At 44.4% G+C, this 144,179-nt stretch overlaps 1 protein-coding gene across 1 annotated transcript; it reads left to right on the top strand.

Annotated features, from left to right (window-relative positions):
- Window positions 1–71,768: 71,768 nt before the first annotated feature.
- LOC137381013 (actin-related protein 3B-like) lies at window positions 71,769–136,663 on the top strand. Its single transcript, XM_068053418.1, has 8 exons — window positions 71,769–71,928; window positions 84,790–84,845; window positions 107,547–107,671; window positions 119,766–119,876; window positions 128,133–128,228; window positions 132,211–132,318; window positions 136,190–136,301; window positions 136,575–136,663. Exons 1-8 carry the CDS (start codon window positions 71,885–71,887, stop codon window positions 136,661–136,663), a joined length of 741 nt encoding a protein of 246 aa, XP_067909519.1. The 5' UTR covers window positions 71,769–71,884.
- The last annotated feature ends 7,516 nt before the right edge of the window (window positions 136,664–144,179 follow it).

Below are 144,179 nucleotides of genomic sequence, written 5' to 3'. Positions count from 1 at the left end.
ATTCCAGCTTATTTGGGCCAGATCTGTTCTCATGCCATTGAAATTGGCCCTCCCCTATTTAATTATTTTTACTCTGGATTGCTCCTTGTACTTTTCCATAGCCAAACCTAAACCTTACGATGGGGTGGTCACTGTCCCCTAAATGTTCCCCTACTGTCATTTGATTCACTTGACCCATCTCATTCCCCAGAACCAGATCCAGCAATGTCTCCTTCCTAGTTGAAATAGAAACAGACTGATGTAGGAAATTCTCCTGAAAACACTCTCGAAACTCTTGCCCCTTTCTGCCCTTTACACTATTACTATCCCACTCTATATTAGGATAATTAAAGTCCCCCATTATGACTACACTATAATTCTTGCACCTGTCTGTAATTTCCTTGGAAGTCTGTTACTCTATATCTTTCCCACTTATTGGTGGCTGATAAAATATACCCAGCAGTGTAATGGTATCTCATTTGTTCCTTCACTCTAACCAGATGGAATCTGTCCTTGACTCCTCTTCAACATCATCTCTTTCCAGCATTTTAATGTTCTCCTTAATCAATACTGCTACCCCCCTCCTGTCCTTCCTTTCCTATCTTTTCTGAACACCTTGTATCCAGGAATATTTGGTCCTTTGAGCCAGGTCTCCGTTATTGCCATCATATTTCCATGTGGCTATCTGCGCCTGTAGCTCAACAACCTTATTACATTCACATACATGCACATTAAACCTAATTTAGGCCTTATTACATTCCCTGTTACTCTATCCCCATCTAATACCTTACTCTTTTTGACTCTAGTGCAATCTGTCTCTCCTAATTCTCTGTACATCTGTGTTTTACTCTTTAATATTGCCTTCTGGTTCCTACACCCCTGCCAAGTTAGTTTAAACCCCCCTCCAATTGCACTAGCAAATTGATCTGCAAGGACAAGGCTTTGTTGAAGTGTAATCCGTCTGGCCAGTACAGGTCCCATCTACCTCACAACTGGTCCCAATGTCCCAAGAATCTAAAGCCCTCCCGACTGCACCATCTCTCCAGATAGTCTGGTTTATCCTCCTATTTCTATACTCACTAGCTTGTGGTACCGGGAGTAATATGGAGATTGCTACCTTTGAGGTCCCGCTTGCTAGTTTCTTTCCTAGCTCCTGAAACTCTGCCTGCAGGACCTTATTCCTCTTTCTACCCATGGCATTGGTGACGATATGGACCATGACCTCTGGCTGCTCACTCTCCCCCCTCAGAATGCTCTGTAGCTGCTCAGTGACATCCTTGACCCTGGCACCAGGGAGGCCAATATACCATCCTGGATTAATATCTGCAGCTACAGAAATGCCTGTCGGTTCCCCTAACTATCGAATCCCCTATCACTATTGCTTGTTCAATCTTCACCAGGGGAGGCAGTGGTCCAGTGGTATTGTCACTGGACTAGTAACCCAAAGACCCAGGGTATTAGAGTCATAGAGTCATAGAATCTTACAGCACAGAAACAGGGTATTGTTCTGGGGACATGGGTTCGAATCCCACCACAGCAGAAGGTGGAATTTGAATTCAATTAACAAATCTTGAATTAAAAAGCTAGTCTAGTGTGACCACGAAGCCATTGTCGATTGTTGTAAAAACCCATCTGGTTCGCTAATGTCCTTTAGGGAAGGAAATCTGTCGTTCTTACCTGGTCTGGCCTATATGTGACTCCAGGGTTGACTCTTAAAATGCCCTCTGTAATGGCCACTCTGTTCAAGGGCAATTAGGGATGGGCAATAAATGCTGGCCTAGCCAGCGATGCCCACATCCCACGAATGAATAAAAAAAAAATCTTCTTCCTACCCCCCCCATACAGCTGAGCCAGCTGTGGTGCCGTGGACTTGGCTCTGGCTGCACATCCCAGAGGAACCACTCTCACCAGTATTCAGAATGGAATACTGGTTGGTGAGTGAGATGCTCTCAAGGGATCTCCTGCACTACCTGCCTGCTGCTTCTTGACTGTCTGGCACTCATCCATTCCCTTTCTGCCTGCATATCCTTAAGCTGTGAGGTGTCCACATCTATAAGTGTGCTATCCATGAAAATCTCAGCCAGGATGCACAAGTAACATATAGTCAGCTCAACTGCTCAAACATTTTTTTCAACTCCCAGCTGTATCCGTGCTTGTTTTTACAAATTAATTTTGAGAAAATCCCCAAGACACATTTTTAAAAACTTTATTCAGGTAATATTTATTTTGAGTGCTTTTATAGTTGTGAGAATTAGTTAAAAAAGAGATAATTCAAACTTAACAAGACTGTATAGTTGAGACTCCTTCCGTAACCTTGTTTAAATTATAAACAATCTGTTTCTTTGAATGGAAAAGTTAAATTATGTTTCTGTATACAACAATATTTCAGTTTACACGTTTTTGAAACTGATGTAAATATTAAGGAAGAAAAAAGTAAGACTTGCATTTTTATAGCACCTTTCATGACCTCAGGATGTCCCAAAGCATGTTACAGCCAGTGCAGTACTTTTGAAGTGCAGTCACTGTTGTAATGTAGGAAATGTGGCAGCCAAGTTGTGCACAGTAAGCTCCCACAAACAGAAATGTAATCTGTTTTTAGTGATGTTGATTGGACAATCTACCTGCTGGGGATCAAAAGCCTTTTCCCATAGTGAGTCCTCGAGGAAAAAATGCCACTTAGTCCTTTTTCCACCTTGATCCTTCTGAAGCCCTCTAATTTAAAGCAGGAGGGATACTGACAGCTTCTTTGGGTGCCCTTTTAAATGGGCACCTAATTGGCACTGTTATTCTTCTCCCCATCATTTTGCTGTAGGCTCCATGTCCCTTCAGGAAAATCCCTGAAGCTTGGAGGCAATGGTACGCTATACTGGTTATGTTACTGAACTCCCAATCCAGAGGCCCGGACTGATGATCCAGAATCTGAGTTCAAATGCCACCATGGCAGCTGGAGAATCTTAATTAAATAAAATATACAATTAAAAAGCTAGTATCAGAAAAGGTGGCCATTAAACTATTGGATTGTCAGACAAAAACAACTGGTTCAGTAATCTCCTTTAGTGAAGGAAACCTGCCATCCTTACACAGTCTGGGCTATATGTGACTCCAGATTCAATATGGTTGACTCTTAACTGCCCTCTGAAATTGCCTAGCAATCTAGTCAGTTGCCACCAAAGGCAGTTAGGAATGAGCAACAAATGTTTTCCTTGCCCAGGGATGCTTAAAACATGTCAATGAATAATAAAAAAGACCAAAATCCAGTCTCCAGTCCTTTTTCCTCTCCTTTGAATCTGGGAGATGAACATTCTCAGGTGCAAAGGGGAAGAATATCAGAGCCAGGGTCTTACCTTATCCCAATTTGAGTTCTATTCCTATCTCTAAAAATAATTAGATTTTGAAAGCTTCTCAAACACAGACAGAGACAAACACATTTCATAAAACATGAATTCAATGTTTGCAGTGTATCTTAGAAAGTTACTAACTAATGGTGCAAGTTCTCCCTGCCCCTCTTCCCACGGCCCCAAATAATGGACTCAGAAATGCACCAGTGAGCCAAAGCCAATATTCCATCCCCAGTTCTGCCAAATCTCTGTTTCCCCTTTCACAATGGTGCCAGACCACAGGAATTCTCATTCTCTGACGCTGTTGAATTCCAGTCGTCCCACCCCTGCGCTGCCATACTCTAGACCCCTACTTCAGTTCTGTCAAGCCACAAATCCAATCCTCCTAAGTGCTCCAAAGGCCAGGACCCAGAACAGCTAAATACCAAATGACTACATTCAACTGGTATACCTTGCATACCAGCTTGCTATGTATCATCAAACCTTCAAAATAGTGATGGCTAAAAATAAGATAAAGCAATATATATATGAAAAAAGCCATTCATAGAACATAGAACATAGAACATTACAGCGCAGTACAGGCCCTTCAGCCCTCGATGTTGCGCCGACCATGTGACCTACACTATTCCATTTTCATCCATATGTCTATCCAATGACCACTTAAATGCCCTTAAAGTTGGCGAGTCTACTACTGTTGCAGGCAGGGCGTTCCACGCCCCTACTACTCTCTGTGTAAAGAAACTACCTCTGACATCTGTCCTATATCTGTCACCCCTCAACTTAAAGCTATGTCCCCTCGTGTTTGCCATCACCATCCGAGGAAAAAGGCTATCACTATCCACCCTGTCCAACCCTCTGATTATCTTATATGTCTCTATTAAGTCACCTCTTCTCCTCCTTCTCTCTAACGAAAACAACCTCAAGTCCCTCAGCCTTTCCTCGTAAGACCTTCCCTCCATACCAGGCAACATCCTAGTAAATCTCCTCTGCACCTTTTCCAAAGCTTCCACATCCTTCCTATAATGCGGTGACCAGAACTGCACGCAATACTCAAGGTGCGGCCTCACCAGAGTTCTGTACAGCTGCATCATGACCTCGTGGCTCCGAAATTCGATCCCCCTACAAATAAAAGCTAACACACCATATGCCTTCTTAACAGCCCTATTAACCTGGGTAGCAACTTTCAGGGATTTATGTACCTGGACACCAAGATCTCTCTGTTCATCTACACTACCAAGAATCTTCCCATTAGCCCAGTACTCTGCATTGCTGTTACTCCTTCCAAAGTGAATCACCTCACACTTCTCCGCATTAAACTCCATTTGCCATCTCTCAGCCCAGCTCTGCAGCCTATCTATGTCCCTCTGTAACCTACAACATCCTTCGGCACTATCCACAACTCCACCGACCTTCGTGTCATCCGCAAATTTACTAACCCACCCTTCTACACCCTCATCCAGGTCATTTATAAAAATGACAAACAGCAGTGGCCCCAAAACAGATCCTTGCGGTACACCACTAGTAACTAAACTCCAGGATGAACATTTACCATCAACCACCACCCTCTGTCTTCTTTCAGCTAGCCAATTTCTGATCCAAAGCACTAATTCACCTTCAATCCCATACTTCTGTATTTTCTGCAATAGCCTACCGTGGGGAACTTTATCAAACGCCTTACTGAAATCCATATAGACCACATCCACGGCTTTACCCTCATCCACCTGTTTGGTCACCTTGTCAAAAAACTCAATAAGGTTTGTGAGGCACGACCTACCCTTCACAAAACCGTGCTGACTATCTCGAATGAACTTATTCTTTTCAAGATGATTATAAATCCTATCTCTTATAACCTTTTCCAACATTTTACCCACAACCGAAGTAAGGCTCACAGGTCTATAATTACCAGGGCTGTCTCTACTCCCCTTCTTGAACAAGGGGACAACATTTGCTATCCTCCAGTCTTCCGGCACTATTCCTGTCGACAATGACGACATAAAAATCAAGGACAAAGGCTCTGCAATCTCCTCCCTGGCTTCCCAGAGAATCCTAGGATATATCCCATCTGGCCCAGGGGACTTATCTATTTTCACACTTTCCAAAATTGCTAACACCTCCTCCTTGTGAACCTCAATCCCATCTAGCCTAGTAGTCTGTATCTCAGTATTCTCCTTGACAACATTTTCTTACTCCACTGTAAATACTGACGAAAAATATTCATTTAACACTTCCCCTATCTCCTCCGATTCCACACACAACTTCCCACTACTATCCTTGATTGGCCCTAACCTATCTCTAGTCATTCTTTTATTCCTGATATACCTCTCGAAAGCCTTAGGGTTTTCTTTGATCCGATCCGCCAATGACTTCTCGTGTCCTCTCCTTGCTCTTCTTATCTCTCCCTTCAGATCCTTCCTGGCTAGCTTGTAACTCTCAAGCTATGTTTTTCACAGCTTGATGGACTGAATCTGATCCTAAAACACTGTTGTAAATGCTAGAAGGCTGAGAAATAAAAACTGAATTTGATTTCTTTGATCAAGAAATCTGCATTCCTGATACTATGCCCTACATATCAGAACAGCTCAACTGTTAGAAAACAGAGGCCTCGAAATTTTGAGTCCTGTGATCCACTGCTGGTGTGGGATGTACCATTCTGTCCAATTGCCTCTACTGGAAATCACATGGTTTTCTCATTAGAACATTGCTGGGCAAAGCTAAGGCACGAATCCTGACAGCAATTGGTGTCTGTCATCAGGGAAGACCATAAATCATGTGGATAGGAGGCAATTCTGACAGCACAGATCCATTAATTTCCTTAGTACCCAAAAATCTATCAATCTCGATTTTGAAGATACTCAGTGACTGAGCATCCGCAGCTCCCTGGGGTTGAGAATCCAGAGATTCACAACCCTTTGAGTGAAGAAATTTCTCCTCATCTCAGTCCAAAATGGCCGACCTCTTATTCTGAGCAGGTCATAGAGTCATAGAATTATACAGCAAAGAAACAGGCCCTTCAGCCCATTGTGTCTGTGCCGACCATCAAGCACCTAACAAAGAAAATTACAGCACAGTAACAGGCCCTTCGGCCCTCCAAGCCTGCGCCGATCCAGATCCTCTATCTAAACATGTCACCTATTTTCTAAGGGTCTGTATCTCTTTGCTTCCTGCCCATTCATGTATCTGTCTAGATACATCTTAAAAGACGCTATCGTGCCCGTGTCTACCACCTCCGCTGGCAACGCGTTCCAGGCACCCACCACCCTCTGCGTAAAGAACTTTCCACGCATATCCCCCCTAAACTTTTCCCCTCTCACTTTGAACTCGTGACCCCTAGTAATTGAATCCCCCACTCTGGGAAAAAGCTTCTGGCTATCCACCCTGTCTATACCTCTCATGATTTTGTACACCTCAATCAGGTCCCCCCTCAACCTCCGTCTTTCTAATGAAAATAATCCTACTCTGCTCAACCTCTCTTCATAGCTAGCGCCCTCCATACCAGGCAACATCCTGGTGAACCTCCTCTGCACCCTCTCCAAAGCATCTACATCCTTTTGGATGCGACCAGAACTGCACGCAGTATTCCAAATGTGGCCGAACCAAAGTCTTATACAACTGTAACATGACCTGCCAACCCTTGTATTCAATACCCCGTCCGATGAAGGAAAGCATGCCGTATGCCTTCTTGACCAGTCTATTGACCTGCGTTGCCACCTTCAGGGAACAATGGACCTGAACACCCAAGTCTCTCTGTACATCAATTTTCCCCAGGACTTTTCCATTTATTGTATAATTCACTCTTGAATTGGATCTTCCAAAATGCTTCACCTCGCATTTGCCCTGATTGAACTCCATCTGCCATTTCTCTGCCCAACTCTCCAATCTATTTAAATTCTGCTGTATTCTCTGACAGTCCTGTTCACTATCTGCTACTCCACCAATCTTAGTGTCGTCTGCCAAACTTGCTAATCAGACCACCTATACTTTCCTCCAAATCATTTATGTATATCACAAACAACAGTGGTCCCAGCACGGATCCCTGTGGAACACCACTGGTCACACGTCACCATTTTGAGAAACTCCCTTCCACTGCGACTCTCTGTCTCCTGTTGCCCAGCCAGTTCTTTATCCATCTAGCTAGTACACCCTGGACCCCATGCGACTTCACTTTCTCCATCAGCCTACCATGGGGAACCTTATCAAACGCCTTACTGAAGTCCATGTATATGACATCTACAGCCCTTCCCTCATCAATCAACTTAGTCACTTCCTCAAAGAATTCTATTAAGTTGGTAAGACATGACCTTCCCTGCACAAAACCATGTTGCCTATCACTGATAAGCCCATTTTCTTCCAAATGGGAATAGATCCTATCCCTCAGTATCTTCTCCAGCAGCTTCCCTACCACTGACGTCAGGCTCACCGGTCGATAAGTACCTGGATTTTCCCTGCTACCCTTCTTAAACAAGGGGACAACATTAGCAATTCTCCAGTCCTCCGGGACCTCACCCGTGTTTAAAGATGCTGCAAAGATATCTGTTAAGGCCCCAGCTATTTCCTCTCTCGCTTCCCTCAGTAACCTGGGATAGAACCCATCCGGACCTGGGGACTTGTCCACCTTAATGCCTTTTAGAACACCCAACCTTCCTCCCTCCTTATGCCGACTTGACCTAGAGTAATCAAACATCTGTCCCTAACCTCAACATCCGTCATGTCCCTCTCCGCGGTGAATACCGATGCAAAGTACTTGTTTAGAATCTCACCCATTTTCTCTGACTCCATGCATAACTTTCCTCCTTTGTCCTTGAGTGGGCCAATCCTTTCTCTAGTTACCCTCTTGCTCCTTATATATGAATAAAAGGCTTTGGGATTTTCCTTAACCCTGTTTGCTAAAGATATTTCATGACCCCTTTTAGCCCTCTTAATTCCTCATTTCAGATTGGTCCTACATTCCCGATATTCTTTCAAAGCTTCGTCTTTCTTCAGCCTCCTAGACCTTATGTATGCTTCCTTTTTCCTCTTAGCTAGTCTCACAATTTCACCTGTCATCCATGGTTCCCTAATCTTGCCATTTCTATCCCTCATTTTCACAGGAACATGTCTCTCCTGCACGCTAATCAACCTCTCTTTAAAAGCCTCCCACATATTAAATGTGGATTTACCTTCAAACAGCTGCTCCCAATCTACATTCCCCAGCTCCTGCCGAATTTTGGTATAGTTGGCCTTCCCACAATTTAGCACTCTTCCTTTGGGACCACTCTCGTCTTTGTCCATGAGTATTCTAAAACTTACAGAATTGTGATCACTATTCCCAAAGTAGTCCCCTACTGAAACTTCAACCACCTGGCCGGGCTCATTCCCCAACACCAGGTCCAGTATGGCCCCTTCCCGAGTTGGACTATTTACATAAAAGCAAAATACTGCGGATGCTGGAAATCTGAAACAAAAACAAGAAATGCTGGAATCATTCAGCAGGTCTGGCAGCATCTGTGGAAAGAGAAGCAGAGTTAACGTTTCGGGTCAGTGACCCTTCTTCGGAACTATTTACATACTGCTCTAGAAAACTCTCCTGGATGCTCCTTACAAATTCTGCTCCATCTGGACCTCTAACATGAAGTGAATCCCAGTCAATGTTGGGAAAATTAAAATCTCCTATCACCACCACCCTGTTGCTCCTACATCTTTCCATAATCTGTTTACATATTTGTACCTCTATCTCACGCTCGCTGTTGGGAGGCCTGTAGTACAGCCCCAACATTGTTACCGCACCCTTCCTATTTCTGAGTTCTGCCCATATTGCCTCACTGCTCGAGTCCTCCATCGTGCCCTCCTTCAGCACAGCTGTGATATCCTCTTTGACCAGTACTGCAACTCCTCCACCCCTTTTACCTCCCTCTCTATCCCGCCGGAAACATCGATATCCTGGGATATTTAGTTGCCAATCATGCCCTTCCCTCAACCAAGTCTCAGTAATAGCAATAACATCATACTCCCAGGTACTAATCCAGGCCCTAAGTTCATCTGCCTTACCTACTACACTTCTTGCATTAAAACAAATGCACCTCAGACCACCAGTCCCTTTGCGTTCATCATCTGCTCCCTGTCTACTCTTTTCCTTAGTCACGCTGACTTCATTATCTAGTTCCTTACAGGCTTTAGTTACTACCTCCTTACTGTCCACTGACCTCCTCATTTGGTTCCCATCCCCCTGTCACATTAGTTTAAACCCTCCCCAACAGCGTTAGCAAAAGCACCCCCAAGGACATTGGTTCCAGTCCGGCCCAGGTGTAGACCGTCCAATTTGTAATGGTCCCACCTCCCCCAGAACCGGTCCCAATGTCCCAAAAATCTGAACCCCTCCCTCCTGCACCATCTCTCAAGCCACGCATTCATCCTGACTATTCTTTCATTTCTACTCTGACTATCACGTGGCACTGGTCGCAATCCTGAGATTACTACCTCTGAGGTCCTACTTTTTAACTTGGCTCCTACCTCCCTAAATTCTGCTTGTAGGACCTCATCCCGTTTTTGACCTATATCATTGGTGCCTATGTGCACAACGACAACTGGCTGTTCACCATCCCCTTTCAGAATGTTCTGCAGCCGATCTGAGACATCCCTGACCCGTGCACCTGGGAGGCAACATACCATTCGGGAGTCTCGTTTTCGACCACAGAACCGCCTATCTACTCCCCTTACAATCGAATACCCGATGACTATAGCCCTTCCACTCTTTTTCCCGCCCTTCCGAACAGCAGAGCCAGCCACGTTGCCATGAACCTGGCTACTGCTGCCTTCCCCTGGTGAGCCATCTCCCTCAACAGTATCCAAAACAGTATACCTGTTTTGGAGGGAGATGACTGCAGGGGACACCTGCGCTGCCTTCCTGCTCTTTCTCTGCCTTTTGGTAACCCATTCCCTTTCACCCCCAGCAATCCTAATCTGCGGTGTGAAAACAATTCACTAAACGTGCTATCCACGACCTCCTCAGCATCGCGGATGCTCCAAAGTGAGTCCATCCGCAGCTCCAGAGCCGTCATGCGGTCTAACAAGAGCTGCAGCTGGACACACTTCCAGCACGTGAAGGAGTCAGGGACATCAGCCGTGTCCCTGAGCTCCAACATTGAGCAAGAGGAGCATAACATGGGTCTGAGATCTCCTGCCATTTTCAATCTTAAGCTTATGTTAATCTTAACTTAGATAAACGAAAAAGGAACGAAAAGTTTTCACCAATCACAGGAAACAAAAATAGAAAAAGCCTTACCTTATCTGCACACCACCGAGTCCTTTTTTTTTGGTTAGAGGAGGAGGGCGGGTGGGAGACACTACAGGTGTAGTGTCTCGGGTTCAGCCGCTGCCCAAATATATAGGACTTACTTACCCAGCTGCCACCTCGCTCTCCCTGTCGCCGCTGCAAAAAGAAACCGCCAAAACAACAAGGTAAGTTTATATAAGTTGTAAACTCACTTACCCAGCTGCCACCTCGCTCTCCCTGTCGCCGCTGCAAAAAGAAACCGCCAAAACAAAAAGGTAAGTTTATATAAGTTGTTTTATATAACTATTCTAATCCCATTTTCCAGCACTTGGCCCGTAGCCTTGTATGCTGTGGTGTTTCAAGTGCTCATCTAAATACTTATTAAATGTTGTGAGGGTTCCTGCCTCTACCACCTCTTCAGGCAGTGCGTTGCAGATTCCAATCACCCTCTGGGTCAAAATTTTTTTCCTCAAATCCACTCTAAACCTCCTGCACCTTACCTTAAATCTATGCCCCCTGGTTATTGACCCCTCCACTAAGGGAAAAGGTTTCTTCCTATCTAACCTATCAATGCCCCTCATACTTTTGTATACCTCAATCATATCTCCCCTCTGTCTTCTCTGCTCTATGGAAAACAATCCCAGCCTTTTCAGTCTCTCTTCATAGCTGAAATGCTCCAGCCCAGGCAACATCCTGGTGAATTTCCTCTGCACCATCTCCAGTGCAATCTCATCCTTCCTATAGTGTGGTGCCCAGAACTCTACACAGTACTCCAGCTGTGGCCTAACCAGTGTTTTATACAGCTCCATCATAACCTCCCTGCTCTTATATTCTATGCCTCAGCTAATAAAGGCAAGTATCCCATATGCTTTCCTAACCACCTTATCTACCTATGCTGCTGCCTTCAGTGATCTATGGACAAGTACACCAAGGTCCCTCTGACCCTCTGTACTTCAAAGAACAAACAAAGAACAAAGAAAGAAAATTACAGCACAGGAACAGGCCCTTCGGCCCTCCAAGCCTACGCCGATCCAAATCCTCTATCTAAACCTGTCGCCTATTTTCTAAGGGTCTGTATCTCTTTACTTCCTGCCCATTCATGTATCTGTCTAGATACATCTTAAAAGACGCTATCGTGCCCGCGTCTACCACCTCCGCTGGCAACGCGTTCCAGGCACCCACCACCCTCTGCGTAAAGAACTTTCCACGCATATCCCCCCTAAACCTTTCCCCTTTCACTTTGAACTCGTGTCCCCTAGTAATTGAATCCCCCACTCTGGGAAAAAGCTTCTTGCTATCCAACCTGTCTATACCTCTCATGATTTTGTACACCTCAATCAGGTCCCCCCTCAACCTCCGTCTTTCTAATGAAAATAATCCTAATCTACTCAACCTCTCTTCATAGCTAGCGCCCTCCATACCAGGCAACATCCTGGTGAACCTCCTCTGCACCCTCTCCAAAGCATCCACATCCTTTTGGTAATGTGGCGACCAGAACTGCACGCAGTATTCCAAATGTGGCCGAACCAAAGTCCTATACAACTGTAACATGACCTGCCAACTCTTGTACTCAATACCCCGTCCAATGAAGGAAAGCATGCCGTATGCCTTCTTGACCACTCTATTGACCTGTGTTGCCACCTTCAGGGAACAATGGACCTGAACACCCAAATCTCTCTGTCCATCAATTTTCCCCAGGACTTTTCCATTTACTGTATTTACTTCCAGGGGTCCTACCATCCATTTTATATTCCCTTGCCTTGTTAGTCCTCCCAAAATGCATCACCTCACACTTCTCAGAATTAAATTCCATTTGCTACTGCTGCGCCCATCTTACCAGCCCATCTATATCGTCCTGTAATCTAAGGCTTTCCTCCTCACTATTTATGACACCACCAATTTTCATGTCATCTGCGAACTTCCTGATCATACACTACAAACAGCAAGGTGTCGCTGTGGTACACCACTGGTCACAGGCTTCCACTCGCAAAAACAACCCTCGAACATTACCCTCTGCCTCCTGCCACTAAGACAATTTTGGATCCAATTTGCCAAATTTCCCTGGATCCCATGGCCTCTTACCTTCTTGACCAATCAACCATGTGGGGCCTTATCAAAAGCCTTACTGAAGTCCATATAGACTACATCAACTGCTTTACCCTCAGCTACACATTTCGTCACTGCCTCAAAAAATTCAATCAAGTTAGTCACACACGATCTCCACCGGACAAAGCCATGCTGACTGTCCCTGATTCATCCCTGCCTCTCCAAGTGGAGATTAATCCTGTCCCTCAGAATTTTTTCCAATAGTTTCCCAACCACTGATGTTTGAGATTCCTCAACCAGGGAAACATTTTCTCAGCATCTACCCTGTCAAACCCTTTCAAAATGTTATATGTTTCAATGAGATCACCTCTCATTTTTTTGATTATAGGCCTGGTCTACTCGATCTCCCCTCATAGGACAATACTCTCAAACCAGGAACCATTCAGCTCATCGTGGCCTTCCACCTCTTTGAAAAAGCTATCCAATTATTCCCAACCCACTGTTCTTTCCCCATAGCCCTGTAGACTTTTTCCCCTTCAAGTATTTATCCAATTCCCATTTGAATGTTACTACTGAATATGCATTCCAGATCATAGCTCATTGTATAAAAAAAAGTTCTCCTCATCTCACCTCTGGTTCTTTTGCCAATTACCTTAAATCGGTGTCTCCCTTCTGTTACTGGATAGAATTTCTCCTGACTTACTCTATCAAAATCCTTCATGATTATGCACACTTCTGTTTCATCTCCCCTTAATGTTTTCTGTTCTAAGCTGAACAATCCTAGTTTCTCTAACCTCCCGAACCTGTAACCTCTCTCACCTAGAAGGAGAAGGGCAACAAATGCGTGGGAGCATCATCACCTCCAGGTTCCCCTCCAAGTAACACACCATCTTTGGAAATATATTGCTGTTCCTTCAATGTTGTTGCTCAAAATCCTGGAACTCCCTATCTAACAATGCTGTGGGACTACCTTCATTACACAGACTGCAGCAGTTTAAGAAGGTGGCACACTGTCACCATCTCAAGGGAAATTAGTGGTGGGTAATAAATAATGGCATTGCCAGTGATGCCCTGCATATACACCCTACTAAGCCAGCGGCGCCTGAGATGGCTTGGCCATGTGAGCTGCATGGAAGATGGCAGGATCCCCAAGGACACATTGTACTGCGAGCTCGTCACTGGTATCAGACCCACCGGCCGTCCTTGTCTCCGCTTTAAAGACGTCTGCAAACGCGACATGAAGTCCTGTGACATTGATCACAAGTCGTGGGAGTCAGTTGCCAGCGATTGCCAGAGCTGGCGGGCAACCATAAAGGCGGGGCTAAAGCGTGGCGAGTCGAAGAGACTGAGCAGTTGGCAGGAAAAAAGACAGAAGCACAAGGAGAGAGCCAACTGTGTAACAGCCCCGACAACCAATTTTATCTGCAGCACCTGTGGAAGAGTCTGTCACCCTAGAATTGGCCTTTATAGCCACTCCAGGCGCTGCTTCACAAACCACTGACCACCTCCAGGCAATTCCCCATTTTCTATCAAGACAAGGAGGCCAAAGACTGAGTGATGCCCACATTCGGTGAATGAAAAAAGTCTCTCCACGTAACTTAATTCCTGCATTCCGGGTAGCATTCCAGTGAATGTCCACAGCACCCTCTCTGACGTCCTGACATTCTTGAAAGACTCATCTTCCTAAAGATACAGCTCTAACAGGAGCAAGCAGCAAAAATCTTAGAGGGTTATGTAAATAACCCTCTTATTGAAATTAAGTAGAGGAGGGATGCAATAGTGGGAATGGGTGGCAAGAGGCCTGCCACTGCAACAACCAGGACCATGTAGACCATCTCATGATCTCAGGACATCCCAAATTGGTTTACAGCCAAGGAATTACTTTTGAAGCATTGTAAATATGGCAGCCACATTGTAAACAGCAGGCTCCCATGAACAGCAAAGTGATCACGACCAAATAATCTGTTTTAGTGATGTTGGTTGAGGGATAAATATTTGCCAGGCCGCCAGCGAGAACTCCGCTGTTCTTTTCTGAAATAGTGCAGTGGAATCTCTTATGTCCAACTGAGAGGGCATTCAAGGCTTTGGTTTAACATTTCATCCAAAAAACGGCACCTGCAACAGTGCAGCACTCCCTCAGTAGAACACTGAAGTGTCAGTCTAGGTTAGGATTTAAATCCCTGGAGTAGGGCTTGAACACACAACTTTCTAACTTTGAGAAAAGAATGCTACCACTGAGCCAAGACTGACACCTAAAGGAAGGAAGTAGCACAGGTAGTGATTGGCAATCCCTTACCGCTCAGGACACATCTCCAATAGCGGGGTAAAATTTATGATCCAGCAAAGCCAGCAAATGTGAGTTCGCGAGCCACAAGTTGCCAGTCATGTATATTTTGTACATTTCAGGCTGTAAACCTATATTTAGCCTAAAAGTGCATTCACAATTCTGAGGATATTACCTTGTGCACTAAATAAACTGTAGTGACACCTGCAATGGAAGATTCAATTAAATGAATATAACTACCTTCAAAGTATGTGTGCCCTATGAAATCTCACTGTTTCTTTGGTAATCTGATAAGGAATGTAAGTGCCAAATTCAACAGCATATGACTGACAATAAAAATAATCCTTTAGTCATGTAAGAAAAGGTGGCTCACAGTTCCCAGAAAGGACATGCTATAAGAGGAAAGGATTGCGGATGGTGGGGAGGGGGGAGGGAGGGGGGGCGTGTGGGGTGGTGGTGGGATGAGAGGGTTTGGAGGTGAGGGAAGGCAAATCAAATCCTGGGAATTCATTGAGCTAATGCTATAAGGGATGGAGACAAAGAAGGTCCTGCACCCCACAGATGGTTCATTCTGGCTGTGTGCTAATGATCAACGAACTGTGACCCATCTGTTACAAACCATCCGAGGCATTCAGCCTTCCACAAGCATTTATACATAATAACATGCTCTTTCCGGTTTTTGCTGAATTTGGCCTTGGGGTCTTATAGTGGGGCTTAGACCCTTGTTTAGCACAGAATCATACAGCACAGAAGGAGGCCATTCGACCCATCCTGCCTAAGCCAGTTCTTTGAAAGAGCTGTTGAATTTGGTGCCACATTAGGGCGGCACAGTGGCGCAGTGGTTAGCACCACAGCCTCACAGCTCCAGCGACCCGGGTTCAATTCTGGGCACTGCCTGTGCGGAGTTTGCAAGTTCTCCCTGTGTCTGCGTGGGTTTCCTCCGGGTGCTCCGGTTTCCTCCCACATTCCAAAAGACTTGCAGGTTGATAGGTAAATTGGCCATTATAAATTGCCCCTAGTGTAGGTAGGTGGTAGGGAAATATAGGGACAGTTGGGGATGTGGTGGGAATATGGAATTAGTGTAGGATTAGTATAAATGGGTGGTTGTTGGTTGGCACAGACTCGGTGGGCCGAAGGGCCTGTTTCAGTGCTGTATCTCTAAAACTAAAACTATCCCACTTTTTCCCTATAATCCTGAAAATTAGTCCTCTTCAAGTACATGTCCACTGCTTTATAAAGATTCCTATGAAATATGCTTCCACTGCCCTTTCAGGTAGTGCATTCTGGACCTTAACCAAGAAGTATTTCTCCTCATTTCCCCTCTAGTTCTTTTGCCAATTATTTTAAATGTATAACCTCTGGCTACCAACCAGAGGAAAATTTTTCTCCCAACTTGCTCCATTAAAATTCCTCATAATTTTGAATACCTCTTTTAAGTCTCCCTTTAACCTTCTCTGCCCTCAGGAGGACAATCCCAGCTTCTCCAATCTCTCCACATAATTGAAGTGCCTCATCCCTGTAAACTATTTCTGTACCCTCTCCAAGGCCTTATCATCCTTCCTAAAGTGTGGTGCTGAGAATTGTACACAACACTCAGCTGAGACCTAACCAGCATAATCAGTGGAAATGAAAATTAGGCAGTTTCTACAGAATTACATGGAATGTACAGCACAAAAACAGGCCATTCAGCTCAACTGCGCTATGCCAGTTGTCACGTCCCAGTAAAAACATATCAAATTCCTACTTTTAAGATATGGACTTTATTCAATATGGAATCTTTGAAATTGATTTTTCCTTTAAAAAGGTGGACAATGTGCTGCAAAATGGCCATTGAAGGTCAGATGACCTTCCCTGTGCATTCGAAAAATGCCTCACTGTCTCAAAAGGACAAAAGGATACATTCCAGACTAAGAGGTGTTGACTACACCCATCTTGGAAACATCAAGAGACATTCCCAAATTTAATAATTTTCTTCTGAAACAAAGAAGGTGTGAAATAGACACATTGAGTTGGATTTTACCAAGCCCTCGATGTCGTGATCCATGGCGGGGTGCGGGGGTGGGGGGGACCTAAAGATAGGAGGGCCTGGCCCGATCCTCCTGGTGGCGGCGAGGCCACATGGCGGCTCCCCCCACCACTGCGCGATGGGACCTCAATTAAAATATTCAAATTAATAAAAATTATAAATTTATGTAGACTTACCTCCAATCTTGAGGGCCCGCTGTGATCTTCTGTGCAGTGGCTGGCACTCCCACGCTTTCAATTTCCCATCCAGGGAAAGGCAGTGTGACTGGTGGGGAGGGGGGAAAAGCAAGATTTTCAATATGGGGGGAGGGGGTGGGTGGGGTGAGGTTAAAAGTACATAATGGGTGTTGGGGATGGTGGGAAGGGTTTGGGGGGGGGGAGGTCAGATGTAAAAGGTAAGTGTTTTGGGGGAAAGGGTAAATGGTTAATGTAATTGTTTTGGGGGGGTTGGGAAAGGGGCATAAGAAATTTATTATTTAATTTTGGGGGTATATGTGTAAAAATTTTAATTATGTGGCCGGGTTGGCTGCCTTTTAAAATGGCGCCAGCGCCTATGCACAGGCAGCTGATGCATTGCCCGCCCCCTCCACACAATTATTTTTTGAACTCACCATTGAGATTGGCAGCAGGCTCTTAAAATTCAGCCCATCGCAACAGAATGATACTCATCCACACATTAATGGATGGCCATGGATTCCACATCCTGGTCCATTGTGTAGTCACACCAGAGGAGAAGACCATGTGTCAGGTACAAAAAATTGCTAATATGATGAATTTTAACCTTAAAAGATAATCCTCTGCAGAGAGGGAGACCACAGAAACATCATAGAAAAGGCAGTCCAGCCAGGGGCTGTGGAAGGGTCCAGCCTAATTCTATGCTTCAACTTGGGACAGCAGAGAACAGAAATGACCGCCACCTTGAGTCTGAAATCTTAACCACCAGAATCGACAACTCCTTAACAAGTTCAAGACTACAAACAGCATCTTTAAAAGAGGCTGTCTTATTTAGAAGATTCAACAGGTTTACCATAAACCACGAACACCTACAACAACTTGAACTCTTACCCTTTACCGTCTATTGATCTTCTCTTGAGAGTGCATGTGAGAGTGAATGCGTGCGTGAGTGGTATTGCGAACATTTTGGGGAATGAATATTTTCTGACAAATACCTAATCTTCTGTCACTGTCTGTTTATTTGGCAAGTAAAACACTCAGGGGCTAATTCATTATTTTAAACAAATCACGATTGCGGTCACTTAGGAGGTGAATAATGGGAACCATCCATACCCCTTACCACCTCTCTGTAATACGGTGTTTATGTTCCACAAGCTTCCAACCGGCTTCATTCAAATAATGAGTGCTCATTCAGAATGCTAGCTTTATGTCAGGGTGGCTAGTTGAAAATCAATTCCAATCTGTTTGAGTGATGTTGTTTGAGGGATGAATGCTGGCCAGCTGCTCTTCTTTGAACACTTCCACAGGAAGGCAGATGGGACCTCAGTTTAATGTCTCATCCAAAAGAGCTCTGCTAGTGCAGTACTCTCTCAGTACTGCACTAAAGAGTCAGTCTATATTAGCCTGGATTTTGCAGGGGTTTTTACTCGTGAACTGTCATTCCCACCATTCTTTCTCCTCTTCTTTGGCCTCCTTGTCTCGAGAGACAATGGGTAAGCGCCTGGAGGTGGTCAATGGTTTGAGAAGCAGGGTCTGGAGTGGTTATAAAGGCCAATTCTAGAGTGACAGACTCTTCCACAGGTGCTGCAGATAAAATTGGTTGTCGGAGCTTTTACATAGTTGGCTCTCCCCTTGCGCTTCTGTCTTTTTTCCTGCCAACAGCGAAATCTCTTTGACTCGCCACACGTTAGCCCCGCCTTTATGGCTGTCCGCCAGCTCTGGCGATCACTGGCAACTGACTCCCACGACTTGTGATCAATGTCATAGGACTTCATGTCGCGTTTGCAGACGTCTTTAAAGCGGAGACATGGACGGCCTGTGGGTCTGATACCAGTGACGAACTCGCTGTACAATGTGTCCTTGGGGATCCTGCCATCTTACATGCGGCTCACATGGCCAAGCCATCTCAAGCGCCGCTGGCTCAGTAGGGTGTATATGCTGGGGATGTTGGCCGCCTCGAGGACTTCTGCGTTGGAGATACGGTCCTGTCACCTGAAGCCAAGGATTCTCCGGAGGCAGCGAAGATGGAATGAATTGAGATGTCGCTCTTGGCTGGCATATGTTGTCCAGGCCTCGCTGCCATAGAGCAAGGTACTGAGGACACAGGCTTGATACACTCGGACTTTTGTGTTCTGTGTGAGTGCGCCATTTTCCCACACTCTCCTGGCCAGTTTGGACACAGCAGTGGAAGCCTTTCCCATGCGCTTGTTGATTTCTGCATCGAGAGACAGGTTACTGGTGATAGTTGAGCCTAGGTAGGTGAACTCTTGAACCACTTCCAGAGCGTGGTCGCTGATATTGATGCATGGAGCATTTCTGACATCCTGTCCCATGATGTTCGTTTTCTTGAGGCTGATGGTTTGGACTAATTTGTTGCAGGCAGCCACAATCCTGTCGATGAGTCTCTGCAGACGCTCTTCTGTGTGGGATGTTAATGCAGCATCGTCAGCAAAGAGGAATTCCCTGATGAGGACCTTCCGTACTTTGGTCTTCGCTCTGAAATGGGCAAGGTTGAACAACCTGCCATCTGATCTTGTGTGGAGGAAAATTCCTTCTTCTGAAGACTTGAACGCATGTGAGAGCAGCAGGGAGAAGAAAATCACAAACAGTGTAGGTGCGAGAACACAGCCCTGTTTCACGCCACTCAGGATAGGAAAAGGGTCTGATGAGGTGCCGCTGTGCTGAATTGTGCCTTTCATATTGTCATGGAATAAGGTGATGATACTGAGTAGCTTTGGTGGACATCCGACCTTTGCTAGTAGTCTGAAGAGACCACATCTGCTGATGAGTTCAAAGGCTTTGGTGAGATCTATGAAAGCAACATAGAGGGGCATCTGTTGTTCGTGGCATTTCTCCTGTAGCTGGCGAAGGGAGAACAGCATGTCAATGGTGGATCTCTCTGCTCGAAAGCCACACTGTGCCTCAGGGTAGACGTGCTCAGCCAGCATCTGGAGCCTGTTTAAAATGACTTGAGCGAAGACTTTCCACACTATGCTGAGCAGGGAGATTCCACGGTATTTGTTGCAGTCACCGTGGTCACCCTTGTTCTTAAAGAGGGTGATGATATTGGCATCGTGCATGTCCTGTGGTACTGCTCCCTCATCCCAGCACAGGCAAAGCAGTTCATGTAGTGCTGAGAGTATAGCAGGCTTGGCACTCTTGATTATTTCAGGGGTAATGCCGTCCTTCCCAGGGGCTTTTCCACTGGCTAGAGAATCTGTAGCATCACTGAGTTCCGATTTTGTTGGCTGTTCGTCCAGCTCATCCATGACTGGCAGAGACTGGGCTGCATTGAGGGTGGTCTCAGTGACAACATTTTCCCTGGAGTACAGTTCTAGGTAGTGCTCCACCCAGCGGTTCATTTGCTTACGTTGGTCAGTGATCGTGTCCCCTGATTTAGACTTGAGGGGGGCGATCTTCCTGATGATTGGCCCAAAAGCTCTCTTAATGCCATCATACATTCCTCTGATTTACACCATTACCCCTCCAAAACTGACCACAACTTCAGGATGTTGGGCATGCGCAGATTAGTGCGGAAATCCTGAAGTTGCAGTCTGTCACTCAGGCCTCCAAAATAGGCTGCTCTGGCGCCCCTCAGCAATCACCGAAATCAGTGAGAATTTCAACTTTCCCAACCCCACAATTGCTGTTGGAAACCCTGTAAAAAGTTACACCTTGTTCAGTCAGGTGTAACTGGGATTTTAATGGCAATGTGATTAATAAAATTTGACGAACAACAGAACAATAAAAGTAATTTTATATTTGTAGAGTGCAGTTAAATTTTTTTTTAGTAATTTAAAAAAAAAGGTTTTTCAGAATATTTTGCCTTCTCCCTTCATCCCATGTGATTGTCCCAATCCTAAGTTTGCTCTGTGTAAAAATTTATAAAGTGATTTATTTTACTGCTTTTTGCTTCCTGGTTGGGTGTCTGTGAAATCCTCTAATGTAATTGACTGCTTGGACAGACTGATGACATTTCTCCAGCTCCACACTGGGAATGGCCAATAAAGAACACTGCAATCAATTACAGTATCACTGCACGGTGATAGAGGTGATATTCCTGCCAGAGAGATCGTTAGATCACATGCGGCCATATGAGCCGCATGGAAGATGGCAGGATCCCCAAAGACACATTGTACAGCAAGCTCGTCACTGGTATCAGACCCACCGGCCGACCATGTCTCTGCTTTAAAGACGTCTGCAAACGCGACATGAAGTCCTGTGACATTGATCACAAGTCGTGGGAGTCAGTTGCCAGTGTTCGCTAGAGCTGGCGGGCAGCCATAAAGGCGGGACTAAAGTGTGGCGAGTCGAAGAGACTTAGCAGTTGGCAGGAAAAAAGACAGAAGGGGAGAGCCAACTGTGTAACAGCCCCGACAAACAAATTTTTCTGCAGCACCTGTGGAAGAGCCTGTCACTCTAGAATTGGCCTTTATAGCCACTCCAGGCGCTGCTCCACACACCACTGACCATCTCCAGGCGCTTACCCATTGTCTCTCGAGATAAGGAGGCCAAAGAAGAAAGAAAGAAAGATCGTTAGATCTCTCAGTGAGACTTATTTTGAGGTTGCCACTGACCACAAACTCCAGGCCATAATGTTCTCACGTCTCTGGGATGGGGCTTGAACTTTCTGACTAAGAAATGAGAAATTAAAAAAGTTCAATCTTATTGTGCTGTAGTTGACATTGGCAAACACCTGACCCATTTGCACCAACTTAGAAATGGACTTAAATGTCTATAGGCACTTTAATAATGTAAAAACTGCAACCACTTAATTATGTCAAGCCCTTGAAGTTAATTGGATTTTCACTGCTTCATCAAACTATTTCAGATGTTGCAAGTAGGCCCTTGGCAACCTGCAATCTCCACTTCCAACAGATGAACACGTCACCTTACGCAACTTGTCAGTTTCCAGGTGTCATTTCACTGCCAGAAAAATTCTCTCTGTGTGTAATTTTACCCCTAGAGTACGGTTACCTTTGAGGCCCAGTTCTTAAACTGAATGAGTCATTGGAGACATCTGTACTTAATTTTATATTGCCCTGACCCATATTTTACACTTAGCTTGTGCTGGCGAGGAAACAAAGCACAAAAAGATTCATGGTCAATGAAATTGAACAGTGATTCTCAACAAGTTTAAAGTTTATGTCAGAATTTATATTAACAGGGGCCAGGAAATCCCTTGAACCTACTCCTGCTCCATTGGCATTACTTTACCAGCAGTGCAACGGAAACTACATTTTTCTGTGTAAAAGCTATTGCTACCACAATTCCAGCGAAGTAACGTGGAGGAGCAAGAGCAGCTTTAAGCAATTCACTGGCCTGGGAGTTTCCAGTTTTTTTTTCACCTCTCTTTTATAGGATGTAAGGATTATTTTCCACAAAAACTACAAGCAATTACAATAGTGCAATCCATAATGTTACCGCTTTTCAGAAATCAGCACCATCAATGATAAAACTAAGCTTCCCAATTATAAGTTCTCTGCCCAGTGTAGTCCTGTGGTACAGAGTCTCCAGGGTTTGATCTCAGATAGGAAGTGCATTAGCTAATATCAGCAAGTTCACTCCAGAATCCTAGGCCTAGAGAGGGCAAAAAGTGACAACTGCTGCTTGCTGTTCGATAATCCCTGTAGAAAGTTCCACATTCTACCTGTTTTTATTATTAATTTACAGGGTGTGAGCATCACTGGCAAAGCCAACATTTATTGCCCATCCCTTATTGCCCTTGAGAAGGAGGTGGTGAATCACCTCCTTGAACAGCTGCAGTCCATTGTAACAGTTTTTGATACAACTTGTTAGGCTATTCCAAAAGGCAGCTAAGAGTCAACAACATTGCTGTGGGTCTGAAGTCACAGAGACCACCAGGCAAGGACCACAGATAGTGAACCAGATTTTTAAAAAATGACAACCTGGTAGTTCAATGGTAATCATTACTGATACTAGTTTTTTTCATTCCAGATTTCATTTAATTAATTGAATTTAACTTCCCAAGCTGCTGTTGAACTCATGTCCAGATCATTAGCCCAGGCCTCTGGATTACTAGTTATTTTACTTATGCATGTAATTAACTTAAATATTGAAATCCAGATACAGTCACCTAGCGGCAGGGGGCCGCCATGGAACCTCGCCGCCGCCGGGAGGATTGGGCCAGACTTTCTTGCTGTTGGGCTCCGTGGTGGACTGCTGCCGGCCCCATCTTTCAGCACCCCCCTGCCAAGGAGACCGATGTTGAGGGCTTGGTAAAATCCAGCCCATCATGCCAGCCACTTTTGAAGAAAAAATCTGGAAGCTATGCTTGCAGCCAAGCCTGATAACTGTATAAGAACCTAAGAAATAGGAGTAGGTCTATATGGCCCCTCAAGGCTGCTTCGTCAATCAATAAAGGTCATGACTGAACTTCTACACCAACTCCATCTTCCAGCCCTCTCCCCAAATCCGTTGATTCTCTTCGTGCCCAAGAAGCTATCAATCGAAGTCTTTAATATACTTAACGACTGAGCATCCACAGCCCTGATGGGTAGAGAATTCCAAGATTCACAACCTTTTGAGGAAAGAAATTTCTCCTCATCACAGCCCTAAATGGCCGATCCCTTATTCTGCGACTATGGCCCCCAGTTCTATTCTCTCCAACCAGAGGAAAGAGCTTTTCAGCACCTACCCAGTTAAGCCTCTAAGACTTTTATACATTTCAAAGAAATCACTTCTTGTTCTTCTAAACTCCAGGAATATAGGCCAATTTTACACAAGCAGTGTGGTATTAAGAGCATAAGAGATGAACAGAACAGCTCAGGCATCAGCCAACGTCAAGGTAGCATATACCTTTGAATTCCTGATTGGTTGATGGGGAAGGAGGTTTATTACTTCGCATAAAGCAGTCATGACCAGTAAGATTTTGTTGCCTGCTAAATTCTTTAGAACTCTCTCCTGCAAAGCGCCCTCGAATGTAGCTCTGGACATAGCAGCTACAGGAGGCCTTGGGACAACAGGTTGCATCTCCTACAGTTCCACCTGTACTTTCTCCATTTCACTTATGCTGCCTCCTACTTCTCACTGACAAGCTTGTCAGAGTAGATACCTCTACACTGTTGTTTGCCACTGTAGAAAAGCAGGGGTGTTAAATGGTGTGAGGTACTAGATCGAGGTGGTATAGGTGGCAGGTTTGACTTTTCCTCTATTGCTGCTAGCAAGGCAGAAGAAGAGCATACTTTATCAGGCTTGCAGTAATTTTCCCCTTGAAGCATAGTTGCGCATGGGAAAAGATTAAAGTGTGTTGCTCATGAGTTCCAGTCCAACTGCTGCCTGGCACTCACTTGGTTTACCTCGGTTGGCTAAGTCTGTCAGCTCTTGGCCAGATTGCTGAGTTTCAGTCGGAAGGAATGGAAGACACAGAGCCCACTGAACCTCTTCTAATGTGTAGTTCTTTGACCTACCCTAGAGCTACTTGCAAGGTTAATCAAACGGTCTAATATTTCCATCTGTTGGGGTTTTCTATTGTAGGTGAATGGCATAATTGGGAACAATATAAATAAAAAGAAAATTGCAGCCATTTCAGCTTGTTTTACCCTTGGTTACCAAGTTTGAATATAGTCACAATGAGAGACAATGCAAGAAGGTCAGATTTACAGATGATACCACATTAGCTTAGCCAAGTCTGATGAAACAGTTAAGGAATTACAGAAGATAACAATTTGCAAATGAGCAGAACTATGCCAGATGAAATTCAATTTGGCTAAGTGCAATGTATGACGCATTGAAAGAAGAAAATTGGGAGGGCCATACTGACTAAATGAATACATATGCCAGCTAGAAAATCTGATCTACAGCTTCAAAAAGTAACTAAGAGAGTCCCAGAAATGATAACAACTAAACAATCACCCTGAATACACGGAAAATGCAATGGTGTATGGACTTGTTATAACTTAAGCTCCAATATTACATAAAGAACTTAAGGAATAGGATCTGAAGTAGTCGTATGGTTCCTCAAGCCCGGTCCACCATTCAATATGATCATGGCTTATCTTCTACCTCAAAGTCATTCCCCCCCTGCCATCCCCATATCCCATGACTCCCTAAATATTCAAAAATCTATCGCTCTCAGTCTCGAATATAATCAACAACAAAGCATCTACAGCCCTCTGGGGTAGAGAATTGTAAAGATTCACAACCCTCTGAGTGAAGAAATTTCTCTTTATTACAGTCCTAAATTAATTTTATTTTTATTTTTTATTCAGAGATACAGCACTGAAACAGGCCCTTCGGCCCACCAAGTCTGTGCCAACCAACAACCACCCATTTATACTAACTCTGCAGTAATCCCATATTCACTACCACCTACACTAGGAGCAATTTACAATGGCCAATTTACCTATCACCTGCAAGTCTTTGCGGCGAAAACCCATGCGGTCACAGGGAGAACTTGCAAACTCCGCACAGGCAGTACCCAGAATTGAATCCGGGTCTCTGGAGCTGTGAGGCTGCGGTGCTAACCACTGCGCCACTGTGCTGCTCCAAATTGTTGACTCTTTATCCTAAGCCAATGATAACTTATTCTCGACTCTCCAGCCAGGGGAAGCACCTCTGAGCATCTCATTATTCTACCACTTGGATACAGAAGACTGTGGGAAATACTTGGAGGATTTTTTTCTCATTTCCTGTGGAGAAATTGCAGGTTACTGTTGGTGGCTATTGGTACTGGAGCTGAAATTTCACAAGTCTCCCAGTGGATCATAACACCAGTGGAACACCAATGGAATCTTTGTGGAGTTCCAACCCCCTCACTCTCTGTTACTAAACTTGACCGTAAAGTTGTTTATACAATTACGTCAAGAACAAGGAGACCTTGGGGATGTTTTGACTTTGGGTGATCATGTAAATCAGGCAATATCAGATCAGCCACCCATTATACCTCTCTTCTAATTCTGGCACGGCGTGATGCTGTACTTAAGATTCTTTGATTCTCTGATTTCCATTAAAGTCAATCGAGGGAGGTGTACAGTGGGCAATTGATCCCATATCACTTCTTATACATTATAACTCAAAGTCAAAATTATTCCCCCTGCCACCTACTTCTTTGTTCACTAGAAATTCAAGTGTACAGGATTATTACAGGCTTAGATAAGTTAGAAAAGGAAAAGCTGTTCCCATTAACAAATGGTACCAGGGCTAGGGGACACAGATTGAAAGTTTTGTGCAAAAGATGCAGGGGGAATATGAGGAAACACTTTTTTATGCAGCGGGTGGTAATGACCTTGAATTCACTGCCCACAGGGGTGGTGGAAGCGAAGACGGTCAATAACTTCAAGAGGAAGTTTATGGCCACCTGATAGAATTAGACTTGCAGGGCTACAGGGATCGAGCCAGGGAGTGGGGCTGACAGCATAGCTCCGTGGAGAACCGGCATGGGTTCAATGGGCCAAATGGCCTCCTTCTATGCTGTAAATGACTCTATGACTCTAGACATGTTCCTGGGATGAGGGGATTGTCCTATGAGCAGAGATTGAGTAGACTAGGCCAATGTTGCCTGGAGTTGAGAAGAATGAGAGGTGATTCAATTGAAACAAATAAAATTCTAAGCGGCTTGACAGTGTAGATGCTGAGAAAATGTTTCCCCTGGCTGAGGAATCTAGAACACAGGGTCAGTTTCAGAACAAGGGGTCAGCCATTTGGGACTGAGATGAGGAGAAATTTCTTAACTCGTAGGGTATGAGTTTTGGAATTCTATGCGCTAGAGAGTGGGGAATTCTGAGTCATTGAGTATATTCAAGACAGAGGTCAATACAAAGTGAATTAAGGGATTATGGGGATAGTGGGGTAAGGTGGAGTTGAGGTAGAAGATCAGGCATAATCTTATTGAACAGTGGAGCAGGCTCAAAAGGCCAAATGACCTACTCCAGCTCCTATTTCTCATGTTCTTAAGTTCTTTCCATCCCACAAGTTTATAAAGGCACTCTCCACATAGGAAATTACTTTATATAGAGGATAGGAAATTAGGAGGCAGCAAGTTGGGATAAATGGACAGTCTTTGATTGTGAATAGAGATAAGAGGTGCCGCAGGGCTTAGTTGTTTTAATTCTTGCATAGGATGTAGCCGTTACTGGCATGGCCAGCACTTTAGATTAGATTAGATTAGAGATACAGCACTGAAACAGGCCCTTCGGCCCACCGAGTCTGTGCCGAACATCAACCACCCATTTATACTAAACCTACACTAATCCCATATTCCTACCAAACATCCCCACCTGTCCCTATATTTCCCTACCACCTACCTATACTAGTGACAATTTATAATGGCCAATTTACCTATCAACCTGCAAGTCTTTTGGCTTGTTGGAGGAAACCGGAGCACCCGGAGAAAACCCACGCAGACACAGGGAGAACTTGCAAACTCCACACAGGCAGTACCCGGAATCGAACCCGGGTCCCTGGAGCTGTGAGGCTGCGGTGCTAACCACTGCGCCACTGTGCCGCCCACAACTTGTTGCCCAACCCTAATTGCCCTTGAGAAGTTGGTGGTGAGCTGCCTTCTCGACCGCTGTAGTCCATCTGGTGCAGGTAGACCCACAGTGCTGTTGGGGAGGTAGGTTCAGGATTTTGATCTAGTGACAGTGAAGAAACAGTGATATATTTTCAAGTCAGGATGGTGTGAATATTGGAGAGGAACTTGTATGTGGTGGTGTTCCCGTGCATCTGCTGTCCTCGTCCTTCTAGGTTGAAGAGGTCGGGGTTTAGGACGTGCTGTTGAAGGAGGGGTGGTGAGTTGCTGCAGTGCATCTTGCATATGGTATATACTGCTGCCACTATGCATCAGGGTGGAGGGAGTGAATGTTTAAGTTGGTGGATGGGGTGCCGAACAAGCAGACAGCTTTGTCCTGGATGATGTTGAGCTTCTTGAATGTTGTTGGAGCTGCACTCATTCAGGCAAGTGGAGAGTATTCCACTACATTCCTGACTTGTGCTTTGTAGATGGTGGACAGGCTTTGGGGAGTCAGGAGATGAGTTACTCTAGATGGAATTCCCAGTCTCTGACCTACTCTTGTAGCCACTGTATTTATGTGGCTGCTCCAGTTCAGTTTCTGGTCAATGGTAACACCGAGGATGTTGATAGTGGGGGATTCAGCGATGGTAATGCCATTGAATGTCAAGGGGAGATGGTTAAATTCTCTTTTATTGGATATAGTCGTTGCCTGGCAGTTGTGTGGCACGAATGTTATTTGCCACTTATCAGCCCAAGCCTGAATGTTGTCCAGGTCTTGCTGCGTATGGACACGGATTGCTTCAGTATCTAAGGAATTGCGAATGATACTGAGCATTATACAATCATCAGCAAATATTCTCACTTCTGACCTTATGATGGAGGGAAGGTAATTGATGTAGCAGATGAAGATGCTTGGGCCTACGACCCTACTCTGAGGAACTCCTGCAGCAATGTCCTGGGACTGAGATGATTGGCCTCCAACAACCAGAACCCTCTTCCTTTTTGCTAGGTATGACTCCAACCAGTGGAAAGGTTTCCCCCTGATTCCCATTGACCAGTTTGGCTAGGAACATAGGAGCAGGAGTAGGCCATTCATACCATCGAGCCTGCTCCGCCATACAATACGATCATAGCTGATTATCCACTTTAATGCCTTTGACCCACACTATCCCCATATCCCTTTATGTAATTCTGGGGTAGAGAATTCCAAAGATTAATCAACAGGCTAGGGTGCCTTGATGCCGCACTCAGTCAAATACTGCCTTGATATCCATGGCAATCGCTCTCACCTCATTTCTTGAGTTTAGCTCTTTTGTCCATGTTTGGACCAAGGCTGTAATGAGGTCAGGAGCGGAGTGGCCTTGGCGGAACCCAAATTGAGCATCGGTGAGCAGGTTATTGCTGTGTAAATGCTGCTTGATAGCATTGTCGATGACATCTTCCATCACTTTACTGATGATTGAGAGTAGACTGATGGGGCAGTAAATCACTAGATTTGATTTGTCCTGCTTTTTGTGTACAGGACATACCTGGGCAATTTTCCACATTGTCGGGTAGATGCCAATGTTGTAGCTGTACTGGAATAGCTTGGCTAGTGTCGTGGCTAGTTCTGCAGCACAAGTATTCAGTACTACAGTTGGGATGTTGTCAGGACATAGGGTTTGCAGTATCCAGTGCTTTCAGTCATTTCTTGATATCATGTGGAGTGAATCGAATTGGCTGAAGACTGGCATTTCTGATTCTGGGGACCTCAGGAGGAGGCCGAGATGGATCATCCACTTGGCACACCTGCCTGAAGATGGTTGTGAATGCTTCAGCCTTTTCTTTTGCACTGATGTACTGTGCTCCCCCATCATTGAGGATGGGGATGTTTGTGGAGCCTCCTCCTCCTGTTAGTTGTTTAATTGTCCATCACCATTCATGACTAAATGTGCAGGACAACAGAGCATTGATTTGATCTGTTGGTTGTGGGATTGCTTATCTCTGTCTATTGCATGCTGTTTCTGCTGTTTGGCATGCAAGTAGACCTGTGTTATAGCTTCACCAGGTTGACACCTCATTTTTATGTATGCCTGATGCTGCTCCAGGCATGCTCTTCTGCACTCCTCATTGAACCAGGGTTGATCCCCTGGCTTGATGGTAATGGTAGAGTGGGGGATATGCCAAGCCATAAGGTTACAGATTGTGGTTAAATACAATTCTGCTGCTGCTGATGGCCCACAGCACCTCATGGATGCCCAGTTCTGAGCTGCTAGATCTGTTCTGTGTCCATCATTTAGCACGGTGGTAGTGCCACACAACATGATGGAGGGTATCCTCAATGTGAAGACGGGACATCGTTTTCACAAGGATTGTGCAGTGGTCACTCCTTCCAATACTGTCATGCACAGATGCATCTGCAACAGGTAGATTGGTGAGGACAAGGTTTAGTAGGTTTTTGCCTCTTGTTGGTTCCCTCACCACCTGCCGCAGGTCCAGTCTGGTAGATATGTCCTTCATGACTCGGCCTGCTCAGTCAGTATTGGTGCTACTGAGCCACTCTTGGTGATGGACATTAAAGTTCCCCCATCCAGAGTACATTCTGTGCCCTTGCCACCCTCAGTGCTTCTTCCAAGTGGTGTTCAACATGAAGGAGTACTGATTCATCAGCTGAGGGAGGGTGGTAGGTGGTAATCAGCAGAAGGTTTCCTTACCCATGTTTGACCTGATGCCATTTGACTTCATGGGACCCGGAGTCAATGTTGAGGACTCCCAGGCCAACTCCCTCTCGACTGTATACCACTGTGCCGCTACCTGTGGTGGGTCTGTTCTACCGGTGGGACAGGACATACCTAGGGATGGTGATGGTGATGTCTGATGTAAGGTATGCTTCCGTGAGTAAGACTATGTCAGGCTGCGTCTTTACTAGTCTGTGGGACAGCTGTCCCAATTTTGGCAGAAGCCCCCAGATATTAGTAAGGAGGACTTTGCAGGGTCAACAGGGATGGGCTTGCCTTTGTTGTTTCCAGTGCGTAGGTGATCTGTCCAGGGAATCTAGATTTAGGATTGGCAGGGTGGGAGTATAATGAATTGTGAAGATTACCTGCAAAAGGATATAGATAAAATGAATTGGTGGAACAATGGCAGATGCAGTTTAATGCGTCAAAGTACACTTTAGTTGATAGAATGGTATATGGGGAAGCATGAGGAAAGATAGATGAAGAAAAGAATTTAGAGGTTAAGGTGTAGATAATATTGATAGCTTTGGGATGTTGGACTTTCTTACAATAGGTGCACAACATACAATACTGCTGCAGTTATGCAGAATGCTAGTCAAATTTTAATTATGCGATTATGTTTAGTTTGTGGAATGTCACAGTAGGAAGGATATACTAACCTTCAAGAAAGTCCAGTGTTACTGCCAAAATGAGGAGGAGGTCACAGTTGCCCCTCTTGCCCTTCCTCTTATTTGACTGTCACCAGTGAGTGTTTTACCTTTTAACTTTACTGTGATCAGGTTTTCTTGAGTTCAAATAAGTAAGAGGTAAGTTTATTATACTTAACAATCTAAACCCGATTTAAAAATAATAAACAAATATGCTACACATTCATGCACACGTTCACATGAGAATCACACACACAAATAGATTACAAAGTGGAAAGCAGTCCAGAATAAATAAAAGTTAAACAAATAAATAAAAGCTAAATACACCGTCGATGGGGTGGGATGATTTGGTGGTCTTCCGGCTGAAGTTGCATTCTCAAAGTCCTTGGCTGGTCAAAGTGCACTTTTGTGGCTGGCCCGCTTTGCTCAAAGTTTTTTGAAGGCAGACTTGTAGGTGGCCCTCTTCCCCTGATCGCTGGCTGTAGCAGTCTGTAGGCTTGGAGGGTCCACAGCCGAAGATGGTTTTCAAACTTGATGTTTTCTGGTGAGACAGAAAGGGAGGTAGGCACACAGCCTTCTCTGCTGCTGCAGTCTCAGCTACACTTGTCTCTTATTTTTATTAATTCATGGAATGTGGGCATCACTGGCTAGGACAGCATTTATTGCCCATCCCTAACTGCCCTTGAGAAGGTGGTGGTAAGCTGCCTTCTTGAACTGCTGCAGTCCATGTGGGGTAGGTACACCAACAGTGCTGCTAGGAAGGGCGCTCCAGGATTTTGACCCAGTGACAGTGAAGGAATGGCGTTATATAGTTCCAAGTTAAGATGGTGTGTGGCTTGGACGGGAACTTGCAGGTGGTGGTGTTCCCATGTAACTGCTGCTCTTGTCCTTCTAGGTGGTAGAGGTCGCGGGTTTGGAAGGTGCTGTCTAAGGAGCCTTGGTGCATTGCTGCAGTGCATCTTGCTGCAAACGTGAGTTGGCGGTGGAGGGAGTGAATGTCTGTGGATGGGGTGCCAATCAAGCAGGCAGCTTTGTCCTGGATCGTTTTGAGCTTCTTGAGTGTTGTTGGAGATGCACCCATTCAGGCAAGTGGAGAGTATTCCAACACACTCCTGACTTGTGCCTTGTAGATGGTGGACAGGCTTTGGGGAGGCAGGTGAGTTACTCGTCACAGGATTCCTCACCTCTGACCTGCTCTTGTAGCCACGGTATTTATAGGGCTACATCAGTTCAGTTTCTGGTCAATGGTAACCCCCAGGATGTTGATAGTGGGGGATTCACCATTCGTAGTGCCATTGGATGCAAAGGGGAGATGGTTAGATTCTCTCTTGTTTGAGATAGTCATTGCCTGGCACTTGTGTGTTTCAAATGTTACTTGTCACTTATCAGCCCAAGCCTGGATATCGTCCAGGTCTTGCTGCATTTCTACACATTTCTTTGTCCAAGGGAGAAAAAAACCCCAGTTTCCCCTGAGATGGACAGATGGTCACATGGCTGCCTCAGGTTTTCTGCAACCTTTTAATGAAATTCAAGGTGAGGAATTCGCTCCACAGGTCCCAGGACGCCAATTTACACTTGGAGGGAGTTTGCTCTTTCCAAGTCAAGGTCATAGAGTCATCGAGTCGTACAGTATAGAAACAGGCCCTTCGGCCCACCGCGTCCATGCCGACCATAATGCCTATCTATACTAATTCCACCTGCCTGCATTAATTCCATATCCCTCTATGCCTTGCTCATTCAAGTACCTGTCCAGATGCCTCTTAAATGTCGCTACTGTTCATGCCTCCACCACCTCCTCAGGCAGCTCATTCCAGATACCCACTATTCTTTGTGTGAAAGATTTACCCCTTTGATCCACTTTAAACCTCCTCCCTCTCACCTTAAATCTATGCCCTCTAGTTTTAGTCACCCCTACCATGGGAAACAGACTCTGGCTATCTACCCTATCTATGCCTCTCATAATTTTATATACCTCTATCATGTCCCTTCTCAGCCTCCTCTGCTCCAGGGAAAACCGACCCAGCCTATCCAATCTCTCTTTATAACACAAGCCCTCCAAACCAGGCAACATCCTTGTGAATCTTTTCTGCACCCTCTCTAGCTTAATCACATCTTTCCTGCAGTGCGGCAACCAGAACTGCATACAGTACTCCAAATGCAGCCGAACCAATGTAATGTACAACTGTAACATGACGTCCCAACTCTTGTACTCAGTGCCTCGGCCGATGAAGGCAAGCATGCCATACGCCTTCTGGTGTTAGGATTCCCTTGACGACCGAGCTAATGAAACAACTAATGAAACAAACCTCTGGCTCTGGGTGGATCTTTTGAATATGAAAAGGTATTTCAGATGCAAATTGCTGTGGCCATCTTGGCTGCCAGTTTTAAAAAAAGTTAACTGCAGGGGTTTTCCCGTTAAAAGTTCAATGTAAGTTTTCCACCGATTAATTAAAAATTCCTCATTTGGCACATCAGGTTTTCTTGACACCAAGGAAAACTTACCAGGATTATAACTGGGATGAAAGGACATTGTTGTGAAGATTAGCTGGATAAAATTTATGTGAAAGGAAATGTATGTTTGAGGACAATAATGAAGAAAACCAACAACACAGGGGAGAAACTTCCGTCTTAAGCAACAGATTGGGTCAGCAATTTCAATTGCCTTTGAATATTATGGATTCAAACCCCACTGCCAGAGTTGAGCATATAATCTATGATCGTAATTCAGTTTAATACTGAGGAGATGCTACATTTTTGAAGGTGCTGACTTTTGGATGGGATGTAAAATGGATGACCTAATCCGCATGTGCAATTTCTTTCAAAGAGCAGGGAGTTCTCATGTTGACCCGGCTGGCATTAATCCTTCAACCAACACTATGAATACAGACCATATAATTGTTTATGGGGCTCTGCTGTGCCAAATTGGCTGCTGTGTTTGCTTACATAACAGAGTGACTACACTTTAAAGTCATTCATTTACTGGGAAGCACTTTGGAATGTTGTGAGTGCATGAATGCTGTTGTATAAATGTATATTCTTGTCTGAGAAAGGAAATCTTGAACTAAGCTATTTAAGTGAATGCAGGGAAAAAAAGTTTCACACAAAGTTGTGAGGATGTCTCCTGCTCTGAAGGCTATGGTTGCAGTATCAATTGATGTGTTTAAAAGGGAATTAGATACTTGGGAAATTAAGGGTATTACAGGTTACAAAGATGGGCCAAAATATTAGGTTAAAGAGATGAAGCTGCCATGAATGAAAAATGGCAGAGCACGCTTAATAGGCAAATGATCGACTTCTATTTTCCTAAGAATCTTCGAGAGGCAGTTAGATGTCATGAGGAATGCATTGGCATGGAGGCGGGTGGACAGTTGGCAGAAACTGAGGAAATCAGAATTTTCCTCTTCTGTTAGTTAATGAAAATTGGTATATTATATTTTTATATGACTTTACACATGTAGGAAAATGTGACTTGCAATGGGCTTCAGCCAACTGTCGTGGAAGAGGATATTCTGTGCTGAGGGAATCACCAATGCACAACACTGTCTGGGCTCATTTGGAGTTTCAATGAGTAGTATCTATCCTTATTGATAGTGATACTGTTTAAAAATAAGGGGTCGCCCATTTAGGATAGAGATGAAGAGAAATATTTTCTCTCAGAGGGTCGTGAGTCTCTTCCTCAAAGCAGAGTCTTTGAATATTGTTACGGCAGAGGTAGATAGATTCTTGATAAGCAAGGGGTGAAAGGTTATTGGAGGTAGGTGGAAATGTGGAGTTGAGGTTACACTCTTGTTGAATGGCAGAGCAGGCTCAAGGGGCCAAGTGGTCTACTCCTGCTCCTAATTCATATGTTCGTATCATTATTTAGGTCCACTACCTGTACCCAGGAACTAATTGCTTGGTGGATGAGCAATCTTTCTTTCAAATGATAATGCACACTTGGGAAAATTTCTCGGGGGCGAAATTGGGTTCAGTGGCATCCTTTTTTTGGGCACGATGAGGCTTTCAAAATGGTGTCTGATGCACATATGCACAGTTCTGACATGAAGTTCGCCGGATGCCATCTTGCCAAAGGGATTAGCAGCGCATTCTTAATGGGCTGAATTTAATGCAGACGTTGCTTTGAAGGTGGTATGGTGGCATGGGGACGGAGAATTGCTTGGGATCTGTCTGCCCGGAAATCCGGTGCGTGACGTCAGTTCCGGATTTTGCCAGTGGTGAGAAAGCACCGTGGCGACACTGCCGCCAACGTGATGGGAAGCTATTTTAAATTGCTGAAATTCTGATTTAAATGCATCTAAATATAATTAATTCCAATTTAATGATTGGTCCTCAATTTTGTGAATGGCGGGCGGCACTCATGCCTTCGGGTTCACGACCTTTAAAACCTGGTGGCATTGAGGCGGGAGGCCACATTGCTGTAATGGGGAAAGCAGTCTTGAGCAATCCTGCATAGAAGATGAGGGGTTTCAGAGGCCATTGTGGGACTGTGTTGCTGCGTGCTCTGCAGGGGAGTCCAGGGTCTCAGAGGCACTGCAAAGGGGTTCAGTGTGGGTTTCAGGGGATAGGCAGTGGAATTGGAGAGGAGGTGGCGTATGGTTACTGGACTAGTAACCCAGAGACACAGGGTATTGCTCTGGGGACGTGGGTTCAAAGCCCACCATGGCAAAAGGTGGAATTTGAATTCAATTAATAAATCTGGAATTAAAAGCTAGTCTAATGATGGCCATGAAATCAATGTCGATTGTTGTAAAAACCCATCTGGTTCACTCATGTCCATTATAGAAGGAAATCTGCTGTCCTTACCTAGTCTGGCCTACATTTTCACCAGACGCACAGCAATGTGGTTGACTCTTAACTGCTCTCTGAAATGGCCTCGCAGGCCATTTAGTTGTATCAAACCGCTACAAAGTCAATAAGGAATGAAATCGGGTGGACCACCCGGCATCGACCTAGGCACCAGAAATGACAATGACAAATCTAGCCCTGTCGACTCTGCAAAGTCCTCCTTACTAACATCTGGGAGCTTGTGCCAAAATTAGGACAGCTGTCCCACAGACGAGTCAAGCAACAGCTTGACAGAGTAATTCTCATGGAATCATACCTTACAGACAATGTCCCAGATACCACCATCATCATCCCCAGTCTCATGGCATCAGGTCAAACCTGGGCAAGGAAACCTCCCACTGATTACCACCTACTGCCCTCCCTCAGCTGATGAGTCAGTACTCCTCCATGTTGAACACCACTTGGAGGAAGCACTGAGGGTGGCAAGGGCACAAAATGTACTCTGGGTGGGGGACTTCAATGTCCATCACCAAGAGTGACTTGGTAGCACCATTAGTGACCGAGCTGGCCGAGTCCTAAAGGACATAGCTGCTAGACTGGGCCTGCGGCAGGTAGTGAGGGAACCAACAAGAGGGAAAAACATACCTGACCTCATCCTCACCAATCTGCCTGCCGCAGATGCATCTGTCCATGACAGTATTGGTAGGAGTGACCACCGCATAGTTCTTGTGGAGACGACGTTCCATCTTCACATTGAGGATACCCTCCATCGTGTTGTGTGGCACTACCACTGTGCTAAAAGGGATAGATTTCAAACAGATCTAGCAACTCAAAACTGGGCATCCATGAGGCGCTATGGGCCTTCAACAGCAGCAAAATTGTACTCAATCACAACCTGCAACCTCATGGTCTGACATATCCCCCACTCTATCATTACCATCAAGCCAGGGGATCAACCCTGGTTCAATGAATAGTGCAGGAGGGCATGCCAGGAGCAGCACCAGGCATACCTCAAAATGAGGTGTCAACCTGGTGAAGCTACAACCGAATACTACCTGCGTGCCAAACAGCGTAAGCAGCATGCGATCGAGCTAATCGATCCCACAACCAAGGGATCAGAGCTAAGTTCTGCAGTCCTGCCACATCCAGTCGTGAATGGCGGTGTACAATTAATCAACCTACTGGAGGAGGTGGCTCCACAAATATCCCCATCCTCAAAGATGAGGGAGCCCAGCATATCAGTGCAAAAGATAAAGCTGAAGCATTTGCAACAATCTTCAGCTAGAAGTGCTGAGTAGATGATCCATCTCAGCCGCCTCCTGAGGTCGCCAGCATCACAGATGCCAGTCTTCAGCCAATTCGATTCACTCCACATGATATCAAGAAACGACTGAAGGTACTGGAAACTGCAAAGGCTCTGGGCCCTGACAACATCTGGCAATAGTACTAAAGACCTGTGCTCCAGAACCTGCCCCACCCCGAGCCAAGCTGTTCCACCATAGCTACAACACTGGCATCTACCCGGCAATGTGGAAAATTGCCCAGGTATGCCCTGTACACAAAAAGCAAGACAGATCTTACCCGGCCAATTACCGCCCCACCAATCTACTTTCAATCATCAGTAAAGTGATGGAAGGTGTTATCAACAGTGCTATCAAGCGGCACTTGCTTAGCAATAACCTGCTGGCACTCAGCTCCTGACTACATTACAGCCTTGGTCCAAACATGGACAAATAAACTGAACCCTGAGGTGAGCTAGGTGAGCTCTAAGCTGAGGTGAGAGTAACTGCACTTGACATCAAGGCACCATTTGACCGAGTATGGCATCAAGGAACCCAAGCAAAACTGGAGTCAATAGGAAACAGGGGGAAAACTCTGCTGGTTGGAACCGTACTTAGCGCAAAGGAAGATGGTTGTGGTTGTTGGAGGTCAATGATCTCAGCTCCAGGACATCACTGCAGGAGTTCCTCAGGGTAGTGTCCTAGGCCCAACCATCTTCAGCTGCTTCATCGATCACCTTCCTTCAGTCATAAGGTCAGAAGTGGGGATATTTGCTGATGATTGCACAACGTTCAGCACCATTCGTGACTCCTCAGATAATGAAGTAGTCCATGTAGAAATGCAGCAAGACCTGGACAATATCCAGGCTTGGGCTGACAAGTGGCAAGTAACATTTGAGCCACACAAGTGCCAGGCAACGATGATCTCAAACAAGAGAGAATCTAACCATCTTGCCATGGTTTTCAATGGCATTACGAATGGTGAATCCCCCATTATCAACATCCTGGGGGTTACCATTGACCAGAAATAGAACTAGAGTAGCCATATAAATATCGTGGCTACAAGAGCAGGTCAGAGGCTTTGAATCCTGCGGTGAGTAGCTCATCTCCTGACTCCCCAAAGCCTGTCCACCATCTACAAGGCACAAGTCAGGAGTGTAGTGGAATACTCTCCACTTGCCTGAATGAGTGCAGCTCCAACAACATTCAAGAAGCTCGACACCATCCAGGACAAAGCTGTCTGCTTGTTCGGCACCCCATCCACCAACTTAAACATTCACTCCCTCCACCCTGATGCATAGTGGCAGCAGTATATACCATATGCAAGATGCACTGCAGCAACTCACCACCCCTCCTTCAACAGCACGTCCTAAACCCCGACCTCTTCCACCTAGAAGGACGAGGACAGCAGTTGCACGGGAACACCACCACATACAAGTTCCTCTCCAATATTCACACCATCCTGACTTGAAAATATATCACTGTTTCTTCACTGTCACTAGATCAAAATCCTGAAACTACCTCCCCAACCGCACTGTGGGTCTACTCTCCACTTGCCTGAATGGGTGCAGCTCCAACAACACTCAAGGAGCTCAACACCATCCAGGACAAAGCAGCCCGCTTGATTGGCATCCCATCCACAAACATTCACTCCCTCCACCACCAATGCTCAGTAGCAGCAGTGTGTACCATCTACAAGATGCACTGCAGTCATGCACAAGCTCCTTAGACAGCACCTTCCAAACCCGCCATCTCTACCACCTTGAAGGACAAGTGCAGCAGATGCATGTGAACACCACCACCTGCAAGTTCCCCTTCAAGCCATACATCATCCTGACTTGGAACTATATCGCCATTCCTTCACTGTCGCTGGGTCAAAATCCTGGAGCACCCTTCCTAACAGCACTGTTGGTGTACCTACGCCCCAAGGACTGCAGTGGTTCAAGAAGGCGGCTCACCACCACCTTCTCAAGGGTAATTAGGGATGGGCAATAAATGCTGTCCCATCCAGTGATGCCCACATCCCATGAATGAACAAAAAAAAAGTATAGGGTTGACAAACTGCTGTGTGGTGTGTTTGGTCACGCACACTGCTGGAACTGAGGGTGGGCCATCATCACGTTTGGGCCCTGAGATCCATCAACGACTCCGCTGAGAGAATTGTCAAAACTTCAGTTGACTAGGCAGCGTTGTCTCTGCATACACAGCGCTCTGCAGGCCCATAAGTCACCTGGCATGGGTCTCATACGCCCTATATTTCTGGACCACTGTGGCGTGATGCGGTGCCTCCGATGGAGGGAGGGAGAACAGGCTGCTGCACCAGTCCCTGATGCTCCACGATGACAGCAACAGCAGGTGGCCATGGCAAGAAGGGCCCACAGAGTTTACCGGATTTGGATCAGCTACCTCCAAACGTCAGAGCGTCATTGTCAGCAAAGACTGCAGCTCTCCATGGAGGCTGTCACCATCTGTGCCCTGCTGCAGGATGCTTTTGGATTTGGGGCGGGGTGGAGGTGGGGGGCCACCCTATGCCAGTTGCACTAAACATCTACGCATCTGGATCTTTCCAAGAATCCATTGGGGACATGTGTGGGGTCTCCCAGGCAGCAGCCTACCACTGCATCAAAGAAGTGACTAATGCCCCATTCCAGAGGGCCGGTGGCTATGTGTGCTACCGGAATGATCCTGACAGTCAGGCTGAGGGTCATCGGATTCGGGGGCATCGCTGGATTTCCGTGGGTGCCAGGTGTGCTGGATAATAAGAACATCAGAACTAGGAGCAGGAGGAGGCAATTCAGCCCCTCGAGCCTGCTCTGCCATTCAATATGATCATGGCTGATCTCATCTCGGTCGCAACTAGACTGCTTGCATGTGGCCATCAAAGCTCCTACAGACCAGCCTTCATCAACAGGGCTTCCATTCAATCAACGTTCAACTGGTTTGTGACTACAGAAACTGTTTTCTGCAGGTATGTGCCCACTTCCTGGGAAGCAGCCACAACGCTAACACACTTCCACAGTCCCAGGTGCCACAGCTTTTCAGGCCCCCCGCTCACCTTCAGGGATGGATTCTCGGGGACAAGGGATACCCATTGAAGACATGGCTACTGATTGCTGTGAGGTACACTCGCAATGCAGCAGAGGGGAGGTACAACTGTTGCCCTGGCTCCAGATGATATTCCGCTGCTCGATAGATCTGGTGGAGCTCTGCAGTATGCCCTGGCGAGGGTATCACATAGCGTGATGGTGTGCTGTGCTTTGTACTATCTAGCGCTGTAGAGGGGGCGGCCTTACATGACAATGAGATGCCTGGGCGACACTCATCCACTGATGAGGAGGGCGCAGTGGAAGGAGAGGGGCAAGCAGCAATAGATGGTGAAGGAACCCTGTGCAGGAGGCCAGGGTGTGTTGAGCGACGCGCAAAGGAGGCAACAGACAACATCATAATGTCCCGATTCCTGCCACCCTTATGTCCATTCACAGAGAGTCAAATAAAGGCTCACCTTAATGCATAAACTCTGTCACCTCCTTTCCATTTGTTTTCCCCTGTCTTGCGACTGGCAGCGATATGTGCTCGTGCCCATAGGAGACCATATGTTAACGAGGGCTCTCATCACACTGGCATGTTATTGAGGGTTGTGGTCACATTGGCATTGCTCTAAGGGGGAGGGGGAAGTCAGCAGCTCACAATTAAGGCATAATGGCACATATCTTTCAGACAATGCTGGCTAATGATTTGGACAAAAGAACTTTTAAATATTTCCTACAGAACATAAAATTCTATATATTGTATTTATATAAATTGTATATAAAATTATGAGAGGAATAGATCGGGTAGATAGCCAGAGTCTGTTCCCATGGTAGGGGTGACTAAAACTAGAGGACATAGATTTTAGGTGAGAGGGAGGAGGTTTTAAGGGGATCAAAGGGGTAAATTTTTCACACAAAGAATAGTGGGTATCTGGAATGAGTTGCCTGAGGAGGTGGTGGAGGCATGAACAGTAGTGACATTTAAGAGGCATCTGGACAGGTACTTGAATGAGCTAGGCATAGAGGGATATGGAATTAATGCAGGCAGGTGGGATTAGTATAGATAGGCCTTATGATCGGTATGGACGCGGTGGGCCGAAGGGCCTGTTTCTATGCTGTACGACTCTATGACTCTATAACATACTAGAAACACCTGTGACACCCAAACTGTGACGAGGTGGTCTTTTTAATCCATTTGTGAGTGCTCCTATGCAGTGCGATCCCTGCTATAGCAGCTGGGCTGGAGGCAGGCTGCGCCTTGGCATGTGATGATTTTGGCCGCCGCCCTCTGGTTGCCTGAGGCTTGGAAGGCCCCGGCAGCCCGAGGGTCTCCTGCACCAGTGAAGGACACTCCTCAGGCATCACGGCTACTGCTGCTGGGCTCACTGGTGGAGGGGCTGAGGAGCCAGTATCCACACTTGGTGTCCTGAGGGGAGCCCCCAGATGTGGATGGCAGCCTCTCCTCCTACCTTTAAAGGTTCGCTTGAACCTCCCAGTTCACCAGAGATGGACCAGGAGTGGGATTAGTCTCCAGGTTTCTGTTCCTTCCCTCGCCATGCCACTGCTGCATTGCGCTCATGGCTAAGATGATGGTGTGCAGGTCTGCGCGCAGCTGTGGAATCTGCCTCTCCATGAGGGTCACCAACCTCTCTATGGAGGAAGCCATGCGCTCACATGCCTGAGACGTGACAGCAGTTATGGCATGCATAGACTCCTCCTTTGCCTGCTCATGGTTGCACATGGCTTCTGGCATCTAGACCAGATGTTGCCTTACCTCTCTCTGCAACTGCAGCATGCCCTGTTCTGTAGAGGCCAGAGGCTCGTCATCAGCCTGGGGCTCAGCATGGGCCCAGCCACTCACAGTCCTCCAACTGTTGGAGGCCTCAGTTCTCTCTGTCTTAGTCAGCTTCTTGGGTGCTCTCACCAGCTTGTGACCCTGATTTTAATGCCAAGCGGGTACCCACTGAGTTGAAAGTATCTGCGCTAGTGGAAGGTGCAGGAAAGTCATGGGACGGTGCATCCTCTGAGAGGTTCTCCTCCTCAGAGGTGGACGACTGTGTCTCCCTGTGGCTGCAGTCTCCTGTGCATGCCGACCTGCATGAGAGAACACAAACGTGAGTGGGTTAAACTGTGCAGATCTCCTCAGGCCAACCATACGTCATGTGGGTCTCCAGCATTAATGAGTATGTCAATGGAAGCCAATCCTCACTCTCTTGCGCAGGGCCTCCAGTCTCCCTATCCAAAATACCATGGCCGCTCTGGATGCCCGCCAGCTGCAAGGCTTCTTCCTTGGTGGTGGTGAGAGGATGCAGATCCGCCAGTCCGGGCCGTCTCCCTCCTGTTGCGGGCCCTTTTGTCCTGTAAGAGGAAGGATGGAGATATTAGAGAATGGCAGAAAGATCAACATGACAGTTTTGCTCATGTCAGCCCCTTGCCCCCTACTGGAGGATCTGATATCTCTCATGCTGCCACACGCTGTCAGGGGAGTTAAGGTGGTGGTGGGGGGTGGGGGCGGCGGGTGAGCTATGAAGTAAGGTGACCTGTGGCCGAGATGTACCCTCCCCATGTCACGCACCCTCCCAGGTAGTCACATGCAGTCTCCAAAAAGGAGAGTGGTATGGAGCACTCACCTTGGCAGAACATAGGAGATTGCTGGTCCTCTTTCAGCACTGGACTCCGTTCCGGTGGGTGACCCCACGGCTGCTGACCTCTTCGGCGATCTCCACCCAGGCTTGCTTGGTCAGGCAGGAGGACCTCTTCTTGCCATCGCTGGGGAAGAGAACCTTCCGCCTTTCTCTTGCAGCCTGGAGGAGACCATGCAGGGAAATGTGGGGCCACGTGGTGTTTGGCCTCGGGCATCCTTTGCTATCCTCCTCGGGGGCTTGGGGGTTCCATAAATGAGCTCAGCAATGTTTTCAGCAGTACACTGAAAGCTGTCAGTGACTCCAAGGCAGGATTGACTGCAGGGCTGGCAGGCCTTTAAATTGGGCGTCAACACCTGCTTCACAGTCATATGACACCGTAATCAATAACTCACCACCCTCCAGTCCCCCCACCCACTGTGATTGGAGAGCAGGGCGGGGGGGGGGTGGGTGGCATCGTCTCCAGTATGTAATCGTGGTGGGCTGTCCGTTCACGCCACATTCGGGAATGGTGCCCATTTCTCGGCCCGCCTCTTGGACTGGCAGGGGCTCACAAAGTTCAGCCTCATGTATGCTGAGTCTGCAAATAGTGATGTGATGTCAATTAGCCTTCAATGATGATTTGACACCAGAGCTGCCTTTTTGGAGCTCCACGCTCCAGCCAACATGTTCCTCTTCACCTCGCACAGCTGAACACACGTTAAGCAACAGGGAGGATTCCCACTGGTGCTATTTAAAGAAATCATCGACTGTTTACAGGTTAGTGGCTGGTCGATTACTTCTCCCTGTTACTACAATTCTTCAAGAGTTTGGTGCTGTCCATAGTTGTTTCAAGTTGCAAAGATCTACAGGGAGTGGTGTGGCAGGTACTGATGTACTTTTTGCTGACTTCAAGGCTTCTAAACATGGGTGCACTAGTCGGCCTTCTTGGGTATCGGAAAGGAAAAAGGGATAAGGGTAAGGCTGTGGTGAGGGGAGAGGGGAAATTAAGAAGTGCATGCTTACACTATATGCAGCTTGTAAGTCAGAAGAGATTGTGGATGAAGGGAAAGTGGTATGTGAGAGGAAGGATTAGGTATGAGGATACCATCATCTTCAATAGATTCAACCCCGCCGCTGGCCAAGGCTTCAGCAATTGACCTTTCTATATTGGTCAGCACCATGTCCTCCAGTTAGTTTCTGCTCTCTGTGGTTGTCTGCCACCTTCTCCCACAAGCGACAGAGACGTGTGCCAGTGAATGTTGTGCAGTATGTTTGGGTGATGTGGCTGTCATGGTTGAATAGCTGGCAGTGTGTGCAAGCTGTGCAATTTGGGTGTGTTGCAACAATGTGAAGTATGTGAGGGTGAGCTGAAGCATATGCTTAGGTATGAGACCTGACTGATAGAAATTGATGGCAGGTGAGTGATGGGGGTATGGTGCAATAAGCAGTGTGTGAGGCTAGTGGTGCAGTTGGTGGTATATGGCATTTGAGGATGCATTCACTGACCTTGACCATTTGCAAGGTGATTCTTGTGGCACTGCGACGTAAAGACTCTTCTGTCATGGACAATATTATCTTAGCTGCTACACCATAGTTCAGTTTCAGTTCAGTCTAATTGACAGCTGGGCTTCTATGGTAGGCAGGAATTTCAAATAACTCACAGATACCGATCACCAGGAAGGCCACAAAAGTCTGTTTCACCTAAAAATCTTGCAGATTATTGGGTTCCTTAAGACATATTTACTAACAATTTTTTAAACCCTTGTAGATTGATTATTTTTTTTATTCATTTCTGGGATGTGGGTGTTGCTGTCAAGGCCAGCATTTATTGCCCATCCTGAATTGCCCTTGCAAAACTGGTGGCGAGCTGCCTTCTTGAACCACTGCAGTCCCTGTGGCGTAGGTACAGCAACAGTGCTGTTAGGTAGGGATTTTTAAGGATTTAGAGCTCACACTGTGTTTATGCTCCTGTATAAAATCTTACTTATATATTTTGTATTATTTATCTTAACTTTAAGCATTGATTTGATAAAGTGGATTTTGGAGTGAACAGGAGTATATGGTGGACATCCTATGTGGTTTCTGGTGTGTTGCATTGTTATGAAGGGGTAATTGCTAGCCCTGCAGCATCCAGCTGTGATCACAGCATGCATAATGGTGCACATTTCAGTTCGTACGATAATTGTCCTATTTGTGGAACTATTCTGTTGCAGTGAACACAAGTTAAACATCTTGGGAGGCAGTACAAATCATGACTGTGACCATAAGTTTTTTAGTAAGTTGTAAAGGGATATAGACAGACTAAGTGACTTTGAAAAACTATGGCAGATGGAGTTCAATGTGAGGAAGTGTGAGTCTGAGAAAGACAAAGTGGAATATTTTCTCAATGATGAGCGACAAGGAGCAAAGCTAGTGCAAAGGTACAAAATGTAATCAAAAAGGTGGAAGACTGAACTGATCACAGTATTTAAATGATAAAAGGATTCAATAAAGTAGATATAGAAAAACTAGTTCTGGTGTGGAAATCCAGAACAAGAGGGCATAACCATAAAATTATAGCTGAAAGTGAAATCAGGAAGCATTTTTTCACACAAAGGTTAGTGGAAAGCTGAAACTGGCTCTCCCAAAAGGCTGTGGATGCTGGGTCAATTGAAATTTTCTAGACTGAGATTGTTAGATTTGTGTTAGGTAAGGATATCAAAGAATATGGAACAAAGGCAGGTTAATGGAGTTGTGGTACAGAGCAGCAGGCCTAAAGGGCTGAATGGCCTACTTCTATTAATATGGCAGAACAAGTAGATGGACCTAATGGCTTCCCTCATTTATACTTGTCTTTGTGATACTTGATGCTTTCTGTAGGTGGATATAGACATTAATTTCTTAGGATATGCATCTAATTCTCATAAAAGCAGAAATTAAGTTTTAAGAAGAAAATACTAAATGGCACAGGGAGAGAGCAGGGTAATGGAAGATAACTCCTGTGTGGAGCTAACAGAGGTACTAAAGGCTGATGGTCTCCATGCTATGCTGAAACTATTAAAGGGGAGATAATTGAAGGGAAGTTTCATACAGGAGCTATCTTCCCCTGTGCCATATCGTAGTTTCTCAATTCAAGAAATGAGTGTCTAAATCCAACCAGGGAAAACATTATGTATTACAAAAATAAGGACTTAAGAGACTACGGTTAAGCTAGGAGGATGTTAATGGATAGAAAATGGAAAGTTGGAATAAAATAATTTTTGGAATGGCAGCGTGTAACTAGTGGAGTGCCGTAAGGATCAGTCAGTGCTTGGGCCTCAGCTATTTACAACCTATATCAATGACTTAGATGAGAAGACTGAGTATAATGTATCCAAGTTTGCTGATGATACAAAGCTAGCTGGGGTGGGGGGAGATAAGCTGTGAGGAGGATGCAAAGAGGCTGCAAAGGGATATAGACCGGCTAAGTGATTCGGCAAGTAGGTAGCAGATGGAGAATAATGTGGGAAAGTGTGGCGAAATTTGGTAAGAAGAATGGAAAAGAAGAATATTCTTTAAAAGGTGAGACTCGGGTAAATGTTGGTATGCAGAGAGATTTGGGTGTCCTCACACACAAATCACAGAAAGTTAACATGCACATACAGCAAGCAATTAGGAAGGCAAGCATTTGGTTAGCCTTTATTGTTAGGGGTTGCAGTGTAAGAGTAAGGCAGCCTTGCTGTAATTAGATAGGGCTTTGGTGAGACTGCACCCGGAGGACTGTGTACAGTTTTGGTCTCATTACCTAAGGAAGGATATACTTGCCTTAGAGTGGATGCAATGAAAGTTCACCAGATTAATTCTTGCGATGAGAGGGTTGTCCTGTGAGGAGAGATTGAGTAGAATGAGCCTGTATTCTCTGAGAGGTGATGTCATTGAAACGTCTAAAATTCTTAGAAGGCTTGACAAGGTTAATGCTGAGAGACTGTTTCTCCTGGCTGAAGAGTCTAAAACTAGGAGTCTAGAACTAGGGGTCATAGTTTCAAGATAAAGGGTTGGCCATTTAGGACTGAGATGTGTTGTGAATCTTTGGAATCTCTACTCCAGAGGGCAGTGGATGCTCAATCGATGAGTACATTCAAGAGTGAGATTGTTAGATTTTTGGGCACTAAGGGAATCAAGGGACACAGGGATAATGCAGGAAACTGGATTTGAGCAGAAACTCAGCCATGGTCTTATTGTATGGAGAAGCTGTACTACTCCTGCTCTTATTTCTTATATTCTTATCATAGTGGTTATAACCAAACTGTTGCTTTGAATCCTGGTCAGAAGCCAGGAAAGCCTGACATAATGAGTTGAAGCACCCGGGAAGAATTTTCATGCCACACCAAAGACAGGAAACTCAATTAATCTGTATAATACTTGGTGCATCATAAAGAGGCATATATGAAATATAGATATGGGTAACATTGATATATTGTGGATGGCCTAAAATTTTTTTGGTCTCACAGGCTTTATTCTGCCACTTTGCTGGATAGAAATCCTATCTTTCAATGGAGTTTTGAATATTTTCCTATTGCTATGATCAAAAATAAGAGGTTGCACTGCCAAGCAGTTTTTTTTGGATGTTTCCACATCCATGGTACTTGAATTTGACTCCCATTAAAAAAAGCCCAACTGAAAAGAAGTTTCTAAGAATAATTCCCAGACGCCTGATGCATGGAAAAACCATCTATCTAACTGCTGGGGAAAAAAATCCATTCCCACTGTGCAGATATTTGAGTATCTACCGCAGTTATAATTCAATCCCTTCAAATCGAGCCAACAGCAGCGAGACGGTTCCTATTGAAAACAAAGGAAACTCCAGTGATTTGAAGCACTGTGTATACCTTCAGCAGAATCTAAGCATTTTCTGCCTCAGGCAATTGTTATTTGTTCACACACAGCACCAGCCCAAAAGCAACAGTGACTGAATAACTGGACAAATTCTATTGCGCTCTTCTGATAATCACCAATGTCCTTTTCCTTTGTAAATGAACAGAGTGTTTTGAAGAAAAGGCCATTTCTGCACAGCAGATGCTGGTTAAGTAATATCAGGCAGAAAGCCACCAAAATAATCAACATCTCGATCACTCATTCATATTGCCAGATCACTGCTCATTGACACTCCTTGATTCATTCCGCACCAGTGCCAGATTTTCAGCAGTGCTTGGAATGGCACCAGCAACTTTCTGATCCTGTGCAGACTAAATACAGCTGGCTTGGGTTGTTTCCATGGTTACCGAGACAACTGCTTTCTTTTGTTTGGGAGCCATTATATTGGGTTCCCTGATTGGTTTTAAGGGAGAAGAATTTGGTTTATTTAATATACATTAAAGTGGCTTCTTTGAGCAAAACCAGTAATCTGGAAACCAGGGATCATCACAGATTTGGCAGCAGTCTTGCCAAAAATCACCATTGATAACCAGAAAGTTGATGTGAACCAGAGGGCTGTTTTGTGTACGAACTGGAAGATACTGGTTGGTATTGTTCAATGTGTTAGAAAAGTAATCTGGAATTGTACTTACATTGTGTGAAGGGTGCTTTGCCAGATGTAATGTCATAGTGGCACATTATATTGGAGTCCATAGCACCATGCCACAGAAAAATAGTATTTTATAGAACTGGAGGACATTTGGCCCATTCTGTCCTCTTTGAAAGAACTATGCACTTAGTCCTATTCCCTTTCCCGTTTCCCTATTCTGTTCCATGATGTGGCCTAATCATAAAATTATAGCCTGCCCTCTACTTATCTACAAATTTTGAATTAACTGACAGTTTCAGTTGCATATCAGGGATTTTACTCAGCCGGTAAATTGTAAATTTGAGTCAGTGGCATGGAACTCAACTGTTTGCCTTGAGGGCTAGCTGATGCAATGGGTTAGCATACCTCTGACATAGAAAGTTTAAGGCACAGAAAGAGGCCACTTGGCCCATCATGTCTGTGCTGGCCGAAAAACAATCCACCTATTCTAATCCCACCTTCCAGCATTTGGTCCATAGCCCTGCAGATTACGGCACTTGAGGTGCATATCCAGACTCTTTGAATGAGTTGAGGGTCTCTGCCTCAACTACCCTTTCAGGCAGTGAGTTCCAGACCCCCACCACCCTCTGGGTGAAAAAGATTTTCCTCATCTCCTCTCTAATTTTTCTACCAATCACTTTAAATCTATGCCCCCTTGTCACTGACCTCTCTGCTAAGGTGAATAGACCCTTCACCTCCACTCTATCTAGGCTCCTCAAAATTTTGTACATTGCAATCAGATCTCCCCTCAGTCTTCTCTGTTCCAAGGAGAACAACTCCATCCTATCCAATTTTTCTTCATAGCTGCATTTTTCCAGTCCTGGCCACATCCTTATAAATCTCCTCTGGACCCTCTTCAGTGCAATTACATCCTTTCTGTAATGAGGTGACCAGAACTGCACACAGTACTCAAATTGTGGCCTAACCAATGAGTTATACAGTTCCAGCATCACCTCCCTGCTCTTATATTTTATATCTTGGCTAATAAAGGAAAGGATTCCATATGCCTTCACCTTATCGACTTGTCCTGCTACCTTCAGGGATCTGTGGACATTCACTCCAAGGTCCCTCACTTCCTCTACACTTCTCAGTAATTTCCCATTTATCGTGTATTCCTTTGCCTTATTTGACCTCCCAAATGCATCATCTCACGTTTCTCCAAGTTGAATTCCATTTGCCACTTTTCTGCCCATCTGACCAGACCATCAATATCTTCCTGCAGCCTACAGCTATCCTCCTCGCTATCTAACACACAGCCAATCTTTGTGTTGTCTGCAAACTTCTTGATTATGCCCCCTACATTTATGTCCAAATCATTAATATATACCACAAAAAGCAGGGGACCCAGTACTGAGTGCTGCGGAACGTCACTGGAAACAGCCCTCTAGTCGCTAAAACACTGTGGGCGGCACAGTGGTGCAGTGGTTAGCACCGCAGCCTCACAGCTCCAGTGACCCGGGTTCAATTCTGGGTACTGCCTGTGTGGAGTTTGCAAGTTCTCCCTGTGTCTGCGTGGGTTTCCTCCGGGTGCTCCGGTTTCCTCCCACATGCCAAAGACTTGCAGGTTGATAGGTTAATTGGCCATTATAAATTGCCCCTAGTATAGGTAGGTGGTAGGGAAATATAGGGACAGGTGGGGATGTGGTAGGAATATGGAATTAGTGTAGGATTAGTATAAATGGGTGGTTGATGGTCGGCACAGACTCGGTGGGCCGAAGGGCCTGTTTCAGTGCTGTATCTCTAAACTAAGCTGTCACTAATTACCCTTTGATTCCTGCCACTAAGCCAATTTTGTATCTATCTTGCTGCATTTCCCTGGATCCCATGCAATTTTATTTTTTAAACTAGTCTGCCATGTGGGACCTTGTCAGAAGCCTTGCTAAAATCCATGTAGATCACATCAACTGCACTACCCTCATCTATCTTCCTTGTTACTTTTTCAAAAAATTAGATCAAATTGGTCAAACAGGATCTTCCCTTAACAAATCCATGTTGACTATCCCTGATTAACCTGTGCATTTCTAGGTGACAGTTTATCCTTTCTCTCAGAATGGATTCCAATAATTTGCCTACTACTGAGGTTAAACTGACTGGCCTGTAATTATTCAGTCTATCCTTCGCTCCCTTTTTAAACAGAGGTGCAAAGTTAGCAGTTCTCCAATCCTCCGGCACCACACCTGTATCCAGTGAGGACTGCAAAATGATGGTCAGACCATCTGCTATTTCCTCTCTTGCTTCTTTTAACAGCCTAGGATACATTTCATCTGTCCCTGGTTATTTATCAATTTTCAAGGATGCTAATCTCATTTATACTTCCTCTCTCGCTATGTTTATCACATCGAATACTTCACACTCTTCCTCCTTAACTACAATATCTGCATTGTCCCCCTCTTTTGTGAAGACAGACGCAAAGTATTCATTAAGAACCACACCAACAACCATCCAGTGCCCCTACACATAGGGACATCTGGGTCTGAATCCAACCTAGCTTGCTTGGATCAAAGTTTCCTTTCTCCAGCCAGTTGTAGGAATTCTGTCCAGAATGAATCACCCAGTTTTTTGGGGGCATGGATTCATAGTGCAAAATTGACAGCAATTTACGACAAGTTGACACTCATGCAATCTCACTTGGAATAACCACAGGTATGGTAAATTGGCCTAACCATCAGCGTCAAGAAAACGAACATCATGGGACAGGACCTCAGAAATGCCCCATCCATCAATATCGGCGACCACACTCTGGAAGTGGTTCAAGAGTTCACCTACCTAGGCTCAACTATCACCAGTAACCTGTCTCTCGATGCAGAATTAAACAAGCGAGTGGGAAAGGCTTCCTCTGCTATGTCCAGACTGACCAAGAGAGTGTGGGAAAATGGCGCACTGACACAGAACACAAAAGTCCAAGTGCATCAAGCCCGTGTCCTCAGTACCTTGCTCTACGGCAGCGAGGCCTGGACAACGTATGTCAGCCAAGAGCGACGTCTCAATTCATTCCATCTTCGCTGCCTCCAGAGAATCCTTGGCATCAGGTGGCAGGACCGTATCTCTAACACAGAAGTCCTCGAGGCGGCCAACATCCCCAGCATATACACCCTACTAAGCCAGCGGCGCCTGAGGTGGCTTGGCCATGTGAGCCGCATGGAAGATGGCAGGATCCCCAAGGACAAATTGTACAGCAAGCTTGTCACTGGTACCAAACCCACCGGCCGTCCATGGCTCCGCTTTAAAGACGTCTGCAAACGCGACATGAAGCCCTGTGACATTGATCACAAGTCGTGGGAGTCAGTTGCCAGCGATCGCCAGAGCTGGCGGGCAACCATAAAGGCGGGGCTAAAACGTGGCGAGTCAAAGAGACTTAGCAGTTGGCAGGAAAAAAGACAGAAGCGCAAGGAGAGAGCCAACTGTGTAACAGCCCCGACAACCAATTTTATCTGCAGCACCTGTGGAAGAGTCTGTCACTCTAGAATTGGCCTTTATAGCCACTCCAGGCGCTGCTTCACAAACCACTGACCATCTCCAGGCGCCTACCCATTGTCTCTCGAGACAAGGAGGCCAAAGAAGAAGAAGAAGAATGAAGAAGAAGATGATGGTAAATAGACAAAAATCATACCTGTGCACGAGAGTGCACTCTTGAGGTTAATGTACAATGTTAAGACACAGTAATGTGTGCTTTACTTAGTATCTGGTTATCCTACAAATAACCAGAGAGTACTTGATGCTGACATTGGTTTCCCATGTGGAAGAATGTTGTATTCGCAGCACGGATATAGATTTCCTTGTTAAAAAATATCACAAATGTGTTGTTTGACAGTCTCTGTTTCACCGAAAGCAGTCTATAGCATCCTGGCCATGCTCCTTATGACACATTTAATCTTGAAATGAAACCCTACCTTGTTCTTTATAGAACATCATTTTGCATCTGGCAGGCCTAAAATATTCCTATCTTAGAGTCATAGAGTTATACAGCACAGAAACAGGCCCTTCGCCCAAAGCGTCTGCGCTGATCATCAAACACCCATCCAATCTAATCCCATTTTCCCGCACTTGGCCCGTAGCCTTGCTTGCTATGGCGTTTCAAGTGCTCATCTAAATACTTTTGTGAGGGTTCCTGCCTCTACCACCTCTTCAGGCAGTGTGTTCCAGATTCCAACCACCCTCTGGGTGAAAAAAATTCTCCTCAACTCCCATTTAAACCTCTTGCCCCTTACCTTAAATCTATGTCCCCTGGTTATTGACCATTCTGCTAAAGGAAAAAGTTTCTTCCTATCTATCCTATCAATGCCCCTCAGAATTTTGTATACCTCAATCATGTCCCCCCTCAGCCTTCTCCGCTCCAAGGAAAACAACCCCAGCCTATCCAGTCTCTCTTCATAGCTGAAATGCTCCAGCCCAGCCAACATCCTGGTGAATCTCCAGTGCAATCACATCCTTCCTATAGTGTGGTGACCAGAACTGTACACAGTACTCCAGCTGTGGCCTAACCAGCGTCTTATACAGCTCTAACATAACCTCCCTGCTCTTATATTCTATACCTAGGCTAATAAAGGCAAGTATGCCTTCCTAACCACCTTATCTACCTGTGCTGCTGCCTTCAGTGATCTATGGACAAGCACCCTAAGGTCCCTCTGACCCTCTGTACTTCCTAGAGTGCTACCATCCATTGTATATTCCCTTGCCTTGTTAGTCCTCCTAAAGTGCATCACCTCACACTTCTCAGGATTAAATTCCATCTGCCACTGCTCCATCCATCTTACCAGCCCAACTATATCGTCCTGTATTCTAAGGCTTCCCTCCTCACTATTTACACCACCAATTTTCGTGTCGTCTGCGAACTTACTGATCATACCTCCTATATTCACGTCTAAATCATTAATGTACACTACAAACAGCAAGGGTCCCAGCACCGATCCCTGTGGTACACAACTGGTCACAGGCTTCCACTCGCAACAACAACCCTCGACCATTGCCCTCTGTGTCCTTCTACTGTGCCAATTTTGGATCCAATTTGCCAAATTACCCTGGATCTCATGGGCTCTTACCTTCTATGCGGGACCTTATCAAAAGCCTATTGAAGTCCATGTAGACTACATCAACTGCTTTACCCTCATCTACACATCTAGTCACCTCCTCGAAAAATTCAAATTTGTTGGACGTAATCTCCCCCTGACAAAGCCATGCTGACTATCCCTGATTAATCCCTGCCTCTCCAAGTGGAGATTAATCCTGCCTCTCAGAATTTTTTCCAATATTTTCCCAACCACTGACTTTAGACTCACCGGCTTATAATTCCCTGCTACTCTTCTTGAATAATGGTACCACATTCCTTGTCCTTCAGTCCTCTGGTACACCTCCTGTGGCCAGAGAGGATTTGAAAATTTGTGTCAGAGCCCCTGCTATCTCTTCCCTTGCCTCACATAGCAGCCTGGGATACATCTCATCTGGGCCTGGGGTTTATCCACCTTTAAGCCCACTGATACAGCTAATACTTCCTCTCTTTCAATGCTAATTTGTTCAAGTATATCACAATCCCCCTCCCTGATCACCACGCCTACATCATCCCTCTCCATAGTGAACATAGATGAAAAGTAATTATTCAAAACCTCACCTATGTCCTCCAGCTCCACACACATATTGCCTCTTTGATCCCTAATGGACCCCACTCTTTCCCTGCTTATCTTTTTGCCCTTAATTTACTTATAAAACGCTTTGGGATTTTCCTTGATCTTGTCTGCCAGTGTTTTTTCATGCCCCCTCTTTGCTCTCCTAATTACTTTTTTAAGTACCCCCCTACACTTTCTATACTCCTCTCGGGCCTCCGCTGTTATCTTGCTGAATGGAATCATAATTTCCTTGTTGCAATTCTAAATGAAGGGTTCTTGACTATTGCTGAAAAAAGAGACATGCTGTCCAAGTTTTTCATCTTGCACTCATCAGGACAGATGCAAGAGTGCCAAATTTTGAAAGGGAACAACAATTTATACTGCATGAGAAAAGGGTGCCGATTGGCCAGCAAGTCGGCTCTGATTGGTCGGGGCATTGCCATGGAGAATGCACCAGGGAACAATTGTTCTCTATGCTTTCAATTCAAAAAAGACGCACGCCTGGACATTTTGCTTTTGCTTGCAGAGGACAGGTCCCTGCGCGTGAATATATGTAGCTTCTAGCAAGCATAAGTGAGCCACATTGTGAGCCCGACTGATAATCTTAAATTGGTTGTTAGTGTAATTCTTAGCACACTCAAGATTGTTCAGTAAGTGCTGTTTCACATTGCTACTATTCAGTAGCATCACAAGTGGTATTTTCCACTAACAGGATGCTGCCATCAAGCCAAAAAGATGTTCTGCCTACCACACAAATGAGCAATGTGGTATATGAATTCCAGTGCCGGTGCAATGCCAGGCACGTAGGTCATATGTCCCAACGACTTGTGGATCATATCAAACAGCATGTCCCTTTGGCTGTTCGCAATAGGCAAAGTACTGACTGTACTCAACCAGCCCGTACTTGCAAAACTCAGAACACAATGTCTAATGTTAGATGTGATTCCGTGATTGGATAGCACTTACTGAACAATGGGTTAGGGAAAGTGTAGTCGGCAGTCTTGTCATGGGATGTCTTGGCCAAGAGTTGTAAATGATCATGGAGCAGAGAGGCTGGATCCAGAGTTGACCTGGAATGGGCACAAAGATGGCTGTTTTCTTTGTTGGTATTCTTGCATCTCTTTGGTCTGTGCTAATCATGTGATTGATAATACTACATCTGTTTGATTCATTATCAGGATGTGGACATTGCTTGTATGGCTGGCATTTATTACCCATCCTTAGTTGCCCTAAACAGCTGGTGATAAGCCTCCTGAGTGGCTTGCTGGACCACTTCAGATAACAGTTCTTTGTTGACCACTGGGACTGGAGTCACATATAGACCAGATTGAAAATGGATGGGAGGTTTCCTTCCCTAAAGAACATTAGTGAACCAGTTGCAATTTTACAATCATCTGTCAGCTTCATGGTCATTTTAGAAACATAGAATCGTAGAAAAACTACAGCACAGAAAGAGGCCATTCAGCCCATCATGACTGTGCAGGCTGAAAAAACTAGCCACCCATTCTAATCTTACCTTCCAGCACCTGGTCCATTGCCTTGCTGGTTACAGCATTTCAGGTGCAGGTCCAGGTACCTTTTAAATGAGTTGAGGTTTTCTGGCTCCACCACCGATCTGGGCAGTGAATTCCAGACACCCACCACCATCTGGGTGAAAACCTTTTTCCTCATGTCCCCTGTAATATCAGCTTTTTATTTATCTAACTCGATCCATGTGATACTACAATTAATAGCAACAGATGATAGGTGATCCAAATAATTGCAGCAACCTGCTACAAGGTTTTCAATATGGTTTTCCACCAACTTGGCAAACTTGTAATCATGTCATTCTCATGCTTCAGAAACAGTAAACTTCTTGGTAATCAGCAGTGCTCTCATCATTTCTAAAGCATTCATATTGCATTTTATATTGAAGTGAAATCCTTTTGGATATCTACTAAAGTGTTGATGGAATCTATGATTTTCTCAGTGGACATAAATGTTGGATCAGGTATAATGGAATAATCAGGAATAATCTTTCTTAGCCTGGGAGTATTGAGGGAAATGAAATGCTTTGGTCCATTCTCTTTTTATCTTCATCAACAATCTGGCTGAGGTAAAAAAAGAAAATTCTTTGCTTATACTACCACCATGAGCAGAAGGTTCAATCCTTGTGTGCGGGATGAGCAGCAACTGAATAACTATAGGGATATACTGGCAGAGATACACAATGGGCTGGCAAATGATTTGCCATGTAGAGCATTAAGCAGATCAAATTCTTTAATTAGTCGTTACATTGTGTTGGTGTCCTAGTATGGTTTTGCCAAAAATGGAAGCGTTTCTGCACTCACAGCTCGCACACAGTTAACTTCATGAGCTTTCATGGTCAGGAATTATGGCCTCTGCCTTATCTGTCTTTCTTATCTTTGTGTTGCTGTTTATCTGTGTTTCTTCAGTTCTGCTTTTCTGCCTAACTCTTTTTTTCTGCTTCTTTCTTTGTCCTTTCCTGCCTCTCTCTTCCTTTTAGAACGAAGATGGTGGGTGGCATGGTGGGACAAAGAGCCATTGAAGACTGTATTTTCCAATGGGCATTGATTTGAAAATGCGGCTTTCGGTTCCCAGCATTTCCTCTCCCAAACCGTCCCCGCATCACTTGTGCCGCACACCGAATTCTCTATCCCTTCAACTCTATGCAACTACTTCCTTTTCTTACCCATCAATCCTATTGTTTTCCCTATGTTTCAATGGTAATTAAACTTCAAATCAACTTCATTGGCAGTGAAGCACTTTGCGTTGTTCTGATATTAGGAAAGGTTCTATATAAATGCAAGTTCTTTCTTTTGTTTATCCCACTGATTTGCATTGCTATTCCTACCTTCACCTTTGGACTACTTGCTCAACTCCTGCATCAACTCTTTCTCACTCTGCTGTCACTAACATCATACTTCACCCTTCATTCACTCCCTTTCATTCCCACTTGCTTTCCACAGGGGTAGATGCGCAGATGATATTACTTGTTCCTTTGGTATGTGAACTATTGTAAGACTCACAGGACCACAAGAAATATTATAACGTAACTAGAACATATATACACAGCTACTCTGGTTTGCTCACTTCTCGATCTAGAAAACGCAGTTCTATCGGCTGATGAAACAGTTTAAATTCAAATGCTATGTGCCTTCCAATCCATAGTTGGATACCTGAAAGCCATTTGCTGGATGATCCTCCTTTTTTTTGATAAATATAAGACTTTTTACAGGTTTTCATTTTCAGGCACACTTTTACAGGCTCTCTGCTTTACAGGTTTTCTGTTTTACAGGTATAGCTTTCTGTTTCCTCTTTTTCGTAGGTTCGTTTTTGCAGGCCTGCCCTTTTAAGAGTGAGACAGCTGCTTTTGTTTACACAGCTGTTCTTTGTTCTCTCTTATTGTGTTCTTCAGAAAAAAAATCAAATGTTGCCACACTGTAATAAATGGTGGTCTTCAGAAAAATAAATTCCAAATGTTGCTTTTATGTAATATTACTTGTTCTTTTGGTATGTTAACTTTTGTAAAACTCACAGGGTTACAAGTAATATCACAAATGTCATGCAGGCCCCCACCTGCCAAGAATGAGACACATATTTCGCCACATGAACGTTAAAACTTAAAGTTATTGATGGGAAGAAAAGAGGGCCCATCACAAGGAATTGCCAATCCCCTCACTGGAAAGACCTTTGTTGCATACTAGCAGACAGTGTTGGAACAAAGGAACCAGTCCCTGCTTCCCCAACAGGGGCAGTTTTCTTTGTTTACACAGACTGGTTCTTTTTTTTAAACTGAGAGAGCAGGTTTTTCTCTCTGGCTTCTCGCTCTTCAGAAGGCTGCAGGTTGCAGTACCGGCAGCTGCCACAACCAAACTTTTTTTGTGCTCAACCTCCAGTGGCACGATTGAGCTCTTCCCACTCTTTACAGTTTTAGGACCCACCACTAAGCAAAAAAAAAAAAGAAAACCTAAAGCAGTTATGGCAGTACTACTTCTTTTCAAATTTTTTGAGGCACTACCAGATTCGTTGAAAGCTCCGATCTTCTGGTAAATTGCCAACTGTACTCAGAGTTTCAACACCTCCCGGGGTCCTGTCATCAGTCCCAGCATGCTGCAGTATTGTGGGGATCTCCTGCTAACTGCTCTCCACCTGAATCCTTCAGCCACTCCAGGTGAGCAATTAGCTGGTTTTTGTTCTCTCTTATTGTGTTCTTCTGAAATAAAATCAAACGTTGCCACGATGTAATATTTGCTGGCCTTCAAAAAAAAATCCCAAATGTTGCTTTTATGTAATATTACTTGTTCTTTTGGTATGTTAACTTTTGTAAAACTCAGTTACAAGTAATATTACAAAAGTCATGCAGGCCCCCACCTGCCAAAAATGAGACACATATTTTGTTACATAAACATTTAAATTTAAAATTGTTGGTGGGAACAAAAGAGGGCCTATCACAAGGAAAGACCTTTTTTGCATACTAGCAGACAGTGTTGGAACAAAGGAACCTGTCCCTGCTTCCCCAATACACAGAAGACATGGTCAGACCCGTTTAGTCACATGACTAACTGGCTTTTGGAGTTTTTTTGAATTTGAACTTGCCACAGAGTTTTAGAACTCAGAAAGCTGTCAGCTCCTGGACTGAAAAGACCTCTCTCCTGTCTGCTCTCATCTCGCTCTCACCAGCTTCAGAAACCATTGAAGACATATGAACCCCAAGACAGAAAAGTCTCCTACAGTGAACAAGGTTTAAGAAGAATACTGGGCCCCAACGAAAAGCAAGAACTACCTACAAGCAAGAACTACCTACAAAAGGACTACAGTGAGATCGAAGCACAGTAACAAGAAACTCTCTGATATTGCTTCAACCCTCTCCATTTTATTTTTATTCTGTTCTTTTCTGTCTCTATTTGCATGTGCGTATCGCGTATGCATGCTGTGGGGATGGGTGTGTATCCGTAGGCGTTAACTGAATTAGAGTTTAAGTTTTAATAAATTTCACTTTTCTTCTTTAAACCTAAGAAAGCCTGGTTGCGCTCATTTCTGTGCCTTATAATTGGAAAGCGGTGAACAAGGATTCACCAAATGGGAGCTCAAAACATGGTGTGTTTAAAATTAAAACCCTGTTATAATAAGACCAGGTGAAGGCTAAAAAGGACCCCTAGACATCTTTCTCACCTGGTCATAACAGAAATTTAAGTGCCAGCGTCTGGGATATTACCCACAGACAACCAAGAGAAATTGGAAGTGGGAAGCCAAATTGTTCCCAATCAAAAAAGAGCAAGATTTTCTGGTGGTTGTGTGTGACTGAATACTAACAGGTCTGCAAATGAAGCGAGTAGCTCTCCAAGCCAGGGTGAAGTTTTTTTAAAATTCATTCATGGGATGTCCAGGCCAGCATTTATTGCCCATCCCTAATTACCCTTGAGAAGGTGGTGGTGAGCTGCCTTCTTGAACCGCTGCAGTCCATTTGGGGTAGGTATACCCACAGTGCTGTTAGGAAGGGAGTTCCAAGATTTTGACCCAGAGACAGTGAAGGAACGGCGATATAGTTCAAAGTCAGGATGGTGTGTGACTTGGAGGGGAACTTGCAGGTGGTGGTGTTCCCATGTATTTGCTGCCATTGTCCTTCTAGTTGGTAGAGGTCGCGGGTTTGGAAGCTGCTGTCTAAGGAGCCTTGGTGCATTGCATCTTGTAGATGCCACTGTGCATTGGTGGTGGAGGGAGTGAATGTTTGTAGATGGGGTGCCAATCAAGCGGGCTGCTTTGTCCTGGATGGTGTCGAGCTTCTTGAGTGTTGTTGGAGCTGCACGCATCCAGGCAAGTGGAGAGTATTCCATCACACTCCTGACTTGTGCCTTGTAGATGGTGGACAGGCTTTGGGGAGTCAGGAGGTGGGTTACTCGCCTCAGGATTCCTAGCCTCTGACCTGCTCTTGTAGCCACAGTATTTAACTTGGGATAAGTTAAAAGCACTGTCTATGAAGGAGTTGAGAAAAATGGCTGAGCAGTGTGGGATCACTGTACGTGGCAAGGTTAGGAAGTCTGAACTCCTAAGGCTAGTGGCCAACCATTTTTCCCTTGAATCTGAAGAGGTAGATGCAGTGTTAGAAGTAGACCCAGACAGGGTACTGCTAGCAAAGAAACAACTGGAACAAAAGAAACTTGAATTAGAAGACAGGAAAGAGAGAGAGAGAGACAGGAGAGGGAGAAAAAGAGAACCTTCCAAAAGGAACGGGAAGAAAATGAAAGGCAGGAGAGAGAGAGAAAGACAGGAGAAGGAACGAGAGAGAGAGGAGAGAGAGAGAGAAAGAATGCGAAGAGAGCTCAGGCAGCTTGAGTTAGCTAGGGAGCAACACAGTCACCCCAGTGAAAGCATGACCAATATGGAGGAGCAGAATTCAGGGCTGGGTTCAAAATTGCTAAAACTCGTCCGACTAATTCCAAAATTCAATGAGGAAGACATGGAAGTGTTTTTTGTTTCTTTTGAGAAACTGGCAAGACAGCTAAAATGGCCAGCTGACACCTGGTCTCTTTTAATTCAAAGCAAGCTAACTGGAAAAGCCCATGAAGTTTATTCCTTGTTGCTAGATGAGAGTTCATCAAATTATGAACTGACCAAAAATGCTATCCTTGGGACATATGAATTAGTACCCGAAGCCTACCACCAAAGGTTTAGAACCCTCAAAAAGCAAGCTAATCAAACTTATCTGGAGTTTGAAGGAAGTAAGCAGCTGGCTTTTGACCAGTGGCTGAAGGCTCTTAAAATACAGCTCAGCTATGAGACTCTCAGAGAAATAATCCTGTTAGAGGAATTTAAAAACTCTCTTTCATTCTCAATAAAGACCATGGAGAGGAGCAGCAGGTTCCGGGAGCCTGGCAAGCTGCCATTCTGGCTGATGAGTTTCTTTAATTTATAAGTCGGTTTCCCAAGGGAGAGCCTTTCCTAATCACCCCCAGACATCCGAAAAGGACAAAGGGTGGGAAGGTGATCTCCGCCCAGCCAGTCCTGGAAGAGAAAGGAAAGCAGGAGACACAGGGGGCCATCCTCCAGCCAAAGAGGAAGGTGCTGTGAGCAAGAGTGATACCCGGAGACCTGTGTGCTTCCATTGTAATAAGGCAGGGCATTTAAAAGTTGGAACTAAAGGGGAAACAGGTAGGGTTAATCAGGGCACACCCGCTCAGTGAAGACGGGGACCTGATGCAACGCACAGCAGAACAAGCTGTGGTTTTAACTGCAGTAAGATTGCGACCCAGGAAGCTTACTATTGCAAGAGCAGAAAAAGTTAATAGGATTCCTGAAGGTTATCAGGGTTTTGTGTTTGAAGGGAAAGTAACCTCATACCCCTCGAGTGGAGCAAGCAAGCCCATAATGATTCTCAGGGACACAGGGGCCACTAGATCCCTTTTACTGGGAAAAAGCCTGACCTTTCGCCCAGAGAGCGCAGTAAACACCAGAATGGTGGTGAATGGTATTGGAGGGCAGTGTATGCCTGTACCTGTACACCGGGTGCGCCTGGAGGGTGACCTAGTTTCGGGACCGGTGACCGTAGGGATTGTCCCTAGTTTGCCTGTGGACGGGGTTGACCTGCTCCTAGGTAATGTTCTGGCGGGCTGAAGGTGGTAGCCCCCCTAGTAGTGAAGGAAAGACCGCAGGAGGTCAGAGAGACAGGGCAGTGGCAAGAGATGGTCCCCTGCAGTGTCCCTGAATGTGTAGTGGGCCAGGCCATGATCAAACCAGTTCCCCCAGAGGAGATCTCATTGGCACTGCAGGCAGATGACCACGAGGTCTGCCTTTCCAAGACTTTCTTTTGAAAGTTAGGAGACCCAGGGAATGAATTAAATGGATTTTCCCTAGCTGAGACTCAGCAAGCTGAACCAGTATTGCGAGAGTTAGCACAGGATGCCCAGCCTGAAAGTGAAGCAAAGGGAGTCCCTGATTGCTACAATTTAAAGAATGAGGAAATGGAGTTCTCCTCACAGATATGAGGGCATGGAGTGGACAGTAGTTCAACAGTTAGTGGTGCCACAGAAGTACCGGGGAGAAATATTAAGAAGGGCCCACAAGATTACAGTGGCTGTACATGCCGGTATACGAAAGAGCAAAGCTCGGATAAGACAGTAGTTTGATTGGCCAAAACTCCACAAAGATGTAGTGGAGTACTGCAGGAGTTGCCACATGTGCCAAGATGAGGGGACCTGCAGTGAAACTGGCAACCGTAAGTCCTGTACCCGTGTTAGAAGGACCCTCCAGCCGAGGGCTGGTGAACTGTAAGGGACCCCCATGGAGAGCAAAAGGGGATAGCCAGGCACACAGCTGGCAAAGGTTTAGAAAGAGAAGGGGGAAAAGTGACCATGAGGGCAGGTTAAAGGAAGTCTGGGATGAATCCCGGATGAAAACTCCTACTGTCCAGTCAACCAACCCCGAAAAATGTGATAGGTTAGACCCCACATCCTCCTATTTAGAACATTACAGCGCAGTACAGGCCCTTCGGCCCTCGATGTTGCGCCTCGACCATCTGACCTACACTATTCCATTTTCATCCATATGTCTATCCAATGACCACTTAAATGCCCTTAAAGTTGGCAAGTCTACTACTGTTGCAGGCAGGGCGTTCCACGCCCCTACTACTCTCTGCGTAAAGAAACTACCTCTCACATCTGTCCTATATCTTTCACCCCTCAACTTAAAGCTATGTCCCCTCGTGTTTGCCATCATCATCCGAGGAAAAAGACTCTCACTATCCACCCTATCTAACCCTCTGATTATCTTGTATGTCTCTATTAAGTCACCTCTCCTCCTCCTTCTCTCTAATGAAAACAACCCCAAGTCCCTCAGCCTTTCCTTGTAAGACCTTCCCTCCATACCAGGCAACATCCTAGTAAATCTCCTCTGCACCCTTTCCAAAGCTTCCACATCCTTCCTATAATGCGGTGACCAGAACTGCACGCAATACTCAAGGTGCGGCCTCACCAGAGTTTTGTACAGCTGCATCATGACCTCGTGGCTCCGAAACTCGATCCCCCTACTAATAAAAGCTAACACACCATATGCCTTCTTAACAGCCCTATTAACCTGGGTAGCAACTTTCAGGGATTTATGTACCTGGACACCAAGATCTCTCTGTTCATCGACACTACCAAGAATCTTCCCATTAGCCCAGTACGCTGCATTGCTGTTACTCCTTCCAAAGTGAATCACCTCACACTTCTCCGCATTAAACTCCATTTGCCATCTCTCAGCCCAGCTCTGCAGCCTATCTATGTCCCTCTGTACCCTACAACACCCTTCGACACTATCCACAACTCCACCGACCTTCGTGTCATCCGCAAATTTACTAACCCACCCTTCTACACCCTCATCCAGGTCATTTATAAAAATGACAAACAGCAGTGGCCCCAAAACAGAACCTTGCGGTACACCACTAGTAACTAAACTCCAGGATGAACATTTGCCATCAACCACCACCCTCTGTCTTCTTTCAGCTAGCCAATTTCTGATCCAAAGCTCTAAATCACCTTCAACCCCATACTTCCGTATTTTCTGCAATAGCCTACCGTGGGGAACCTTATCAAACGCCTTACTGAAATCCATATACACCACATCCATGGCTTTACCCTCATCCACCTGTTTGGTCACCTTCTCGAAAAACTCAATAAGGTTTGTGAGGCACGACCTACCTTTCACAAAACCGTGCTGACTATCGCAAATGAACTTATTCTTTTCAAGATGATTATAAATCCTATCTCTTATAACCTTTTCCAACATTTTACCCACAACCGAAGTAAGGCTCACAGGTCTATAATTACCAGGGCTGTCTCTACTCCCCTTCTTGAACAAGGGGACAACATTTGCTATCCTCCAGTCTTCCGGCACTATTCCTGTCGACAATGACGACATAAAGATCAAGGACAAAGGCTCTGCAATCTCCTCCCTGGCTTCCCAGAGAATCCTAGGATAAATCCCATCTGGCCCAGGGGACTTATCTATTTTCACTCTTTCCAAAATTGCTAACACCTCCTCCTTGTGAATCTCAATCCCATCTAGCCTAGTAGGCTGTATCTCAGTAATCTCCTCGACAACATTTTCTTTCTCTACTGTAAATACTGACGAAAAATATTCATTTAACGCTTCCCCTATCTCCTCTGATTCCGCACACAACTTCCCACTACTATCCTTGATTGGCCCTGTTCTAACTCTTATCATTCTTTTATTCCTGATATACCTATAGAAAGCCTTAGGGTTTTCTTTGATCCTATCCGCCAATGACTTCTCGTGTCCTCTCCTTGCTCTTCTTAGCCCTCCCTTTAGATCCTTCCTGGCTAGCTTGTAACTCTCAAGCGCCCTAACTGAGCCTTCACGTCTCATCCTAACATAAGCCGCCCTCTTCCTCTTGACAAGCGCTTCAACTTCTTGAGTAAACCACGGCTCCCTCGCTCGACAACTTCCTCCCTGCCTGACAGGTACATACTTATCAAGGACACGCATTAGCTGCTCCTTGAATATGCTCCACATTTCGTTTGTGCCCATCCCCTGCAGTTTCCTTCCCCATCCTACACATCCTAAATCTTGCCTAATCGCGTCATAATTTCCTTTCCCCCAGCTATAATTCTTGCCCTGCGGTATATACCTGTCCCTGCCCATCGCTAAGGTAAACCTAACCGAATTGTGATCACTATCGCCAAAGTGCTCACCTACATCTAAATCTAACACCTGGCCGGGTTCATTACCCAGTACCAAATCCAATGTGGCATCGCCCCTGGTTGGCCTGTCTACATACTGTGTCAGAAAACCCTCCTGCACACACTGGACAAAAACAGACCCATCTAAAGTACTCGAACTATAGTATTTCCAGTCAATATTTGGAAAGTTAAAGTCCCCCATAACCACTACCCTGTTACTCTCGCTCCTGTCGAGAATCATCTTCGCTATCCTTTCCTCTACATCTCTGGAACTATTCGGAGGTCTATAGAAAACTCCCAACAGGGTGACCTCTCCTCTCCTGTTTCTAACCTCGGCCCATACTACCTCAGTAGACGAGTCCTCAAACGTCCTTTCTGCCGCTGTAATACTTTCCTTGATTAACAATGCCACACCCCCCCCTCTTTTACCCTCTTCTCTGTTCTTACTGAAACATCTAAATCCCGGAACCTGCAACATCCATTCCTGCCCCTGCTCTACCCATGTCTCTGAAATGGCCACAACATCAGGATCCCAGGTACCAACCCATGCTGCAAGCTCACCCACCTTATTCCGGATGCTCCTGGCGTTGAAGTAGACACACTTTAAACCAAGTTCTTGCTTGCCAGTGCCCTCTTGCGTCCCTGTAACCTTATCCCCTACCTCACTACTCTCAACAGCCTGTACACTGGAACTACAATTTAGGTTCCCATTCCCCTGCTGATTTAGTTTAAACCCCCCCGAAGAGCACTAACAAATCTCCCCCCCAGGATATTGGTACCCCTCTGGTTCAGGTGAAGACCATCCTGTTTGTAGAGGTCCCACCTACCCCAGAAAGAGCCCCAATTATCCAGGAAACCAAAACCCTCCCTCCTACACCATCCCTGCAGCCACGTGTTCAACTCCTCTCTCTCCCTATTCCTCTCTTCGCTAGCACGTGGCACGGGCAACAACCCAGAGATAACAACTCTGGTTGTTCTCGCTCTAAGCTTCCACCCTAGTTCCCTGAATTTCTGCCTTAAATCCCCATCTCTCTTCCTACCTATGTCGTTGGTGCCTATGTGGACCACGACTTGGGGGTGCTCCCCCTCCCCCTTAAGGATCCCAAAAACACGATCAGAGACATCACGTACCCTGGCACCTGGGAGGCAACACACCAACCGTGAGTCTCTCTCGTTCCCACAGAACCTCCTATCTGTTCCCCTAACTATGGAGTCCCCAATGACTAATGCTCTGCTCCTCTTCCCCTTTCCCTTCTGAGCAACAGGGACAGACTCTGTGCCAGAGACCTGCACCCCATTGCTTACCCCTGGTAAGTCGTCCCCCTCAACAGTATCCAAAACGGTATACCTGTTGTTGAGGGAAACGGCCACAGGGGATCCCTGCACTGCCTGCTGGTTCCCTTTCCTTCCCCTGATGGTAACCCATCTACCTACTTCTTTTACCTGAGGTGTGACTGCCTCCCTATAACTCCTGTCAATAATCCCCTCCGCCTCCCGAATGATCCGAAGTTCATCCAGCTCCAGCTCCAGTTCCCTAACGCGGTCTGCGAGGAGCTGGAGTTGGGTGCACTTCCCGCAGATGCAGTCAGCAGGGACACTCTTGGTGACCCCTACCTCCCACATTCTGCAGGAGGAACATACAACTGCCTTTACCTCCATTCCCACTATTCTAGATTCCCAACAAATCTACTGAAAAACCAAACGAAAAAAAAAAAGTCAAAACTTGTTCGCTTAGCAATCCGACGGATTGAACTTTTTAAATAAAAAGCTTACCTTATCGACGGACTGAACTTTTTAAATAAAAAGCTTACCTTACCTATGTGAATGCAGACTCTAGAAGCACCCCACCAGAGTCACTAACAGCATTTACAGGAACCTGCAGAGACAAAGGAAGACCTCTAGGGGACACAGAAACCGTGAGGGTGATGCCTCACCTTGTCAAAGTGCCACAGGAGAGTGCAGTCAAGTCTGCACACATACCTGAAGGCGGGAATGTCCCAGAGAACAAAGGGGAGATTAACAAAGAATCCGTCCCCATAGTCAGAGGAAAAGGGAACCAGCCATCTCCTGAAGACAAAAGTTTTTGCATGACTCAGCCAAACATTGAAAGGGAATTCAGGATAGACTGGGAAAAAAATTACCTCAACAGGAACAAAACACTAGGCAGTCATGGCAATGGGCAAACTGAAGAAAAGCTTCCCCAAAGAACCACATGGCTACTGGGATGCCAAAAAAGGGGAAATTAAAGCAGCACTGGCTCCCACAAAAGACAATTCCAATAGGCTTTAGGATTGATGAATGCATGGAAATAAATGAGAGAAATGCATGGTTTTTCTTTCTATATTTTATATTTCTCTCAAACCTTTTAATGAAATGCGCCTTTTTTTTCAAATCACATTTCATTCCCCTGGGTGTGGAGGTGTCATGCAGGCCCCCACCTGCCAAGAATGAGACACATATTTCGCCACATGAATATTAAAATGTAAAATTGTTGGTAGGAACAAAAGAGGGCCTATCACAAGGAATTGTCAGGCCCCTCATCAGAAGGACCTTTTTTGCATACTCGCAGATAGTGTTGGAACAAAGGAACCTGTCCCTGCTTCCCCAATACACAGAAGACGTGGTCAGACCCATTTAGTCACATGACTAACTGGCTTTTGGGGTTTTCTGAATTTGAACTTGCCACAGAGTTTTAGAACTCAGAAAGCTGTCTGCTCCTAGACCGAAAAGACCTCTCTCCTATCTGCTTTCATCTTGCTCTCACCAGCTTCAGAAACCATTGAAGACATATGAACCCCAGGAGAGAAAAGTTTCCTACAGTGAACAAGGTTTAAGAAGAATACTGGGCCCCAACGAAAAGCAAGAATTACTTACAAGCAAGAACTACCTACAAAAGGACTACAGTGAGCTCGAAGCACAGTGACAAGAAACTCGTCTGATATTGCCTCAAACCTCTCCACTTTATTTATTACAATAAGACCAGGTGAAGGCTAAAAGGGACCCCTAGACACCTTTCTCACCTGGTTGTAACACGAAGAATACATGTGTGTTTATTATAACTTAACTAGAACACACACATATATAGATACATATATATAGACAGCTACTGCACAAACACATCTACACACTTCTCGCTCTATTGGGCTATACCTACAACTCCCTGGTCATGTGTGACACAAAATCACTTTCTCCGGTGACCTTCATCTACAGCTTCTTAAGATGGTCCCTTCTTAAGGTGGTCCCACAACATCCCTTATCCTCAACCCTTCACCCTCTCCCTCATATCAGTTTGCCTGAGAGGCATTTTTGCTTTTAAATCTCAACTTATTTGGATTATATAAAAAAAAGTCTAAATAAGGGGAGGAATAGCAATCTCTCAGCTTGTCCCTATTCGTCTCTCTAGAAAACTCCCCTCTCCTTTACCACATACAATGACAAGGGCAGCAAGGTGCATGGGGACACCATCACCTCCAAGTCACACACCTTCCAATTGGCAATGTATCACTGTTCCTTCATTGGGTCGAAATCCTGGGACTCCCTATCTAACAGCATTGCAGGAATGCCTTCACCACATAGAAGACAGCAGTTCAAGAAGAAGGTTCAGAACCACTTTCTCAAGGCAACTAGGAATGGACAATAAATGCTGGCCTTGCTAGCAATGCCTACATTCTAAAGAATGAATTAAAAAAAAACATCTCTGACATAATGCAATGCCACATCCACAGGGTAAGTTCACCTTCATCAGCTGCCCTGAGGCTAGCCAATCTCAAAAGCAGTGATTATTTACCAATAAATTTCTTCTTTAATGACTTGTTTATTTTTAGATTGATATTTAGGGGTCCTGTACAGTCAGATGAATTCTTGATAGACAAGGGAGTCAAGCGTTATGGGGGGCAGACATGAAAGTGAAGTTGAGGCTACATTCAGATCAGCAATGATCTTATCAAATGGCCGAGCAGGCTCGAGGGGTTGATTGGCCTACTCCTGCTCCTAATTCATATGTTTGTATGTTGTAAGACGACAATTGGTCATCCTGATCAAGACTGTAATACCAAATCTGTAGATCCACTGTGGCTGATATGCAGCTATATGTGTATCATTGGATTTTCTGCCTTTATTGAAAATTTATTATAATTTGCTGATTCTCCAACTAAAATCACAGTAACTTGCGATTTTGAAACATGACTCTTACTGAGAATGACATTTCATTAATGAAACATTAGACCTCAATCACAACACACCTGCAACAATGATCCCTTATCCCTCATCAATCTGCTAAGGCATCACTAAACTGGTTCTAGATGCTGGAACGTTTGTTAAATCCAGCTCTGGAGTGTGCAACTTTTGAGGCAAATATCTCAATGCCAATTGAGAAGCAGCTGGTTTACTGACGAGGCATCGTGCATGATAGTAACCCCCACCATGGGGAAATGGAAACAGATTTTCCATAGTGGTGAATCGATTTATTTTTCCGAACAAAAGTTGAGGGCATCTGTAAGTGTCCTCATTAAAACTTATGCAAGCTGTCAGGTGCTGCTACCCCAACTGGCAAATGACTAGGCAGAAGAAACAGGGCAATATCATGGTGGAAGCAGTTGTATCCCAAATTCTGCCCATTAGCATGCTTCAAATAATGGCTCCAGATCAAGATTTCCAGACCTCTGATGTTAGGTATGACTTGGCACAACATGCTGTCCAGTTACAGAGCAGTACACAAGTTCATCATTAACCACTTTAACAAGGACATAACGCAAAAATCAGCTTTTCAGCTGTGCCAAGCTCATTGTTTTTCAGAAGAACAGATCTTTAATTGATGGAAATTGCTACTGAAATTACACAGCACTTAATGAGCAACACTGTCGAAAGATATATTAAGCATTAACTTTTCTACAAGTGAAGCTGCAGACCATTCTTTTTTTGAGGTGAACTTCATTTTTTTCTGGTCTTACCAATTCATGCACCAATTATAGCAGATAAGTTGGCCTCTGTTCACAGACCATGAGTATAAAGGATTAAGAGGTGATTTAATTGAGGTGTTTAAGATGACTAAAAGTTAGATGGAGAGAAACTATTTCTTCAGGCGGGGGCAGTCCAGACCAATGGGCCTAACTTTAAAATTAGAGTGAGGTCATTCAAGGGTGAAATCAGGAAGGCCTTCCTCATTCAAAGGGTAGTGAAAATTTGGAATTCTTTCTCCCCACTGTGGCTCATTGGGTAGCATTCTTATCTTTGAATTACAAAGTTCCAAATTTCATTCCCACTCCAGTATTTGAGCACAAAAATCAAAGCTGACACTGCACAGTACTGGAATGCTACATTGTCAGAGGTGCTGTCTTTCAAAGGAGATGTTAAACCAAGACCTTGTCTGCCTTCTCAGGTGGATGTAAAAGATCCCACAGTGCTATTTCAAAAAAGGGCAAGGGAATTCTCCCTGGTATCGACTAATATTTATCACTCAATTAGCATCACAAAAAACAATTATCAGGTAACTATCACATTGCTGTTTGTGGGAGTTTTCTGTGCACAAATTGGCTGCCTTGTTTCCCACATTACAACAGTGATTACTCGTCAAAAGTACTTCATTCGCTGCAAAGTGCTTTGAGAAGTCTGGTGATTGTGAAAAGTGCTATATAAATGCAAGTCTTTTTTTTCAAAAAAGCCATTGAAACATGGTCATGAAACAACTGAAAATTTCAAAACTAAAATTGATTAATTTTTGTTCGGCAAGGGTATTGAGGGATATGTAACAATGGTAGGTAGATGGAGTGAAGATACTGATCAGCCATGATTTAATTGAATGGCAGAAGAAGCTTGAAGGGGTTAATGGCCTCCTCCTATTCCTTACTCTGCCAATTCTGACTTCATATTTTGCTTTCTGGGTGGAATGTCTTCTGTTCTACATTTTCTCCCAACAATGCACTGAAGTTAGGTTCAGGAAGCCAGTCATTAGGTGATTTGCACTGAATACCGGCGGGGGGGGGAACGGGACGGGGAAATGGGGGGGGGGGAACGGGATGGGGAAATGGTGGGGTGGGAACGGGACGGGGAAATGGGGGGGGGGGAAACGGGGAAATGGGGGGGGGAACGGGATGGGGAAATGGGGGGGGAACGGGACGGGGAAATGGGGGGGGGAACGGGACGGGGAAATGGGGGGGGGAACGGGATGGGGAAATGGGGGGGGGGGAACGGGACGGGGAAATGGGGGGGGGGAACGGGAAATGGGGGGGGGAACGGGACGGGGAAATGGGGGGGGGGAATGGGACGGGGAAACGGGGGGGGGAATGGGAGGGGGGAATGGGACGGGGAAACGGGGGGGAAACGGGACGGGGAAACGGGGGGGGAACGGGACGGGGAAACGGGGGGGGGAACGGGACGGGGAAACGGGGGGGGGGAACGGGACGGGGAAACGGGGGGGGGAATGGGACGGGGAAACGGGGGGGGAACGGGACGGGGAAACGGGGGGGGGAACGGGGACACGGGGGGGGGAACGGGACGGGGAAACTGGGGGGGGAAACGGTATGGGGAATGGGGGGAACGAGACGGGACAGGGAAACGGGGGGGGGGGAGGAAACGGGATGGGAGGGGGGACTGGGGTGGGGGGGGTGGGGGGAGAACAGGACGGGGGACAGGGACGGGACCGGAGGGGGACCGGGGGGTGGGGGCGAATGGTGCTTGGGCGTCGGGGCAGCCCTCCATTGGGCACAGGGTCTCTGACCAGGAGGGCCGCCGCCACCCAGGCCATCAGTGTGCCGCCTGCATTTGCTAGGTGGCTTTTCTCAGGCCTGGGCTGCCCAACTGGCCAAGGTGAAAATCCTTGTGGTGGCGGGCAGAGGCCCTTAAGTGGCAAGGGCCTTGATTGGCTTGGACCGCGCCGGTTTTCGCTGCCACCGCCATGCATAAAATGGCAGTGGAGGCGGGAGCGGGTTGGGAAGGGCCAAAAGGAAAAACAAATAAAAAGTGCATTTATATAGAGCCTTTCATGACCACAGAACATCCCAAAGAACTTTACAGCCAAAGAAGTACAGACTCGAGGGGCTGAATGGCCTACTCCTGTTCCTGTCTTCCTATGTTATCATTATCAGCTTGGCTGGTTTCTAGCGAATCCATTCCAAAGATTCACACCTCCTTAGTGTCAAGCAGTTGCATATATATCTGTACTGTCCCTTAAAGCTTTCCCCTCTTTTGTTGATCCAAGTTTTGGGAGTGACAAATGGACCCCACTCAGCAGTTGCCTGAACTGCAGGTGGGAGGCGCAAGATCCGGGTAGGCAGCGCCTTCTGGCGGCCGTGACCCCGGAAGTGCTCGGCGCATGGTTACTGCAGAGACGCGACGGTTGGTACCGGTGGCGGCCCCTATGATTTAAAGGCGAGCTTTGTACAGCACTGTTTGCCACTCGTAAAAAGTTTTCCTGTTGATTCAACAAACCTGACAGCATGGCCGGCCATTTACCTCCTTGTGTCATTGATTGTGGGACGGGGTGAGTCAGTCTTGTGTATATTTCTAACGCATTGCGCGCGCGAAGGCCCTCCCACTCTCGCTCCACTCCTCCAGCTGACTGACTGACTGTCAATCACAGCAGTTGCCCTGGTTACGGCCGCCGCCAGCTGTTGGGGGCGGGGAGGGGAGCTGCTTACTGCTGTGCAGAGCAGGAACAGCTGCAATACTTTGCAGTACAAGTGTGTGTGTATCTGCTTTATCCTCCAAAATCCTGCAGCAAATTTAAAGCAACTCCAGCTGATTCTATTTGTGATTTTTAAATATTGCAATATTCATACATTTATATCTTATTTTTGATGTCCTTTATTCTATGCCTTATTTTAAAGTTTGTTTTTTGTAAAACTACGAGACCTTTATTTCATTTAATGTTTATATTATACCCAGCATTATTAATAGCAACTTTTTTTGAGGTCAAGGCTGACACTCCACTCCAGTCCAGTGCTGCACTGTCAGGGTGATGTCTTTCGGACCAGATGCTACATTGAGGCCCTGTCTGCTCTCTTGGGTGGATATCAAAGATCCATGGCACAATTTTGAAGGAGAACAGGGGAGTTATCCTTAGTGTCCCAGTTATAGTTTATCCCTCATTCAACATCACAACAACATTATCTGGTCATTATTACTGTGCACAGCAAGCTCCCACAAACAGCAAATTGGCTGCTGTGTTTCCTACATAACAGTAAATGCACTTTAGAAGTACTTCTTTGGCTGTAAAGTTCTTTGGGATGTTCTGTGGTCATGAAAGGCTCTATATAAATGCACTTTTTATTTGTTTTTGCTTATTAAAGTTTTATGTTAATTATTTGAAATTTATTATATTTAAGGTTTGTATTATACCTAGCATGATTTGATATTCAAAATTGATATTTATGACTAATATTATAAAATTTACATTTATTTATATCAAAGCTGCTTTTTTTAAAATCTCTGCTACCCTGCATTGTTGCATTAATTTCCACAAGCTATCTCCAAAGTCCTCATTAACTTGTTTTGACATTTTCAGCAGTTGGGACAGGATGGTATTTGCAGCTTTTATTTGCAAACTGAACTGTTATGGTCTACTCCTATTAATTCAATGTAATTTATTGTGCCAAAATATTTTAGTTATCGAGTAACTGAATTTGTGTGACTTTTTGAATTCGTGGGATAAGCTATATACTCTTTAAAATAACAATTTGTTGGAATAGTCTCCTGATATAAACATCAATGATTGAGATCTGATGAAGACAACGCATATGTCACTTGAAGGAAGATAAATAACTTGTAACTCATAATTTCCTTTTATGTCTTTAGTGAAAAATATCTATATATATATTTATATATTTTTAGTTTTGCTGTGTACAGGTAATCAAATCTGGCACTTCATTTGAAAAACCACTTAAGGAAGTGTTGTGGACATACAACTGCAAGTGAATTAATGAACAAACGAATTAGGAGCAGAAGTAGGTCATTCGGCCCCTCCAGCCTGCTCTGCCGTTGAGTAAGATCATGGCTGATCTGTTTGTGTCTTGAATTCCACATTCCCATTTACCCCTGAATACGAATCTCTTGTATTTAAAGCTGCAATCCCCTGTAGCTGCTACAATATATCATTTTTAGTGTACAACTAAGAAGTAGAGAAGTCTATCTTTTTTCAAATATATTTTCTATATTCACTGTTTTGTTTAGAAGAGTATTCTTTCAGCAGTGATTTCATTTCTGAAAGCTGCTGTATTTTGTGAATACTTTTTATTCTGGGAGTAAATTTGTCTTTCAGTGCATATTGCAGAGAGCACACTGTCTGTAGTTTTGATGGCATGTGGGTGATCTATGGTCATTGATCTCAGTAAGAACTAGGAAAAGGACTTTGTCCTGAAACATTAACCTTATGTTTCTCTCTCCATAGATGATGCTTGACCTGCTGAGTATTTTCAGCATGTTGGGATTTTATTTCACATTTCCAGCATCTGCAGCATTTTGCTTTTTAAGTGATCAGACCAGCCTCGACATAGAAGTGATCCGGGCAGTAGTTTACACAGGTGTCCTTCTTCCTTTTGAACTTTTTGTCGAGAGAACAGTGTAAAGAAATCAGGAATTCCGAAGGCTGAGGCTTTAAACTTAACCCCAAATTTGATGTATCTTGCATTGATGCTTATTCACTGTGCTACCTTCTAGTTCTTGGGGCAGAAAGGCTGAATCTATTCTGAAGAGCAAGATGCAGCATTGTAAGTGCAAAACCAGATGGAAACATATATCTTTATAATGGATATTAATTTCTTTTTGATAGCTCGTAGTTCAAATTTCTTGTAATTTTATCTTGGGTATTGCAACTATTATGGGATAATTGGATAAATATTTGAAAGGGAGAAAAATATAAACTTGGAAGTATTGTGAACTATGAGGAGGATAGTGATAAACTTAGAGGATGTAGACAGGCTGGTGGAATGGGTGGACAAGTAGCAGATGAACTTTAATGCAGAAAAGTGAGAGGTGTTGCATTTTGGTAGGAAGAACAGGAGAGGCAAAGGGTATAATTATAAAGGGGTGCAGGAGCAGGGGGATCTGGGGGTATACGTGCACAATTCATTTGAAGGTTGCAGGGCAGATTGAGAAAGCGATTAATAAACCAAATGGGATCTTGGGCTTTATAAATGCGGGCATAGTGTACAAGAACAAGGAAGGTATGATAAAATTGTATAAAACACTGGTTCGGCCTCAACTGGAGTATTGTGTTCAGTTCTGGGCACCATACTTTTGGAAGGATGTTGAGGCATCAGAGAGGATGCAGAAAAGATTCATGAGAATGATTTCAGGGATGAGGAACTTCACTTATGTGGATAGGTTGGAGAAGCTGGGTCTCTTCTTGGAGAAGAGAAGATGTAAGAGGGAATTTGATAGAGGTGTTCAAAATCACGAGGGGTCTGGACAGAGTAGATAAGCAGGAACTATTCCCATTGGCCGAAGGATACTGAACCAAAGGATGCCAATTTAAGGTGATTGGGGAAAAGAAGCTACAGTCACATTAGGAAAACCTTTTATGCGGTGAGTGATTGGGGGTGAGATGCTTGAGAGTGTGGTGGAGGCAGATTCAATTGAGGCCTTCAAAAGAGAACTGGATAAATATCTGAAGAGAGAAAAATTGTAGGGCTATGGGGAAAAGGCAGGGGAGTGGGTCTAGGTGAGTTACTCTGGCAGAGAGCCAGCTTGGACATGATGGGCCGAATGACCGTTTCCTGTGCTCTTATGATTCTATAGCTACGGGGAGAGATTGGGACAGTAATATAACTATTGTGTTGGTCAAATGATGTTCTGGTAGGCATGATGAGCCAAATGGTCTCCATCATTTTAATAATCATCAGTGGATGGAAAGAGAGTGAAAATGCAACATTTTGAATGCTGCTGATGGCTGTTAATAAATATATTTGATACAGAATTGGACAATCTGCTATTAAAACTAGATCTAGCAGCTTCAAGACTTGGCGTCTAAGAGGTGCTGTGGGCCATCACCAGTGGAAGAATTGTATTCCACCACAATCTGTAACCTCATGGCCTGGCATATTCCTCACGTCACTACCACCATTAAGCCAGACGACCAACTTTGGTTCAATGAGAAGTGTAGAAGAGCATGCCAGGAGCAGCACCAGGTGTACCTAAAAATGAAATGCCAACACAAGACTACATGCATGGTATAGACAGCCTAGCGATCCCACAACCATGGTTAAAATGCTGTAGTCCTGCCATATCCAGTCAAGGTGTACAATAAAGCAACTATTCATGGTGGGGGTGGGGGTGGGGGGGGGGGTGCGGTGAGTCTTCAATGACCGTCCTCTATCTCAATGTTGGTGGAGTCTAGCACATGAGCCTAAAAGACATTTGAAGCAATGAAATGCAGAGTGGATGGGCCTTGCTCATCTCTTGACTCCCCAAAGCTTCTCCTCCACCTACAAAGCATAAGTTAGGAGTGGGATGGAATACTCCTCACTTGCCTGAATTGGTGTAGCTGCAACAATACTTGAAGTTTGACACCATCCAGGAGAAAGCAGTCTGAGTGATGATCACCCTATCACACAGTTTAAAGATCCCCTTGTTTCACCACCTGAATATGGTGGCTGCAGTGCCTACTATTTGCAAAATGTGCCGCAACAAGTTGTCAGACTTCCCAAACACGGAACTTCCACCATCTAAAGGACAAGGACAACAAGTGCATGGGAAAACCATCACCTCCAAGAGGCACATCATTTAGACTTGGACATATTTCGCTGTTCCTCCATTCTCACTAGGTCAAAATCCTGGAATTTCCTAACTAAAAGCATTGTGGGAGTACATTCACCAAATGGACTGCAGTGGTTCAAGTACAAGGCCGATCACCACCTTCTCAAGGGCAACTTGTGATGAACAATAAATGGTAGCCTTGCCAGTGAAGCCCATTTCCCAAAGAATGGATAAACTAAAAGAGGAGTCTTCAAAGGAATAACTTGTGCTGTTGATCAAAATTGTAAAAAGCAGTAATTTTTTTCAACTGCTTGAATAAACTGCATGTTGAACTTCAAGGGTATCTTAATGTGGAATAAATGTCCTTGTCCTCTGCTGCTATGTATACATTTCAGTATCATTTTTTATTTCCTTACAAGAAATGAACAATAATGACCCCTTCAGTCACTGAATAATTTAATACCCTGATGTATTTAACTAGGTATTCAAAGTTTTTGTGTAATTATGATTTCAATAAAGATTTGCTACTGGTTGGTAGTGTAATGGAATATTACTGGACTAGTAATCCAGAGGCTTGGACTAATGCTCTGTAGACATGAGTTCAAATCCCACAACCGTAGAATTTAAATTCAATTAATTAAATCTGGAATAAAAATGTTCGTCTCACTAATCATGATCATGATACTAGTGAACCAGGTGGGTTTTTACGACAATCCAGTAATGTCCTTCAGGGAAGGAGATCTGCCATCCTTGCCCTGTCTGGCCTACATGTGACTCCAGACTGACAGCAATATGGTTGACTCTTAACTGCCCTCTGAAATAGCCTTGCAAGCTACTCAGTTGTAGATGGTTAAGCATCTGCTCAAAGGCCATTAAGGATGGGCAAGAAATGCTGGCCTTGCCAGTGATGTTCACATCCCAAGAACAAATGTATATAAAAAAAATTACTTGTACCATTTGGAGTCAGTGAAGTAAAAACTGATGGTGAAATAGCATTGCTACAGACTGCACAGCATTTTAAGTAAGGACAAAAGGTAAAACCTTTTATGATGTATAAAGAAAAAATTATTTCAATGCGGAATTAGCATCATAGGAATTCTGCAACAGCCACCTTGCCCATTGTGCCTTTGCCTGCTCCCCATCAGCTATCTATTCTAATCCCAGTTACACTGCATAGAATTTACAGCATCGAAACGGGCCATTTGGCCCAACAGGTCTGCGCTCGTGTTTATGCTTCATTAGCCTCTGCCAACTTGTCTACATATCCTTCTATTCCTTTTTCCCTCGTGCTTATCTAGCTTCCCCTTAAATGCATCTGTTTCCTTTAACCAATCTGTAGTTTCTCTTTCCCTACTCCTGACTTTTTTTTAATTAATGGAATTTATAATTTTCCAATCCAAAGGCACAATTCCTTAATGTGAGAGGCTTTGGAAAATGAGTAAAACATCTGCAATTCCCTTACCTGTTTCTTTGAATATACTCAGGGTGAAAACCATCATGTCCTAGATACTTGTCTGTCTTGGGTCTCATTATTTTTTCCAGTACCACTTTTTCAAAAAAATATTGTATTAAAACCTGTAAGTTCCTCCCATTGACTTCACTTTGTTTCCTTGTTCTGCTGCTGTTTTCTTCCTCCACCATGAAAACTGATACAAAATATTAATTTTAACAAGCATGGGTTTTCTTCTTTATTATAGTATTCTTCATTACCAATTTCTTTTTCTCAATATATTTATAAAAACTTCTTGCTTGTAGCTTTGATATCCCTTGTAAGTTTTTGTGTTTTCTTCCCATATTTCCTTTTTGCGCCTCATCACTTGCTTTATAACTTCTGCCACTTTTTTATGGTCCCCTATATGCTGGATTTACCCTTTGCCTTGCACTTATGTAAACATTTTTTCTTTTGGCTTCATATCTTTTTAAAAATTTGTTGACCATTGTTACTTAGCGAGGCAACTTATAACTCCTTTTAATGTAATAAAACGTCCCAAGGTTCTTCACAATAGTGTTCTAAAACAATATGATACTGAGTCAGATGTCCAAAAGCTTAGTCAAAGAGGTAGGTTTTAAGGCATGTCCTAAAGAAGAAAAGCAAGGTAGATAGTTGAAGAGGTGTAGGGAGGGAATTCCAGAGCTTGGGGCCTAGGTAACTGTAGGCACGGCTGGCAATGATGGAGCAATTTAAATTTGGGGTTGCTCAATAGGCCAGAATTAGATGAGCACAGATGTCTTGCAGGGTTGTGGGAATGGAGGAGATTACAGGGATAGGGAGGGATTTGTAAATAAGGATGAGAATTTTGAAATCAAGATGTTGCTTGACTGTGTAGGTCAGTGAGCACAGGGGTGATTGGCCCTGTTACGACCGAGTTGTGAGGAATGCACTGTCTTTTCTCGTTCCACTTCTCCACAGTTCCCAACATCTATTTAAATGTTTACCCGATTACCGATGAGGTCAATCATAGACTCTATTTTCATCCCAGAATAAAATACCCCAACCAGGTTTCTTGAATAAACAACAAAATTATCAGTTTATTATAAAACAAGACTTATCCAGTAACAAAGTGAAGCATTAACACACAGATTGAAATATGAAAGTTCCCTTTTTACCTTAGCCCTTCACACACTGGTTAATTGAAGAAAAGAGATTTTCTCTGAAGAGCTCTGCAAAAATAAAAGAATACTTTGGCTTAATACTTGCTAATTCTTGAAGAAAAAAGAGATGTGGAAAGATGTCAGTTGCCCCTTTTATTCTGGCGTCCCAAATACACGTAGATGGCTGTGACTGGGATCTTTCTAGAACAGTTGTTTTCAGGCGACGTTGAAGATAGTTTGGGAGGTTTTCTGGGTGAAATGTGGTATCAGGGATTTCTGGCAGGCCTTTCAGGAGGAATGCAGCATCAATTTCTCTATTTCTTACACTCACTTCTAAGAGCTTCTCAAAACGATGGAAAAGGCTGAGCGGGGGTATTCGTCCTTGGCAGGTTGATTTTTAAACTTTTTTCAAAACACTGTCCACACCCCAACTCACTGTCCATAGCAAAACCAAAAACAATATCCCAAGAGTCAAGCCTCTCGACCCCACCTCAGGTCAAAAAGCCCCTGCTGGGTACTTATCTGAAGACAGGTGACTTCCAGTAAGGGTTGTTTACAAACCAAGTCCAAAAGATCTTCCAATGACCTCATGTTTTTAAAAAAAAAAAAACCCACCAAGTCCAGCATCTATGGAATCCTTTTCAGTTTTAAAACCGAATTCCTCAAAATAATTTAGCAAAAAATGGAAGCACTTTTATAAGGGCATGAGTTAAGACATGAGCAGCAGAGTTTTGAATGACCTCAATTTTATTGAGAGTAGAATGTGGTAGACCAGCCAGGAGTGCATTGGAACAGTCAAGTCTAGAGGTGACTAAGGCATAAATGAGCAGCAGATGATCTGAGACGGGGGCAAAGTCAGGTGATGTTACAGAGCTGTAAATGGGCAGTCTTCGTGATGGCACAAATATGTGGTCAGAAGCTCTTCTCAGTCAAATATGATACCTGAGATTGCAAACGTACTGGTTTAATCTCAATGTCCTCAGGGAGAGGGATAGAGTTGGTAGCTAGGGACCGAAAGCGTGGCTTCAGTCTTCCTATTATTTAATTGGAGGAAATTTCTGCACATCCAGTACTGGATGTTGGATAAGGAGGCTGATAATTTAACAGCAGTGGAGGGGTTGAGAGAGGTGGTGGTGAAATCGAGCTGGGTGTTGTCAGCGAACGTATGAAAACTAATGCTCTGCTTTCGAACAATGTCACCAAGGGGCAGCCTGTAGATGAGAAATAGGAGGGGACCAAGGAGAGATCCTTGGGGGACACCAGAGGTAACGGTGTGGGAGCAGGAAGAGAAGACATTGCAAGTGATTCTCTGGTTACGGTTAGATAAGAATGGAACCAGGTGAGAGCAGTCCCACCCAGCAGGACGACAGTGGAGAGGCATTGGAGGAGGATGGTGTGGTCAACCATGTCAAAGACTGCAGACAGGTCAAGGAGGACGGGGAGCGAAAGTTGACCTTTGTCCCACTCGCATAGTCTGTCATTTGTGACTTTGAGAGCTATTTCATACTGTGGCAGGGGCGAAAACTTGATTGGAAAGCTTTAAACTTGGAGTTTTATTTATTCCTGGGAAAGATGGGAACGGATTTGAGAGGTGACAACAGAGAGGAAAGGGAGGTTGGAGATGGGACTGTAGTTTGCAAGGATGGTGGGGTCAAAATTTTTTTTTTTGAGGAGGGGGGTGATGGCAGATTTAAAGGAGAGAGGGACAACACCTGAAGAGACCGAACCTTTAACAATATTAGCTAACGTGGGGATCAGGAGGGTCAGTTGGGTGGTCAGCAGTTTAGTGGGAATAGGGCAAAGAGAGCAGGAGACGGTTCTTTTTCCATTTCGGGGTATGTACTGGTTTTGTTGTGCCAAATATTTCCTTGACTACTTACCATTTTGTCTGTAGGTTTACCTATTAGCCCAATTTACTGAGGTCATTTGACTCTTGCCCTTTCAAAGTTTATCTTGATTAAGTTTAAAACCTTGCATTGCCTTTACTACTTGAGCTATTCTGCTTTGCCCAGACTACATGTGTTTTGCTTCATTGTGTTTTAATTCAGAATAATATCGAAGCTGCATCAGTGAAGATTCAGATACAAGATGGTAGTATATTGTGATCTCTTGTGGTCTGGGCTTTCAATTCAAGGGCAAAAGGAATGGAAGGATATGCTGATGGGGTCTAATGAAATTAGGGTGGGAGGAGGATCGTGTGGAACATACCAACACAGACCTGTTGTGGCAAATGGCCTGCTTCCCTGCTATACATTCTATGTTCCATCACATTGAATTCTGATCTGTATTGTGGGGAGATGCTGAGCAAATCTGTTGTATTCTCAGTGAGGGGGTTTCTGGGATACTGTTAACAGACTTCCCCCACAACTGTTCAGTGATGGAGCGGCATTTGCAGCAGTCGTGGAGCAGGCAATCAGTCTGCCCTCTGCTGGTGTAATGTTTGCTGACCAGTGAGGGAAAAAAACACATTCCTTTTTTGTGCAAAATTTTTTTTTCTTCAACTGGAGAGTTGAAAACTTGCCATTGCTGTGTGACTCAGTGCTGCAGAACATTAATTTAGGGTTAAGTTAATTTAACTATTCAGTGATTTAAGATGGTAACCACTCTTCTGAAGAGACAGCCATCCTTTGCACGAGTAAAGGTAAGTCAGAAATGTTAAATTCAATTAATCTGATTTAAATCTATGCATTAATGAAATAATTACTTTAGGGACTGTGAAATACACTTTATTCTGCTTGTGAAAAATTCTCAATGTTTGTGGAATTAATATTCCATTTTTTTCCATCTTGAGATGATTTGCACTACTTTAACTTATTGCTGCTGAAGGTGAGTTTCTTTTTTTTTTAAAAAGGCATTTTATTTTGGTTAGCTGATATCTAACATGCATTGAAACCAGCCGCAATGCTTGAATCTTTTGTTTCCTTGATATTCAGGCTTGGGTTGATAAGTGGCAAGTAACATTCACATCACCCAAATGCCAGACAATGACCATCTCCTCCAAAAGAGAATCTAACCATCTCCCATGACATTTAACAATGTTACTACCTCTGAATCCCCCACTATCAACATCCTGGGGTGGGGTGGGGGGGTTACCATTGACCAGAAACTGGAGTAGCCATATTAATGCCGTAGCTACAAGAGCGGGTCAGAGGCTGGGAATCTTGCGGCAAGTAACCCACCTCCTGACTCCCCAAAGCCTGTCCGCCATCTTCAAGGCTCAAGTCAGGAGTGTGATGGAATACTCTCCACTTGCCTGGATGGGTGCAGCTCCGACAACACTCATGAAGCTCGACACCATCCAGGTGTCGACAAAGCAGCCCCATCCACCACCTTAAACATTCACTCCCTCCATCATTGATGCACAGTGGCAGCAGTGTGAACCATATACGAGACACATTGCTGTAACTCACCATGCCTCCTTCGACAGCACCTTCCAAGCATGCAATCTCTTCCACCTAGAAGGACAAGGGCAGCAGACATGTGGGAACACCATCTACAACTTCCCCTCCAAGCCACACATCCTGGCTTGGAAATATATCCCCGTTCCTTCATTGTCACTGGATCAAAATCCTGGAACTCCCTTCCGAAGAGCACTGTGAGTGTACCTGCACCAGATGGACTGCAGCGGTTCAACAAGGTGCCTCACCACTACCTTCTTGAGGGCAGTTGGAGATGGGCACAAATGCTGGCCTTGCCAGTGACACCCCTATCCCATGAAGTGAATAAAAAAAAATGCATTGCACATTTTCCCCCCCATCAAAACCTCAGAAAACCTGTTAGCAAGAGGCGAAGGAGCCCTAATTGTGCGTTGGGGTACTGTAAGGATTTTAACTAGCTAAACTGAACCAGCTTACTAGCATCGAGTATTGGTCAACATCCTGCTATTTGTGCAAGCTGGATCACTCACTCTACCCTGTATTACTGGTGCTAACAATCTCCTGGCACCAATTGCCCCCCTATCTTGCTGCCTTTTGCAGGTCTCTTCAACGAACCAGTCATTCAACAACAGCACCCTAGAGCACTCTGGACCTACCTACCTCAAGTGAAGATTACAATGTTTGTCGCAGACAAGTAACTTGGCTCTAATATGCCATTGAAGGGCATGTTATTGCAGTATGAACTCAACCCCTGGTACTCACTTGCTACCTCAGGACCCAAGCTGACAGGAGGGCATTTAAAAAAAAAAAGGAGAAATTTGGCTCAAATATCCTTTTTTTTTCTGAAAAAACATAAGTTTTGAAACTTATCTGGAATACAGAATTTTAGATTTTAAACAGGAGAGGTTCAGCACCAGAAACACTTTTTTTTTTTCTGTATGGATTACCTGATTTGCAGGGGGGAGAGAGGGAATGATGAGCTTTTGTTAAAATCACTGTATTTTGCAGTTGTCCTGTGAGATTGTGATTGCGGCTCACTGTCTCTTTTCACTGACACTGATGTCTCTGCTGCCTTTGACTCTGTAGGCAATTCCAACTACCTTTTGCGCATCTAGCCTCCTAGAATTGACTTTGCAGTTTTGATGACACCACCCCCACCCATCTTTTTTTTTATATATGCGTTCATGGGGTGTGGGTGTCGCTGGCTAAGCCAGCATTTATTGGCCATTGCTAATTGCCCTTGAGAAGCTGGTGGTGAGCTGCCTTCTTGAACCGCTGCAGTCCATGTGGGGTAGATACGCCTACAGTGCTGTTAGGAAGGAATTTCCAGAACTTTGACCCCGCGACAGTGAAGGAACTATCTTGTTGATATTATGTTGCTTTCTCCTCTTTGTCACCTCAAGGGCTCCATTTTGATGCTTTCCTCATCCTTATTTAAAGTGTTATCCCCTTGATATCACCCAGAAGTATCGGGTCAACTTCCATTGAACACTGGGTTCTATCTCTTCTTCCTTTATTCTCCATTCATCCCAAGGCCATCTTCAGTTGCCTCTGCACATTTAAGCCAAAGGTTCCTTTTTGGCTTATGTAAATATCCACATCCTTTTGCCTAAACTACATTACCTTTCATTACGTCACCTCAAACTAAGCCCAGTGGTGCAGAAATGAGGTATACTGCATAAACCAGAGATCAAATTCCATTCTGGTATCTGATCCTTTCCCAAACCCTTCCAGCTTCTCCCACATCACCTGCCTTTACCCTTTTCCTATCCCCAATGAAAACCCTAATCCATTCCTTCATTATTTTGAGACTTAATTCTGCCAGAACCTTCTACAAGCTGCAACTCATCCAGGATGCTGCAACCATGCAAATGCCCACAGCTTGTCACCCTCGTTCTCGCCCATCTCCCAGGCTTTCCTTGCCCAAAAATGCCTCCATGAACTTGTCCCACCCACCATAGTAATCTCTTCTAGCTGTACAGCCCTGAGAGCACTTCTGCTTTTCTGATGCCAGCTTACTCCTTGTTCCCTAATCTTCTCTGCAATTGGCAGCCACTTCTACGGTATCTGTGCCAGCACCTCAGCAGCGGCATCTCATCACCTTCCTTCTGGCATTCATGAGCCTCAGACCCCATCCAATCCCCTCCCTTTCTGTTGCATGCCCACTCTTTTTTTGTCTCCCCTGCTGTAAGTCAATGTGAGATGTCTCTGCATGAAGAACACTACAGAAATGTAATTTTAGATGGTTAGCATTCTTTTCAAGGTTCTAGAAGCATTGTTTTGCCGTCTTCTGTTTAAAGTGGCATAATTTCTGTTATCTCACACACCAAAGCCGGAATGGCAAAATCCTCAACTTAGTCCAAGTGTAAAATTGAACAATAAAAAAAATAATTGCTACATGTTATAGTCCCAAGGAAATACTTTTTTAAAAGCTCAAACTGTTTATCATCTTGTTGTGGAAGACTTTCATTCTAATCTAATGCACAAAATCTCAATTAAGGATCAAGGAAAATTTGCAATAACAATTAGCTGAAGTGAGTGTTCTGCTTTTTGAATATAGTTTCAAAGCTTCATCTATTGGCATTTTTTGGGTTTTCTTTAAACACAGTAAAGTAAAACATTCCCTTAAGTATTTTTTTTAAAAGAAAGTCTAAGCACAATTTTTTTCCCCCTCTCCTCAGATATACAAAGCTAGGCTACGCAGGTAACACAGAACCGCAGTTTATCATTCCTTCATGTAAGTACTATAAATGACCTTTTTTATTATATCCAATGGTATCTTTTTTTAAAGACTTGTTTTGCACAATTTTATTTTACTGTAATGAGATGGTACTACAGTATTTAAATATTGAAGGGGGGAAATACAATGTGGTGGGGGGGGGGCAATGCTAAATTTTACCTGAAATCATGTTTATCGAGCTCTGGTGTCTTTCCTTTCAGAGGAGCAGGTGCATTGTAGGATCTCTTGGGTAGATTGTTGTTACCAATAAGAGTAGGTTCTGGTCATGGTCTGTTTGGCAGTAGTCTGACCTATTGTGTTCTCTTATCCATCTAACACCTGCTCTGCTCTCTGTGTATATAATCTCTCGGAGCTTTGGGAGAACTCCTTTTACTATGAAATGACTGTACAATGTAATATGTTTGTGGCATGTTTCCCAGAATGTTGAAATATAGCATGCTATTCCATGGTAAATGGGTTACAATTTTGCTTCCCCGTCCTGTTCAGTTCACGATCTGGGTCCATTCCCATGTCAGTGAAGCGAACAGGCAGACACTCTAATCTCAAAGGCAGAGGAGTGAAAATAAGACTGGGGACCATTCCTACATTCATCAAGGTTACCATCTCGGAACAACATTGGTGGAAGCAAAGAGAGCCAGTTGACTGTTTCCCTTTTCTTGTGAAGGGAGTGCAACCTGGGAAGAAACCGAGACATTTTGTGGCATGCTTTTATTAAAAAAAAAGTTAAAATCACATTTTCATAACTGTTCTCCATTGCCCCAGGAAGTTGCATTGCAATCTTGGGAACAGTATAAAAAGGGCTGTAGATTCACTTGTAGATCATTTTACAACACCATCCAAAACAAATTTTGTGCCCATAGACTTGTACTTGAGAGAGAGCTTCTGTTTTGTTTGCCCTTGTTTCCAACATGGATTTTCTCCTCCTCCCTTCTGTTGGTGCCCACAGCCTCCCCATTCTGTGGTATTCTCAAACTATTGAAATTTGACCAGGTGAAATTCCTGTTCTTTCAACGTCCCTCTCCTAAGTACAGTTTTCTGTTTAGAGTGTCATGTCTTCAGTTAAGTGCTGGGAAAAATGTCAGTTATCTAGTGGAATAGCTGTAATAAGTACTATACAATGTACAGCAATTTGTGATGTAGTCAATAATTCAGACTATATTACTTTAAAAGGACCATAATCCAGCAGAAAGTTAATCTTTCTGGGTGGGGTGGTGGTGGTGAGATTTTTACAAATGTATTGTAATTTCCTGATTTGTAAATTTATTAGACTAGTTTTCATTGCGAGTTCCTCACTTATTTTAGTTGGTCTTGCAGTGAAGCTGCTCTCAAAATAATGTTCATTGATGTATTTGTATCTTGAGCTTTAAGACAATTTCTACAGGTAATAATGATTCCAGGACTACACTATTGTTACTTACCTGTCATACAATGAATACTTTACATAACAGAATTGTACTAAATTAGCGCAATTTTGAAAATTCTACATTTACTGGGAGAGTAAAATAAAAGTACTGCCTTCTTATTTGAAGCTGTCTGTTTACTTGTTGCAATATCAAGAATGAAGTACAAGCCATGAGTGAATTTAGTTGCGTTGATATGATCAACCTTGACTATATGCGTCAAGAAAGCCATGGTCATGAGACCAGGTGTTGCAGCTCTGCCTCTGATCGCACTAAATAACACCCCGCTGGAAGTGGTTAGCAAATTCCTGCGACCTTGGGTTCATGGTGATAGACAATCTGTCCCTTGAGGCAGAGCTCGATATACGCAGAGAGAAAACAGCTACAACTTTTGGCTGACTCATGAAATGCGAATGGGATAACACCAAGTTGACCCTTGGACCAAGCTAATGGTTTATAAGGCCTGTGCTCTCAGCACCTTGCTGTATGGCTGTGAAACATGGACATCTAAAGCGAAAGTCCAGAAGGTTATGTTGCCTGCCCAGTGCCAGGGGCAGGACATCTGCTCAGGGCTGGAGAGGAACTTACAGTGGGAGGGGGAGAAACCAGTTGTCATGGGCCATGTAGGTACCAATAACAGGCAGGATGAGGAAGGAGGTTCTGCATAGTCAGTGAGGTGCTAGGCACCAAATTAGGAAGCAGAACCTTAAAGGTAATAATCTCTGGATTGTTATCTGAGCCGCATGCAAATTGGCATAGGGCAAATAAGATTAGAGAAATGAATGTGTGGCTCAAAGACTGGTGTAATATATGTGGGTTCCAGTTCGTGCAACACTGGCACCAGTACTGGGGAAAGCGGGGGCTGTACCGTTGGGACCATCTATACCTGAACCATGCTAGGGCTGGTGTTATAGCAAATCGCATAACTGGGGAAGTAAAGAGAGTTATAAACTAAATTGTGGGGATAGGGATCAAATTTGGGAAGATGTGGCAAATCAGAGTAGAGGCAAGGTAGGAGAGTAAGGTTTTAATATGGGAAATGATGAACAGAACGTGACAGGGCTAGAGAGTACAAATCTAAGAGTAAATAAACAGATAAAGCTAGAGGTTACAAAAATAATAAAAGACAAAACTAAACTTTTTTTATGCACGTAACATTCAAAATGAAACAGATGAACTGATAGTGCAAATAGAAATAAATAAGTACAATTTGTTGGCCATTACAAAGACATTGCTGCAGGATGACATAGATTAGGACCTGAATATTGAAAGGTATATGACATTTAATAAGGACAGGAAGCTAGGAAAAGGTGGAGGGTGGCTCTGTTAATGGTGTTAGCACATTAGAGAAGGATGACCCAAGTTTAGGAAACAATGATGTGGAAGTGGTTTGGATTGAGATGAGAAGTGATAAAAGCAAGAAGTCACTCGTGGAAGTGGTGTAGAGGCCCCTAACAGTAACCACATGGTAGGACAGAGTATAAAGGAAGAAATAATGGGAGCTTGTCAGAAAGGTATGGGGCTAATCCATGGAGGGTTTTAATCTACATATAGACTGGAAAAATCAGATGGGCAAAGGTAGCCTAAATGAGCTCTCAATGTTTTCGGGATAGTTTCTTGGAACAGTGTTTTCTGGAGATAACCAGTGAGCAGACTATACTAGACGTGGTATTGTGCAATGGGATAGGATTAATTAATGACCTCCTAGTGAAGGCGTCCCTAGATGGCAGTGATCATTGAATGTTATGTTCATTTTGAGGGAGAGAAGAATGGTCCAAGACTAGTATTTTAAAGTTAAATAAGGGCAATTAGGAGGGCATGAAAGCAGAGCTAGCTAAAGTGAACTGGCAAAGTAGGTTAAGGAACAGGTCAAAAGAGATGTAGTGGCAGACATTTGAGGGGACATTTCAGAATACACAGAATAGATACGTTCCAACGAGAGAAAAATTCCAAGAGGACGACCCACTGTCTGTGGTTAATTAATCAAAGTTAAGGATAGGATCAAACTTAAAAAGCATATAATTGTGCAAAGATGGGTGCCAGGTCAGATGATTGGACAGAGTATAAAGAACAAAGAATGACTCAAAGATGAATAAGGAAGGAAAAATTAAAGTACGGGAGAAAGATAGCTAGAAATATAAAAACATAGTAAGTGTCTATAGATATTTAAAAAAGAAATGAGTTAACAAAGTGAGTATTGATCCTATAGAAAGTGAGTCTAGGGAATTAATAAGGGAAAGTAAGGAGATGGCAGATGACCTGAACAGATATTTTGCATCGGTCTTCGCTATAGACGATACAAGTAACGTCCCCGAAATAGCTGTAAATCAGGATATGGAAGGGAGGGAGGAACTCTAAACAATTACAATCACCAGGGAAGTGGTACTGAGCAAATTGTTGGAGATGCAGGTTGAAAAGTCCCCGGGTTGGGGAGGACGTGGAGGAACAACTTTGCAAGGAAATTAGAGGTGCAAAAATTATAGGGTAGTTATAATGGGGGACTTTAATATCCAAACATTGACTGGGATTCTTAGTGCAAAGGGAAATGAGGGGCAAGAGTTCCTTGCATGTGTTCAGGAGAATTTTCTATAGTATGTTTCCAGTCCAAAGCGAAAGTAGGCACTGCCAGACCTGGTTCGTGGGAATGGGTTGGGGGAAGTGGATCAATTATCAGTCGGAGATCATTTAGGGGACAGTGATCATTGTATCATAAGGTTTAGGCTGACTATGGAAAAGGATAAAGAACAATCCAGAGGAAGAATAATTAACTAACTGGGGGAAAGCCCACTTCAATAGGCTAAGAACGGAGCTGGGGCAAATAAATTTGGAGTCAAATGTTGGCAGGAGAAATAATCGCTGAGCAATGGCAACCTTCGAAGAAGAGAATGAGTTTGGGCATAGTCCAGGTATGTTCCCTCGAAGGGGAAAAATAGGGCAAACAAATCCAGAGCTCCATGGATGACAAAAGAAATAGAGATTAAATGATTAAGAAGAAAAAGTGTGCTTATGACGCATGCCAAGTGGAAAATATTATTGAGAACCAGTCTTAATGTAGAAGGTCCAGAGGAGAAGTGAAAAAGCAAAGAGAGCATGAAAAGAGACTGGCAGCTAACATTAAAGGGAATCCCAAAGTTTTCTATAGCATTACGACTGAGGTGGGGGGAGTGCACTGTTAATTCAGCCCCACTTCTCCACAGATCACAACATATTCTTTGACTGTTGCAACAAGTGGGAAAATTTAATCAGATACACTGTTTTCCTCAGAATAGAACACACTAACCAGGTTTCCTTACTGAACAACAAAATTAACAGTTCATTATAAAACAAATCTTAACTAGTAATGAAGTAAAACAATATCACAGATCAAATTTTTGAAATTTCAACATTAAATTTTAAAAAGTCCTCTTTACCTTAGTCCCTTCTCTCTTATACACACAGACACACCACTTAACCGACTAAGTAAAATAGGAGTTTTTAGATCAGAGCTCTATTACAGACAAAAAAAACATACCCGGGTAGAACACTTGTCCACCCCTGGAAAAATAGCAGATGCGACACACTGCACCAAACTGGCACACAGTCCAACCTTTGAGCAACCTTTTAGAATCTTCCAGAATTAGTTCTCTTCAGGTGGCATTGAAAAGTAATTTAGCAGGCCTTCTTGAAATAAAGGAATCTAGATAAATTGACACAGTGACCTTCACAGAGTCTTTTAGGGAATTGTAAGAAAACGAGCTGGGTTGTGGGCTTCTGTTCTTTCTTGGAATTCTCTCCTCCTTCTGCAACAAACTTGACTTTTTAAAAACATGCAGAAACAATCTGGTCTCCTCCTCCAGAAGGTAAAACACACACTGACACATAACCAGAAAACTTGTCCATTTTTCTGCTCATCCCAGGTGTTCTGTTGCTACTGGGCTTGTCCAGTTAAAGGAGTGCTTGTCATTTTCTGCCCCTGTTGCTAGGGTTTCTGTTCGAAGCCTAGCTCGAGCCATGTGATAAACAGCAACACTGTTGCCAATCCAGCTCCCTCACTGTACTCTTGATTTAAAAAAAACTGACCCAACATTTACTTAACTTAACTATAAATTCCTTTTAAAATTATTTTTAACAAAATAGCATCACTTTCATAACAATCGACATATAAATAGTAAAAGGGTGGTAAGAGGAGGCATTGGGCCAATTGGGGACCATAAAGGGGATTTACGCATGGAGGCAGAGGACATAGCTGAGGTATTAAATGAATACTTTGCATCTGTCTTTACCATGGAAGAAGATGCAACCTAGGCAATGGTGAAAGAGAAGCTAATTCAGACACTAGAAGGGTTTAAAATTGATAAGGAGGACGTTTTAGATAGGCTGTCTGTACTTGGGGTAGGCGGTGGCGTAGTGGTATTATCACTGGACTAGTAACCCAGAGACCCAGGGTATTTCTCTGGGGACATGGGTTCGAATCCCACCACAGCAGAAGGTGGAATTTGAATTTAATTAATAAATCAGGAATTAAAAGCTAGTCTAATGATGGCCATGAAACCATTGTCGATTGTTGTAAAAACCCATCTGGTTCACGAATGTCCTTCAGGGAAGGAAATCTGCTGTCCTTACCTGGTCTGGCCTACATGTGACTCCAGACCCACAGCAATGTGGTTAACTCTTACATGCCCTCGGAAATGGCCTAGCAAGCCACTCAGTTGTATCTAACCGCTACAAAGTCGATTAAAAAGGAATGAAACTGGACGGACCACCCGGCATTGACCTAGGCACCGGAAATGACAACGGCAAACCCAGCCCTTTCGACCCTGCAGAGTCCTCCTTACTAACATCTGGGGGCTTGTGCCAAAGTTGGGAGAGCTGTCCCACAGACTAGTCAAACAACCTGACATAGTCATATTCACGGAATCATACCTGACAGACAATGTCCCAGACACTGCCATCACCATCCCCGGGTATGTCCTGTCCCACCGGCAGGACAGAGTCACCAGAGGTGGTGGCACAGTGGTATACAGTAGGGAAGGAGTTGCCCTGGGAGTGCTCAACATCGACTCCGGACCCCATGAAGTCTTATGGCATCAGGTCAAACAAGGGCAAGGTCACCTCCTGCTGATTACCACCTCCCGCCCTCCCTCAGCTGATGAGTCAGTACTCCTCCATGTTGAACAGCACTTGGAGGAAGCACTGAGGGTGGCAAGGGCACAAAATGTACTCTGGGTGGGGGACTTCAATATCCATCACCAAGAGTGGCTCGGTAGCACCACTACTGACCGAGCTGGCCGAGTCCTAAAGGACATAGCTGCTAGACTGGGCCTGCAGCAGGTGGTGGGGGAACCAACACGAGGGAAAAACGTACTTGACCTCGTCCTCACCAATCTGCCTGCTGCAGATGCTTCTGTCCATGACTGTATTGGTAAGAGTAACCACCGCACAGTCGTTGTGGAGACGAAGTCCCGCCTTCACATTGAGGATACCGTCCATCGTGTTGTGTGGCACTATCGCCGTGCTAAATGGGATAGATTTCGAACAGATCTAGCAATGCAAAACTGGGCATCCATGAGGCGCTATGGGGCAGCAGCAGAATTGTACTCATCCACAATCTGTAACCTCATGGCCTGGCAAATCCCCCACTCTACCATTACCATCAAGCCAGGAGACCAACCCTGGTTCAATGAAGAGTGCAGGAGGGCATGCCAGGAGCAGCACCAGGCATACCTCAAAATGAGGTGTCGACATGGTGAAACTACAACCGAGGACTACTTGCATGTCAAACTGCGTAAGCAGCATGCGATAGACAGAGCTGTGATCCCATAACCAACGGATCAGATCGAAGCTCTGCAGTCCTGCCACATCCAGCCGTGAATGGTGGTGGACAATTAAACAACTAACTGGAGGAGCTGGCTCCACAAATATCCCCATCCTCAATGATGGGGGAGCCCAGCACATCAATGCGAAAGATAAGGCTGAAGCATTTGCAACAATCTTCAGCCAGAAGTGCCGAGTTGATGATCCATCTCTGCCTCCTCCTGAAGTCCCCAGCATCACAGATGCCAGATTTCAGCCAATACGATTCACTCCGCATGATATCAAGAAACGAATTGAAGGCGCTGGATACTGCAAAAGAAATGGGACCTGACAATATTCCGGCAATAGTACTGAAGACCTGTGCTCCAGAATTTGCCGCACCCCTAGCCAAGCTGTTCCAGTACAGCTACAACACTGGCATCTACCCTGCAATGTTGAAAATTGCCCAGGTATGTCCTGTACACAAAAAACAGGACAAGTCCAACCCGGCCAATTACTGTCCCATCAGTCTACTCTCAATCATCAGTAAAGTGATGGAAGGTGTCATCAACAGTGCCATCAAGTGGCATTTGCTTAGCAATAACCTGCTCAGTGACGCTCAGTTTGGGTTCTGCCAGGGCCACTCAGCTCCTGACCTCATTACAGCCTTGGTTCAAACATGGACAAAAGAGCTGAACTCAAGAGGTGAGGTGCGAGTGACTGCCCTTGACATCAAGCCAGCATTTGACCGAGTGTGGCACCAAGGAGCCAGAGCAAAACTGAGGTCAATGGGAATCGGGGAAAACCCTCCGCTGGCTGGAGTCATACCTAGCGCAAAGGAAGATGGTTGTGGTTGTTGGAGGTCAATTATCTGAGCTCCGGGACATCACTGCAGGAGTTCCTCAGGGTAGTGTCCTAGGCCCATCTTCAGCTGCTTCATCAATGACCTTCCTTCAATCATAAGGTCAGAAGTGGGGATGTTCGCTGATTGCACAATGTTCAGCACCATTCGTGAGTCCTCAGATACTGAAGCAGTCCGTGTAGAAATGCAGCAAGACCTGGACAATATCCAGGCTTGGGCTGATGTGTGGCGTGAATGTTACTTGCCACTTAAGTGCCAGGCAATGACCATCTCCAACAAGAGAGAATCTAACAATCTCCCCTTGACATTCAAAGGCATTACCATCGCTGAATCCCCCACTATCAACATCCTAGGGACTACCATTGACCAGAAACTGAACTGGAGTAGCCATATAAATACTGTGGCTACAAGAGCAGGTCAGAGGCTAGGAATCCTGAGGCGAGGAACTCATCCCCTGAATCTCCAAAGCCTGTCCACCATCTACAAGGCACAAGTCAGAGGAGTGTGATGGAATACTCTCCACTTGCCTGGATGGGTGCAGCTCCAACAACACTCAAGAAGCTCGACACCATCCAGGACAAAGCAGCCCGCTTGATTGGCACCCCATCTACAAACATTCACTCCCTCCACCACCGAATCACAGTGGCAGCAGTGTGTACCATCTACAAGATGCACTGCAGCAATGCACCAAGGCTCCTTAGACATCAACTTCCAAACCCGCGACCTCTACCAACTAGAAGGACAAGGGCAGCAAATACATGGGAACACCACCACCTGCAAGTTCCCCTCCAAGTCACACACCATCCTGACATGGAACTATATCGCCATTCCTTCACTGTCGCTGGGTCAAAATCCTGGAACTCCCTTCCTTACAGCACTGTGGGTCTACCTACCCCAAATGGACTGCAGTGGTTCAAGAAGGCAGCTCACCACCACCTTCTCAAGGGCAATTAGGGATGGGCAATAAATGCTGGCCTGGCCAGCGACACCCACATCCCATGAATGAATAAAAAAAAACTTGGTGGATAAAGCACCAGGACCGGATGAGATGCATCCACGGACACTGAGGGCGTAAATTGTGGGGGCACTGGCCATAAATCTTCCATAGACCAGGGGTGATGCCAGAGGTTTGAAGGATTGTAAACATTACACCCTTGTTCAAAAAAGTGAATCTTTGGAACTCTCTTCCTCAGAAGGCAATGGAAGTAGAGTCTTTGAATAGTTTTGTAAGGCAGCGGTAGATAGATTCTTGATAAGCAAGGGGGTGAAAGGTTATCGGGGATAGGTAGAATGTGGAGTCAAGTTTACAATCAGATCAGCCATGATCATGTCGATTGGTATAGCGGGACCGAGTGTTCGTATGTACCAGGAAAAACAGCTCAATAATTTCCATCTTCACTGTCTGCAGTGCATTATGGGTATATCTTAGCAGGACAAAATCGGAAATATGACAGTCCTCTCAAAAGCAGAGCTCCCAAGTTGTGTTGGCATTAATCAAACCGAGGTGGCTTCAGTGGATCGGACACATCCGCAGGATGGAAGACAATCGCATACCAAGGACCTTCTGTATGGTGAGGTAGCCAGGGCCAGATGACCAGTGGGGTGCCCAAAGCACCACTTCAAGGATGGTTACAAGTGTGACATGAAGGCCCTAAATGTCAATTATCGCACCTGGGAGTCACTAGCTGGTGAAAGAGGGATGTGGCAATAGATCCTGTGAACAGATATTCACTACCATGATGACCAGATGCTACAGCAGCTTGGCAACAGGCACCAACGTCAAAAACAATTCACAGCATCACTTGGTAGCTTCACATGCGGCACTTGTGGCAGAACCTGCCCCTCGAGGATTGGCCTTCACAGCCATCGGCAAAAGTGCACCGAGAAGACACCCCACTTAAATGGGTGGTTTTCTGCATGTCCGTCATCTTTCATAGATGGAAGGATGCCACCATATGATCAACAAGTGTAAGGTATTTATCATGTAGCTTCTGGTCTGCTGTGAAAGATCTGTGTTTTTTTCGCACCACAGTGGCATGGCATGTTGCACCAAAACCTGAAGAAGTCAAACTCATGTTCATGAACTTCTGGAAAAGGAGTTTAGAATATGTGCTGTCGGCATGCATGATATTCCTTTGGCCAGAGTAAATACAGGCAGTGTCACAATCAAGTGATGTGTGTGCTAGATGAGGTTACTTGAGTGGAGGCTGCCAAGTCAGGGAAGGAGAATAAATATGGTCCCAGTCAAGTTTCAGTTTGGATAAAGGTAAAAGACACACATTTTTAAAAAAGCAAAATGTGTGACCTACTGAAACTTGTTAGCATTTCATGACAGGCAATTAGGAATGCCAGAGGAAATAGGAACATCTCCATTGCAAGCCGAGTATTGTTCAATGATCACAACAGAGACAAATGCAAGTTTGGTGGAATTGACTATAACTTAAGTGTCGAATCGAAGAGCTTTTTAAAAGGGCGCTGCTGAAAAATGTGGTTTATAGCACTAAGTGCTATGATTGGGGGTGAAAATGTGAGTTGCAGGAGAGTGATGACAGCCACAGAGATTTTGTGGCAGGCTTTGTATGGAGTTGTTTGAAAGGCTTGGAATGCCAGATAGTAGTATAGTTCAGAGAGTGGAAGAGGTGAGAAGAGCTGGCAATACAGGGAATAGTAGTGAACTGGTGCAAAAGGTGTGATTGGTACATTTGTTTGCTGTGCCTTCAGATTGATGGCATTGGGCGGCACAGTGGCGCAGTGGTTAGCACCGCAGCCTCACTGCTCCAGTGACCCGGGTTCGATTCTGGGTACTGCCTATGCGGAGTTTGCAAGTTCTCCCTGTGACGGCGTGGGTTTTCGCCGGGTGCTCCGGTTTCCTCCCACAGCCAAAGACTTGCAGGTTGATGGGTAAATTGGCCATTATAAATTGCCCCTAGAGTAGGTAGGTGGTAGGGGAATTGAGGGAAGGTGGGGATGTGAGAGGGTAATGGGATTAATGTAGGATTAGTGTAAATGGATGGTTGATGGTCGGCACAGACTTGGTGGGCCGAAGGGCCTGTTTCAGTGCTGTATCCCTAAATAAATAAATAAATACCCCTTTTTGGTGACTTTTTTTGTGCTGTGTTTACAAAGAAGCAGTGATGATTCCAACTAATTCTGTCAATGTTTTTGAAGTTACCTAACAATTTAAATATGGTTGAGAAAACTCACATTTTGCCCTTGGCCTCCGAAACTTCTTATCTCAGCCTTGAGATCCTTCTCTTCAACCATGCTTTTGCTTCCTTCTGACCCTCTTTTTTTTTTTTTCTTACTCCCTCCTTTCCTACTTCACTGCCCACTGCAGTTAAACAGTCTGTAACACCTCTCTCTGTACATACTGAATATCATAGAAAAAAATAAAATCTTAAAATTTGCTGTGCTACCAAACTTGGAGCTGTGGCAAACGGTGAGGATGATACCAATAGACTGCAACAGGCATAGATAGGTTAGCAGAATGGGCAGGTAAATCACAGGTGGAATTTAATACAGAGTAATGTGAAGTGATGCATTTTGGCAGAAAGGTTAGGAAGAGGCATCATAGACTTAATGTTACAGTTCTAAAGAGTGTGCAGGAACAGAGGGACCTGGATTTAAAAAAAAAAATATTTCATGGCATGTGGGCTTCACTAGCAAGGCCAGAATTTGTTGTCCTTGGCAACTGAGTGGCTTGCAAGGTCGTTTCAGAGGGCAGTTAAGAGCCATCCACATTGCTGTGGGTCTGGAGTCACATATAGGCTAGACCAGGTAAGGACAGCAGATTGCCTTCCCTAAAAGCCAATAGTGAACCAGATGGGTTTTTATGACCATCGATGGCACGTTTCATGGCACCGTTCACTGAGACTAGCTTTCAATTCCAGATTTTTATTGATTGAATTTAAATTCCACCAGCTGCCATGGTGGGATTTGAACTCGTGTTTCTGGATAACTACTACCAATATGCCTTTACCCCTCCCCAGTGTTTATGTGCACAGATCCTTGAAGGTGGCAGGACACATTGAGAGAGTAGTTAGCAAAGCATATGCAATCTTAGGCTTCATAAATAGAGGTATTCAGTACATAAACAGGGAGGTTATGTTTATAAGGCTCTGGTTAGGCCACAACTAGAGCATTGCATTCAGGGTTGGTCACCACACTTCAGGAAGGATGCAAGGGTGCAGAGGAGATTTACCAGAATGGTTCCAGGGCTAAGGGATTTTAGCTACAAAGTTGGGTTGTTCTCCTTGGAGTAAAGGAGTTTGAGGGGAAATCTGTTAGGGGTGTACAGGATTATGACCAGTTTAGTTAAAGTAGACAAAAGCTGCTCCATTAGCTGATGGTACAAAGACTAGGGGACACAGATTCAAGGTTTAGGGCATGAGATACAGGGGGATGTGAGCAAGAACTTTTTTATGCAGAGAGCGGAGTTCCAGAGACCTGGAACTCACTGCCGAGGAGGGTGGTGGAAGCAGTAACTCCAATTTCAAAAGGAAATTGGATGGGCACTTGAGAGAAATTAAACTTGCAGGGCTACAGGAATAGAGTGGGGGAATGGGACTGACTGTTTTGCTCTACAGAGAACTGGCATGGACTCAATAGACTGAATACTTTCTGCATTATGGAGCTGGAGCTGCGGGTGGATTCACTGTGGAGCATCTGTGATGCAGAGGACGTCGTGGATAGCATGTTTAGCGAGGTGGTCACACCGCGTACGTGATCGTTTTTTGGACCAATACGTTGAGGAACCAACTGGAGAACAGGCCATCCTAGACTGGGCATTGTGTAATGAGAAAGGATTAGTTAACAATCTTCTTGTGCGGGGTCCCTTGGGGAAGAGTGACCATAACATGATAGAATTCTTCATTTAAGATGGAGAGTGAGAGAGTTGATTCTGAGACTAGGGTCCTGATTCTAAATAAACGAAACTATGAAGGTATGAGGCGTGAGTTGGCTATGATAGATTGGGGAATGTTACTTAAAAGGTTGACAGTGGATAGGCAATGGCTAGCATTTAAAGAGCACATGGATGAATTACAACAATTGTTCATTCCTGTCTGGCGCAAAAAATAAAACAGGAAGGGTGGCTGAACCATGGCTTACAAGAGAAATTAGGGATAGTATTAGATCCAAGGAGGAGAAATATAAAATAGTCAGGACAAGCAGCAAACCTGAGGATTGGGAGCAGTTTAGAATTCAGCAAAGGAGGACAAAGGGATTGATTAAGAAGGGGAAAAGAGAGTACGAGAGTAAGCTTGCAGAGAACATAAAAACTGACTGTAAAAGCTTCTATAGATATGTGAAGAGAAAAAGATCAGTGAAGACAAATGTGGGTCCCTCACAGTCGGAAATGGGGGAATTTATAATGGGGAACAAAGAAATGGCAGACCGATTAAATTCATACTTTGGTTCTGGCTTCACAAAGGAGGACACAAACTACCTCCCAGAAAGTTGGGGAAATTGGGGTCTAGTGAGGAGGAGGAACTGTATGAAATCAGTGTTAGTAGGGAAATGGCGTTCGGGAAATTGATGGGATTGAAGGCTGATAAACCCCCAGGGCCTGATAATCTACATCCCAGAGTACTTAAGGAAGTGGCCATAGAAATAGTAAATGCATTGCTGGTCATTTTTCAAAATTCTGTAGACTCTGGAACAGTTCCAACAGATTGGAGGGTAACTAATGTAACCCCACTATTTAAAAAAGGAGGTAGAGAGAAAACCGGGAATTATAGACTGGTTAGCCTGACATCAGTAGTGGGGAAAATGCTAGAGTCCATTATAAAAGATGTAATAGCAGAGCACTTGGAAAACAATGACAGGATTGGACAAAGTCAACATGGATTTACAAAAGGGAAATCAAGCTCGACAAATCTACTGGAATTGATTGAGGATGTAACTAGTAGAATAGATAAGGGAGAACCAGTGGATGTGGTGTATTTGGACTTTCAGAAGGCTTTCAATGAGGTCCCACATAAGAGATTAGCATGCAAAATTAAAGCACATGGAATTGGGGGTAAGGTACTGACATGGATGGAAAACTGGTTAGCAGATAGGAAACAAAGAATAGGAATAAATGGGTCTTTTTCTGAGTGGCAGACAGTGACTAGTTAGGTACCGCAGGGATCAGTGCTAGGACCCCAGCTATTCACAATATATATTAATGATATAGATGAAGGAATTAAATGTAATATATCCAAGTTTTCAGACGACACAAAGCTGGGTGGGAGTGTGAACTGTGAGGAGGATGTAGAGAAGCTCCACTGTGATTTGGAGAGGTTCTGTGAGTGGGCAAATACATGGCAGATGCAGTATAATGTGGATAAATGTGAGGTTATCCACTTTGGTGGCAAAAACAGAAAGGCAGATTATTATCTGAACGGCGATAGATTGGGAAAGGGGGAGTTGCAGCGAGACCTGGGTGTCCTTGTGCACCAGTCGCTAAAAGTAAGCATGCAGGTGCAGCAGGCAGTTAAGAAGGCAAATGGTATGTTGGCCTTCATAGCGAGAGGATTCGAGTACAGGAGCAAGGATGTCTTGCTGCAATTGTACAAGGCCTTGGTGAAACCACATCTGGAGTATTGTGTGCAGTTTTGGTCTCCTTATCTGAGGAAGGATGTTCTTGTTATGGAGGGAGTGCAGCGAAGGTTCTCCAGACTGATTCCTGGGAACCAAAGTTCTGAAGAAGGGTCACTGACCTGAAACGTTAACTCTGCTTCTTTCTCCACAGATGCTGCCATTCCTGCTGAGTATTTCCAGCATTTCGTGTTTTTATTTCAGATTTCCAGCATCTGCAGTATTTTGCTTTTATTATAATAAAGGAGAGGGACTAATTGGATGGCTCAAAACACCAGCAGAGGCATGATGGGCCGAATGGCTGCCTTCTGTGCTGTTCCAATCTATGCTTCAATGGTTCAGTTTGACAATCTTGTGAAATTTGGAAAGACTTTTACAGTTCAAATTTATTCTGATTTTTCTCACAAAGGGCTGATAGATTTTTCATTTATGTCATTACTATAGAGGATACTAAAAACATTCTAGTAATAGCTATAAATCAGGAGGTGGAAGGAAGAGAAGGACTTGGTGAAATTACAATCACCAGGGAAGCGATACTGACCAAACTAATGGAGCTGCAGGCTGACAAGTCCCCGGGTCCTAATGGGCTTCATCCTAGGGTCTGGAGGTGGCTAATGAGGTCGTAGATGCGTTGGTGTTAATTTTTCAAAATTCGCTAGATCCTGGAAGGGTTCCATGAGACAGGAAAGTAACAAATATAACCCCTCTATTCAAGAAGTGGGGTGGGGGGAGGGGAGGCAGAAAACTGGTAACTATAGGCTAGTTTGCTTGATGATTGTTGTGGGGAAGGTGTTAGAATTGATCATGAAGGAGGCTATAGCTGGGCACAAAAAAAAACTCAAGGTAATCGGGAATAGTCAGCATGCTTTTGTGAAAGGTAAATCATGTTCAACCAATTTATTGGAGTTCTTTGAAGGAGTAACGTGCGCTGTGGAGAAAGGGCAGCCGGTTGACGTACTGTACTTGGATTTCCAGAAGGCATTTAACAAGGTGCCACATAAATGATTATTGCGCAAAGTTAGGGGGTAACATATTAGCATGGATAGAAGCTTAGCTGTCAGAAAACAGTATGCATAAATGGGTCCTTTTCTGATTGGCAGGATGTGACGAGTGGAGTCCCACAGGGGTCTGTGCTAGGGTTTCAACTTTTTACAGTTTATATCAATGACTTAGATGAGGGGAGCGATGGCATGGTAGCTAAATTTGTAGATGACACAAAGATAGGTAAGAAAGTATGTTGTGAAGAAGGCATAAGGAGGTTGCAGACCGATATAGATAGGTTGAGCGAGTGGGCAAAAATCTGTCAGATGGAGTATAATGTGGGAAAATTTGAAGTTGTTAGCTTTGGCAGGAAGAATAAAGAAGCAGAATATTTCTTAAATGGGGAATGACTGCAGAATTCCAAGGTGCAGAGGGATCTAGGATTTTGGTACAGGAGTCACAGAGGGTTAGTATGCAGGTACAGCAAGTAATAAAGAAGGCTAATGGAATGCTATCCTTTATTACGAGAGGAATTGAAAATACAAGTAAGGATGTTGTGCTTAAGTTATACAGGGCATTGATGACACCACATCTCGAATACTGTGTGCAGTTTTGGTCTCCTTATTTAAAGAAGGATGTGAAGGCATTGGAGTCAGTTCAGAGGAGGTTTACTAGTTTGATACCTGGAATGAGCAGGTTGTCTTGTGAGGAAAGGTTGGACAGATTGGCCTTGTTTTCACTGGAGTTTAGAAGAGTGAGGGGGGACTTGCTTGAAGTATGTAAGATCCTGAACTGTCTTGACAGGGTGAATGTGGAGGGGATGTTTCCTCTTTAGAGTTTAGAGATACAGCACTGAAACAGGCCCTTCGGCCCACCGAGTCTGTGCCGACCATCAACCACCCATTTATACTAATCCTACACTAATCCCATATCCCTACCACATCCCCAACTGTCCCTATATTTCCCTACCACCTACCTATACTAGGGGCAATTTGTAATGGCAAATTTACCTACCAACCTGCAAGTCTTTGGCATGTGGGAGGAAACCGGAGCACCCGGAGGAAACCCACGCAGACACAGGGAGAACTTGCAAACTCCACACAGGCAGTACCCAGAATTGAACCCGGGTCGCTGGAGCTGTGAGGCTGTGGTGCTAACCACTGCGCCGCCCTCTTGTGGCTGAGTCCAGAACTATGGGGCACTGTTTTAAAATTGGGGGTTGCCCTTTTAGGACAGAGACAAGGAGAATTTTTTTCTCTGAGAGTTGTGCGACTTTGGAATTCTCTGCCTCAGTAGGTGGTGGAGGCAGGGTCATTCAGGATCGAGGCCCAGTCTCTCTCCTTCTGGGAGCAGAGCGGAGAGGAACTCTTCCAGTGCACCGGAGTTTTGAAAAAAAGAAAAAAAAAAGCCGACAGTGACCTCAGAGGAGAGCTGCAAGGTGATTGGTTGGTGAGCAGCAGCTGTTAGTGTATTTAAATATCTTTTTTTAAAAAAAAAGGAAAGCTTTTTTTTGAAAAAAAGCCCTCTGGTGATATGTTGAGTACTAAAGTTTTTTTTTAAAGACTTTAGATTGGAGTGGGTAGAACAAGGCCCCTGGTGTAATTACTATTTTTTAAATTAAGGGAGTAACTAATTAATCTAAGGGTAAGTCATGACAGGAGAGCTCAGCCCCGTGATGTAAGGTAGATGAACTCAGAGCATGAATCGGTACATGGGATTGTGATATTATAGCTATTACGGAAATGTGGTTGAGGGATGGGCAGGACTGGCAGCTCAATGTTCCGGGGTACCGATCCTTCCGGCGTGACAGGTGGAGGTAAGAGAGGAGGAGGGGGAGTTGCACTATTGATTAGGGAGGACATCACGGCAGTACTTAGAGAGGATATCGCCGGGGGGAGGTGGGGGGGAACGTCCAGCGAGGCTATATGGGTAGAACTTAGAAATAAGAAAGGGGTGATCACTTTGGGATTATACTACAGGCCCCCAATAGTCAGAGGGAAATGGAGGAGCATATATGTAGGGAAATCACAGATAGGTGTAGGAATTATAGGGTTGTAATAGTAGGTGATTTTAACTTCCCTAATTTTGACTGGGACTGCCTTAGTGCTAAGGGATCAGCTGGGGAAGAATTTGTTAAGTGTGTCCAGGATCGTTTTCTGAAGCAGTACGTGGATGGCCCTACTAGAGAAGGGGCTACACTCGACCTCCTCTGAGGATATGAGGATGGGCAGGTGGCTGATGTGTCAGTGGCGGAGCACTTTGGGACCAGTGACCATAACTCTATTAGCTTCAAGATAGTTATGGAAAAGGAGAGGACTGGTCCTCGGGTTGAAGTCCTAAATTGGAGGAAGGCTAATTTCAATGGCATCAGACAGGAACTCTCAAAAGTTGAATGGGAGAGGCTGTTTACAAGTAAAGGGACGTCTGGCAAGTGGGAGGCTTTTAAAAGTGAGATAGGAAGAGTTCAGGGCTGGCATGTTCCTGTCAGATGGAAGGGCAAGGTTGGCAAGTTTAGGGAACCTTGGTTGACGAGGGTCTGGTCAGGACAAAGAAGGAGGCATATGTCAGGTATAGGCAGCTGGGATCAAGCGAGTCCCTCGAGGAGTATAGGGGATGTAGGAGTACACTTAAGAAGGAAATTAGAAGGATGGAAAGGGGCCATGAGATTTCCCTGGCAGATAAGATAAAGGAGAATCCTAAAAGATTCTATAAGTATATTAAGAGTAAAAGGGTAACTAGGGAGAGAGTAGGCAACAAGCCCAGAAAACCATGGATGACCAGAAACATTCAGGGTTCGATGAGAAGGAAAAGAGAGGCTTTTAGCAAATACAAGGAGAGCAAATCAATGGAAGCATTAGTGGAGTACAGAAAGTGTAGGATGGAGCTTAAGAAAGCAATTAGGAGAGCAAAGAGGGGATATGAGAAAGCTCTGGCTGGTCAAAGTAGGGAAAATCCCAAGATATTCAATAAGTATATCAATGGGAAGAGGATAACCAGGGAAAGAGTAGGACCCATTAGGGACCAAGGGGGAAATTTGTGGGTGGAGCCAGAGGACATTGGTAGGGTGTTGAACGAATACTTCACATCTGTCTTCACCCAAGAGAATGAGGATGTAGATATGGAACTGAGAGAGAGAGACTGAGGTTCTTGAGCAAATTGTCATAGGGAGTGACAAGGTATTGGAGGTTTTGGAAGGCTTAAAAGTGGACAAATCTCCTGGTCCGGACGATTTGTGTCCCAGGATGCTGTGGGAGGCGAGGGTGGAGATTGCAGGGGCTCTGACCCTAATTTTTAATTCCTCTCTGGCCACGGGGGAGGTGCCAGAGGACTGGAGAACAGCTAATGTGGTCCCACTATTTAAGAAAGGTTGTAGAGATAAGCCAGGGAACAATAGACCAGTGAGTCTCACGTCAGTGGTAGGGAAACTATTGGAGAAAATTCTGAAGGAGAGAATCTATCTCCACTTGGAGAGGCAAAATTTGATTAGGAATAGTCAGCATGGCTTTGTCAGAGGGAGGTCATGCCTAACAAATTTGATTGAATTTTTTGAGCATGTGACCAGATGTGTAGATGAGAGTAGTGCAGTTGATGTAGTTTACATGGATTTCAACAAAGCCTTTGACAAGGTCCCACATGGGAAACTTATCAAGAAAGCAAATGCACATGGGATACAAGGTAACTTGATAAGGTGGATTCAAAATTGGCTTAGCTGTAGGAGACAGAGTGTGATGACTGACGGCTGTTTTAGTGAATGGAAGCCAGTGTCCAGTGGCATACCACAGGGATCTGTGCTGGTTCCCCTATTGTTTGTCATTTATATAAACGACATAGATGATTATGTGGGGGGTAGGATCAGTAAGTTTGCGGATGACACAAAGATTGGCCGAGTGGTTAACAGTGAGGTGGAGTGTTTTAAGTTAAAGGAAGATATAGACAGGATGGTCAAATGGGCAGAAAAGTGGCAGGTGGAATTTAACGCTGAAAAGTGTGAGGTGATACACTTTGGAAGGAGTCATGTGACGTGGAAGTATTCAATGAATGGCCTGACACTGGGAAGTTCCGAGGAACAAAGGGACCTTGGTGTGTTTGTCCATAGATCTCTGAAGGCAGAAGGGCAGGTTAATAGGGTGGTGAAAAAGGCATATGGAACACTTGCCTTTATCAATCGAGGCCTAGATTTCAAAAGCAGGGAGGTCATGTTGAAGTTTTACAGGCCTTTGGTAAGGCCACAGCTGGAGTACTGTTTGCAATTCTGGTCGCCACATTATAGGAAGGATGTGATTGCATTGGAGGGGGTGCAGAGGTGATTCACCAGGATGTTGCCTGGGATGGAACATTTAAGCTATGAAGAGAGGTTGGATAGGCTTGGGTTGTTTTCGCTGGAGCAGAGAAGACTGAGGAGTGACCTGATCGAGGTGTACAAGATTATGAGGGGCATGGACAGGGTGGATAGGAAGCAGCTGTTCCCCTTAGTTGCAGGGTCAGCTACGAAGGGTCACAAGTTTAAGGTGAGGGACGGGAGGTTTAAGGGGGATTTGAGGAAGCACTTGTTTACCCAGAGGGTGGTGACGGTCTGGAATGCCCTGCCTGGGAGGGTGGTAGAGGCGGGTTGCCTCACATCCTTTAAAAAGTACCTGGATGAGCACTTGGCACGTCATAACATTCAAGGCTATGGGCCAAGTGCTGGCAAATGGGATTAGGTAGACAGGTCAGAAGTCTTTAATGCATCGGTGCAGACTCGATGGGCCGAAGGGCCTCTTCTGCACTGTATTATTCTGTGATTCTTTAAGGATCAGTGTCGTAATCTATGTGTGGAACCACGGGGAATGGGCGAGGTCTTAAATGAATATTTCTCGTCTGGATTTACCTTGGAGAAGGTCATGGAAGCTAGTGAGTCCAAGGGAGGTAGCAGCGATATCCTGGAGCATATCAACATTACAAAGGAAGAGGTGTTGGAGATTTTGAAGCGCATTAAGGTGGATAAATCCCCAGGGCTTGACCAGGTGTATCCTAGGATGCTATGGGAAGCAGGAGAGATTGCTGGGGCCCTGGCAGAGATTTTTATATCATTGTTAGCCACGGGTGAGGTACCGGAAGACTGCAGGACAGCCAATGTTGTGCCTTTATTTAAGAAGGGCAGCAGGGATAAGCCAGGGAGCTGCAGGCTGGTGAGCCTTACATCAGTGTTGGGAAAGTTATTGGAAGGGATTCTGAGACAGGATTTATATGCATTTGGAAAGGCAAGGTCTGATTAGGGATAGTCAGCATGGCTTTGTGCGTGGGAAATCATGTCTCACGAATTTGCTTGAGTTTTTGGAGGAGGTGACCAAGAGGGTTGACGAGGGCAGGGCGATGGACGTTGTCTACATGGACTTTAGCAAGGCCTTTGACAAGGTCCCACATGGTAGGCTGGTCCAGAAGGTTCGAACGCATGGGATGCAGGGTGAACTAGCCAATTGGATACGAAATTGGCTTGGTGATAGGAGGCAGAGGGTGGTAGTGGAGGGTTGTTTTTCAGATTGGAGGCCGGTGACCAGTGGTGTGCCGCAGGGATCGGTGCTGGGCTCTCTGTTGTTTGTCATATATATTAATGACTTGGATGTGAATGTAGGGGGCATGATTAGTAAGTTTGCAGATGACACCAAAATTGGTGGTATAGTGGACAGTGAAGAAGGTTGCCTAGGGTTACAACAGGATATAGATCAACTGGGAAAGTGGGCAAGGGATTGGCAAATGAAATTTAACGCAGACAAGTGCGAAGTGATGCATTTTGGGAAGTTAAACCATGGCAGAGCATAGACAGTGAATGGCAGGGCCCTGGGGAGTGTTTTTGAGCAGAGAGACCTTGGGGTGCAAGTACATAGTTCCCTGAAAGTGGCAACACAGGTAGACAAGGGTGGTGAAGAAGGCGTATGGCATGCTTACCTCCATCGGCCGAGGCACTGAGTACAAGAGTTAGGACGTCCTGTTACAGTTGTACATAACGTTGATTAGGCCGCATTTGGAGTACTGTGTGCAGTTCTGGTCGCCGCACTACAGGAAAGATGTGATTAAGCTAGAGAGGGTGCAGAAAAGATTCACAAGGATGTTGCCTGGTTTGGAGGGCTTGAGTTATAAAGAGAGATTGGATAGGCTGGGACTGTTTCCCTGGAGCGAAGGAGGCTGAGAGGGGACATGATAGAGGTATGTAAAATTATGAGAGGCACAGATAGGGTAGATAGCCAGAGTCTATTTCCCATGGTAGGGGTGACTAAAACTAGAGGGCATAGATTTAAGGTGAGAGGGAGGAGGTTTAAAGGGGATCAAAGGGGATACATTTTTCACACAAAGAATAGTGGGTATTTGGAATGAGCTGCCTGAGGAGGTGGTGGAGGCAGGAACAGTAGCAACATTTAAGAGGCATCTGGATAGGTACTTGAATGAGCAAGGCATAGAGGGATATGGAATTAATGCAGGCAGATGGGATTAGTATAGATAGGCATTATGGTCGGCATGGACGCGGTGGGCCGAAGGGCCTGTTTCTATGCCGTACGACTCTATGACTGTATTGAATATTTTTGAGGCGGAGGTAGATAGATTTTTGTTAGGCAAGGGAATCAAAGATTATCAAGGGTAGATGGAAGTGTGGAATTCGAGACAGAAACAGATCAGCCATGATCATATTAAATGGCAGAGCAGGCTGGACGGGCTGATTGGCCTACTTTCTGCTCTTAATTCGTATGGCCGTATTTTGCTTACAGGCAGTCCGTCTCTTGAATAACTTTGCACGCATAAAGAATTATGACTGAACATTACACTGTCATTGACAAGTTCAAGTATGTGCGGTTACTTGGCTTTTATCTTCACCAGTTACTTTTTGTTGAAAACATTGCCTCTTTTTAAAAAAAAAACCTAATTTTGTTCTCTCTCAAACTGAACAACATATCGAGTACTTACTGCTGGCTTCCAGCATTCATGTACATTAGTTGCCATGGTTACCTCAAGCTATTAGCTTTTTAAGAGGTTGCCAAATTGCAATTACGGTAATGCATGTACTGTATTTAAGTGGATGTAATTGATTGCATGCAGCTTTTTATTGACCTCCTGCATGTTGTATCTCACCAGGTATAGCTATCAAAGAGTCAGCCAAGGTAGGTGACCATGCACAACGGAGACTGGTGCGGGGAGTGGATGACCTCGACTTTTATATAGGCGATGAAGCTGTAGATAAACCTACATATGCCACAAAGGTATTTTTAAAATTTTACTTTCCTTGCTTCATTACATGGGAGACAAATCAAATATCCTGTTTTTAATATGCAACATGAAAAGCTACCCAAGACCAATACAAATCTGGTACAATGTCAGAAAATCCTTGCTGTATTAATTTCTTTTTCTATGCTTTATAATTCATCACTCCCCATGATTGCAGCTGGGCTATGAGGTAGGTGTGGCAAGTAATGCAGCAGAAGAAAAGAATATCTACAGGACTGACCCCTACCCCTTTGTCTGTAATCAGCCTTGTGATATAAGAGAAAATCATTTTAGAGACCTGGCAGCATTAGTGCTGCCACAACGTGTGACATGATAATATAGTGTGAAAAAAAAATGACAGACCAATCCTGCAACGGGTGTTCGATAAGTGAATATTGTTACGGAGAGGTGAAAAGGGGTGTGGGTGGTTCCCGCTGTTCACCACCTCAACAGAGCACAATCTTATTAGAATGGTGCTTAAGCCCCTGAGTGTCCTTTGGATCAAATAAGCAGAAAAATGACAGGTTTCTTGTAAGTCTTTTTGTTTTAAAAAAAACTATTTTTACACAATTCCCGAAATGGTCACAATCTGACCCACATACACATACACAAGAATAGATAGATGGAGCCTTTCATTGCAGCAGCTTATTCGGGAGCAGAGAGTGCGAGCGAGTGAGCAGCTGGGAAGGTCAGTTTCAGCTTAAACTTAATTTCCTTTTGTTTTCGGCGGACCAAGGGGCTGCTGGGTAAGTAAAACCCTATATATTTGGGCCGTTTCTGAACCCGAGACACTACACGGGTAGTGTCTCCCACCCGCCCTCCTCCTCTAACCAAAAAAAAGGACTCGGTGGTGTGTAGATAAGGTAAGGCTTTTTCTACTTTGTTTTTTATCGTGTGATTGGTAAAACTTTTCATTCCTTTTTCATTTATCTAAGTTTCAGACTAAGTTAAGCTTAAGATTAAAAATGGCAGGAGATCTCAGACCCGTGTTATGCTCCTCTTGCTCAATGTGGGAGCTCAGGGACACGGCTGATGTCCCTGACTCCTTCACGTGCAGGAAGTGTGTCCAGCTGCAGCTCTTGTTAGACCGCGTGATGGCTCTGGAGCTGCGGATGGACTCACTTTGGAGCATGCGCGATGCTGAGGAGGTAGTGGATAGCACGTTTAGCGAATTGGTCACACCGCAGATTAGGATTGCTGAGGGAGAAAGGGAATGGGTGACCAAAAGGCAGAGAAAGAGCAGGAAGGCAGCGCATGAGTCCCCTGCGGTCATCTCCCTCCACAACAGGTATACCGTTTTGGGTACTGTTTTGGGAGATGGCTCACCAGGGGAAGGCAGCAGTAGCCAGCTTCATGGCACCGTGGCTGGCTCTGCTGTTCGGAAGGGCGGGAAAAAGAGTGGAAGGGCTATAGTTATCGGGAATTCGATTGTAAGGGGAGTAGATGGGCGGTTCTGTGGTCGAAAACGAGACTCCCGAATGGTATGTTGCCTCCCAGGTGCATGGGTCAGGGATGTCTCAGATCGGCTGCAGAACATTCTGAAGGGGGAGGGTGAACAGCCAGTTGTCGTTGTGCACATAGGCACCAATGATATAGGTAAAAAACGGGATGAGGTCCTACAAGCAGAATTTAGGGAGTTAGGAGCCAAGTTTAAAAGTAGGACCTCAGAGGTAGTAATCTCAGGATTGCTACCAGTGCCACGTGATAGTCAGAGTAGAAATGAAAGAATAGTCAGGATGAATGCGTTGCTTGAGAGATGGTGCAGGAGGGAGGGGTTCAGATTTTTGGGACATTGGGACCGGTTCTGGGGGAGGTGGGACTATTACAAATTGGACGGTCTACACCTGGGCCGGACTGGAACCAATGTCCTTGGGGGTGCTTTTGCTAACGCTGTTGGGGAGGGTTTAAACTAATGTGGCAGGGGGTTGGGAACCAAATGAGGTCAGTGGACAGTAAGGAGGTAGTAACTAAAGCCTGTAAGGAACTAGATAATGAAGTCAGCGTGACTAAGGGAAAGAGTAGGCAGGGAGCAGATGATGAATGCAAAGGGAGTGGTGGTCTGAGGTGCATTTGTTTTAATGCAATAAGTGTAGTAGGTAAGGCAGATGAACTTGGGGCTTGGATTAGTACCTGGGAGTATGATATTGCTATTACTGAGACTTGGTTGAGGGAAGGGCATGATTGGCAACTAAATATCCCAGGATACCGATGCTTCAGGCGGGATAGAGAGGGAGGTAAAAGGGGTGGAGGAGTTGCATTACTGGTCAAAGAGGATATCACAGCTGTGCTGAAGGAAGGCACTATGGAGGACTCGAGCTGTGAGGCAATATGGGCAGAACTCAGAAATAGGAAGGGTGCGGTAACAATGTTGGGGCTGTACTACAGGCCTCCCAACAGCGAGCGTGAGATAGAGGTACAAATATGTAAACAGATTATGGAAAGATGTAGGAGCAACAGGGTGGTGGTGATAGGAGATTTTAGTTTTCCCAACATTGACTGGGATTCACTTAGTGTTCGAGGTCTAGATGGAGCAGAATTTGTAAGGAGCATCCAGGAGGGTTTTCTAGAGCAGTATGTAAATAGTCCAACTCGGGAAGGGGCCATACTGGACCTGGTATTGGGGAATGAGCCCGGCCAGGTGGTTGAAGTTTCAGTAGGGGACTACTTTGGGAATAGTGATCACAATTCCGTAAGTTTTAGAATACTCATGGACAAAGACGAGAGTGGTCCTAAAGGAAGAGTGCTAAATTGGGGGAAGGCCAACTATACCAAAATTCGGCAGGAGCTGGGGAATGTAGATTGGGAGCAGCTGTTTGAAGGTAAATCCACATGTGATATGTGGGAGGCTTTTCAAGAGAGGTTGATTAGCGTGCAGGAGAGACATGTTCCTGTGAAAATGAGGGGTAGAAATGGCAAGATTAGGGAACCATGGATGACAGGTGAAATTGTGAGACTAGCTAAGAGGAAAAAGGAAGAATACATAAGGTCTAGGAGGCTGAAGAAAGACGAAGCTTTGAAAGAATATTGGGATTGTAGGCACAATCTGAAACGAGGAATTAAGAGGGCTAAAAGGGGTCATGAAATATCTTTAGCAAACAGGGTTAAGGAAAATCCCAAAGCCTTTTATTCATATATAAGGAGCAAGAGGGTAACTAGAGAAAGGATTGGCCCACTCAAGGACAAAGGAGGAAAGTTATGCGTGGAGTCAGAGAAAATGGGTGAGATTCTAAACGAGTACTTTGCATCGGTATTCACCGAGGAGAGGGACATTACGGATGTTGAGGTTAGGGACAGATGTTTGATTACTCTAGGTCAAGTCGGCATAAGGAGGGAGGAAGTGTTGGGTATTCTAAAAGGCATTAAGGTGGACAAGTCCCCAGGTCCGGATGGGATCTATCCCAGGTTACTGAGGGAAGCGAGAGAGGAAATAGCTGGGGCCTTAACAGATATCTTTGCAGCATCCTTAAACACGGGTGAGGTCCCGGAGGACTGGAGAATTGCTAATGTTGTCCCCTTGTTTAAGAAGGGTAGCGGGGATAATCCAGGTAATTATAGACCGGTGAGCCTGACGTCAGTGGTAGGGAAGCTGCTGGAGAAGATACTGAGGGATCGGATCTATTCCCATTTGGAAGAAAATGGACTTATCAGTGACAGGCAACATGGTTTGTACAGGGAAGGTCATGTCTTACCAACTTGATAGAATTCTTTGAGGAAGTGACAAAGTTGATTGATGAGGGAAGGGCTGTAGATGTCATATACATGGACTTCAGTAAGGCGTTTGATCAGGTTCCCCATGGTAGGCTGATGGAGAAAGTGAAGGCGCATGGGGTCCAAGGTGTACTAGCTAGATGGATAAAGAACTGGCTGGGCAACAGGAGACAGAGAGTAGCAGTGGAAGGGAGTTTCTCAAAATGGAGACGTGTAAGCAGTGGTGTTCCACAGGGATCCGTGCTGGGACCACTGTTGTTTGTGATATACATAAATGATTTGGAGGAAAGTATAGGTGGTCTGATCAGCAAGTTTGCAGACGACACTAAGATTGGTGGAGTAGCAGATAGTGAAGGGGACTGTCAGAGAATACAGCAGAATATAGATAGATTGGAGAGTTGGGCAGAAAAATGGCAGATGGAGTTCAATCAGGGCAAATGCGAGGTGATGCATTTTGGAAGATCCAATTCAAGAGTGAACTATACAGTAAATGGAAAAGTCCTGGGGAAAATTGATGTACAGAGAGATTTTGGGTGTTCAGATGCATTGTTCCCTGAAGGTGGCAACGCAGGTCAATAGAGTGGTCAAGAAGGCATACGGCATGCTTTCCTTCATCGGACGGGGTATTGAGTACAAGAGTTGGCAGGTCATGTTACAGTTGTATAGGACTTTGGTTCGGCCACATTTGGAATACTGCGTGCAGTTCTGGTCGCCACATTACCAAAAGGATGTAGATGCTTTGGAGAGGGTGCAGAGGAGGTTCACCAGGATGTTGCCTGGTATGGAGGGCGCTAGCTATGAAGAGAGGTTGAGCAGATTAGGATTATTTTCATTAGAAAGACGGAGGTTGAGGGGGGACCTGATTGAGGTGTACAAAATCATGAGAGGTATAGACAGGGTGGATAGCAAGAAGCTTTTTCCCAGAGTGGGGGATTCAATTACTTGGGGACACGAGTTCAAAGTGAAAGGGGAAAAGTTTAGGGGGGATATGCGTGGAAAGTTCTTTACGCAGAGGGTGGTGGGTGCCTGGAACGCGTTGCCTGCGGAGGTGGTAGATGCGGGCACTATAGCGTCTTTTAAGATGTATCTAGACAGATACATGAATGGGCAGGAAGCAAAGAGATACAGACCCTTAGAAAATAGGCGACAGGTTTAGATAGAGGATCTGGATCGGCGTAGGCTTGGAGGGCCGAAGGGCCTGTTCCTGAGCTGTAATTTTCTTTGTTCTTTGAGAGAAAAGGGTAGGACGTAGTTTCAAGTCCAAAGTGAAGTAAGTGTTCGTAGTTTACAGTAAACCTGTTGAACCTTCTCAGGAGTAAAGTCTTTTTAAAAGTCCAGGTCTGGGTGTTTGTAGTCTTGGAACTTGTTGAGGTGTTGTAGAGTTCTAGTGGTTACAGCTCAGCACAAAGCTAGTGGTGTGGATTGTGTTATCTTTACAGATGGAAAGTCTGAGTCACTTTGTGATTTTTCTGCTGTAGTGGCTGTTGCACTTGATGTTCATCAGGGTGGTTCTTGCTTGGCTTGATCTCTTGCACAACCTCTGGCTGACCTCCCTTCTTTCTCCAGAAGGTTACCTTTTTAAGGTAAAAATCCATCACATTAGAGTTTCTGTTAGGAGATACATGGCCCTCTTCCCTGGTGTGACCACACAATGGACCAGTATGTGGAAGCAATGGCTATCGGTTGATGTCTGAATGGGGACCATTCTGTTAACATGGTGCTACTTGACTCCTATTCATTTTGGATTGGTCTGTGAGTCAGTCTGTCTCTAGAACCCTTTGTTGGTTCATTCATGTCGATCGGGGTCATCAATATTCAATAGTATTCCTTTCAATTTCATGGGATTTCTCACAGGACTATTTTAGACGAGGTTAACGAGGTCTCGCTCTGTGAAAGGTTTGTTTGATTTCCGGTACAGGAGGATCACATGACCACTACTCCATTTTGACTGTGGTGCAAGTGATAGTACTGAAAATGCTGGTCCCTTTTATTAAACAGGACTCATTTCAGTGTTAATAGAGAACTGGTGATGCTCATTATAGTTTAGTATTTAAGGGCAGAGTTTTTGCCCAGTTGGGGAGTTGCCGCTGGCAGAGAGTGAGTCCAGAAGGAAAGAGTGGGAACTGATGTTTGGACTGAACTATGAATTGCCAATAAAACAGTTGTGAATCAGAGACTCTCATTTGCTTCCTCATTTTGGTGACTGGGCATCTGCCTATTTAACACAAGTGTCCATGTTCTTGTGATTTTGTTTAACAGTTGACTTTTTACTTCATAATTTTTGCATTGCATTGTTCATCATGGCTCCTTCCATGCATGATGATATGTTCTCTTATGTAATTTTATTTGTGTAGATACTTCTATGTAATAGTTAAAACCAACTGACTTTCCTAATGTTTTCACCTTGCTGACTTATTGTTCCCACAGGAGCAAAGCTGATGGGTGACAGAGGCATATAGTGTCTCGGGCAAACTACTTTTTGAATTATGACATAGAATCTACAGCGCAGAAATGGTCCATACAGTGTTTATACTCCACACATACCTCACACTCTACTTTATCTAACCTTATCAGCATATTATTTTATTCCTTTCTCCCTTGTTTTTATTCAGCTTCTCCTTAAAGATATCTATGTTATTCGCCTCAACTATGCCATGTGGTTGCTTTTTCCACATTCTAACCACTTTCTAGGTAAAGTTTCTCCTGAATTCCTTTTATAGATTTATTAGTGAGTAAACTTGTATTTGTGGCCCTAGTTTTAGACACTCCCACAATTAGCAATGACATCTCTACCTCTGCTATCACAATAGAAGACACAAATTACATACTAGAAGTAGAGGGTAACCAAGGCATTAACAAGAGTGAGGAACTTGAACGTAAAGTAATTAATAACTTTTCTCTGCTGATGTTAGACTCCCCAGCTGGGCAAAAACCCTGCCCTTAAATACAAAACTATAATGAGCATCACCTGCTCTCTTTTAACACTGAAATGAGTCCTGTTTAATTAAAGGGACCAGCATTTTCAATATTGTCATTTGTACCACAGTCAAAATGGAACAGTGGTCACGTGATCCCTCCTGTACTGGAAATCAAACAAACCTTTCACAGATATTAATATCAAACCCATTCAGTTTCAGGTCACCCCTCTGCCTTTTCTTGAAAGAAGAAGCCAACCTTTGCAGTCTTTGCTGATCATTATCTTCAGGATGGTATCATTCCAGTAAATCATTTTTGTACCTTTTTTGGTGTGTCTGTACATGCTATTTGTGATATGGAAACCAGAACTGTGTACAGTGCTGTGGTCTAGCCAAGGTTTTATATAAATGTAACAAAACTTCTATTTTTCAATTCTATTCCTCTAGAAGGGATGGTGAGTAAATGCTGGCCTTGCCAGCGACACTCTCATCCCACAAATGAAGAAAAAGAAATAATGAATTCCAGTGCTTTGTTCACTTTTTAATGGCCTTATTAACTTGCACTGCTACTTTTTTTTAATGATTTGTGAATCTGTATCCCATTTAGATTACTTTCCAAGGAGCATAAGTATATAAAAAGGAGAGTAAACTAAAGTAAACATTGGTTCCTTTTGAGGCAGCAATAGGGAAAATTGTCAAGGGGAAATGAGGAAATGGTAGAGGTGTTGAACAAATATTTTGTCTGTCTTCACAATAGAAGACACAAATTACATACTAGAAGTAGAGGGTAACCAAGGCACTAACAAGAGTGCGGAACTTAAAGTAATTAATAGCTTTTCTCTGCTGATGTTAGAGAAACTGAAGGGACCAAAAGCCAACAAATCCCCAGAACCTGATGACTTACATCCTTGGGTTTTAAAATGGATCACTGCAGAGATAGTGGATGCACTAGTTATGATTTTCCTAAATTCCCTAGATTCTAGAAGAGTCCTAGTGGATTAGAACCAGAAACAGAAAATGTTGGAAATACTCAGCAGACCAGGCAACATCTGTGGAGAGAAAAACAAAGTGAACGTTTCAGATCAATGACCTTTCATAAGAACCAGTGGATTGGAAGTTAGAAAATGTAACACTGCTATTCCAGAAAGGAGGGAAGAGAGAAAATGGGGAACTACTAGCTAGTTAGCCTAATATCAGCCATTGGAAAAATGGTGGAATCTATTATTAAGGAAGTCTTAGAAAATCATAGTATGAACAGATGGAGTTAACATGATTTTATGAATGAGAAATCATGTTTGACTTTTACTTTTTTTGAGGATGCAACTAGTAGGGTAAATAAAGGGGAGCCTGTAGACATAGTATACTTCATTTTCAAAAGGCATTCAATAAGGTGCCAGACAAAAGGTTAATATGAAAGATAAGGCCTCATGGAGTTAGGGGTAATACGTTGGCATAGATGGAGGATTGGTTAACGGACAAGAAACAGAGTCGGGATAAATGGGGCATTTTCAAGTTGTCAGGCTGTAACTAGTGGACTGTCGCAAGGATCAGTGCTGGGGCCTCCGCTATTTACAATCTATATTAACGACTTAGATGAAGAGGCTGGGAATCGTGTATCCAAGTTTGTTAATGATCCAATGCTAGGTGGGAATGTAAGCTGTGAGAAGGACATAAGGAAGCTGCAACGAGATATAGACAGGTTAAGTGAGTGAACAACAAGGTGCTGGATTTTATCAGCCCCTTGATGCTGTGGGTCGTGGCGGGGAGGCCCGTAAAATGCTAACTGGAGCGGCCTGCCTCGACCTACGACGCCGAGAAGGCCCCGCTGGATATTAGTGGCAGTGGCAAGGCCTTTGTACGGCCCCACGCCCCCGGCCAAGCGGCGGGGCCTTCACTAAAATATTAAAATGAGGTTAATTAAAATTCAAATTAACTTACCTGCCGAAGGCGGCCATTCTACGCCGAGTTTATGGCCAACCAGCCGCAAATCGGCTCGTTGGAGTTCCAAGGTGAGACACTGGTGGGGAGGGGGAGGAATAAAATTATCAGGGCGGTGGTGGAAGCAGAGAAAACACTTTTTATTGGTTGTGGGGATGGTAGGAGGGGGTTGAAGGGAAAAAGTGAAGAGGTTGGAGGGAATGTTCGTGCTGGGTGTAAAATACATTACAAAATGCGGCACAGTGGCGCAGTGGTTAGCACCGCAGCCTCACAGCTCCAGGGACCCGGGTTAGATTCCGGGTACTGCCTGTGTGGAGTTTGCAAGTTCTCCCTGTGTCTGCGTGGGTTTTCTCCGGATGCTCCGGTTTCCTCCCACAAGCCAAAAAAGACTTGCAGGTTGATAGGTAAATTGGCCATTATAAATTGTCACTAGTATAGGTAGGTGGTAGGGAAATATAGGGACAGGTGGGGATGTTTGGTAGGAATATGGGATTAGTGTAGGGTTAGTATAAATGGGTGGTTGATGTTCGGCACAGACTCGGTGGGCCGAAGGGCCTGTTTCAGTGCTGTATCTCTAATCTAATCTAATCTAAAAAAACAACAGACAGTAAACGCACCATTGTGGGGGTTGGGGAAGGGCCTGCATGTTTTAATTTTTTATTTAAATAAAAGATTTTGCTAAACCACTTTAAATATTTAAATTTACCTGAAGGGCTTGGAGCCCTATTTAAAAATGGTGCTGCGCAGTTGCGCCGGGGGCGCGGTGGCCACCCCCTCTACGCCATCGGGCGCGGCCGCTCTGCCCCCTCTATTAAATTAGTCCCTGCGATATTACGCGGGGGGGGCTGTGTGGCGGCACTTCCATGTCAGAAGGCCGCTGCTTTCACAGCGCGCGGAGCGTGTCGTGTTGATAATTCAGTCCAAGGTGGCAGATGGTGTATAATGTGGGGAAGTGTGAGGTTATTTACTTTGGTCGTAAGAATAGAGCAGAATATATTTTAAAAGGCATGAAACTTTTAAATGTTCTTCAGAGATTTGGGTGTGCTTATACAAAGAACACAGTTTGCATGCAGGTACAGCAAGCAGTTAGGATGGCAAATGACATGTTAGCTTTTATTGCAAGAGGATTGGAGTACAAGAACAAGGAAGCCCTGCTACAATTGTATAGGGCTTTGGTGAGACCACACCTAGAGTAGTGTGTGCAGTTTTGGTCTCTGTGTCCATTGGAGGCAGTACAGCGAAGGTTCACTAGATTGGTTCCTAGGATGAGCGGGTTGTCCTATGATGAGGGGCTGAGTAAATTGGACCTATATTCTCTGGAGTTAAGAAGAATGAAAGGTGATCTCATTGAAGCACTGAAGGAGCTTAATAGGGAAGAAAGTTAGAGGTGTTTTTCTCCTGGCTGGAGAATCTAGAACATTGGGCACAGCCTCAGAATAAAGGATCAATCATTTAGGACTGAGATGAGAAATTTCTTCACTCAAATGGTTGAAATCTGTTTGGAATTCTCTACCCAGAGGGTGGTGGATACTCCATCATTGAATGTATTTAAGGCTACATTTGATAGATTTTTGATCTCTGTGAATCAAGGGATATGAGGAGTGGGTGGGAAAATGGAGTTTAGGCAGAAGATTAGCCATGATCGTATTGAATGGCAGAGCAGGCCGGAGGGTCTAGACCTGCTCCTATTCCTTATGTATGTAGCCTTTTTATTCCTCCTATCAAAATGCACTATCCTCTCTTTTGAAATTCATTTGCCAGTTACATAGCTATTTTGCAAGCTTACTAATGTTTGCCTGTATTTATAGAGTCATAGTCATTTACAGCACAGAAGGAGGCCCATCGAGTCCAAGCCGGCTCTCCACAGAGCTATGCTGTCAGTCTCACTCCTTGGCTCGATCTCCGTAGCCCTGCTAGTCTCTTTCTCTCAGTTGGCCATCCAACTTCCTCTTGAAGTTATTGATCGTCTCCGCTTCCACCACCTTTTGTGGGCAGCGAGTTCCTGGTCATTACCACACGCGGTGTTTTTTTTTAACAAAAATGTGCTTCCTCATATTCCCCTTGCAGCTTTTACCCAAAACTTTCAATCTGTGTCCCCTAGTCCTTGTACCATTTGTGAATGGGAGCAGCTTTTTCTTGTCTAACTAAGCCTTCATAATTTTGTACATTTCTATTAAATCTCCCTTCAAATTCCTTCCTTTCAAGTAGAACAAACCTAGCTTTTCCAACCTAACCTTGTAACTAAAATCCCCCATCCCTGGAACCATTCTGGCAAATCTCCTCTGTACCCTCTCAAGGACCCTCCCATCCTTCCTAAAGTGTGATGACCAGAACCGGACGCAATACTCCAGTTGTGGCCGAACCAGAACTTTACAAATGTTCAGCATAACTTCCCTGCTTTTGTAATCAGTGCCTCTATTTATGAAGCCTAAGGTCCCATATGCTTTACTAACCACTCTCTCAATATGTCCTGCCACCTAAAAATCAGTGCACATGGAGCCCCAGGTCCCTCTGTTCCTGCACACTCTTTAGAACTGTGCCATTAAGTATATATTGCCTATCCATATTTCTACTGCCAAAATGCATCACCTCACACTTGTCAGTGTTAAATTCCATCTGCCACCTCTTTGCCCATTGCTATCTCTCCTTAGTCTTCCTCAGTCTTAACTGTCCACCTCCATTCCTCCCCCAAATTTGGTATATAAAGTGTACATTCTGCATTTGCAGTCTTTAAATCCTACAAATAAAGCAACTCCCTCAGTTCAGAGGTCCACTCCCCATCCAACACTGTACAGAGCTCTCTACTCCCCACTCCCTCAAGTGATCAAGAATTGCCAGTTTTTGCTAAGCATCTTCCTCATCCGCTTCCAAATATTATGTGAAAGGCCCAGGCTCCCATCCATTAACGTCTGCAGTCAATGCTGGTAAATCTAGCTTCAGCAGAAATCTTTATCTAGATTAGTAGGGGGAATGTCCTGTGCCTTGCAATGTCTCTGATTTCACCTTTGGCATCTACTTGTCTCCCTTCTTCTGATTGGGATCCCGAAATCTATAAGCAGAATAAATGAAGGGAGAAATAAAAACCAAGTGCTGGGAATACTCAGCAGGTCTGGCAGCATCTGTGGAGAGAGAAACAGTTAACATTTCAGGTCTGTGAATGGTCATTTTTGGACAAGAAAGACCATTCATTACACATGCAAAGATGAATAATTTATCTCTGTAGTGTAGTTGTGTCCTCAATAAAATACATTTATTATTTTCATGACCAAAGTTCCTATTCAAATAAGTAATTCAATTGAAGTAATGCTGCCCATTAGTTAGAAAGCAGCAAGGCAAATAATGCATTACAGAAATGTATAAGATCCCTTATTTTGTATCGCATGTGCACATATACATTAAAGGGAATTAATTTTTGTTTCTGTTCATATTGTAAAGCCATATGATCTAGCAATGATGTGGGGGAAACAGCTGAAGAAAAGAATTACATTTCTATCTATTTCTGACATTGGAGTTTTGTTTCTATTTTCAGTGGCCCATTCGACATGGTATAGTTGAAGACTGGGATCTAATGGAGAGATTTATGGAACATGTGATATTCAAGTATTTACGAGCAGAACCTGAAGATCATCACTTCTTAATGGTAGTGACACAGCTGAAATATTAATTGCCAATCATCGTGTTTCCGTTCATTTGAGGTTGCCTCAAACAAGTGTTCAAGCTAGTACCGAAGTTGCAAATACTCATGCCTGGTCAAATCTATGTTGGTGCAATCTAAATTGCAGTAGACTGGAGACACAGAAGCCATTGAAAATGTCAGATATCTCTAAGTGTTCCAGACTTCTTGTGTGAAGAAGTTTTTCCTGATGCTGACTCTAATTTTAAGGTTTTGCACTCTTGTTCTGGATTTCCCACCAGAGGAAATACTTTCTTTATATCTAATCTATCAAATCCTTTTATCATTTTTAATAACCAAATTGGATCACCCCTTAACTGCTACTTCAGGGAATACAAGCCAGATTTATGCAGCCTGTTTTCATAATTTAGCCCTTTTATCCCTGGTATCCTTCTGATGCATCTTCATTGCACGCGCTAATATATCCTTCCTGATGTGCCATTCCCAGAACCAAACGCAGTATTCCACATGTGGTCTCATTGTAGCTGTACAACTGGACCATAAGTGGAGCATTTCCTCCCCTTTGGATTCCTGTCCCCTATTAAAAAAAAAGCCAACATTCTATTAGCCTTTTTTAAAAATTCCTTTTTGTACTTGTCCATTATTACTCTACTTGCCAAATTGTCAAGTTTTGATATTTAACTGTAAACTTCTTTTGGGCTCTTGGGGGAGTCGAGATCAACTGCATTATTCGTGAGAAGCGGGGTTAGGAATAACTGGGCCAAGAGGGGAGAGAGACGAAAGAAGGATGAGGGGATGGGATGGAGTATTGGGAGGAGATTTAGATGAGAACTGGTGCAGGGAAGAGAAGTGAGCTGAGAGCTGAATTGTTTTGGCACGGACGTGATGGGCCAAATGGCATCCTTCTATGTCATAAATCGTACTATATTTCTATAATTCTTGCCAGATCTAGTTGGGGGTGGCCACATTATGTCACTTGGTTCTTTTGCAGAGGAGGTTTATGTTGGGTACATTTAAACGTGCTTATGATTCCCAAGGATTTATACGCAAAATACTGTCACTTTTCCCGAGTGTACAATTCAATCCTGTACAATCCAACCCCATTTGTGTGAATGCCCTAGGATTATTCATCTGCTATATGGTGAAATTTTTCCAGGTTTACTAACCATTTGTATGATTTTTTTTTTTGTCTTTTTATTTTTAAACTGAATGGGGTAAATGGATTGCAGTGCATGATGTAGGATAGGATTCAGTGATCTGGTTATCTGGCAGGACAATGTGAAAATAATTTTGCAGCCGATGACTTGGAAATGCCTCACAGTCTATATTATATAATATAAAATAAAAACAAGAAATGCTGGAAATACTCAGCAGGTCCGGCAGCATCTGTGGAGAGAGAAGCAGAGTAACGTTTCAGGTCAGTGACACGTCATCAGAACTGGCAAAGGTTAGAAATGTAATAGGTTTTAAGCAAATAAAGTGGGGAGTGGGGCAAGAGATAACAAAAGGCAAGGTGTTGATAGGACAGGGTCACAGAGAATAACTGACCAGAAGGTCATGGAGCAAAGGCAAAAAGTATGTGCTGAAAGTCAAAGCATCAATGCAGTGAGGGTGTTAATGGGCAGAAAAACGAACAGCCCTGGCCCAAAGCACCAACATGAAAAAAACAGTGGGCAGGCACATGGTAAGAAAAATGAATGAGTTAATGTTTCAGGTCAGTGACCCTTCTTTGGAACTAGCAAATATTAGAAATGTAAAAGGTTATAAGCAAGTCAAGCGGGGGTGGGGCAAGAGTTAACAGAGGAGAAGGTGTAAATAGGACAAGGTCACAGAATAGCTGACCAGAAGGTCGTGGAGCAAAGGCAAACGATATGTTAATGGTGTGTTGAAAGACAAAGCATTAGTACAGATAGGGTGTTAATGGACTGAAAATTGAACAGCTGCAAGTACAAACATGAATAAAAACAGTGGATAAGCAAACGGAATAAACTAAGATGAAATAAAATAAACGCACAAAAAAATTTTAAAAAAGGAAAAAGAAAAAAAATAACTAATAAGAGTAAAATGGGGGGTCCGTCATGCTCTGAAATTATTGAACTCAATGTTCAGTCCGGCAGGCTGTCGTGTGCCTAATGGATAAATGAGATGCTGTTCCTTGAGCTTGCGTTGATGTTCACGGGAACACTGCAGCAATCCTAGGACAGAGATGTGAGTATGAGAGCAGGGGGGAGTGTTGAAATGGCAAGCAACCGGAAGCTCGGGGTCCTGCTCGCAGACTGAGCGGAGGTGTTCCGTAAAGCGGTCACCCAGTCTGCGTTTGGTCTCCCCAATGTAGAGGAGACCACATTGTGAGCAGCGAATACAGTATACTACATTGAAAGAAGTACAAGTAAATCGCTGCTTCACCTGAAAGGAGGATTTTGGGGCCTGGGATAGTGAGGAGAGAGGAGGTAAATGGGCAGATATTACACGTACTGTGATTGCAGGGGAAGGTGGCATGGGAAGGGGACGAGGTGGTGGGGGTAATGGAGGAGTGGACCAGGGTGTCACGGAGGGAACGATCCCTTCGGAATGCTGACAGGGGAGGGGAGGGGAAGATGCGTTTGGTAGTGGCATCATGCTGGAGGTAGCAGAAATGGCAGAGGATGATCCTTTGGATATGGAGGCTGATGGGGTGGAAAGTGAGGACAAGGGGAACCCTGTTGCGGTTCTGGGAGGGAGGGGAAGGGGTGAGGTTAGAGGTGCGGGAAATGGGCTGGACGCGGTTGAGGGCCCTGTCAACCACAGTGGGGGGGGGAATCCTCGGTTGAGGAAAAGGAAGATATATCCGAAGCGCTGTCATGGAAGGTAGCATCATCAGAGCAGATGCGCCGGATACGGAGAAACTGGGAGAATGGAATGGAGTCCTTACAGGAGGCAGGGTGTGAAGAAGTGTAGTCGAGGTCGCTGTGGGAGTCAGTGGGCTTATAAAGGATATTATATAATGTGGTTAATTCTGTCAGAGTGTTCAGCTAACCCCTTTATTTTAAAAAAAACTTATGAATATTTGCTTTTGTGATTAGAAATTTTCCCGACTTGATTAGCTAGTCTTAATTTGAAGCAATTTTAAATGTCTTGATAAACTTCACTACAGAATAAATTAGCTACCCTGACAGTCTAATTGGTGAAGGCACTTATGACATACAGATCAGAAGGTCCCAGATTTAACTGCCAATCTGTGCTGAAATAGCTAATTTTGATGGGGATCTATAGCTGGCTCTACTCTAGGCTGAGGGAAGGGACGGGGTAAAATGAACCAGGTTTGCTATTTAACGCTAAAATAAAAGCAAAATACTGCGGATGCTGGAAATCTGAAATAAAAACAAGAAATGCTGGAACCACTCAGCAGGTCTGGCAGCATCTGTGAAAAGAGAAGCAGAGTTAACGTTTCGGGTCAGTGACCCTTCTTCAGAACTGACAAATATTAGAAAAGTCACAGGTTATAAGTAGGTGAGGTGGGGGTGGGGCAAGAGATAACAAAGGAGGTCGAGATTGGACCAGGCCACATAGCTGACCAAAAGGTCACGGAGCAAAGGCCAACAATATGTTAATGGTGTGTTGAAAGACAAAGCATTAGTACAGATTAGGTGTTAATACACTGAATATTGAACAGCAGCAAGTGCAAACCTGAAAAAAAACACTATTGCTATTTAACGCTGTTCAGCAGTTCGTGCCGCACATTGGATCAACCTTCGGCGAGGACAGGAATGGGCTGAATTGTAATACCCTTTCATGATTCAATAATCTGTTTAACTCAGCACATGAAGAATGGACACTTGGATGCCCATGGGACTGTAAGTATCTTTAGAGAAAAGGCAGCTCTGACTGAAGAATTGGACTTGAAATGTTGCACTGTTCTTTGTCTTTGCAGATGATTATGGCTCTTTTATATTTTCAGTATTCTCTGCTTTAGTCCCAGTGATGAAAAATGTGAATTTTCCTTTAAATTGAGTGAGTAATGAAAGGGAAAGGTCTAGGTTCATTCAGAGGTTAAGGAGGAAAGATCAGATGAATCTGGAGTTTTTAGTCATTTATGGGATGTGGGCGTCGCTGGCCAGGCCAGCATTTATTGCCCATCCCTAATTGCCTTGAGAAGGTGGTGGTGAGCTGCCTTCTTGAACAGCTGCAGTCCATGTGGGGTAGGTACACCCACAGTACACCTCGGAAGGGAGTTCCAGGATTTTGACCCCGCGACAGTGAAGGAACGGTGATCTAGTTCCAAGTCAAGATGGTGTGTGACTTGGAGGGGAACTTGCAGGTGGTGTTCCCATGCATTTTCTGCCCTTGTCCTTCTAGTTGGTAGAGGTCGTGGGTTTGGAAAGTGCTGTCTAAGGAGCCTTGGTGCATTGCTGCAGTGCACCTTGTAGATGGTACACACTGCTGCCACTGTGCGTCGGTGATGGAGGGAGTGAATGTTTGTAGATGGTGTGCCAATCAAGCGGGCTGCTTTGTCCTGGATGGTGTCGAGCTTCTTGAGTGCTGTTGGAGCTGCACCCATCCAGGCAAGTGGAGAGTATTCCATCACACTCCTCTGACTTGTGCCTTGTAGATGGTGGACAGGCTTTGGGGAGTCAGGAGGTGAGTTACTCGCCACAGGATTCCTAGCCTCTGACCTGCTCTTGTAGCCACAGTACTTATATTGCTGGTCCAGTTCAGTTTCTGGTCAATGGTAGCCCCTAGGATGTTGATAGTGATTCAGCGATGGTAATGCCATTGAATGTCAAGGGGAGATGGTTAGATTCTCTCTTGTTGGAGATGGTCATTGCCTGGCACTTGTGTGGCGGAAATGTTGCTTTCCACTTATCAGTCCAAGCCTGGATATTGTCCAAGTTTTGCTGCATTTTTACACTGACTGCTTCAGTATCTGAGGTGCTGACCATTGTGCAATCATTAGCGAACATCCCCACTTCTGACCTTATGATTGTAGGAAGGTCATTGATGAAGCAGCTGAAGATGGTTGGGCCTAGTACACTACCCTGAGGAACTCCTGCAGTGATGTTCTGGAGCTCAGATGATTGACCTCCAACAACCACAACCATCTTCCTTTGTGCTAGGTATGACTCCAACCAGCGGAGGGTTTTCCCCCGATTCCCATTGACCTCAGTTTTGCTCGGGCACCTTGATGCCATACTCTGTCAAATGCTGCCCTGATGGCAAGGGCAGTCACTCTCACCTCACCTCTTGAGTTCAGCTCTTTTGTCCATGTTTGAACCAAGGCTGTAATGAGGTCAGGAGCTGAATGGCCCTGGCGGAACCCAAACTGAGCGTCACTGAGCAGGTTATTGCTAAGCAAGTGCCGCTTGATGGCACTGTTGATGACACCTTCCATCACTTTTCTGATGATTGACAGTATACTGATGGGGTGGTAATTGGCTGGGTTGGACTTGTCCTGCTTTTTGTGTACAAGACATACCTGGGCAATTTTCCACATTGCCGGATAGATGCCAGTCTTGTAGCTTGGCTGGGGGCGTGGCATGTTCAGGAGCACAGGTCTTCAGTACTATTGCCTGAGTATTGTCAGGGCCCATAGCCTTTGCAGCATCCAGTGCCTTCAGTCGTTTGTTGATATCATGCGGAGTGAATCGAATTGGCTTAAATCTGGCATCTGTGATGCTGGGGACTTCAGGAGGAGGCCGAGATGGATCATCAACTCGGTACTTCTGGCTGAAGATTGTTGCAAATGCTTCAGCCTTATCTTTCACACTGATGTGCTGGGCTCCCCCATCATTGAGGATGGGGATATTTGTGGAGCCATCTCCTCCAGTTAGTTGTTTAATTGTCCACCACCATTCATGACTGGATGTGGCAGGACTGTAGAGCTTAGATCTGATCCGTTGGTTATGGAATCACTTAGCTCTGTCTATTGCATGCTGCTTACGCAGTTTGGCACGCAGATAGTCCTGTGTTGTAGCTTCACCATGTTGACACCTCATTTTGAGGTATGCCTGGTGCTGCTCCTGGCATGCTCTCCTGCACTCTTCGTTGAACCAGGGTTGGTCTCCTGGCTTGATGGTAATGATAGAGTGGGGGATATGCCAGGCCATGAGGTTACAGATTGTGGTTGAGTACAATTCTGCTGCTGCTGATGGCCCACAGCGCCTCATGGATGCCCAGTTTTGCATTGCTGGATCTGTTCGAAATCTATCCCATTTAGCATGGTGGTACTGCCACACAACACGATGGACGGTATCCTCAATGTGAAGACGAGACTTAGTCTCCACAACGACTGTGCAGTGGTCACTCCTACCAATACTGTCATGGACAGATGCATCTGCTGCAGGCAGATTGGTGAGGACAAGGTCAAGTATGTCTTTCCCCCTTGTTGGTTCCCTCACCACCTGCCACATACCCAGTCTAGCAGCTATGTCCTTTAGGACTCGGCCAGCTCGGACAGTAGTGGTGCTACCGAGCCACTCCTGGTGATGGACATTGAAGTACCCCACCCAGAGTACATTCTGTGCCTTGCCACCCTCCGTGTTTCCTCCAAGTGCTGTTCAACATGGAGGAGTACTGACTCATCAGCTGAGGGAGGGCGGTAGGTGGTAATCAGCAGGAGGTTTCCTTGTCCATGTTTGACCTGATGCGATGAGACTTCATGGGGTCCAGAGTCGATGTTAAGGATTCCCAGGGCAACTCCCTCCCTACTGTATACTGTATACCACTGTGCCGCCACCTCTGGTGACTCTGTCCTCCCAGTGGGACAGGACATACCCGGGGATGGTGATGGTAGTGTCTGGGACATAGTCATACACACGGAATCGTACCTTACAGACAATGTCAGGCTGTTGCTTGACTAGTCTGTGGGACAGCTCTCTCAACTTTGGCACAAGCCCCCAGATGTTCGTAAGGAGGATTTTGCTGGGTCGACAGGGCTGGGTTTGCTGTTGTCGTTTCCAGTGCTTGGGTCGACGCTGGGTGATCCGTCCGGTTTCATTCCTTTTTATTTACTTTGTAGCAGTTGGATACAACTGAGTGGCTTGCTAGGCCATTTCAGAGGGCATGTAAGAGTCAACCACATTGGCTCTTCGTGATTAATTTACACCTAAGTTGCAGCCGTCCAACCCTCTGATTTCTGCACTCCTCCAATTCTGGCCTGTTGCCCACCCCTGATTTTCGCTGCTCTATCATTACTGGCCGTGCCTTCAGCTGCCTAGACCCCAAGTTCCGGAATTCCCTCCTTAAACCTCTCAGCCTCTTTACAACTCTCTCCTTTTAAAACCCTTCATTAAAAACTACCTCTTTGACCTTTTGGCGATTTGTCTTATGTGGCTCAGCATTTAGTTTTGTTAATACTCCTTTAAGCTCCTCAGGACGTTTTGCTATACAAAAGCAGGTTGTTATTAAAAACATTTTTATTTAGAGATACAGCACTGAAACAGGCCCTTCGGCCCACCGAGTCTGTGCCGACCAACAACCACCCTTTTATACTAACCCTACAGTAATCCCATATTCCCTATCACCTACCTACACTGGGGGCAATTTACAATGGCCAATTTACCTATCACCTGCAAGTCTTTGGCTGTGGCAGGAAACCGGAGCACCCGGCGAAAACCCACGCAGACACAGGGAGACTCCGCACAGGCAGTACCCAGAATCGAACCTGGGTCTCTGGAGCTGTGAGGCTGCGGTGCTAACCACTGCGCCGCCCATTAATTCTTAATATTTTGGGAGAAGAAGAAAGTAAGAAGCTCCAGTTTTGAACTGTGGGGAAAAAATTAGTTGGCCTTTGATTCAACACAGTGGAGATGTAGGCAGGAACAGGAGTATGTGCAACAGTGTCCGTGGAGTTTAGAAGGAATGAAAGAGTCACATTCAGAGGAGCTTTTTGAAGCTTTGGCTTTTTCTTTGTTCATAAGTGCAAGAAATGTGTTGGAAGAGCCTTCCCAAACATGTGAGAAACGTGTGAATCTTGGAGGGACTTGGGGTTTATGGAAATCAGTTGTAGAAAAGAAAATTGCTTGGCTCAAAAAAGGAAAGTGGCTTTTGAAGGCAACTTCAGCAGTGAAAGAAACGTGGGACTTCTATCCGAGGTCAGAGGAAATAATGAGGTTAAGCATATTAATGGATGAAGGAATAAATGTGGAGTCGTCAAAAGAGGGACAGGTACCTGTTGCAGATTTTGGAGTGGGCATGTATTTCATTTTTGAAGAGATGAAAGCAACAAAATTTTCATTCATTGAAAGCATTTGGTCTTGTTTGTAAAATTGTTACTTTTTGTTGCAGACAGAACCACCTCTCAACACACCAGAGAATCGAGAATACCTCGCAGAAATCATGTTTGAGTCCTTTAATGTCCCAGGGCTTTACATTGCAGTCCAGGTAAAGAGCTTGCAAATGGGAGAAGTTACTTGGCATTTGAGAAATGCAGTGGCAGAATGTGTTATTGTAGCAATATAGGCTCCAGCCTAGAGTTTTCCCACGCAGCAAATTCTTAATCTTGACAGTGTAATTGGGGGAGGAGAGAATTGGAATGTAATAATAAAAGCAAAATATTGCAGATGCTGGAAATCTGAAATAAAAACAAGAAATGCTGGAAATACTCAGCACGTCTGGCAGCGTCTTTGGAGAGAGAAGCAGGTCTGTGACCTTTCATCAGAACTGGCAAAGGCTAGAAATGTAATAGGTTTTAAATAAATAAAGTGGGGGTGGGGCAAGAGTTAACCAAAGAGAAGGTGTTGAAAGGACAAGGTCACAGAGAATGACTGACCAATTGGAATGCTTTCCTTGTTCGAATTTCTCTCATCTCTTGATATTTGGAAACCATGCAGCATTGGCAGAAGCTTTGGAGCAGCTTGCCGGCAAGTTCTCAGGGATGTCAGTGTGTGTGTTTTTCTTTAAACTTGTCAGTGCCTAGTGAAAACTTGATTGCTTAGGCAAAATAAAGGGGAAAAAAACTGATACAAATTGAGAGGTACATTTGTGTTAGAATATGTCCTTCAACTATTCAGTCAAATCCGCCTTGTGCAGATCAGGTGGCAGTTTTTTTTCTCTCCAATGATTGTTACAGAAGTTAGTGAATGAACTTTGTCAGGCTAAATTGAATTCTTGGATTATGCAAATTCACATCAACCTGTCTTCAAATTTAGAGTTATGGCACTCGTTCAATCAATGTCACTGAAGCAAGCCTACAAAAATTCATAGAGATCGTACAGTAAAGGATTGCTCTTCAGTACTTGGCACATTGTATAAATTATTATTGTAAGCCAGACTTGTTTCCGAATAATGGAAGGGACTGTTTTCATACACTGCTACAATTTGTGAGCATTCTGCTGAAACTGATATATTGGAAAAAATAAAGAAGGAACTGCTTGGATTGTAGTTGAAAAATCCCATTCCACCCCCACCCCCCCCCCCCTTTTCTCTCTTGTGCTTGACTTCCCTCACTCCTGACACTGGATATTCTGTTTTGAAGGATGGTAACTCCTGTACCCCACACTTGCTAAAATAGAGGTAAATTCTTTGAAATAACTGAAGAGTGGAAGAGGGGCATGACAGCAAAGATATCGCACCGGAAGGCTTTTTATTTTCTTTGTTTAAAATAGAAACCATGGAAACTGCATTGGTTCAAAATGGAGCTCGGCAGAATTCTTTTACAGGGTTGTGTATGAAAGATTAAGCTTACATTTAGGTTAGTTTGAATGTTGGGGTGGGGAATTTAAGAACTACAATAAGTATGATCTAGCTGCTGTTAAGTTTGATTAGATTAGAGATACAGCACTGAAACAGGCCCTTCGGCCCACCGAGTCTGTGCCGAACATCAACCACCCATTTATACTAATCCTACACTAATCCCATATTGCTACCAAACATCCCCACCTGTCCCTATATTTCCCTACCACCTACCTACCTACACTAGTGACAATTTATAATGGCCAATTTACCTATCAACCTGCAAGTCTTTTGGCTTGTGGGAGGAAACCGGAGCACCCGGAGAAAACCCACGCAGACACAGGGAGAACTTGCAAACTCCACACAGGCAGTACCTGGAATCGAACCCGGGTCCCTGGAGCTGTGAAGGTGCGGTGCTAACCACTGCGCCACTGTGCCGCCCTTCTTGCTTTGAGTGACCTTCAACTTTACCAGAGATTCCTAATTTTTAGTCCTTGATCTGAGTGTTCGGAATGAAGAGAGCAGAAAGCAGAAATGTTCCTTTACCCAGTTTAATAATTTCTCCTGTAACCATGGAAATGCTGCATTCTGGTGCAGTGACACACAATATGTACTCCCCCATCTTTCTAATTTCGTAGATTTTTCCATGCAATTTTTGTGTTAGAGAATACTCTTAATAATGTATTTTAGAAAAAAATGTTGTTAGATAGGACTTTGAACTGGCACTTGCCAGCGTCTTAAAATGAGTGCACAAGGTTTTAAAATTTGGTCTTGTGCTTACCCAGAGAGTGATTAGACTGTGAAACTTGCTAACACATGATGTATTTGAGACAAATAGCTGAAATGCATTAAAGGGGCAGCAACATGAACAGATGAGGGGAGAATTGTCCAGGCGAGTATGTTGATGGGGTTAGATGAAGAGCTGAGGGAGGATGCTTGTTTGGAGCATATACACCAGCATAGTCCAGTTGGGTCGAATGGCCTGTCGCAATGCTGTAAATTCTATGTATGCCATAATTACTGAATTAATATTTACAACATTTCGTGAACATGCTGAAAATAGAGAACCCATGCTAAATGTCAGATTGCATGTGTGATATTGCTTTGTGAGTGACTCACCTTATGCATTATTCACAAGATATTTAATGAAATTATAAAATGTTTTACCCTGAAAATAGGTTAGTTATGAATTAGTAAAATATACTAAGAAAATTAATTACTGTTTCCTCTTGTTATTGTCTGAGGATCATTAAAAATGTTTGAGGAATATGTTCTTGACCATATTTAAATTAAAAGTTTTGAACTAGCTGAGTCAAATTTTCTAGTCTAAAACCGTAGCATCCATTACTTAAGCTAGAAATATTAGCCACAACTAACATGAAAGAAATAAATTAATTATCCATTCAGTCAGGAGATCCATTAAAAAAAGGTATGCAATTCCTTGAAAAATAAAAATATCTTCTTTGGTTGGGTCGCAGTGATTCCAGAGAGACATCTGCAACAGGTCTCAGACAGATTTATATACTTCAATTGATTTCATGGAGTCATTGTGACGAAGTATGTTATTCTGAGTTGTCCCATAATCCTAATTGTAATCAAGATTGACGGGGGGAGCTGTTTGGCACCCTTGTTTAATACATGCAGCTGGCAGGTGGGCATTTTCTGTATAAATTTTCCTTCACTGACCAGCAGAGAAAATCTATTGATCACCATTCCCAGTGCAGGTATATTGGGCAAAACGTCATGGTGTCACAGGAGGAAAAGTTATATTCAAAATGCCTCCTCCCAGGCTGCCAACAGGACAGAATGATGCAGAAATTTCCCTGCTACGCCTGCCTTTTCAACAAAATGTGAAACCAAGGCCTGGTCTGTCCATTCAGATGGATAAAAAGATCCTGTGGCCTTTTATGAAAAATGACAAAGAAGTTCTTTTGCCCTGGCCAACATTCATCTCTCAACCAACACTGCCAAAAACCAACTAAATGGCCATTTGCTTAATTATTGTTTGTTGGACTTCACTGTGTGCAAATTACCTGTTGCATTTGTCTATAAAACAGGGGCTGTATTTGGGAGAGATGGAGGTGTACTGGTGATGTCACTGAACTAGTAATTCAGAGGCCCAGGCTAATGCTCTGGGGACACGGGTTCAAATCCTACCACGGCAGCTGGTGGGATTTAAATGTAATTAGTTGATAAAAGAAAAAGTCTGGAATTGAAAGCTAGTCTCAGTAATGGTGCCATGAACTATCATTGTTATAAAAACCCATCTGGTTCACTAATGTCCTTTAAAGAAGGAAATCTGTTGTCCTTACCTGGTCTGACCTACCTGGTCTGGCACAGCTATGTGGTTGACTCTTAATTTGCCTCTGAAATGGCCCAGCAAGATACTCAGTTGTCAAGGGCAATTAGGGATGCGCACATCCCATGAAAGAAATTTTTTTTATTTGTTTATTGCGACGTGTCTTGGGCCTTGCTGAGGTTGTGAATGGGGCAATATAAATTCAAGTCTTTCAGGATTATTAGACAATTCAGTACAAGGTGTGTTTTTTTTTAATGTAGCACTTTTAGAATTAAATAAAGCATGGCAGAATTATGTTTTATATAGTTCCTAAATTACTACTGAAAGAAATGGGGGAAAAATTGTATTATATATAATAACTGTAATTTTTTAGGATTCATTTTCAAATTGCAGGCTGTCCTAGCCTTAGCTGCTTCCTGGACCTCACGGCAGGTGGGAGAACGCACACTAACGGGCACAGTGATAGACAGTGGTGATGGAGTGACGCATTGTATTCCAGTGGTGAGTATAACACTTGAACATAAATAATTATCATACCTGCTACAAAAGGAAAAACGTTTGATTCCGTTTGAGGTTTAAGCTTGTGTGACATATGTTACAACCAGTAATTAAAGAATTATAAAATGTTTAAGGACTGAAGATCAGTATTAAAACCCAATATCAATGCAGCAAATTGTGTAATTTTTAGATGGTACCAGTTAGTGATGGAGATATTCAAATTCGAGATTTTTTTTGATAACATAAATTAGGGAAAATCAATTTCCACTCTTCAGAGTGCTGGATACTAGATGGCTAAGTGCAAGATTGCCACCAAAAAGGTAGAAAAAAATTAGTTACATGGAATAAGTGTTAAGGTTTGGAATTCACAATCAGAAACACTGATGTTAGCCAAATCATTTAATAGTTTTTAAAAAGGATGGTGACAAATATTGAAGAAAAATTTAAAACTACAAGTGGAAAGACTGGGGCATGGGATCAAATAAGAACAAAGAACCGTGCAGCACAGGAACAGGCCATTCGGCCCTCCAAGCCTGCGCCGATCTTGATGCCTGTCTAAACTAAAACCTTATGCACTTCCGGGGACTGAATCCCTCTATTCCCTTTCTATTCATGTATTTGTCAAGATGCCTCTTAAACGTCGCTATCATACCTGCTTCCACCACCTCCCCTGGCAGCAGGTTCCAGGCACTCACCACCCTCTGTGTAAAGAACTTGCCTCGCACATCCCATCTAAACTTTGCCCCTCGCACCTTAAACCTATGTCCCCTAGTAACTGACTCTTCCACCCTGGGAAAAAGCTTCTGACTATCCACTCTGTCCATGCCACTCATAACTTTGTAAACCTCTATCTTGTCGCCCCTCCACCTCCGTCGTTCCAGTGAAAACAATTTTATTTTATCCAACCTCTCCTCATAGCTAATGTCCTCCAGACCAGGCAACATCCTGGTAAACCTCTTCTGTACCCTCTCCAAAGCCTCCACGTCCTTCTGGTAGTGTGGCGACCAGAATTGCACGCAATATTCCAAGTGTGGCCTAACCAAAGTTCTGTACAGCTGCAGCATGACTTGCCAATTTTTATACTCTATGCCCCCACCGATGAAGGCAAGCATGCCGTATACCTTCTTGACTACCTTATCCACCTGCGTTGCCACTTTCAGTGATCTGTGGACCTGTACGCCCAGATCTCTCTGCCTGTCAATACTCCTAAGGGTTCTGCCATTTACTGTATACTTCCCACCTGTATTAGATCTTCCAAAATGCATTACCTCACATTTGTCCGGATTAAACTCCATCTGCCATTTCTCCGCCCAAGTCTCCAACCAATCTATATCCTGCTGTATCCTCTGACAATCCTCATCACTATCCGCAACTCCACCAACCTTTGTGTCGTCCGCAAACTTACTAATCAGACCAGCTACATTTTCCTCCAAATCATTTATATATACTACAAACAGCAAAGGTCCCAGCACTGATTCCTGAGGAACACCACTAGTCATAGCCCTCCATTCAGAAAAGCACCCTTCCACTGCGACCCTCTGTCTTCTATGACCGAGCCAGTTCTGTATCCATCTTGCCAGCTCACCTCTGATCCCGTGTGACTTCACCTTTTGTACCAGTCTGCCATGAGGGACCTTGTCAAAGGCTTTACTGAAGTCCATATAGACAACATACAAATGGATAGCTCTTTCAGAGAGCTGGTATTGCACAATGCCAAACAGCCATTTAATGCAAAAAAAAAAGTTGTTAGTGGGATGCTATTGGCACTTGTAAGGCTGTAGCAATTGCCTATTCACCGAGAAGGTGGTGCGCGCCTTCTTAGAATCAGAGTCGTTACAGCACAGGAGGCCATTCAGCCCATTGAGTCTGTGCCGGCTCTCTGTAGAGCAATCCAGTCAGTCCCATTTTCCCACTCTATCCCCATAGCCCTGCAAGCTTATTTCCCTCAGTGCCCATCCAATTTCCTTTTGAAATCATCAATCGTCTCTGCTTCCAGCACCCTTGTGGGCAGCGACTTCCAGGTCACTACCATTCGCTGCGTTTTTTTTTTAAAGTTCTTCACATCCCCCTTCCCCGTAGAGGGCACTATGCTGAAATGGATGTCTAAATCAATGCAAGTTCCTGTGCAAAAACCCGTTTAAGAAATCTGTGGGTAAGTGTAATAAACGGCTAGCATTGTTTGTTCGCTACTGATCGCAAAATTCTGCGCCACTGCATCTGCAGTAACGGAGGTGTTGAATACTGAATCCAGTGGTAGGGGTCCTGAACAAATGAACTGTTCTATCCTGGACGGTGTGGAGCTTTTTGTTTGTGGCTATATCCAACCAAGCAAGTGTTGAGTATTCCATTATACTGCTGAGTTGAGCCATGTAAATGGTGGCTGGGTTTGAGGAGTCATGGGGCGCTATAAAATTCTGGTTTAAATAAATGGTTATTGGGCAAGAAATATCTTTGGTTGTGAATGAAGGGAGTTTCATTCTGTTTTTTTTCCTGTCGGGTTGTGACATGAGCATAAAAATGCTGATTTTATTACTTATGACATTGAGGGGCTGTACTAAGAAATAACGTAAACCAAAGCATTATTTGTAAGTTGAGAATTAGGCTGAGATGGGGTGGTCCAAAGAGTTAGATACCGTCTCTTGTTTCTGGGACCTAGTTTCAAATCTAGTCCATCTTGTTTAGATGAAATCTCCTATCTGCTGATTGCAAAAGCTCTTGTGTGAAATGAGTTGGTTCGGATGAGGAAGGCCTATTGTAGCTTAACTACTGTTAACAGATCATCTGGTTGTTATCACATTGCTGTTTGTGGGACTTTGCTGTGTGCAAATTGGCTGCTGTATTTCTTCCATTGCAATAGTGACTAATTCAAAAAAGATACTTTATTGGCTGTAAAGCATTTGGGGACACCCTGAAGTCATTGAAAGGTGTTAAATAAATGTAAGTCTTTCTTTCCTTTTCCAGTTTGAACTTGTGTCTCCAAGTTCTACTCCTGCAGTTTAATTTAAAGTAATATTTCATACAATCGTGTATGCCTCAGAGAATCTCTGTGTCTCCTCCTTTTCCAGGCTGGCAAGCCCAAGTTGTTAGTCTTTTCTCATAACTCGTATCCCTAACATTGGGAATTAGCCAGTGCTTGAATGTTTCCTGTTGCTTGACTACTAGAATTGGAAGCCACAGTTAATGTGCACTCTGCCTAGAGCACTATGAAGTTTGATCCTTCTCTTATTTGTCTTTTTGTTCTGCTGTTCTAGCTATGTAGTTCAACATCCTCTTGCCTTTGTTAATTGCTGCTCTGCATTGGTAGGACAGGTTTATCATTGAATACACAAGAAACAAAGAACTTGTATTTCTACAGAACTTTTCATTGCTAAAGATGATTTACAAAGCTTTACTTTTGAAGTGTAGTCACTGCTGTAATGAAGAAAATGTGGCAGCCATTATGCATTGAGCAAGGTCCCACAAACAGCACTGAGATATGATTTTTTTTGTGATGTTGTTTGAGGGACAGATGTTGGCTAAGACTCCAGTTTATTTCAGCTTCTTCCTTGGCTGTATCAACATAATTCATGGAGTGCATGCGTATGCATTTTGTCTTCCTATGTACACTACTTAACATTTCACTGTTAAATATTCTCTGTATTTATTCTGTCTACTTGCATATCTTCCTTGTTGAATTTATTCTGCCATTCTGAGCTGCCTGTTCCACTGCCCTTCCTAGTTTGGTTTGATCTGTAAATTCGGCTACTTTTTATTGAGTTTGGAATCCAAGTCACTTTTATATAAATTTGGAAAAAGGAGTGGTCCCAGCACTGAGGTACCCTGCCTCCATCATAACTACTTTAAGAAATGCTCATTATTTTTCTACTCTTTCCAGCAGTTTCTCACCCATTCTTGTGATATTCTCTTAATCACCAGTCTCCTGAGAGCATACCTTATCCCTGGAAGCTATAGAAATAAAACTGTAAAAGGAAGATATACAGTAAGGAGTTAGCGTGTTTAAAACTTCAAGGTTTAGAGAAGTGTTGCATATGTGATAGATAAGAACTAATGATGTGTAAATGGAATCTAAATGTATATAGGTCAGTGAAGATACAGGAATTCATTCATAGGAGAGTGTGCAGGAAAGATGTTTTTAAAATTATTTGCTGATGATTAGAACACTTGCTTACCTAAATCCATTTTTCACTTGAGAAAGCTCTTAACGTTTTAGTGTCTGTAATTAAACTAAAAGGAACGAAATGTCCTTTTTCTGCCATTAGGAAAGCTAGTTGCGGGGTCAAGTAGAGCTCCAGTGGACCAGAACAAATCCAATGCAGTAAGGAATGCGAAAAGATCACTGAAAGGCTAAAGAAATTGGGAGGTTGTGGGGGGTTGGTGGGGCGGGGGGCGCATTAGGAGTGGAGCAGATTGAGGAGAGAGAGCGCGAGCATAAAAAAAAACAAATGCCCAGTGGATTGCCATTCGAAGCTGGCAACAACCAATAGATGAAAGTCGTGGTAAAGTCGAGGTATTCCAGATCATGATCCAAGGAGATATCCTGCACAATCCATTCATATGCAATGAAACGCCCCGGCATGGCAAATCTAATACTGCTGTGCTTAACACACGTCTGTGTAGAGATGTTGTCTATTATTAGCTACCTTGAATCCCCCTACATGATGAAATCAAACAAATCAGAACGCGTAAAGGGGAGAAAGAGAGGAATGGATTTCAGTCATTTCATCTTTCCCAACACCAAGGAAGAGATTCCTTACCAAAACTTTAGCTGGATGTCTCAGTGTGGAGTGGATAAGGAGGGGAGGGAATGGGAATCAACTATGGTATCTTGGAATTGAAAGTTTGCCTTAAACCACTAAGCTACCCTGGCCAACCAGTAGGCAGTTAAGCAGTCAGAACAGAGGGGAATAACTGAGCTGTGACGAGAAAGGGAATGTTTAGGTCAAGGGACCACAGCTGTGGACAGCAATCTGCTACAATCTTGGGGAGTTGCCTAGCCTTTAATATCAGGTATGCTACCCAGGACACACTCACTTTCCCAGCCGCCGCCTCCCCCCCACCCCTCCCCACCTTACTCTTTCCTTGCCCATCCTCTGTAAAGTTCAAGGTAGCTTGACCACGTTATCACAGAACAACATGCAGACCTCCACCACCCCCACTCAATGCTATCGACCTCTGCATCAGATGGCATCAAAAACCTATGTGGCTTCTGGGAGTGTGACCTGGACTGAGAGGTTTGACTACTGACGTTCATGGCCTCTAGTTGCAACAGAATGAGAGAAGGTCAACTTAGTACCCTCATCTCCCATCTTTTATCCCAATACCGATATGGAAACATTATATGATCCTGGCAGATGTGTGATTAAAATTGTAACTCCAAAGATATGTCCCTGCACACTCATTTGCAATGCTGAGCCTCCATTCCTTCTGGACAGAGGTCCTGGAGGCCACTGAAGCAATGACTGGTCTAGTTATGCCCAAAACCCAAGTTTTTTTTAAAATTCCTTCATGGGATGTTGGCACCACTGGCAAGGCCACCATTTATTATCCATCCCTAATTTCCCTTGAGCGTCCCCTTGCAGACCTTGCTTCTGGTAGCAAGAAACCAATGTGTCCCCACAACAAGCATGGAAACACTGCTTGCTTTGATTAGCAAATATCTCAAAGCGATTCCTGGCTCTCCATAGAGCTGGGAAAATGAAAGCATGTCTGGGCCTTTGCTGTGGACTAGTCTCTTCCCCATCCCAAGTCTCCCCAGCCTTACTAGCCACACTGGTACGAGCACAGGGGTGGCACAGTGGCGCAGTGGTTAGCACCACAGCCTCACAGCTCCAGCGACCCGGGTTCAATTCTGGGTCAAAAACAAGAAATGCTGGATTCACTCAGCAGGTCTGGCAGCATCTGTGGAAAGAGAAGCAGAGTTAACGTTTCGGGTCAGTGACCCTTCTTCGGAACTGACAAATATTAGAAAAGTCACAGATTATAAACAAGTGAGGTGGGGGTTGGGCAAGAGATAACAAAAAATTCTGGGTCCTGCCTGTGTGGAGTTTGCAAGTTCTCCCTGTGTCTGCGTGGGTTTCCTCCGGGTGCTCCGGTTTCCTCCCACATGCCAAAGACTTGCAGGTTGATAGGTGAATTGGCCATTAGCAATTGCCCCTAGTATAGGTAGGTGGTAGGTAAATATAGGGACAGGTGGGGATGTGGTAGGAATATGGAATTAGTGTAGGATTAGTACAAATGGGTGGTTGATGGTCGGCACAGACTCGGTGGGCTGAAGGGCCTGTTTCAGTGCTGTATCTCTAAACTAAACTAAACACTCTGCTGAACTCCAATAGGCGCCTACTCCTCCCTCATCCAAGTATGACGCTTACTTTTTTTTCTCCCTTCCTACCCAGCCCCCAAGCATATCTCTCTGCCACTAAGTAGGATTGACACAGTCCTGTCACCTAAGTCCACCTCCCCCCCCCGCCCCCAACACAATTCATAGAAGTGTATAACTGAGCCAAGTTCTATGTACTATTAAGCATGGTGAAACTTGGCATGTACTGTGCATCAAACACTACCTTAAAAGTATAACCATTAGTATAAAATAAAGTTTAAAAAAAAAACTGAAGGAAATGAGGGTTTTAAGATATTGGGAGAAAGACACTTGAGGTGGCAGCAAGGTGGCGAATTGCTCAGGAAAGCTCTTTACTTGACGCGCATACAGTTCTCCCTCGTTGGCTGTACTCCTTGGTGTAAATCGCCTGACCTGCAGGGAACCAGTTCTATTTGTAAACCAACAAGATTGATTAGTCTAGGTCAGGGGTTAGTAACCTTAATAACCAGAAGAACCGTTTTTTAAATTTAGTCAAAAGCACACTATCTTAGCCACAATGTTGTTACTTAAATGGCAATAATAATGAAAAACAGGAGAGAGAGACACATCAATATTTTAAAGGTTGATGCAAAAAAGTTGTTAGAATATTTTCTCACAAACACTATGTTATTAGTAAAAGTTTTTTTAAAAAAGGAAACAAGCCATTTAATTACCATCAAAAATGGTTTGGTCAATCAAGGTCAGGAGCTGCACATGAGTCCTTATTGAGCTGCAGGTTGCACACCCCTGGTCTAAGTACTGTCCAGCTAAGATCTTCTCTTCAAGTAAAATAAGTAGAAGAAGCTGATCCAGAGCATTTGCATCCCTATCCCTAGACCTAACAATTGACATAATTTACTCAGTGAGTGACTGTGTTTTTCACTGAATGCATGATTTCATTTAGAGCTATCTTCTATCATATTTCATCGTCTTACAATTTATCATGTCTGTGCTGGGTCTTTGAAAGAGCTATCTATTTTGTCCCATTACCCTGCTCTTATCCTATAATCCTGAAAATGTTTATAATTTCTTCCTTAAAAGTAACAATGAATTATATTTTATTATCACTCTACCTCTAAATTTTAGTTGGGACTCAAAACGAGTTGCTGTGGTGGCTGTCAAACAAGTGTGAAAGGAGAATGCAACATGTGGAGGTTGCTCTTCTGATATGGGAATAAGGAAGAAATGTGACAGGCCTTTAGAAACCAACTAGTAACTAGATTTTATTTGATCACCTGAATGCGACACGTGTGGAAACCCATCACCATGCTTGAGGCTCCAAACCAGGTTTGGCCAAACCAAGCCTTCGGGACCATAACGTATGCAGGACTATTGCTGGAGTTTGACCAGCGCAGAGCACTGGTCAGTTCCCTGCTCCTTGTACAACCAGGACCACCTTGCCCATTTTGCTACTGGCTTTCACTGTTCTCTCGAACAAGGGGAAGAATGCTAGTGACAGGCCTATCCCTCCAGTTACAGATCATGAACTAAACTGGCTAGTCAGCAGTGCTCTGAAGTACTGAGGCCCAACCTTTCTCTGTCACAGCAGGTGATCTTAGTTCAGAAATACCACAGGCAAGCATGTCATCTTGTCGCTATTTACCTCCCAATTTATTGATAAATGGAATATAATTGCACTGGGTTAGGGAACTCTCAGATCTAAACAAGGTGAAGCTATTATTCAGTATTAGTTTTGTCTGAAAAACATGATGTGAATTCTATTATAATACCACTTTGTATTTTTGTACAATTTAAATTAATGATATGACAGCAGGGGGAAATATTACTGATAAGTAGGCTTCACATTTGTGTGCTTGATTTTAGTATATATGAAACAGTTTAGATAAGACAGAATTACTCTGAGGGATAAAAGACCGCATGCTGGAATTCTGAAATAAAGATAGGAAATTTGTAGCAAAGTGCAGCAGGTGACCCAGCATCTGCGAGAAAAGATAATCTACAGTTTCATTTTTTTATTTTATTTATTTATTTAGAGATACAGCACTGAAACAGGCCCTTCGGCCCACCGGGTCTGTGCCGACCATCAACCACCCATTTGTACTAATCCTATATTCCTACCACGTCCTCACCTGTCCCTACATTCTCCTACCACCTACCTATACTAGGGGCAATTTATAATGGCCAATTCACCTATCAACCTGCAAGTCTTTTGGTGGTGGGAGGAAACCGGAGTACCCGGTGAAAACCCACGCAGACACAGGGAGAACTTGCAAACTCCACACAGGCAGTACCCAGAATTGAACCCGAGTCGCTGGAGTTGTGAGGCTGCGGTGCTAACCACTGTGCCACCCATTTATAGCACTGCTGATAGTGACGAGCATATTTCTAAAACTGTTTTTAAGATTAAACTCTGCTAGTTTCAGAATAGGCAGATTGGTAGCTGCTGCGGTTACAGTACCTATTGTCACATATATCACAACCATTATAAAATATTTGTTCCTTTCTGCAATTGTTTATTCAAAATGGCATTAATTTTCTTCCCTCTGCTTTTTTTTTTAGAACCCTAATCACATATTAAAATTTATTTTTCCAAAGCAATCCACATTTACATTAAGTTAATACTGATTAGCAGTTGAGTTGTTCTGTTTGTATGTCTCTAATGGGTACCTTTTAAAATTAATTAGGTAGTAGTTCAAAAGGAAAATTGAATTTAGGAATGCAAACAAGCATAGAGTGGCTTGATTTGAAAATGAATGCTCTGCCCACATACAATTTAAAAATTGTTTCTGAATCCTAACACTGGGAGCCTTACCCATGCACTGTGCTGGTAAGCTGTGTGGTTTTAACTAGTTAATCTCCAGCAGTATCCCTACGTACATTTGGGTATTCCTATCCCTTTGCACTTGCCAAGCTGTTCCAGTACAGCTACAACACTGGCATCTACAATGTGGAAAATTGCCCAAGTATGTCCTGTCCACAAAAAGCAGGCCAAATCCAACCCGACCAATTACTGCCCTATCAGTCTACTCTCGATCATCCAGCAAAGTGATGGAAGGGTTCGTAAACAGCGCTATCAAGCAGCACTTGCTCAGTAACAACCTGCTCACGGATGCTCAGTTTGGGGTCTGCCAGGGCCGCTGAACTCTTGACCTCATTACAGCCTTGGTACAAGCATGGACAAATGAGCTGAACTCCAGAGGTGAGGTGAGAGTGACTGCCCTTGACACCAAGGCAGCATTTGACCGAGTATGGCATCATGGAGGCCTAACGAAACGGAGTCAATGGGAATCGGGGAAAACTCTCCACTGGTGGCGGTGCAGTGGTTAGCACTGTAGCCTCACAGCTCCAGCGACCCGGGTTCAAATCTGGGTACTGCCTGCGTGGAGTTTGCAAGTTCTCCCTGTGTCTGCGTGGGTTTCCTCCGGGTGCTCCGGTTTCCTCCCACAGCCAAAAGACTTGCAGGTTGATAGGTGAATTGGCCATTATAAATTGCCACTAGTATAGGTAGGTGGTAGGGGAATATAGGGACAGGTGAGGATGTGGTAGGAATATAGGATTAGTACAAATGGGTGGTTGATGGTCGGCACAGACCCGGTGGGCCGAAGGGTCTGTTTCAGTGCTGTATCTCTAAATACCTAGCACAAAGGAAGATGGTTGTGGTTGTTGGAGGTCCCAGGACATTACTGCAGGAGTTCATCAGGGTAATGTCCTAGGCCCAACCATCTTCAGCTGCTTCATCACTGACCTTAACTCCATCGTAAGGTCAGAAGTGAGCATGTTCGCTGATGATTACACAATGTTCACCATTCGCGACTCCTCAGATACTGAAGCAGCCCATGTCCAGATGCAGCAAGAACTAGACAACATCCAGGCTTAGGCTGTTAAGTGGCAAGTAACATTCACGCCACACAAGTGCCAGGCAATGACCATGTCAAACAAGAGAGAATCTAACCATCTCCCCTTAATGTTTATTGGGATTACCATTGCTGAATTTCCCACCCCCACCCTATCAACGTCCTGGGGGTTACCGTTGACCAGAAACTGAACTGAAACAGCCACATTAATGCTGTGGCTATAAGAGCAGGTCAGAGGCTAGGAATTCTGTGGCGAGTAGTTCGCCTGTTAACTCCCCAATACCTGTCCACCATCTACAAGGCACAAGTCAGCAATGTGATGGAATACTCTTCATTTGCCTGGATGCATCTGCACCTGAACAGGACCAGGATGAATATTCTTGCAGGAAGGTTTGCTAGTGTTGTTGGGGATAGTTTAAATTAGATTGGCAGGGGGATGGGAACCTGAGGACAGTTTCAGATAGGACAAATTCAGAGCAGGGAACGGGAGGCAGAAAATTAGCGAATGACTCAAAGACAGAATATTGCCAGCGGCACAGATTTAAGGTGATTGGCAGTGCTACGAAAGTGCTTCTATATTTTTTGCGAAGTATATGTTTTTGAGGACTTGTATTTAAATTGTGGAACTGGAGTCATTGGAAGACTGAAGATTTAATAGAAGCTGGACTTGGCTTTGTTGACAGTTCATTGAAAGGACACATGATGACTTCCAGCAAGGCTGTTTTTAAACATGTGTTTTAAGCAATAAACAACAGAACCTTGGTGACCTGGGGAAGATGTTTACAGAAAAGTGACAAATCAAGATTTATAGGGGTCAGGAGGCTTGACTCTTGAGATATTGTTTTTGATTTCGCTTTGGACAGTGTGTTTGGGGTGTGAACTGTTTTGAAGAGAGTTGGAGAAAACCAGCCAAGAGAGCAGCTGCCATTAACTTGCCCTCTTTCATCTCTTTGAGAACTTCCTGAGAATGAACTCTAAGAAATAGAGAAACTGACGCTGCATTTCTCCGGAAAGCCTGCTAGAAACTCCTGATGCTACATTTCTCCTGGAAAGCCTGACAAATTGATCCTGTATGTCGCCTGAAAAGAACTGCTCTAGAAAGATCCCAGTGACAGCTGTCTACATGTATTTGGGACGCCAGACCAAAAAGAGACAACGGACATCTTTCCATACCTTTTTTTTCCTTCAAGAATTAGCAAGTATTTGGCCAAAGTATTCTTTTTTTGTAACACATCTCTGCAGAGAGAATTTCAATTTTTTTTCGTGTGTGCGAAATTTTAAAAGGGAATTTTCATATTTCAATCTGTGTGTCAATGCTTTGCTTCATTACTGGATAAGTTTTGTTTGATGATGAGCTGATAGTTTTGTTGTTTATTAAAGAAACCTGGTTGCTGTATTTTATTCTGGGATAAAGAGTAGAATATATGATTGACTGCATCGGTAGCTGGGTAAACATTTAAATACATAAAATGAAAGCAAGATACTGCAGATGCTGGATATCTGAAATAAACACAAGAAATGCTGGAAATACTCAGCAGGTCTGGCAGCATCTGTGGAGAGAGAAGCAGTGACCCTTCATCAGAACTGTTAATAAATATATGTTGCGACTTGTGGAGAAGTGGAATTAGAAAAGACAGTGCACTCCTCCCACCTCAGTCATAACAGTAGAAGGATTAGAGGGGACATGAGGAAAA

This window comes from Heterodontus francisci, chromosome 2, assembly GCF_036365525.1.
Source record: "Heterodontus francisci isolate sHetFra1 chromosome 2, sHetFra1.hap1, whole genome shotgun sequence".
Taxonomy (NCBI): Eukaryota; Metazoa; Chordata; class Chondrichthyes; order Heterodontiformes; family Heterodontidae; genus Heterodontus; species Heterodontus francisci.
The sequence above is the reverse complement of the archived record's forward strand: the minus strand, read 5'-3'. Positions and strand labels throughout refer to the sequence as shown.

Excerpts from the sequence above, each read along its gene's own strand:
- LOC137381013 (XM_068053418.1), top strand. The coding sequence starts at position 71,885 with ATGGCCGGCCATTTACCTCCTTGTGTCATTGATTGTGGGACGGG. Across the intron at positions 107,672-119,765 it reads AACCTACATATGCCACAAAG|TGGCCCATTCGACATGGTAT; the intron begins GTATTTTTAAAA and ends TTCTATTTTCAG. Across the intron at positions 132,319-136,189 it reads TGACGCATTGTATTCCAGTG|CAGTTTCTCACCCATTCTTG; the intron begins GTGAGTATAACA and ends TACTCTTTCCAG.